Source organism: Centruroides vittatus, unplaced genomic scaffold (genome assembly GCF_030686945.1).
Source record: "Centruroides vittatus isolate TY-2023 unplaced genomic scaffold, ASM3068694v2 contig_1059, whole genome shotgun sequence".
Taxonomy (NCBI): Eukaryota; Metazoa; Arthropoda; class Arachnida; order Scorpiones; family Buthidae; genus Centruroides; species Centruroides vittatus.
This window is the reverse complement of record NW_027120685.1, coordinates 140,062-284,240: the sequence shown is the minus strand read 5'-3', so window position 1 is coordinate 284,240 and position 144,179 is coordinate 140,062. Positions and strand designations below refer to the sequence as shown.

At 29.0% G+C, this 144,179-nt stretch overlaps 2 protein-coding genes across 2 annotated transcripts; both read right to left on the bottom strand.

The window, feature by feature from the left end:
* Positions 1-4,612: 4,612 nt before the first annotated feature.
* Positions 4,613-6,720, bottom strand: LOC136972805 (uncharacterized). The gene is made up of 2 exons (XM_067267447.1): positions 6,198-6,720; positions 4,613-6,108 (listed from the first exon to the last, which is right to left on the bottom strand). Exons 1-2 carry the CDS (start codon positions 6,604-6,606, stop codon positions 4,904-4,906), a joined length of 1,614 nt encoding a protein of 537 aa, XP_067123548.1. The 5' UTR covers positions 6,607-6,720; the 3' UTR covers positions 4,613-4,903.
* Positions 6,721-32,258: 25,538 nt separating this feature from the next.
* On the bottom strand, positions 32,259-100,444 carry LOC136972815 (serine/threonine-protein kinase PLK2-like). Its single transcript, XM_067267456.1, has 14 exons — positions 100,306-100,444; positions 99,399-99,542; positions 63,834-63,941; positions 62,856-62,972; positions 54,455-54,672; positions 53,144-53,239; positions 51,962-52,237; positions 49,403-49,508; positions 48,298-48,400; positions 45,154-45,228; positions 43,626-43,788; positions 39,678-39,807; positions 33,380-33,496; positions 32,259-33,305 (listed from the first exon to the last, which is right to left on the bottom strand). The coding sequence occupies exons 2-14, from the start codon at positions 99,531-99,533 to the stop codon at positions 33,096-33,098; spliced, it is 1,854 nt and encodes a 617-aa protein (XP_067123557.1). The 5' UTR covers positions 99,534-99,542; positions 100,306-100,444; the 3' UTR covers positions 32,259-33,095.
* Between the last annotated feature and the right edge of the window lie 43,735 nt (positions 100,445-144,179).

Below are 144,179 nucleotides of genomic sequence, written 5' to 3'. Positions count from 1 at the left end.
GACTGTCCGTTCCGTGATTAATTAAAAAATCTTCACACACACATAAGCACGCACATTATGTATATATATATATATATATATATATATAGGTATACTTCGAGTTACGTCGTTCTCGATTATACGTCGTTTGTCAAAAAAAGTATATGGAAAAATAAAAATCAAGTTTGTCATTTTATTCGACTTTACATCCGTCCGCCACAAATATTGAAGTCGTAATATCACTAGAAAAGCGTTAAAAGCACATAAAATCATATTAAAATATGTACATTTACTGTAAATGTTAATATAATCATCATAAATCCTAGAGAACGAAACATGAAAACGTCTGTGTTCCTGTGTTGTCTTATTTAACAGTCTAAGTGCTCATTGTTGGCGTTTTCCTCCGTAGTTTCGACTTGTGTCGTAACTACACAAGTAAATTCGAGTTACGTCGCCTCTCCTGAAACCAATTACCGACGTAAGGCAAGGTATACCTGTATATATATATATTAGTAGTGTAGAGAGCCATACGCGGTTGGGCGGTAATGTACCATAAGATTAGAGAACTTTAAACGGACTGCTTTGCTATCCGGTGCTGATAACAGTAATCCTGATAATGTGAAACACGAGAAATTGCTCTCTTAAGTGAACTCGACTGTTTTGCGTTTGTACACGTGGAATGAAGGTGTATAGTCTCATCATTCTCGTTATTATATAGCCTATGATCAGGGGTTGATCTACATAGGGACTAATAGCGCTTAAGCCTTGGGCCCACAAAAATTGAATTAACGTCATAAATTTTTAATACTTTTTCATTAACAAAGAGCACTTATCGTATGGTAAAAAATAGTTAATAAATTAGGTTTGGTAAAAATGGGACCCCACTGAACTTCAATAAGCCCTAGGCCCCGAAAAACCTAGATTCGCCCCTGCCAATGATGATATTAGTGCTTTGGTTGAGGCACATTGTGTAGACAGAGTTTGTCTGGCTGGCGGCTACGTCTTTTTCTCTATTTCACTCGCGGATTATTCCATAATGTTCTAGAATTTGACGTGTTTCTGGTCTGATTAGTATATAAGGGTCGGATTGAGCTTGAGATCCATTCGGAAAATCAGCGCTCAACAGGAGACACTCGTTATTCATCTGAAACAGCACACGTCGCAAAAATGTCATTACTAAACAAGTGTGCAAAGAAACTTTATGCGCTTTTTTTCGAATTATTCTTGAAAAGTCATATTATCACAATAATTATCATAAGAAGTCAAATACAAAGTGATGTGTCAGCGGCCCCTAATCTCAGGGGAAGCACTAAGGTTAAATACATACTAAAGCGGTGGGAAAAGCAGAGGTGAAAGCGGAGAGAAAATCTACAAAACAGCTTCTATTGGATGGTAGAACCGCATACACAAATAAATAATAAAATAGATAAAAATTACCTAAACTTTTTGGACAGTGTTTCAATTTTTTTAATTTTTTAAAATAAATTATTGTTTAAAGTTCTTCTAAATAATAATTATTATTAATCGAGGTATTAAGAATTTATATTTAAATTACATTTTTCACAAAAACCTAAGTTACCTAAACTTTTTGGACATACTTCAGCCTACTGACTTGCGAGGAGTTTTAAATCGATCAAGAACTATCAAAAACATGGATTTGATATTAACAGCCAATTTGTCCTAAAAAATAAAACTAAAAACTGTAATGTTCTTTTAGTAAATAAAAGTAGACATTATAGCTTCATAGTGAATTTCATCACTTCTAAGAACATCATCGATGTCTAAATGTATTCGTGTGTGTGTGTGAACGACAATAAAACCAGAGGTCAACCTGGTTTGAACGTTTGGCTTTACTACAACACCGCTGTTGCATTATACAGTACTTTGTGTGTCTTAACACAAAGTACCTCACTTTGTGTGTCTTAACACAAAGTGAGGCGTGTTTCAGTACATGAAAATTTTGATTAATTTAAATGTCTATTAGGACATAATATCTATACCTAGTACGTTATCAAGAATAAAGATGATTTCATTGAATGAAAATGGAGAATCTTGTGTGAGTATAGTTTTTTAAAATTTTTCTATTCTTTCCTTAAGAACTATTTACTTCGCCTAATATTTAAAATTTTAGCCATGTTATGTAAATATCTTAGTTGAAATATTAAATTTACATTAAGTATTTTCTGTTAATAAAATTTTCGCCTTAGGGTGGAGAAATGCGACATTGTGAAATAGCTAAGAGAAAGGGTGTTATTCCTCAAATAAAACAATGGGTAAGAACTACTCGCGTTATCGTCATAACGATAAAAATAACATTTTTTTTTTCTTTATTGGATTTTCAAAAATAAACTTTTAGATTTGTATATATCTTTTACACCACTATATTCTTTGACCGATTTTTCTTCAGTCATCTGTCTATTGAACGATGTTATCTCATTATATATTGCATTATATTACTGAAAACACTGAATTCGCCCTGAGGTAATTGAGGAATAAGTTATACTTACAATATACCACTAAATATCACAATATACAGTATACCATTCTAAAATCTAATCAATCATCCGAACGGGTCGAATAATCCCCAGGAATTTTTCGGGGGGTGGTCCGTTCGGATATGTCGGGCCCCGTCCCTCACCACCCGGTCGCCCCATTGTGGGCCAGGCCGAACCCATAATGGGCCTACTAAAAGAGGCCCTCTTAGTGCCCACAGGGCGGAAAGAGTTAAAAAAAAAAAAAAAAAAAAAAAAAAATCTAATCAATCGAATCTATCAAGAAATAAATTGTTTCTTTAACTTATTCTCTAACAATTGTATAATTTCGATTTATGAGCGCTAATTTCTATTCGCTTGTGCCACTAACTATAGGTGGCGTATGAATCGACTAAGATGGCTGCCATAAAGGGTATAGCGTGCCTGTCAACATAGAAATTACAAATGCGAGTCACTTGTGTGTTAACTTTTCTCTCTATAGTGAAAACGTTTTATCCGCATTCTTGTCCGATATAAACAACTACGAAATCAACTAGGATTAATACCATAATGATTTCACTTTGTGACATTTTAGAATATGTGGGTGATAGAAAAAGATGTCTTATAGAAGGAGAGGAAATGCTAAAACAGATAATTTGCTGTGGCATTAAAGAAAAAATATATAAGACAGATGACGACGATGGTTGCCCAGTCGAAATAGAAGTTTTCGCTCTCTGCTTATCTAGTATTGTTTCAAAGAAACCTCACGAAATTACGTTAAATATCAAATGGAGTTCAGAACTCAATAAATATTTGATGACATCTATAAAGTGTACTTGCATAGCAGGAGAAGCAGGATACTGTAAGCATTCAATAGGGACACTGCTTCATGTAAACAGGTAAAACACTCAAATATTTAACTAATAGGTTAGTTGTATTGGCATGAAGATATAAATAAGTACTTTTCTCTTGCAGGTATGGTAATACTTTGGAAGATCTGAGTTGTACTGATCTTGAGCAGTATTGGAGCAAAATGTCAAGCAGGTCTGATGGGAGATATGGAGCTTGTAAAGTTGAAAATTTGTGCCATGTCCAGACAAAGGAAACAGAAATTCTTTCATTAAATGAAAGCCAAAGAGATGCTATCAGAGAACGATTTTTTCAAGAGTTGCCTGATTCTGCTTTAGCAAAGCATTCAATTGGAAGAAAATGCTTAGTAGCCAAAGCTGTACAAAGTTCAGCTGATAATATTGCACCACATTGGTCAATATTAAAAGTAATTGAACACTGTATGGACTGTAATAAATATTTGCCTAATATAAGTGATCATCTTATGCCTATTCAGGATTCAATGTACTACAGAGAAAATATATACAAAAATAAGAGAGAGATAGAAAACATTTGCCACTTGACAATGGAACAAAATAATGATTTATGGAAGAAAGAAAGAAGTATTAGAGTGACAGGATCAGTGTGCTATGAACTATATACTTATGGAAGGAGGAAAAATGCAGACTGGGAAAAGAAGTTAACAAATATATTTAGAAGCAAATTTAAGGGAAATGAAAATACAGAGTATGGTAAAAAGTGGGAAAAAACAGCACTCACATTGTATGGAACACTCTATGGTTGTGATGTCAAACAGTTTGGTTTGATAATTTCACCATTACTGACATGTTTTGCATTTTCTCCTGATGGGATTGTATTTAACGATGAAAAACCTATCAAGCTGCTTGAAGTAAAGTGCCCCAAAATTGGTGCAGAAAAATCTGCAGAAGAAATGGTGCAATTTCTTAAGTATATAGTACACGATGGGCATGGCAATTACAGCTTAAAAAAAAATCACAAGTATTATGGACAGGTACAATTAGGTTTGGCTATATTAAATTTAAATTCATGTGATTTTGTAATATTCAGTAGTAAAGACCAAACCCTTAAAACCCTTGAAGTTTTAGCAGACTATAGTTTTATTTATAAATTGACAGAAAAGCTACTAAATGATTTTACCAAAATTATTTTTCCTTACCTATGCAGTCATAATTCTTAAATACAATCTTGCTTTTTCCATCAGAAATCACTTTTAGAAGAAAATACACATTACTTTGAATTTTATTAACTTATAACAATATTAGCACCCAATTAAACAAATTAAAACAAAGTCATTTTCTTTTATTCAGTATTTTATTCATAATTTGCAAAAAAAGATATTTTCTTACAGATTTATGCAAAATAATTATAGAGAGTTAAGTACTAATAATTTTATAAAACATGTTATGTTTTGTTTTGGAATAAAATATTTTGTCCTAACTAGTGTTTGAGTTCTTTATCATACAAAAATTGAAAAACAAAAATGAGTAAGCCTTATTAACTATAAGATTATAAAAACAGTATTAAATTGCTGTTTAATACTGCTTCATTATATAGGGTCAAAATGAAAATGCTCACACCACTCTTCAAAATTTGTCATCACCCAATATTGGTCTAGATAAATTTACCACACCACAAATAATGGTTAGAATTTTGTCAATATGTGGCAGTAAAGTCCAGTCTAATTTTTGTTTTAAAACAGCAAATAGTTTCATTCTCTGAATAGCACGTTCAACGTGTACCCTGGCCTTTGCTATTTCTGCAGTCTCCAGTGCATCATGCTTACTTAACTGATTTTGCTTTCTTACAAACGGTGGACGTACTAAACCAATAGCTCTAGCAGAACAAGCATCTTCTATGTGAAAACCTTTATCTGTCATTACTTGATCTGCATAAGGATCCAGTAAATTTAACAAATTTGATTCCTCAAATATGGCTTTGTCAGATGCCCTACCTCCATATGCTTTACTTAAATAGGTGATAAGACCAGATGGGGCAATTCCAACTAATACTTTAACAGTATGCTTACCATAGTAATGGGAATAAGTTAATATTCTGCAACTAATACACTTTGGTTTTTCAACCAAAACTTCAGTGCAGTCCAAAATCACACGAACTTTGCTGTATTTTTGAAAGCACAAAGGTAAGTTTTTCATTATCTCTTCTTTGGAAGGCCACACAATTGCAGCACCTAATACTTGACTCAGATAAGCAATAATATTGAAAAATATTCTTCTACATGTTGTCATGGAAATTTGAAATAAAACTGAAACACAAGCAAAGGGCAAGGCCAGTTTTAACTTCATCATAACAAGAACAATTTGGACTTTAGTAGATATTGTAGTAGGCTTATAAGCAGTATTGTTGGACTGCAACTCACTAACACAGGCAGAGATGGTATCAAGCATTTTAAAACTGTTTAAACCTGTGAGAATATTCAATTCATTGTCTGATTTTATTAAGTCAAACACAGTAAATTTTAAGGTTGAATCTAAAAGTGTATTCACTTGAATTCCTTTTTCCATCAAAATATCCCTCTCCTCCTGAATGTTGGATTTTTCACTTAAATTTAAGAGTGCTGTAGCTGCATCTTTTTCTGCTTGTGATACTGATGTCATATCTTCATCCTCCTCTATTTGTGATGTCATTTGTTGATCTGTGCATGCACAGCAGTCAATAGATGATTTAGACCAGGATGTACTGGGCTGTGACAATTCCAAAATGTTGGTGTCATTATTAGATTGATACGTAGATTTTTCCTTGATAGTTTTCTTATTTGCCGGTTCCAAACCTAAAAATTTAGTGATTTCAATCATTATAAGATCTTGTTTTGGTATAGCGTTATTAAAGAAATGCATCTGACAAAATTAAGAAACAAACCTTTATTCCGTATTTCTTGTCTTTTTTGGGCACGAATGGACCTTTGCTCAGCAATCTGTTTTGAGGTGGTTGTATCAAACTTCCTTATCGGTATGTTTTTAGTCGGATACGAATTAGGTTTTAAATAATGCCGAGCACATGGTAAACCTATGAAAACGTAAGTACCATATGTGATAACAGTTAAAATATACTTATAAGAAATGTTTTTATTACCTGGCAAATAGTAATCGTCTTTGTCAAAATGCAAACTGCAAACGTACATAGATTTCGTTGATTGCTTTCCTAACTTTAGTTTTATTTCCCACTTTTTTCTCAGTAATTTATCTTTTGGGAATGTGTGCATATGTACTGAGTTTGATGTACCTTTAGACTTGCATCCAAATACACAGCAATACTTATTATTTACCATTGTAGGTTAAATACTTTCTAATTCTTACTGTCCACAGACATACATTATACCCATAGTAGTCGCCATTATGTAGTTCGCGCTAACACCGGTAGATGTCAGATCGATCGTTGGCACAAGCGAATCTTTTACAGATATCTTTTACAGTTTTAGTTTTAAATAGAACTACGATTTTTCAGTTTTAATTCCGTCTTTATTGTTTCAAATATCCGATAAATAAATCAAATAAATCAATCAAAGAAGGAAATCATTTTACTAGATTCAGTTAATTAACAACCTAACAGTATTTACAACATTCAGTATTTGAATTAAAGCAAAATCAACCGGAAAACTTAAATCTTTTGTATTGAAAGCGACAGTCATCCTGAATAAATAAAAGCATTATAAAATATTTTGTATCTTTATACATTCGAAGTATTGTCATGGAAATTGGTTCCAAACAAATTTTTATAGCCAGAAATAAATTTTTATTTTCCCGGCTTTTACGTGTAACAGAAGGAAAGTATGACGATTAGTCAAAAAATGATCCCTCGAGATTTTTATATTTTTGGACCCAGGGAACCTTGAAAAGTCGAGAAATGCACAAAAAGGGCGTTTTTCTGTATGTATGGATGTTGTGGGTATTAATGTTTGGGGGGGGCACGATTTCGTTCACCCACTTTGAAGCTCATCTTCTGTGCCTTTTGTCGAAAAACTTTCAGGAAGATTTGTATATTAGGAAGGTTCTATGCCATTAAAGTTTGGTGGCTAAAAATCGATGGAATAGGGAGATAAAGGGAGTCAGACTTAATGAAAATTTTACTCATTATTAGCATTTGCATTTTTTCAAATAAAACCCACTTAAATTTTATATTTTAAAATTAAGGGATTTTTTGTAATTTTATAATAATTAAAACTATAAAAAGATTTTTATATAAAACCTTATAATAAACGGCGCAACACAATTTTAAAGTTTGATCGGGAAAGTAGCGCAATTCGTTTCTTAAGAATGGTTACAATCGGTTTGAAAAACTGAATGGCGAACATCCTCCAAATCGGTTTTAGCCGTTTTAAAATATATTAGTTAACTCAATTATATTAAGGTTATAAAAATTAATTTGAAATTGTATACAATTGTACTGTTAAAGGTATGTAATTTGAGTTTCAATTCAATACAATAGCGGTGTCTAATTGTAAAGAAAATAATTGGAAGCGGTTAATTATTGTCTTTCTTCAGACTTTTAATGAATATATCAATAGATCATTTTAAAAGAAAAAGGAGAAAATCATTTAAATTACATTTTATGCTTTTAAAACACAATAATGCGCTTTGATACGCTATTTATAACATGCCTACTTCGCTTTAGGCGTGACTTTGTTACGATTGCGCTCTGTTTCCTAATACTTTTCATATTTCCGGATGATTTGATAATTCTCGAAAATTTCTGTATAATTTTTAATATTGTTCTATTATTGAAAAAATATTAAAATATTTTAAAAATTCAAATTCTATAGTTTTGAACTTAAGATAGAATATAGTTTCTTTGTGATTGAGAATTTCTCAACAAAATTCTTTTCTTCCAATTTTCTTTATTTATGGCGTCCTCTTATTTTCCGTTCTTGGAATATATAAATGAACCATCCAATTGTTTAAAACTTGATCACTTTTTTTGTTTGTCTTCAATAATTTCATATATTCATATAAATATATTTATATACATTTATATGAATTTCTTAAATTCTGCAAGAGCTATTCATCTTCAGCTTTTGTTTATATACTCTTTCTAATTTTATAACTGCTTGAAAAACGCTTTCTAATTGGAGATTTTTGTATGCGAGTTCTTGTTTCTGGAGTAGACGACTTATGCATGGAACATTTTTTTTATGTTGCCCATTATACTTTTCGTAACTTTGTCAATCTTATGTGGTCTGTTAGGCTGAACACTGTTAGGCTGATTTTCATAATTTATATCTTTTAAAATTGAGTTAATTAACTGTTGATTCATAAACTCCATAAGGTTAAGTACACGGACACTTGGCAATGTATATCAAAAAATTTATTTCAACATTTATATGTAAACATTCTTCTTTGACCTCTATCTTACAAGAGGTAAACAATATTTTGAACAAACCAGTAGGGTTTCGCGAACCCTACTGGGCATTCGAATGTTTTAGAGGGAATGAGGGGGGTGAAAAAATGAGGGGGATGAGGAAATGAGAGAATGAAGGAATGAGAGGGGAATAAGGTAATGAGGGGGAAATGAAAGAATGAAAGGGGAGGAAATGAGGGGAGAAAATGAGGGAATAAAGGAATAAGGGGGGAATGAAGGAATGAGAGGGGAATAAGGGAATGGAGGGGGAATGAGGGAATGAAAGGGAAGGGAATGAGAGGGAGAAAATGAGGAAATGAAGGAATAAGGGGGGAATGAAGGAATGAGGCGGAATAAGGGAATGAGGGGGATGAGGGGGGTGAGGGAATGAAAGGGGGGAATGAAAGGGAAGAGATTGAGGAGGGGAAATGAGGGAATGAAGGAATGAGGGGGAAATAAGGGAATGAGGGGGGATGAGGGAGAATGAGGGAATGAAAGGGGGGAATGAAAAAGGAGAGATTAAGTGGGGAAGAAAATGAGGGAATAAAGGAATGAGGGGGAATAAAAGAATGAGGGGGGAATGAAAGAATGAAAGGGGAGGAAATGAGGGGGGAGAAAATGAGGGAATGAAGGAATGAGAGGGGAATAAGGAAATGAAGGGAAAATGAGGGAATAAAAAATGAGGGAATGAGGGGAGGGGATGAGGGACGACGGGAGGGAGGGAGAACGGGAGGGAGGGCATTCGAATGTTTTAGAGACGTTCCTCTTCGAATGTTTTAAATATCAAGAGAAACGTCTCTAAAACATTCGAATATAAAGTTCGCGAAACCCTACTGGTTTGTTTAAAATATTGTTTACCTCTTGTAAGATAGAGGTCAAAGAAGAATGTTTACATATAAATGTTGAAATAAATTTTTTGATAAACATTGCCAAGTGTCCGTGTACCTAAACCTTATGGAGTTTATGAATCGACAGAAATTAACATCACGGTGTCAAAATGCGATAAAACTGAAAAAATGGATTAAAATTAGTTAATTTATCTGAAAAAGTAATGATAGAATTTTATAAGTATTTATTTCCAGAAATTTATTATTTAAATTTGAAAAGTTTAAAAGTTTATTGCTTTTTAAAAGCGATTTAAGAATTATTTTTAATTTTTCGTTGTAAATGATTCTATTCGACAGGATAAATGTAACCTTAATTAACTTTTCTCACGTGAATGTAGTATAAAACATAAAAATCCTTGACATACCTTCATAATTATTAATCATTTTACTTGGACGAAGACTTAAAACATGATGAAATCCAGGATGGAAGTTTTCTGAAGAATTGAATGAATCCATCCATGCAAGTTGGTGTTTCCTAGAAACAGTAAATGTTTTCATAAATCAAAAATAATATAAGCAATTTCAAATATCATGTAAATATATCATCAAATGATACTGCTTAGAGTCTATGTAGAATTTCAAATTATTCGAATTCAGAATTATTCAAATTTACAAAATATAAATAATTAAACAATAATGAAATAATTCAAATATAGAATAATCAAGAGTGAAATGTCTTAATTATATTAATGACTTGAAAAGCTGCTGTTTATTCCAATATTTATCAACAACAACTAAATGTCAACAATTACTCTAATTACTAAACATTTCTAAATGTATTTAAATTAAATTACTTTAATTTTCAATGACCAACAACAACATTTCAAATCAGTTTATATGAATATAAATTAAGGAATAAATTAAAAATATTTACTAACTTCATCACTTTCGTCATAACTGGATAAATTTTCATCCTCATAAATTTCAATGACTCCATACCGAGGGATCATCACCTTTGTCATTTTTCTGTTCGTGTTCCCTTTATATTTTGCATCTAAATATAAGTTTTATATTTTAAATCTTATTTTTACTTAATTTAAATTTATAGCGCTGTTATTAAATAGAAATGAAATGATTAAAAACATATAATACAGCACGATATTAATACTTTTCTTAAATTTTTAATAACATTGAATTTCAGAAATATCTTTGAAAAGTAATAATCTAATCATTCTACATTTCTGTGTTAACTGCAATTTTGCACTTTTATTCAGAGTATATAAAGTGTAAATACAGTATATCATCGACCACATGAAATTTTTCAACACATGTTTTGTTTTCATGGCTGTCTGTTAAATCTATAGTAAACGGGTAAAAATTCTATAATAGACGATCGGTAGTGTGCACATTAATTATCATTATCGTATCGAATGAAAATTAATATATTATGTATGAAAATAAATATTTGACAAAATAATGAATTATAATCTAAACGTTAAGATAATATCTCTTCTTGCAACTATTCAATTCGGTCGTTCAAATAATGTAAGTAGTTCTTGCCAAAGAGTAATTATTCAATGTTTAATAAATTTATACTGTTTATAATGTAATTTAAACCGCGCTTTCACAGTGACAATTATAAAAAACAAAAGATTTTTTTGCATTGAATAGATGTTATCCCTGTAATAGTAAATCCGGAGATTTATTTGTTTATTTTCAATATTTATGGTAATGATACATAAAAAGTAAATGTAAAAATATACGTGTTAAGCTTTATAATTTAGAAAGATATGTTACAATTAATAATGATGTATTTTAGATGTAATAGCAATTTGTTAACAATTTTGAAATGAAATAATAATTTCAAATTTAACAATTTTCACATATTAAAATGAAGTTGAACAACGTTGAGCGATAGAAATAAAATGAGGCATACTTGCGATTGTATTTGCATCATGAATGCAAGATGCATTTTCACCAGATACGATGTTTTTATCTTCTTTGAATGAATCATTCTCGATATTCGATTCATTTTCCTCATAAATGACTTCGCTCACCAGAGAATGTTTTTCTAAATACAAAAATTGCCATTTTAATGGCCGGTGAGCATAAGCTTTGAGGATCACGGCTTGTAAATGTTCTGGAGCCGATCTTAGATAAGACTCCTGTCAAAATTATAAAGTATTATATTTACATGTTTAAAAATTTATTTTCAAATATTTTCTTTTAAAGAATTTACTAGTCTGTTCCGTACAGATGTATTTTAATTAATTAACATTATTTTAACTGAGAAACAAATTTTAAAAATGAATATTAAGATATATTTTATTCCATATAATTCATTAAGAATTCAATACTATATATTTATTAAAATAATGTGTAATACACACTTTGAAGACATTTAAGTTTATACTCGAATCCCTAATATATCAAACGTTAGAATCTGTAAATTATCGCGTGTTGATTGTATTTTTCATTCATACAATGGGAGAAAGCAAATAACAAATATTAAACAATACGTAGTTACAGTTAGAAATAAATTAAGAAAAAGGAAGTTAAAAAGAGTCATTTTAGATAAATTGCCAATGTAAACAAAATTAAATATTTCACCTAGAATACTACTTTTTATCTGGGAAAACACGACACCCGAAACGAAAATATGGCTCCATACACACTGAACAGTACTTTTGCAGTAATTTCCATTATTAGAAATATCCGAGCGATGGCCCCTTATCATCATTCGCAATTTATTCAAACGTAACTGAATAATCGCGCTTTTAACGGAATAACCCAAATTATAATTTAGGTATTTTCCCACTTAAATGTTGTATTATAAACAGTTCTTTAATTCTTTAACATGTAAGACGAATCGTAGTTCATTATCTGGTACGATTTAACTTGCATTATCTCATTTAAATAAGTTCTCGGTTGTGAGGTGATTGATGCCGAAATATAAAGGAATGTCCCAATTCATTCAATATTTAATGAAAAAAATAATTCAGTTTTTCTAAGCATATTTTTCAGTCTTTAATAATAAATTGAAAACACTACAACGTCGCTCTTCAGAAGGTAAAGCTAATGTTTTAGACCAAAATATTAAAATATTTCGTATAATATTAATTTCCCAATTCAAGACTTAAAGTCGGTCCAGGAGTCGATCGTTCTAATTTGTATAATCGTTTAAAATACCTTAATTGTATTTTTTTTTAAAGTTCTACAAGAAGATCAAGGCTCCAAACAGGAATCAAATAATATAAATGGATTTTTTATTAAATTCAGTTCTCGTTTTTATGTAATTTCGATATTTTACTTGATTCAGTATTAAATTATTCTGAAGAAAAAAGTTAAGTCCTAAATATTTTAAGCTAAATGAGAAACAAATTCCACTTCAGAATTTGTAAATATACAGACAAAAAAATATATTAATCTAAAAATTAATGATTTGCCAACAGGATAATTGTTGTTCACTTTATTAAATGTGTTAATGGAGATTGATAACAATTTCTTTATGCATAGTTTCTGAAGGCAAAGTATAATCGATGCATTTCTTTGTATTCGAAAGAGTATGTTGACAGTTTAATTTCTCACACTAAAAAGTCAAAATGCATTTGTATATGCATTGAAATAAATCTGTTTTTGTTTTCAAAATGTTTTAAATGTAAGTCTATTAGAACAATATTGTTAACTTATTCATTTTCCTCAAAATCAATACTTTTTCATTTGCATCAAAGTTTATTAATAGACAAGTTCGTGAACTAATTTAAAGCCAGAAACTGAGAATTGAATGTTAAGGGAGTTGAAAAAATACAGTCTACTCCTTTAAAATATTTGTAGGAAAACAGAATGGCAGGTAATTTTATACGATGTTATGTTTACAAAATGTCTGAATGTTTTTAAAGAAAAGTACCAGCTTTGAAATCATATTTAAATAAAAGGAACTCTCAAAATGTCGTTACATATTTATCTATATATTTCACTTCTATTTCTATCTGAATATTATTTGCTCTACTTTAATTAAAACATACATCAAAATTTCCTGATAAACATACCTCAAAGTTATTTCTAGAAGAAATATTACTTCTATCGAACGATTCTGCGTAACCTGGAAATAATTATTCCATAATTACTATTGTAAACAGAATTACAAATACTAATTTATTTTAATGTATCAACAAAATATAAAATAACAAATTTTCAATTCATTTTACAAAATCTACTTCCATTCAGAAATAAAATCATAAAATTCATTTATATTTGCACTAATCTGTTCAATCTTTAAAATGTTGTATAAAGAAAATTATGCAGTACAGGGAATATAGTTGCGATTCATATCATAATGTGCTATATAATACTGTATTTTCATTGAATATTTTAAAAGCTTTCGTTAAAAAATTACGATTAATGCAACTTTTTAATATACAGTACATCATTAGCATACGATAAATGATTCTTATATTTATACATATAATAAACTAATTGATTGAACTTACTTATAAAACTCATTTTTGAATAAATCGCTTTTCGAATAAACAATCGCTTCGAAAAAATTCAATAATTCTTTTGATAATGATCAAAATTGTATTATTAACATTTACAGTATTGCTAATGTAACAATAAAAAATGTTCATCCGTTATGCTTAGAATAGTGCGTGCGTTGAGCATTACGCTCGAGCTAATATCAATATCAGAAAACTAATACAAATATATTGGACACTTATCTATAACTTACATTAATTATAATTTATTGCTTTCATTCGATGAATCGTCACAATTATTTATTAAAACGAAAACGAACTGAATTTTAAAAATATAAATTTTCTGGGATTGAACACATTCGTGGCATTGAAAACTGTTAAATTTTTCCATAATTTTACACGCATATTTAGAAAAGTCATAATAATAGTTTATGCCAAGTTGTACGTTTGTTCTATAATATTTAAAAAGCACATTTAATAATTCTCATGCTCTTCGACTTCATATCGTCTTTTTAAACATTTATTAACTGACTGTTTCATTCAATACTTAAGGTTTGTGTTACACACCTATAAGATATTACGAGTTTCCGTCAAGTAAAGAATTTTCGGAGTCCTGCTACAAATAGGCTACCCTTCGATTATTGACAATCAGTGACATGCCATAATAAGCAAAAATTTAAAAAACTAATAAGCAGGCTTTTTTAAAACTCTTTCCGCCCTGTGGGCATCAAGAGGCCTCTTTTAGCATGCCCATTATGGGTTCGGCCAGGCACACAATGGGGCGGCCGAGTGGTGAGGACGGGTTCCGACAAATAAGCAGGCTTAAAATTAATAAATACAAATGTATTCTGACGGTTTATGAGTTAATTATACTTTCTATTTGCAAAATTTCCTCAAGTTTAACACAAAATAAAAAAAAAAGTGAATTTTTAAGAAAATTAAGGGATTTTCCGGAATGAGAAGAATTTCCCGGGTTAAAAAATGAAGATGATCAAAGGGTTTTGCACTAAAGATTTGTGCAATCAGCTCACGTCGTCAGGGTTCAAAATCTTGGCGTTATGAACTGTTCTTTGATTCGTGCGGCACTAAACTTGATATCGTTATCCCTTATCCAAATTTCCCAAATTCAGGTGAATTGATTTTATGTCTGTGGACCATTTACCAGGCGGAGCTACTGGCAATAGAAAAGGCCGTAGATTGGTGTATCAAGAATCATCGGTTGGAAGGAATACGGATAAATACTGATAGTCGGAGTGCTTTAGAGGCCATGCTGGATAGGAGCTCGACTCATGCGCAAGTCTATCGGATCCATACTATGTTATGTGATAGTAATCTGGTGGATCATATCCAATTCCAATGGGTTCGGGCACATACCGGAAATGAGCGTGCAGATTACTTGGCTAAGAATGCGGCTAATGGAAACGTTCCAGTTTTTCGTTATGTTCCTATCAGTTGGGTTAAGAAGGAGCTGAGGACTTTGACAATCAGGAAATGGCAAGAAGGTTGGATCCATAGCGATAAAGGACGAAGGACTTTTACATTTCTACCCAATGTTGAAGAGAGGCTTAGTCAGATGAAATGGTTCAGGCTGCAACGAACAATGATGGTGTGCCTGTCCGGTCACGATGGTCTGGGTAATTATAGGAGAAGGTTTAACTTATGTCGTGATGCTACGTGTGTCTGTGGAGAGGAAATTGAAACTCTGGAACATATTGTGTACGATTGTACTCAATGGGAAGAGGAAAGATATTACCTAAAGTGGACGGCTTTGGATGATGGGTTATCTTGGCCCTGTGAGTTTTATCATCTTATAAGGAAGGAAACTACTTTTAACAAGTTAAAGGACTTTTTTCGAACCATTTTAAAGAGCAAAGTGGCTCTATTCCGATGTTAATTCTACTTTCTGAGCGAGGTGCTCAGTTTGGTACTTTCTTTATTTGTTATGTACTGTTCTTATGTTACGTTTTGGAAAAGGATTTCCATGTATGCTAGTTTCTATCCCCGTTGTGCGTTAGCGGTGCGGGGAGACTGTTCCCCGAGAGGGGAAGTGGTGATCTCTAATGAATAATAAAAAAATAAAAATAAATTTATGTCTGTGAACAAAAGTCCTTCAGGCATTATTTTACAGAATATTCTCCACTCTCGACTACAATCCTGGGTATAAAAAATTATCATAGTGCTTCACAATATCGATAATACTTTCTACTTTACGTGCATTGATACTTACATTCAATAGTTCGATATTTATACCACATATAATAATATTTTTGTTATAGATTTTATGCTTTTATTTCTTCTATAATATAAAATAAATATTAAAAAAAAATACTATTTTCTTGAAACATTGAAACTTAATAAATATCTGTTTTCGAAGCTTCTGAAAAATGTAAATTTATTTACCAAAATTAAGAATACTTTATAACCAGTAGTCTCTTTTATACGCTGAATTGAGAGTACTTGTATAATGAAAAATATATCTAATTTTGTTCTCAACGAAGAGAATGATTAAGAAACTTATACCTAGTTATATCTGATGAGAGATCGATCAATTTATTATCTAAAAAACACATATAAACCAAATGCCTAAAGGGACGGGTAAATTAAGAAATAAAACAATTACTTCGATCCTTTTCTAACTTATCATATTTGGTGTGCTCAAAACAAATCCGTCAGGAAAGAATTCCTAGGTTACAATTAACTTTCATTTACAAGTAATCACCAGGCATTGAAGCATTTGTCCCGCTGACCAACAAACTGCGGGCGTCCTCGAGGAAATGCTATACTTGCTGGCAAATGAAATCCTGAACTACCTCGCGCATGTCAGCATCAGAAGCAAATAGACGGCTTTTCAATGCCTTTTACAGAGGTTGGAAGACCTGGAAATTGCGAAGAGAGTGATCTGAACTGTAAGATGGATGAGCCCAGTTCTCTACCAAAAGCCGACCCAACCTGCCCTTTACATTGTTCGCAATGTGTGGTCTTGCAGTAAAGTAAACTAACAAGTGTCAGCTTTACTGAGTTGCTAGTCCTTCAACCCAGTCCTGCATAGGACTGGGTTGCAGGAATTTGATAAGTCCGTAACAAAGCAACACCACTTTTTACATTTTACAATTAATATTAAAACGGAACAACAATCTTGAATACCAAATTTCGAAGCTATTCTACTGGACTTGAGGTGAGTAATGCTTATGTGAAGCATTCATATACTTACTTCACTTGATTCTCAGGGGTTCCCGCTCCAGTATTATAGCTCCATGTGTCAAATAGCTTCACGCTAGAGTGTACGAGGTCCTGACCCAAAACCCAGCGGGCGAGCCACATCTTCGTGGCATTTCGCCCACGTTGATCACACCACCTTCGCCGAAATAAGTGTTTTTTGTTTTTAATCAAGGAAATCGATACATTTAACAAAATGTTTTAAGTTTTAATTATTAATTTTAATTATATTTAGCTATTACAAGAATCTCTACGAACACACAACTGTAAGATTTATTTTAATACGGTAACTCGACTTATAAATTAAGTAAATATCGTATACATTTTAGTAATACTTGTTTCTTTACTAACTCTTTACAGATACATTATCAAATATACACATAAATAAATCATATTTTGCATTATTGTATTTAGTGTATTTAGGACAGAACGAGTTTAGAAAAGTGTAATCAACATCATCCCATATCACGGAGAATTGTATGAATGTTAAACTTCCATTAAACTGAAACATATTACATGAATCATTGTGAATGTTAATGTTGATTTTGTGCAATAATGTATTCATTAAAATTATGGAATTTACAAACAGTCAGTCTTCAGACTGAAAACTTGGTGTAAACAATAGGAAACATACGTAGGTACAGTCCATCAAGGATGCGCTGGTACAAACTGTATAATGTTTGAAACATTCGAATTTCATAAACGTCTGTAAGTTGAATTTTTCGAGAATACAAAACGTCCGGACCTAACACAACTTTGGTTTCACGGGTGCTGGATTAACGAACTTCTACTGTATAATGAATCAATCTACAATTTCACACGACTTCTTGTCTATTTGATTATAAATGACTTGATAATATAGCTACACAGATATATTTTAACGAGATGGTATTTGCGTGGACAGCCATAAAGGACCATACGCAGAATAGTCAAAAAGAAGAATGATTTAAAAAAAAGAAAAAATTTATTCGAAATAAACAGTCATAACTTATTATTGGTCTATGAGTTTAAGACGTGATTCTTTTTATTTTTATGATACTCAATATACACTCAATTGCCAAAGAGAGAGAGAAAATTCCATCTCTAATGAATGAATGAAATTATGATGGCTGTACTGTACATCTTAATGTAGTAGTGTTGGAAGTTTTTAGTATTAAAATTACATTCATACTAATCTCATTTATTTAAATCAGTAAATTGCTGCATTAGAATACTGTAAGTGAGAATTACACTAGTAACAGCTGTTACAAAGTTTCTATCAACATGAAACATTTCCCACCCAGAAAATTTTGGTAAAGTTTCGAGAGACGTTAAATAAAATCGGAAAGTGGATTCTTTCAAAGATTTCACATTCTTCTCTTCAGATGTTTTATATATCGAATTTAATAGATTCTTTGCGGCTGTAGTTACATTCGAAGAAGAGAAACATACGTTAAAAAAAGAAAAGAGTTGAAAAACAGAAAAGCAGATAAATTCAATAAAACGAAGTAATTTTATCGAATTTATTGAAAATTTTAAAAAAAGACCAATATTAAAAACTGTATTTCCAATAATCGAAATACCCCAGAGAAATATTACCGGAGAATAAATAGCCTGAATTTCGTTGATAACACTTACAATCTGATTGTACTTAGTTGATATCAGAACAACTTTCTCAGTCGCATCATTCTCCAGCGAAACAGTTTTTTTAATTAAAAAATTCAAAGAATATTCGAACTCTTTGCATATATAAGAAAAGAAAAGTAGCAAGAAATTATTCTGTATAAACAAAAATAAATAGAAGGAAAAGAGATGAATGTACGAAAATATAAATGATATTTTCGAAATATAAATAGAATTTTCTTCAAGTCTTGATTCATTTTGAAATGTATAAACAATAAAATAAGCAACTGTAATACCTATTATGAAATTTATCCAGATTATCCAGCATCTAACAAAGAGGAACCAATCTTTTGAGTTTAACTCTTCTTCTATTTCTAATACTTTATATATCTTTCCAAGTTTAGATAAGAGTTTCTTTTTGTTGAATTGAAAATGGTATAAAAAGAAAATAAGAATAAGTATTGTTATTAGAAAGTAAGAAAGAATAAGGCAATTAATTACTGAAAATTCATATCTCAACGTCGTCAACACATGAAATACATAGCTAATTAGTGTTATCTTTGCACCTATCAACATGAATATGACATGCAACGAAAATCCATTGTTTAACTTCAGGCCAATGAAGTTCATACATGTTATCAATGGTTTCCATTTATTCTTCAAAACTGTAACTTGATGTTCGTTTTCTTTAAATTCCTTTTGATAAGGATGTATTTTTATGGAACTCATTTGCACACAGATTTTATTTCAGGCAACTAAAATTTAAAAAATAAATTAAATTAGAATTTATAAATATTAAATTTAAATAATTCTTACTTAAAAATACATCAAACGTTCAATAACAGTCACCTTCGAACAACAGTCACTTTTTTATGTTCCTATCAATAACCGTTGTTGAGAGGTTTGACTATATGTCTAATTTTGTTCGGAAGAAAACCTTTTCGTTTCTTCAGTGACTAATTACTATAAAATTTATAAATTATAAAAAATGTTATAAATGGAGACAAATACAAATAAAATTTGTGTTACATTCTTCTTACCCATAAAGACATAATTATGACACAACTAATGTTGGGCACAATCGGGCCCGCCTAAGCGGGCGTGCAAGGCGTGCAACCGCACGAGAGAGGCACGTCCAGGGGGCGGCAAATTGGTATTGCTGGCAAGCTCAGCGTAGGTAGTTGTAGTTAAACAGGGGCGGCATAATCGGTATTGCACACGGGCGCTCAAACAGCTTACGGCGCTGCTGGGCACAATCGATTGTAAACATCCGACTTATCGATTGTTTTTTCTTAGAATCGACAGAATCAGTCGAGTTTCTATGAATTTCACAGAAAAGGGGAAGAAAAATGCTAGAAAAGTCGTTAAGAAACTGTTATTATTTGATGGAAACATTGTTTTTGCTCAAATAATCAACTGATACAAAATAGATTATGCGTATGTAGCGTTGCCTTATTCTATGAATCCAGTTCATACAAAGTAATCAAAAATTTTACAAATTACATTTCAACAAAATGCAAAATCTCTTAAATATATGTTTTTGACTTCCCGAAAAATTAGATCAAATACATAAATGCATTTTGTATTTAAAAATTTACTTATTAAAAAAATAAGTACGGTATTTACAACATGGAATAAAATTTAAGAAATTCTTACTAAACTCAACAGGAAAATAAAAACTTTCAATTTCCAAAGTACTTTGTATACCTGTTTGATGGGAAATGCATTACATTAACCCGCGAGTGATGTCGTGGAAAAGAAATTAATTTTGATAAATTTATCGACGTAAGTAAATAAAACTCTTAATATAAATAACCCATAATGTTTACCAAGAACTTCAGTTCTTTTTTAAATCAAATGAAAAATTAATGCAAACATTATTCTATGTGATTATAAAAGACAACTAAGTTTACATTAAAAAAATAATAATAACACGAGTAAAATAAGACTGAACTTAATAAAAAATGAAATTAAAATGAATTTTATTCAAGGATCTATCAATAGAACTTTTTTGTTTTATATTTTAAACTCTTATGTCCTATGGGTACTAAGAGATCATTTACTCCGTATCATTATAGATTCGACCTATTGTGTGACGTTCCAGGACAGATCGAAACAAAAATTTAATTTCAAATAAATTAGAAGCGAAAACGATAATTCTATTGTCGAGTCCGATCAAAACTTATGTTAGTTACGTAAGAGGGGGCAGAAAAGAAAACTGTAAGGCCAGGAACACACATGCGTAAAATTGTGTGGCAGAAAACTGAATCAGAAATCAGCTCTCAGTTCAGTTTCAGTTCGCTTTTATGCCAGAACACACATACGTAAAAATTCTGGCCGAATAGGAAACATCACTGCCACTAACAGTGCTAATTTTATTAATTTTTCCTCTCATATATCTATCCCTTTATACCTTGAATTTTTCTCCGCTTCCTCTGCTATAATATAGAAAATTTAAATTAATACGCTTGTATTCCAAATTCAAATAAAGAACGTGTGATCTAAACACTAGGCCTATATATCGATTCTACTAGACCTACCTGTTATTTAAAATTTTGCACCTATAACCATCCGCAAACGTTGTTTAAATACAGTGTCTTTATACGTGACACTCATGTAGTCGAACAGATTCAATAAACCCCTGTATTTCATTTATTTTTTGTTTTTTTCGAGACCGTCGCAATTATATGATTAACCGCCATTGCCACCATTGTTAGAATAAAAACCACATGTCGACTTTGACGTCACAGAAAAGACTTCTTTTTATTGGAGGAATTTTGGCGTAAAAATTTTACGGCGTAAAAAGTAGAGACATGCTCTACTCTTTTTTCAGTTCTGTTTCAGCCAAAATTTCAGAAAAATTTTTACGCTTTCCGTTTTCTGCTAGATTTTACGCCGAATTTTACGCAAGTGTGTTCCTGGCCTAATTGTTAAACCAAACGTAGGGATCAGGTGAAATGTCGGCTGGAGAAGATGTGACTCTGACACGAGCGTTCATAAACAGTCCATTCTGGATTAAAAAGTCAATAAAAAGGGGAAACATTAAACGGTTAAGAAAACATCACATGTAGTCGTTAAAATCTAAAAATTGACAGAAAATAGGAACAACGGGTTGAATGATTCGGATTTATGAACAAAATCCAGCCAGAGTTGATAAAAAGATATCAAACAGACACCACAAAATGGACCTTTCTCGTGACCCGAACAAGTCTCGAGTTTTACCTAGAAACAAAAAGCGATACCAATCGGGAAGCGAGGAAGAGAATACAGAACCAATCAAAAGGCGAGATTCGAGGGAAAAATCATATAAAACCTCCGAATCTCAAGGTCAAGACGTCGGTTCTCCAATTTTGGCGGCGGTTGACCAGTGTGTCGCGTCTTCTCCGAACTATTCTAGCTTATCTCACAGATCTCGTCCGAACTAACCTGACCTTCGAAGATTCTGGAGAAGACCATCTCGCCTAAGTTGTCTCCGCCCCGGGGCTGCATCTTTACCAACGTCATCGACTGCAGAGCAACCCCGAACAATCGACGAGCATCATATCCAGCGCCTGATCCTCAAGGCAGTCTATTTTGTTCGTGGTGTAAGTTTATTTTATGTCAAAATAAACGGTTTTGTAAGGACATATGTCATCATTGCCTCCCTGCATCACCACCCACATACAATCATTCCTAGGTTTTTTCTGAAGCGCAATTAACTGATTGCCCCTAAAAGTCGGTATCTTACAACTGTAACCAAACGTACAGTTTTTTGCTTTCTCTCGATTGTCCCGTCGTTTTAATAAAATTTTCACTTTTGTCCCGATTTTTGAAAACCAAAAAACTTAGCTCTCTAGTTTGCGTATTAAACACATTTGTATATTGTATTCTGAACTCGTGATTTGTTACAAAAAGTGTTTATTCTGCGTTGGTAAGGGTCATAAATTTGAACGGATACTACTGGAAAACAATGGCATAAAATATATCTTACAGAATAATTTCAGGAACATATTACATAAACAGAAACAGATGAAATTCGAAAATTCGATCAATGGCTATTAATAATGATAATATTTATAACCAAATATTTGAAGAAATTGAATGAAGAAAAAATCAATGTGGCTGACAGTGAGTCAAAATATTATGAATCAAAATTATGGGTAAAATTTTGACCCATAATATTATGAAAATATCATGGGTCAAAATGAAATTCACGAGAAGGATCTTGAAGTCCAAGGTTTTATTAATTTGATAAAATCGGTTTTCCAGGAACTGCAACTTCTGTAAAGAATATTTCCACTCATAATTCACTATGGTCAAAAGAGAAGTCGAAATTAAATGTTGATGCCACAAGCAATGCTAATTATAAAGCAAAACTGTAACTGACAATGGGATGTTTTATGATAAAATTGTGAGTGACCAAAACTTAATAAAAATAGGTACATTGAAAATATGCTTGGTTTGACTCTAGAAAACCTTCTATATCAAGATTACTATTAAATTTGATACTGATATCATAATGTAAAAAATTCTTTTTACGTTATTGGAGTTTAGAAAATAAATCTTTTAGAATAATTTATGTATCCTATTTTAACGTCACCATATAATTTACAAACAAATTGTTAATAATTCCCATTTTTATTTCTCGACCAAATTTTAATAAAAGGATGCATTATTTATCGATGCGATTCTCCCGTTCAGTTTTGGTATTTTTAACATAAACATATAATTTCATATGTCAAAAAGTATAAAACTTTTCTATCCTAAATGCTTATTTCTCATTGTACTGAATCAAATAAAATTGTATATTTTATGCAGTACAGTGAAATCCGTTTATTGTGGGACAAAATTTTTGATAACAATAACCGGTTGATAACATTAAAAAAGGATGAAAAACTTTTATTGTTGAACTTAATTTATTACATATTATTATGACATTTGTACAATTTGTATTTATTACAAACTATACAGTTAATGCAACATTACACATTTATGTATGCTACATTTTTTATAAAGAATTGTTCTAGAAAACAATCTACTATATAAAACTGAAAAACGGCCACTAGGGGCGCCCTTAGCTATTATTTAAATTAATAAATTTATTATTTATACCACGGAATAAACGCTCACTAGGGGGTGTCCCAGGCTACCAGTATATAATAAAATTTATTTGAAAACATATCAAGTGTTGTTTGTTCGTTTGCATTGTTTGCGTTTATTAGCTCCTGAATATAATTCTTATAGGCATAATGCTTTTCGAAGTTTGTTACTATATATTGCACACTACAATGAAGAATTTGTAACTCAATAACTCAGTGACTTTTTTACTTGGCTGGGAGTCACTGCAGTGACATTTGATATACCAGAGTCGGTAGATTAACTGGTCTTTCGACTACCTATCTTCGCTAGTAGCTAAAATCAACTAGAGACAAATGTTACCACCAGGGGCATTGCAATCACTACAAGAGCGCTAGATCGAATCGCAGTGAGGTCGAATATTTTTTTTTAATTGAAAGTTATATAACCTTCGAGTTCGATTTCATAATTTTCTATGAATTTTATTATAAGAATGAAAAGGCTTTTATTTAAACCCAAAACCAGGTTTATGGATAAATAAATGACACTTAATAAAACATTAAACACCTTCCATCGCTGAGAAATGTTTATTTAATAAAGATTGATATTCAGTTAAATAAATGACAAGGAACAAAACTGAAATAATAGTACAATTATTAAATTGTGCTATTATGCCAATTTATTATACGTTAAAAATTTATTATACATACAAACAAATTATATTACACATAATTATAATTATAATAATAATTATTATTATTTGCGCTATTAAAATTTACTTTAAGTGAGAAATTTTTCTATGTTTTTTACTTTCAATTGATGAAATAAATGATTGATTAATCGTTCGCGTGAAAAAATGCAATCGACAGGTAACAAAAAAGTGCAAAAATCTGGAGGTCAAGTAGGACTTGTGACCAGCATTGTGGCATCCTATCATCAATGTAACAGAACACTGATTTAATATAATATCCATTATTGAAAAATAAACATTCATGTTTGGGTTTGTTAATTGTTCACATACTTTGCTTTCTGCCCAGTACATCAATTGGCAAAGCTTATAGCTTGGATATAACAAACCTCCTCGAGATTTGATGAATGTAAATGTCTTCTCTGGTGCAGCATCTTCAGGTTTTGCTGTTAATATATTTTTGCATTCATCACAACCAAGTGATGGCAGCAGATGACGAACAATGTAACCTCCTAAATAATGTAAAATAAACTTAAATGTTTCTGGTGCACAATAATCGTGATCTAATAATTCATTATCAGTAGGATCTCCACAGGGCAGGCTTGGATTACAAAGCAAATTTTGTAAATGTTCTTCCAATTGTTCTTGAACTTCCTTAAATGGTTTTTTATGACTCTGAAGAAGATTTTTTAAAGTAACAAGGGAAGATCCAGGATCAGTTTGAACTGATGCTCGTTTGGGAGGACGAACCAAACTGTACACAGTCATCAGTCTATACAGGTATAAGAACTGTACTGTTGTGGGATGAGAATTGCTTCCACTTCCTTGTCTTATCATTCCAAAGAAACGCTAATTGAAAAGAAAACATAAGTTAAGAGTTTAATACAAGATTATATAATCATTACACTAAGTCAGTTTTACCTCTAATGGGTCCTGATTAAAGTGAGCTGTCAAGATATAATATGAGTTTGGAAGCAATTGTTTAATGAGTGCTGAGATACTAGTTAGCGTCAAGCGTAGATTTTCTGCTGTCTGGTGGCTCAAAAATCCCTTTTGATCACTGCTTTCAATCTGTAATCTGAATGTTTCCCATCTATTTAACCATTCTAGAGATTCTTCAATAACCTATTTTAAAAAAGTTGTTTATTAAAACATTTATAGTTTTTCCTAGTGAATCATTACTATTACCTTGAGATCATTTGAATCATGTCTGATTCCATCCTGTGGCAATCTGCGATTTAAAGCATCAAAAAGAGCATTGATGCGACGTATGAAACTTATTGTAACATCTGCATTCTTTAGGCTAGCAACCTCACGCTGTTTATAAAACAGCATAGCATCAGCAAAAGTATTACTAAATATCTATAAAGAAATGAGATAAATAAAAGTATTCTTATCAAATCAGATTATATAAGTAAAAAAAAAAAAGTGTTACTTGAGCTGCCAGCAATACACTCATTCTCTGGAAGTTATTGGGATTAACATGTATTTCAGTTACTTTGGGACATGCCTTTAATCCCTTTGGTAATTTGGAATCTTCATCAACAACTGCTTTAAAATGCTGTAATTCAACCCTTCCTTCAGGAAACTAAAAGTAAAAATGAAGAATAATGCAATGGCTTATATTATAAATTAGGTGAAAACACTTTATTTTCTTAGTTTTACCTGAAAGTATCTACTTTTCAAAAGATTGTTTCGCATACATTTTAAAATATGTGGTACATCAATAATTGCCAGTACTTGTCTATCTGCAGCAGGATTTGTAAATGAGCATTGTACATTATTTGTGTCTGCACAAATTCCTAAAGCTTTTAAAGCTGCTTTGTTTGTGCTGGCACCATCACAAACTATTGCATTGACTATTATACCACACTGCTCTAAATGAATAATTGCTTGCAAAATAAGTTTTGCAACAGTAGAACCTGGGACAGAGCTTTTTGAACAGAATGTGCCAATACATTGTACCCAACTAGCAAAGTGAGGTCTGAACATAAACACTAGGCCATGATCACCTGCTGTAAATTCACTCTGTGGCAACACAGAATTATCACCACAATCAACAAGTCCAATCATTTCACCAGTAGCTTTTGAAAGTTCTATATGTTTTTGAAGTGTAATTTCATCAAAAATTAAAACTCCCTGGCATTCTGTTTGTGGAATAGTCTCCAATTTTGACTTTAAAATAACAAAAAGATCTTCATCAAATCCAAATTTGGCATTAATGCCTCTGATATATTGATGCAGTGTAGACTGACAAGGTAAAGGCAAGTAATCATTATTTCTCAAAAATTCATAGACAGATGGTGACCTAATTTTTAAAAGCAAACAGTCAAGTAACCAATTAATGTCATATCTCATACCCTTTTTGCTTTTTATATGGCATGCTTTCAGCATGTGCTCTATTACAAGTTTCTGTCTCGGTGGTAAGGAATCAAGTTTATCAGCTGACAACTGTTTTATTTTAAGTTCAGCATTTTCTTGATGAAGCTTGAGATTTTCTGTTTGAAGAGTTTTCAGTTTCTTCTTATAGATCATCTTTTGCTTTCTGCACCGATACAAATCCTCTTTGACTTTTAACAATTCAGACTGCAAAGCAGAGATTTTATTGACATATAACAGCTCAGGATGCTGTGTAGTTGCTGCTTCAGATGTGGAGGGTTCTTCTATTTCATTTTCTACAGTTGTTACTTGAGAGTGTGTATCATGCAAATCTAATGATTGATAAAAAAATATAAAAAAAATCAGACAATTAATCTTAAAGTATTTATAAGAAAAGTTAGGCCACAGAGAGATAGCCCTCAGTGAATCACAGTGGGTCTCACAAACCCAGCTCAATCTTTAGTTAGCATTTTTTAAATATAAAATGTTCCTTAAAAATACTGAAAAAATTTATATTTTTCCAACTTTTCGGCCCGATCAACATGAGATTAGAACGTTTTTTTATTTGATTTTACTTAGACTAGATGTCTTAAGCTTCCAATCGAAAAATTTATATTAAAACACAGGGTCCGAGAGACCCACTGCAACTCAGGCAAGGGCAAAAAGTTACATGGCTCACTAAGGATTAAGATTACATAAAAAACATATAAATATTTACCTTTGGTATTGACTTTTCGGTATCTCTTCGTAGATGGTTCTTCATTTCTTGTGAGACATCGCGTTGATCGTTTTTGAGGTACAGACTTACTAATGTACTTAGGACAATTAGGGAAGTTTGATGGATATGCATCTGACGTTAATGCCCAGCGATCTCGTGGAATTTCTACTTTCTCTCCATTTATAACATGGGAGTAGGTTTTTAAAATAAATCTACTCGCAAAATGTACGTCACAAACATAACATTTACTTGTTAGCTTCTTGTCGTCTCGTGGAATGCATCGCATCCACTTCTCAATCTTATCGCTAGGAACACGGAAGAAATGTCTCTTCTCGTTCGATGACTTATATCCTGCCTTGCATCCTGGCACAAAGCACGTTGGCATTTTTATGTAGCTAAAAAAAAACAATTATTATAGGTCGAAATCACTGAGTTCTGTATATCCAAAGCAAGAACAAGGCTCTTCTGCCAACAGTGGCGCCAACTAGCGGCAAAAATTGGCTCTAGCTAAGTTTGAACTATGAGTCGAAAGACCAGTTAATCTACCGACTCTGGATATACTGTCGAACCTCCAAAAATGTATACTCCAAAATTGGCCGCCATTTCTAAATGGCGGCCAATTTTTTCAGGAATAGCATAAAAATAACGTTCCATCGAATAACGACCATTTTTTAAATATTATGCACACAATAGTGTTAATCTGCCTTTAATTAGTGTATATTTATAATCTGTTTAAACGAAAATATACTGTACTGGCGCCATCTACTAATAATAATTCGAATCATCTTTCCACTTTTCAATTACTTATTAACTTATTTTAAATTTTTTTATTTAAGTTTTTCGTTTTTTAAATAATCATCGATTCGTTTTACATTTAGAATTTATTCCGAAAAAAATTCAGCAGTTTCTTTACTATAATTGTGGCGCCATCTGTTATCAATATAAGAAATAAACTCACTATTCATTGTTTTCAGTTTGTATCTTCTGTCATTTCTTCAACGTCATGCGGTTCCATGAACTATTGTACACATGGTTAAAAATGGGAAAAAGTTGTCATTGTAATGAGGGACGAAGGGAATCAAAAGTGGTTCAGATTACAGACACAATTAATGGACAGTCCCTTAGTGGAAGCAAAATAGAATTAATTTTCTTAAAATAAAATTGTTTTATTCTATTAAAAGAGCATAAAACAATCTCGGAATGGCTATTATTACTAAAATAGGGAGTAAAAGTCAGGATTCGTTAGAGATTCTGTAATAGTTGAATGGAGAAGAAAAATATGTCACCGTTTTCAAATTAGTTTTGAGACTTTGTCAAATACATTAAGATGGTTAGGACAGACAGCAGGAATGAGTGCAAGTCCCATAGAGATATAAGCCTTTACACGCTCTTTACTTTCTGAAAATAGCTTTTATTTATTTAAACGAAAATATTCACATCAACCGTCGGTAGGAAATTAACTATTTCCGTAGTAGCCGGAGCAGGAAAAACAATTTTACAGGCCAATTTATTTACGTCATTCATCAAATTGTTATCGTTGCGTTTTATTGTATTTAAGTTTTTCTTTGAAATTATTAAATTTAAGCGAAATTTTGATAATTAACGAATAAAAGTGGACTTCTTTTGACTGGTTAAGACGTAGTATGTTTCTTTAAGTACTCGAAAGATTTTCCAAAGTAAATTCGTTATATCCATTTTTTGAGTCCCACCAGAAATTTTAGTACAATATTTTATAGATGAGTTGTAGGCAAAACTTTTCGGATACCCAGTAGTATCTTACTTATAAAAAGACTCATAATGTGACATTTTAAAAAAAAAAACAGATTGGAGTTGGTTTATTTGTTTGCAAACTACCATGCTGAACTAAACCCCGAGAGGGGTTATTTTTAAAACGTACTTAGCTTCCGAGGTTTATTTTTGAAGCCGGGATTTATTACCTTGCAACAGGAGACAAGTGAGTAAAACTTGAAAGAAACACCTTAATTACTTCATTTTTGGAACTATTAAAACAGCTACATTATTTATGGTTACAGCTGCAACATTTGAAATACAGGTAATCCTCGTATAATGCAGTAGTTAGATTCTACAGAATGGTTTGGTTTTATTAAGACAACGTGACACTTGGGCTATCTCCCGAGGGGAATGTCTCTGGTGAGATTTTTTATAGGAAACTGGTTCCTATTTAGATGAAGGAAGCCCGGAAAACTCCACGTGACCAGCCCGTTGACGACAAACTACCAGTGTTCAGTGGCTTTATCCATTCGGCCACTTGGTGGGCGATTCTATAAGAATGTCGCGTTATAAAAATCACCGGACTCACCAAGGGCGTCGCCAGGGAGACAGAGGGGCAGCCGCCTTCCCCTAGAAATTCGAAAAAATTATTTAAATGCTAAGTTTTAATTAAAATAATCTTCTTAAACTTCTTGTAAGTTAAAAAAAATGTTTTAATTAAGATATTTCTTTTTCGGTACATAGTAAATAATTAAAATTTTATGAATCGTTTTTATGGTTAATGTTATCTATGGTTCCAAAATGGCGACTCGCCTCTGATTCCAGCAAATAAAAGAAAGGAAACAGTGGGGACGCACATTCTAATTTAACCTAACCTATTCTACTTTTGTTGGTAATAATTATGGTAATTTATTAGAATAGGTTAGGTTAGGTTAGAATGTGCTTCTCCACTGTTTCCTTTCTTCTATTTGCTGGAATCAGAGACGAGCCGCCATTTTGGAACCATAGGTAACATTAACCGTTTTTATTTTACCTACATACAATTCATATCCTCTATCAATTTACATCATCTTTCCCCTCTGGCCCATTGGCTGGCGTCGCCTTATTTGTCTTCAAATATCAAAAAGGAGGACATTTAGGAGGGCACTTTTCGAGGGAGGACAGAATCTGTTATAAAAGGTTTATAAAACAAAATATTATATTTTTAATTATTACAAAATGGCAAAAAGCTTAATTTTGAAAGTAGGGATGGGTTTTATAAAAAAAAAAAATTGTAAATGCTAATAATGAGGAAAATCGTCATTAAGTCCGACTGTATACTAGAGATATGCTCCTGTCTATCGTCCACCCTCTCGATCTATAACCACCAAAATTGAATAGCACCGACCCCCCTAATACAGAAACCTTCCTCCAAAATTTTAGAAATTTTTGACAAAAAGCACAGGACTTATTAAACTAGAAAGAGGACGAATAAAATCGTGCTTCCCGCAAACACGAACACCCGTACATACAGGGGAAAAAAATGAATTTTTTTCGCATTTTTTGGCATTTCAGGGTCCCGAATACAAAAATGTAAAATCTTTGGAGGTTATTTTTTGACCGATTGCTATACTAGTAATAAATGTTAATTTCACTACCATTTTCCAAAACATCTCGACGATATTCATTTGTCAAAGGTCTTCAGATGTCTTAATCGCTCGAAACCTTTTGTATATTGTTATAGAATAAGATAAGTGTTCATATGAAATCATCTGTTTATGTCGAAATCGTGTTGTATAGCCCGAGTATCGCGTTTTATACAAAGATTGCTACAATTTGCTGTTTTAATTAACAGTTAACAGTCGAATGGGAATGCGCTGAATCGAGTTATATTGTGATCCTGTGTTTCGATGTCGTCGTAAAAATCGGGATCTTGAATACTATCTTCTAGTTCAAATTCACCCTTTCCAATTGGAATTTTCCTAATTATAAAGTTATCAACTTTTTTATAATGTTTTGGAGGACACATAAATTGAAGAAAAAAATATTGTAAATAAAAGAAACATTTTATTCATTGCAATAATAATACACTATAATAATCTCTACTGCATGCGCAGTGGCGTAGCTAGCATGGGTGACATCCGGGACGGATATCGTTGTGTCACCCCAAGTCACACCGTGGGTGTCACCCTTCTTAACTGTTTTATAAAACAGTATCGGATTATTGAATTGTAATATGCCCGCACTCGAGCAAACTTGAACGCTATATCGAATAAACGATATCATCACATAGGTTTATATTGACTAGCGTGAATCCGTTGACTTTTTGTTTTTTTAGTCATGGGTTGTTGAGTCGGTCGAACTTTCCATGACTTAATGTTAAAGCGCGTTATCAAGGTTGATTGCACGACTTATTTGTCTTCAAATATCAAAAAGGAGGACACTTTTCGAGGGAGGACAAAACTTACAAAAGGAGGACGGTTGGTCACCTTACTAATTATCCTCCGGCTGATAAGCTCTCGACCTAAGAACTCTATTGTCGAATATTGAGCGTGAGAAAGTCGCAATGTTTATAATTTATTTCCAAAAGTGTCTCTTCCAAAGATTACCGATAAAGCGCTGTCCGACTCTAGACAATTTGAAGAGTAGAATTTTAATTAAACTCCTTACCTGCCACTCTTAACTACTTAGCCTACACTTTACAGTACTTCGTGTTCCCTATACTTAATCGAGGTAAATACATTAACATTGTTAAAGGTATTGATTAAAAACAAGCTATTTATTCGGGAATTTTGTCATGTTAACAATTGTAAAATGGCCGGTGTTTTTAATTTAAAAATTAAAATTCTAGATTTATTAATGTAAATTTAATATTTAAAATGTTACATTAATCAGAGTCAATTTAATTCATTTTTTAATTATTTATTTTCGAGACGTTACAATTTTCATATTAACAAATTAGAATCATCTTTACTTTTAAGAAAACATTTTCAAAAACCAAAATGCGGCAGTGATAATGCCAATAATTACAGTAACATCCCCGTCACCTTTAAATAGAATTTTAGAAACAATTCGACTTTAACTTCACCTTGAAGTATTCAAATTCAACGATCAACAAATTATACTTTCTTTCCAAATGGATTATAGTCTTGTTACAAAATGAAACAGACTAATATATTTTTTTGTAATTTTTTTCCTGGCACTAAATTAAAATGCAATAATGAGTGGCTGTTCATATAATTTTTTTTCTTTCTTCAATTGCATATTTACATATTTACAGTGTTCAATTCACTAACACGACATTGAGAACAGTCTGGAAATTACCTTCCAGACTACAAAATGTAGTATAACAAATATTGACTCTTGTCAATGATAAATACTATCACAGCTAGTAATGTATGCAATACAACATTACTCAGGCACTGAATTTTACAGCACGCTAATGAGATCATTTAACAAATATGTCCATGTTATTTAGCAATCATGTCTTTGAGCAACGACATGGAGAAGTCTTTAAATTAGTTATGAACAGATGATATGTTTCCTAAATGATCGAAATTAAATTCACTTAACAGAAAAAAAAAATCGAGCAAAAATTAAATACTACGTAACAGTTAAATCAAAATGAACGAAAATATCGTTGGAATACATAAATTACAAAAACAATGTACAGTACGACAAACAAATGTAAATTGTTTCTCGTAATGGAGTATTAGCATATAAATCACAGTTTTAAAATGAAGCAATTTCTTGTCAGAAATCCTCGTTTTCTATATCGTTAAACTCTTGTAGCATGGACAGAGCGAACTGCATGCGATCGTATATGCTCGGACTACACCCGTGATGAGATATATCTTCTAGCGAAAAAGTCATAGAGTGGCGATCTTCGTTAATATATGTTACTAGTCCATCGTTTTTCTCTCCACTTAAAACAATTTTGGTATGATCTTTGGAAAAATTTACCTATTAAAAAATATTTTGTTAATATTCTATATGGATGAAAATAACTAAATATGTGGAATACTTTTAAAAATTACCTGCAAGGTTCCATTGGTGAGTTGCATGACGATAACGCGAGAAGTTCTTAACCATTGTTTTATTTGAGGAATAACACCTTTTCTCTTAGCTATTTCACCATGTCGCATTTCTCCACCCTAAGGCGAAAATTTTATTAACAGAAAATAATTAATGTAAATTTAATATTTCAACTAAGATATTTACGTAACATGGCTAAAATTTTAAATATTAGGCGAAGTAAATAGTTCTTAAGGGAAGAATAGAAAAAATTAAAATTCTATACTAAAAAACCTATAAGTAATTTTAATAAAATATTAACGTTTTATTGTATTTAATGAAAGAATTATTTATCTATTTCTAGAAGATTAGTAACTAATACAGTCAAACCTGTTTTTATGCGCTCTTTTTATGTGCGATTTTTATTTGTGCGATTTTTTTAATGCGAATTTTTAATTTGTGCGGTATAGTTGGCGACTAGTCTCGTGCGATTCGTCATGTCTTACGTTGACTTATTATAGCTAAATAAACTTATTATAGCATAAATGCACTTATTATAGTAATATTATTGCATGAATATGCGAAAAATGAAATAATTTACTTTTTAAGTCAACAAAACACCACCTGGACAAAAATATGTAAAACAGACGATAGACCAGACGATGCAGTCAAGTGCTGACATCTGTTGTCAATAATTCTATTTCGTACGGTTTTGAGTTATTTTCTATGTGAGACTTTTTTTATGCGGTCCCTGTTGACCGCATAAAAAAATTATTTTTTTAATTGTGTTGCGAAAACTATTATTTACAGCCATTCGTGAAGTTTTGTGAGATTTTTTTTATGCGTTTTTTTTAATGCGGTCCCTATCTCCCGCATAAAAAACAGGTTGAACTGTATATAATTTATTTTATATATAAAGCAAAGAATGAGCATTTCTCATTATATGCAAAAGATAACATTTCAAATCATGTTAATTTTAAATACAGTAGAGCGTCGATAAGTGGAACGTCGGTAAGTGGAATGGCCGGAAAGTGGAACGATTTTCAGTCGGACTGTGTCGTGCTGAATCGAATGTTTTTGATACTAAATTTACTTCTAAAGTATAATTTTCATGTTTTTTATATTCTTTAATATATTTATTTTGTTTGTACAAAATGCAGAAATAATTTTTAACGATACGATAGCCTCGATGATTATTATAAAAATTTTCGTTAGGCTTAAAATCGACGAAAATTCAACACAAAGCGACACGCAACGGAGAAAAATTCAACAGGAAGCGATACGCAACGGAGAAAAATTTGAACGTCGGACAGGTTAATGTATTTTTTCGTACAAAGTCGGAAACTGGAACAAATCATTAACTGGAAGGACCCCAGTCCCCAATTAGTTCCACTTATCGATCGCTCTACTTGTATTGACAAAAACGATAGCAACAAAATATCACAAAACTTCACAAATAGAAACTCCCCAATAATATATTTGAACTGTTCCACAACTGGGGAGAAACTAGACCATATGTCCCCACTAAAGTATATCCTTAGGGTACTATTCAGTCTACAAATACGTAGTAAAAACAAAATTTTAGTGCTTAAAGGGTTAAAAAGATCGATTGCAAATAAAATAACTTATAAGTTATAACTTACATCTAAATACCAACAACTGCCGAATCATATCGGGCTATTTATGGCTATTACATAAATTATAAACCAATTTGGCACTACAGGTAGATGTTAGGCTCCATCTCATATTAAATTTAATAATTATAATTTAATTAATTAAAATAATTTAGACCTACTGGAAGAAAAAATCGTAGTGACAGCGGGCAATAGGGAGCAGGGTGCGTGATCCTTGCCATAATGCGATTTGCGCGCCAATTTTCGTAAGTGCGATTAATCAAGCCGAATAGTTTGGCCGAATATTCGGCCATTCGGCCACGCTCCTGGCCGAATATACTATTCGTTACATCACTACTTTTTATTCATCCACTCAAGTTCAAATACATTTTTTAAAACTTGTAGTGGCTAACGCTTGATGTTAATACAGGTTTTTCAAATATTAATTCATTAATTAAATTTAATTATTGGTTAATATTACCTGTGGTATCGAAGATGGCGACGGGGAATTTTTTCCCTATATACTAGACGGCGAAATTTTTTTCCCCCTACGTTCGAGATGACTGCGTTTCCGGTAATCTCGAATCAGATTCTCGAGTGATAATCTGGAAGCAGATTAAAATTGGATAATCTCGAAGTAGAACAGAGTGATCTAAACGTTAGGGGGCGTACCCGTACTATCTGTCGCATTATGCAAATTAATAAATTTCCCCGTCGCCGTCTAGTTTCTAGAGAAAAAAATTTCCCCGTCGCCATCTTCGATACCACGGGTAACATTAACGTAATTATTAATACTTTAAATAGAGTTTTAGCAATTTGTAATAAAAATTGAAATCAACAGGCAGTAGCTCAATCGGTAAAATGCAAGGATTTCAGTATTTTTCACGTGAAGGTGAAGAATGCGAGTTTAATTCTTGCGAAAATCGATAAATTTTTGAAAATTTTTGCTTTAAGTAGACGTTTTATCCAAATGATTTTCGAGAGTGAGTTAGCAGTTGTGGCTTAGTGGTTAGAATGAAGGATTTTTCTCAAAAAATAAAATTGAAGAAATTTTATGCTTTGGGTTCAATTCCGATTTCTTTCTATTTTGGCCACTTAATATTGTGATTCTGTCGTATGTATATGTTACAGTGAAAACGCGTTTTAACCCTTTCCCCCCCGACATCTTGTTTACGTTTATTTTGCGATCCCTCCTAAGGCAATATAGGTCAGTCAGGCGATATTTTAAAAGTTCACTAAAAATCAAATTATCATTATATCTATATGAAAAAAATCACTTACATTTATTAATATCTTTAGTTTTAAATACGATATTTTTTCAATGCATTTTATTAGAAAAATTTATAAGAAAAAAAATAATATATATCAGAACTGACACACAAACTTGATAATTTGTAACATTTTGCGAAAATTAACACTGTCTAGTGACATAGTTGTTTGCTGGCACTGAGCCAGAAAGACGTAGAATATTGTTTTGCATAATTCGATATAACACTTATGCATGTATGTTTATTCGTTGTGAAATTATCGCACATTATATCAAACATTTGTTTGAAATCAAAATTTTATACTGCTATCAACTAATATAATGAATTATTATACTTTATTCACTTCGTATCGAACGAGATTATATCTGTTAATAAATTTTACAAAAATCGATATTTACCAAAGTAACGATGAATCGGTACCCTCGAAGTTTTGCTTAAAAAGCCAGGGTACCGATCGATCGGTGCCTTCAGGGACGAAGGGTTAATTAATGTTAATAACACAGATGTGTGACCAATATTTTCAATAAATATCGTATTAAATAATACAAATGTTTTAATCCCAATCATCACTTTATTTATTTCCCCCAAACATATTTATGTAGCTAAAATTAGTTTTAACTAATGTTAAAAGTTAAAACTACTTTTATCTAAAATCAAAACATGTACAGCAGTAAATTCTAGTTTTAACTAGACAAAACAGGTTATAACAATGACATCCAGTAAAAACTAGTTTCAACTAGTTAAAACGCGTTTTCACTGTAACATATATACATATTTATGTTAATTGTAATTATTTAATAAAAAGTAACTAAAATAAAATTTTTCTTTGTTGACTTAAGTAGGAATTGACTTAAAAATTTTTTTTTTTTTATATTACTTGTTTATATTTTAGCCAGTGAGATTTTTCACCCTTTTTTTTTTTTTTTTTTTTTAACTCTTTCCGCCCTGTGGGCACTAAGAGGGCCTCTTTTAGTAGGCCCATTATGGGTTCGGCCAGGCCCACAATGGGGCGACCGGGTGGTGAGGGATGGGGCCCGACATATCCGAACGGACCACCCCCCGAAAAATTCCTGGGGATTATTCGACCCGTTCGGATTCGATCCCGGGTCCCCCAGAGCGGTAGGCTGCCACCTTTACCGCTCGGCCATCCGGCCGTCAAAGATTTTTTTCACCCTGTACTCAACACTTCACACTACGTGTTGGAGGAGTAATTTCAATCGTATTATTAATGGTTTCTTCATTTCAAGTAACCTATTTGTTTTCTTTGTAACTATTACTTTCGGATTCAGGGGCCCCTACGACCTCGGGGCCCTGGGCCCGGGCCCCGGGCCCCGTAGGCCCTCCCCTAAAGACGGCACTGCCTACACGCCATCAATGCCATAAGATATCGGGCTAGATAAAGGCTATATTATTATTTAATTACGAAATAATTTAATACTAGAGTTAGATGCTATTTCTTACTAACCTTAATAATGATAATTTAATGTTCAGCATTAATAAAAGTTACCGAAATGATTAATTTACTGTGTTTTTGTTATTTCTTACTCCTGTGTTTAGGTATTCAGTATTCGGCCGAATAGCGAAAAATAGGCCGAATACCGGGTAGTAACCGAATATTCGTTACATCCTAATATATATGCGATTTAAAAAAAATATATAGGTATGAGTTATTTTTTTGTAACTCTTTCCGCCCTGTGGGCACTAAGAGGGCCTCTAATAGCAAGCCCATTATGAGTTCGGCCAGGCCCACAATGGGGTGGCCCACCCAGCCGCCCCATTGCGAGGCCTGGCCAAACTCATTGTGAGGCCTGGCCTGGTGAGGGACGGGGACTGACATATCCGGACGGACCACCCCCCGGAAAGTTCATACCTATATATATATATAACATATCACTTGAGAGTAAAAATTTGAAAAATTCAGTATTTTAGCCAAATTTTATTGCTAAATATAATTTTTGTATAAAGACTGGAATTATTCATTTTATGTACTGTACATTCATTTTTTTTAATTTAATAAATTACAGTTAAATATATTATAAAAAAATATTAGAGTTTTAAGGTGTAGCATCACAGAATCAATGTTGGTAAGAGAAATTAGGAACAAGAAAAGTTGATTTTCTTGTTATTGTAATTTGAAATTAAGAAAATTATACAAAGGAAACAAAAATAGCAACATTCTATGCTATTTTTGATCTTTTTAATCAACAATTTACATTATTATTAATCATAAATATATGATTTTTAACAATGTATTTTTAACCTGCAAAGATTTCTTCCTAATTAATGCTCAATAAATATGTTATATAATTGAATTGTATGACTATAGACAACTAGTGAATAAAGTATTCATTTAAGTTTATTATAGAATATGTTTATATCTAACTAACAGCCTTAAAACTTAATAAAACTGAAGACAAAGTCTGCCCAAAAGGGACCACCATTTATTTTCACTATGTTCCACACAATACATGTTCTCAGCAACTGACCTTTTTTTGTAGGCTACCAGTTCCTTTTTTAGAAATTACTTTTAATTTTAATTGGATATATTTTGTTTTTTTTAAAACGACTTTAACTCTGGCAACAAGTAGCCTACAAAGAAAGGTCAGTCACCAAGAATGTGTATTGTCTGGAACACAGAGAAAATAAATGGTGGTCCCTTTTGGGCAGACTTTGTCTTCAATTTTATTAAATAATCATCTCTGTCAGACAAAAATTTACAGAGCCTTAAAACTATAAAAAAGTTGAAAAAAATTGTCTACAAAAATTTAAGAAACCACAAATTAACTGTAATACAATTCCAAACAAATGTAATTAACACAGCCATTGAACAAAATTTTAATATATACAATAAGATAATGAACTTTAAAAACTATTTTTGTCTAGATACATTCATATTACTAATAATAAAATTTATTAAGCTTTGTCTTTTGATAATTACATTAACCATTATATATACTGTGATTTAATCATTAATGTGCTAAATTTGGAAAGATTATTATTATTTTATGAAAAAATTAAGTTCAGTGTCAAAAAATTATAAGCATATTTTGAATTTTATAGATAAAAATTGTGATATTTACAAAATAAATATAAAATTATGAAAAAATTCAATAGAAATATTTCTCATACATTTTAGTTATTAGTGTATATAATAACCTATTAAAAAATAAAATAATAATATAAAAGGAATATACTTTGAAAATTGGAGAAAAAGAAATTATATATTTTTTAAATTACTCACACTTTTGGTTTTTATATATTTCTTAGGTAAATATGATATATGATTAATTAAGCAAAACATTGTAATTTTTAGACTTATGATGTCAATACATTTAGCAACAGTCACTTAAATTTAATTTCCATTAGTTATAGCAAAAACAGCCCTTCAAAAATATATATATATATATTAATTGTTTTGCAGTATTGTTAAAATATCTTACCTCTGTCAAGTTTTCTTCCATATATTGAGCAAAGTAATGAAGTAAAGTATATTTTTCTTGAATGTGAGCTGGTATGTTTGAGACAGGATAAATAAAAAACTTTCCTGAGAAATCATGAAACTCAACTCTCCTGCAATATAAAACTTTTATTTAACATTGGTGTATTATAAATCAGATTTAAAATTTTTCTTTTGTAATTCTCAATGAAATATTATCAAGAACCAATGATAAAATAATCTGAGAGTAAGTCATTTTATCAATTAAAATTATGCAAATGGGATTTTATATAAATTTAAAGAGGTATTAGTAGAAAACAAAATGCTATCACAGGTTTTTTTTCATGTACAGATTTATTCTATTTGCAATTAAACAAGTATATATAATTTTTCACTTGTACACAGATAAAATATAATTATTATTTAGAAGTAAATATTCTTGTCACAATAAATATTTTAAAAAGTTCATACTTTTGGTTATAAAATAAAATTAAGTACCATATTTATTGTACATTATTGTAACAGATTTATAGCCATTTTATGTTTTTATTATTATTTAACAATAAAATACACATGGAGAATCGCAGTATTAGGAAAATTATTAGCAAAAGGGACAATAACGCAGCAATATCAATCAAAAACCAGCAACATTAATGTGAGTCTACATAATTACACAATTATAATTATTTGAGTTAACTCATTATATAATAAAATTGATATGGAATGGTATGTAATGCAGTTACAAAATAAAGACCTTAAAACATCATGTAGTGTGGTATGAATTATTACAATAGTATAATGTAAATCCTAAAAGTTAAAAGAACTGGAAACATTTAAACAAGAAAACAGTTTGAAAAAATTATGTTAGCCACTGAACTTTGAACAACTGTTACAAATAATTGTTCAAACACTTTTGTCATTACAATGTCTTCATTAAGTTCAAAAGTTAATGACATAACAAAACTGTTTCAACAATTGCTTGGAGTCGTGGAAGACTACAACAATGCAGCAACATTTTTGTGTTACAATTAAGATTGGCCTCGTGCAATCAGACAAAGCTGTGTACACAGGCAACAATTCTATCACCACTCACCAGATTGTGCAAAAGGATCTTGTCATCAGACTGGTCATTATAATCTTGTCAACTATAAGGACATGTCCTTATACAAATTTAACTAATTTATAGAAAAAACACAGCTCCTTTTCATAACAGTTTGTCAATTTGTGAACATAGCCTTTATGTCAATTCAGAGGAGTTGCAAAAAAGCTTTTGCTATTCTCCCACTTGGTATTTAAAAAGTATTTGAATGCTCATATACTTTTCTTAGACTATGTGGTTTTGGGAAAATATAAAACTGAATTGAAAACATTGGTTGCATTAAATTGTTACTGCAGTGTTGTAAAGTATTTGTTTTATTTACCAATTTTGAATATTAACAGCACTAGCAATCTCAATTAAAATAATTGAATATCAAAATTAATATTTATAATTTTCAAAATTTGTAATGATAAATCAAATAACTCACTTTTCTCTAAGATTATATTGTGAGGCTCCAGAAAGGGGCCGTAACAAAAATTTAATTTCAAATAAATTGGTAACAAAAACGCTAATGCTATTGTTGAGTCGGATCAAAAGCTATGTTAGTTATAGCAGAGGGGGAGGAAAGAAAACTATAATTGTTAAAACAAACACGAAGACGACTGATGTAATGGATCAGGTGAAATGTCGGCTGGAGAATATGAATGCTCGTGTCAGAGTCCCACCAACAGTCCATTCTGGGTTAAAAAGTCAAAAAAAAGGGGAAAGATTAAACGATTAAGAAAACATCACGTGTAATTGACAAAAATCGACAGAAAATATAAACAATGGCTGAATTATGAGCATACAACTTGTGAATTTATCAACAAAACCCAGTCAGAGTCGATAAAAAGGTATCAAACAGACATCACAAAATGAACCTTTCTCATGACCAGAACAAGTCTCGGGTTTTACCTAGAAACAAAAAGGATTACCAATCGGGAAGCGAGGAAGGGAACACAGAACCAATCAAAAGGCGAGATTCGAGGGAAAAATCATATAAAACCCCGAATCTGAAGGTCAAGACGTCGGTTCTCCTCCAATTTTGACGGCGGTTGACCAGCATGTCGCATCCTCGCCAAACTGTTCTAACCTAGTCGACAGACCTTGTCCGAATTAATCTGAACTTCAAAGACCTGTGGAGAAGCAGACCATCTCATCATCTCTGCACCAGGGCTGCATCTTTATCATCATCATAGACTGTTGAGCAACCCTCCGAAATCTATGAGCATCATATTCAGGCATCACTGGATCCTCAAGGAAGTCTATTCTGTTTGTGTTATTTTATTTTATGTCAAAAATAAACGGTTTTGTAAGGACATGTGTCATCCTTGCCTCCAGCATCACCACCCACATACATCAGTTCCTAGGCTTTTCCTGACACGCAATTAACTGATTGTCCCTAAAAGCTGGCATCTTACAATACGATAAAAATTAGGGATAATTATAGAGATCAAGCAATTAGATGGATTAAAAATTAATTTGCTTTGAAATTAGACAGAATTAAACAACACAGGTACACATGATTAAATAATTTTATCAACATCAAACCTAATTTTCATCTGAAAGAATTACAACATTTATAATAATTTTAAATTTATCTATTTATCATGTGTTGTGATTTATAAGAATTAACTTCAACTTAAAAGTCAAGATAAAATTTCTAATGAAATTGGAAAAATTGTTTTCTTATTTTTGAAATTAAAAAGAGAAATTAGAAAAGAACATTTATGCTTATTAAATATATTATTCAAACTTATTTAACATTAAAAAATAAGTTATACATATTTCATGTTATATACAGAATATTCTAAACATTATTATTTATTTGTCTTTTCCTTGTTCTCTAAATGAGCTTCATAAATTTTAAATTTTAAAATTTATGTTTTTGTTTTAAAAAGAGTTGTTAGCACACAATTCGATGTTTTAATAGCCATCAATTGAGTATCAGTTTTGTTTTTGTCTATAGTGATTCAATTTATTAAGCTTTGATAATGTCACAAATTTTTCAAAAATACTTAAAATAATGAAGTTTTTATAGATCAATTCTATTTGAATTTAAAACATAAGAAATGAATTATATGTTCCATGTAGAACTATTTAGAAAAATCATATCAATCTATTAATTAAAGGGGAAAAAAAATTATCACAAAGCAAACTTCCAGTTATTTTTATTCATTTTCAAAATCTATCATTTGAAATGCAGTTCTAGAAAATAATGAAATAATAATTAGTTATTTTTATAAAAATTTTCAGAGATAATGTTTGATTATAATTATACTACCCAGTCCATAAGCAAAACAAAGATATATACATATTATTATATTAATTGCAACAAATACATATTTTATTGTAATTTATTTAATGGAAAATAAACTTGAAACACTCAGTTATCAATTATATTTTTGATGTGAATCTGATTCCTTGATGATAAAAATATTCAAAAATATAAACTAAAATTTTAATAATGAAGGAAAATAAAAGATTTTATCTAATAAAAATAAATATATTAAATATTTAAATCATATTATAAATCTAATGAATATATTTATTAGATTTGTAATATAACTATTGAACTATGATTCAAAAATTAATAAAAATATAAATATTGCATTATTTTTTTTATGATAAAATAAATAATAATTTAAAGCTAACTATGGTATGTAAGATATATCTGAAACTTACAAATTCAAATAAATATGTACTTTGAATAATTTTATGAAAATGAATACCTACTGTAACTAAATTAATATAAAATTCTCATGAATTTCTGATTTGATATGAATCAACAATTTTAAAAGCACAAACAACCAGCTATTAATATGCATTTCAGATATATTTGATTTAATTTTTTTTTTATTTTAAAATACTTACAGCTGATCTGGAGATAAAATTATCTTTGTAGAATCATTGAAAAGGACACCCACACTTAAATCAGAAAGCTGATACCCAAATCCATATTTATTAGAATAATCTATCCACTTGGTAACAAACAGGATAGGAGTGTTGATTATGATTGATGGATTTCTAGTTGAATCTAAAAGTACGATTATAAATATATATAAACTTATTAAACTTATGTTAATTTAAAACATTAAACCACACAAAGAGTCAAAATACAAAAATGTATAATTATTTCAATCAAAACTAATTATTTACATCAAGATTATATATGTTTATTTATTTAATTTATAGTTTAAATCAATTTTAAACAATGATATTTTTACTAATAAAATGCAGCCTTTACTAATAGAAAATAAAGATTTTATTTTCTATTAGTAAAACTTGCATTAATTTTAAAGGGGTAGTAGGGGCATTAATAAAGGGCATTAATATTAAATGATTAAACATACCTACATAAAGGACATTAATATTAAATGATTAAATGATTAAATAAATTTTAAAATTATATATATAAAATTTATTTAATCATTTAATATTAATGTCCTTTATGTAGATATGTTTAATCATTTAATATTAATGCCCTTTATTAATGCCCCTACTACCCCTTTAAAATTAATGCAAGTTTTACTAATAGAAAATAAAATCTTTATTTTCTATTAGTAAAGGCTGCATTTTATTAGTAAAAATATCATTATGTTTCATTTATTCTATTCCATTCTCAATCTAGGTGGAATTAAAGAAAAAGAAAAAAGGAACCACTGAGAGGCAAAAAGGCCCATTCTACTCTTGTGCCCTCAATGGCTCTGTTCTCCATATAATTACTATAAAACCACATTTATTTTTAGGTATAGGCCTATACCTAAAGATAAATGTGGTTTTATAGTAATTTTGAAAATATTACAAAAGCTTATCTTATATTAATGTTGTCTTTTCATCTAAAATTTAAAGAGTAATCTCTGAATGATTACTCATTTTAATTTTAATAAATAAATAAAATTGTTGATACTTAAATATTTTGGAATGACTTTTTATATTTTAAAAAAACTACTAGTTTCTTTACTAATATTTTTTTATTGTATAAATATTTTAAACTCTAATTTTTAATTCTATATTGAAAATGTTTAAAGTAAAATTATTTTTATATAATCACTGCAATATTTAAGACATTTACATATGTTTTTAAAATGACCAATGTGCAACCATATTTTATTTTAGTACTGAACAAAAATTAGGAGTAACAATGAAGATAAGTTACATTAACTTTTTCATTCTCTAAAGTTTAAAGCCTAATATATTAAAAAATATTTGCATAATAAAATTTGTAAACATAGTTATTACATTTTATTCATAAATATTTTATTCAATTTCTTCTTATTCAGTTTATTTCAAATAATGAAATAAACTAAAATATGAAATTCTTTGAAGTAGTTGAAATAAAAAAGAATGAGTGTATTTTAAAAAAATTTTATATTTCATTTATAATAAAATAAAATATTACCTTGAGGCATACTTTCTATACAAGATGCAACCATTTGATAGAGAGCTGCAGTTGTACAGCCTTTATGCTTCTTAGCTGTTTAAATGCAAAAAAAATTGAATATTGTCTTTTGAATAAGTATCTTATGAAATCATTAATACAATAAGAAATTGAAATTTTCATCTAAGTTAGATAAATCAAGGCTAGAAAAGAAATTTCAAAAAATTCACAATTATTAAAAATTTTAATTTTTTAAATTAAATTGAAAATTAAAATAGTTGTATGAATAATAAACAAAAAGTCAGATTTTCAATGGATTGGTATATGTTTATTAATATTATCATCTTATTTTTGACAAATATTTATTTGAAATATAAACAAAATTCTTTATTTAAAAGTGCATTATTTATTCATATTGTTTACTGCCTGAAATTGGGACATATATAATTATATCTACATCCAATTTCTAGAAATAAAATAATTATATATTCATATAAAAAGTAAGTATTTATTTGTAGAAGGAAACAGCTATCTACTTTCTTTGTAATTAAAACTTTCTATTAAAAGAGTTTAATGAAAATTTTTAATATATTCATATCTGAGCTGATAGCTGTGTGTTTGAGGAAGTTGGAGAAATAAATTTGTATGGATATATATAAGAAAATTTTATTTGTATAATTGTCTTTAATGTTTTAAAATTAAATACACAAATATTTACGTATATTAATAATTAAAAAAATCAATTAAAATTATTTCTTTTAATTTTCTTTTTAATATTATGTAATCTGTTAAAATAAAAAGCTATTACCGTATATTTCCGCAGATAAGACAAGGTAAATTTTTGTCGAAGTTTTACAGTTTTAGCATATATCCTATAAGACGACCCCAAAACTATCAACGGCCTATGAATTTAGTTTAGATCGGTGATCATTATGTGGATAGTAATACTGTATAGCATATACAGAATTATGTCCTGTTCATAATTTTTCGAATAAACAAATTTTATTTTCTTGCAACTGGCAGCACTGCTCTGCGATTGTTGCAAACATTCTCACTGATTCAGGCATTTGGGTAATGACCGTGACTATTCACAGAAACATCATATGGGCTATTCTATTTTGTGGACATACCCTATTCTCTAATAATAAATAATTACAGTTTGTCCGTTTTTTTAATAATAGTTTTAATTTATATAAAACTCGATCTAATATTTCTTTGTATCTGTCCTAGAAGACGACCCCGGATTTTTGGGGTTTTTTTTTATGATTCAACTATTGTCTTGTATGTGGAAATATAAGGTAACTGGTATATAATTTTTTTATTACAACAATTATTTTTCATTGTATTCAGCAAGATTATTAATTATTCTTGTAAATATCAAACAATACCTGTAATTTTTATTATTTATTACATAATGAAAATAATAATAAAATAACATTTTAAAGTTATGCTTTATTAAAATATTAAAAATGATCAGTTTCTTCAATTGTTCAATATCTGCTTTCTGAGATAAATCCATTATATTATTTTATATTAAATAATATAATGAATAGCTTTCAGTAACTAGAAACTGTTTAGCAGAGAGATGGAAATATTGATAGAGAGGTAATGGAAGAACTGAAGCCAAGCAAGTGGAATATTATGTGACAGAAGAATACCTATTAAGTTATAAAAATGTTATTAAAAAATATCATTGTAAGACCTGCTGTTCTCTAGGGAACAGAATGCGGGACTGTTAAAAGACAAACAAAAGTCATCAAGAAAGATGAAATGTTTAAAATTTGTTCCAATTCTGAAAAAGATGTGGAAAAGACAATTGTACTGCAAGCCTAATGAAAATAAATAGGGGGAAGTCAGATCAAAGACAAATTTCCAAATTTTAAATTATATAGCTGCTTCCTGCTTCTTTTTTGTATTCTATTAACTCAATGCAATTTTTGCACATGATCAGAAATCCATGATAAGCATGACTAAAATGCTTGAGAACTTATGGATTAAATTACATTAGCATGTTATGGAAGGTTGATGATACCAGGAAAATGTGACCACTTACCAAGTGACTACTTAGTAAGGTTTGCTATATCATGAAATGTGAAATAAGGTGCAACTGATCTAATAACTGTTTAAAATATCACACATTATCAGTTTTATCCTCTGCTTATAATTCAATAAACTTTTTAGTTAATAAATAATAGTCATTTTTTAAAAAATAGGCAAAAAACTTCATAATAGTTATGCAATGAAATATAACATAGGGTTATATTTGCCTATAAATCTGATAAATTTATAAAGAATTGGCTAATGCATTTCTTTAGTCAATCTTGTAATCCATATTTATATATTTTTAATAAATTAATTTAAATGCATTATATTTATATATCATCATTTTGAAAAAATGAAACTATTTCTTCTGTTTATCTTGAAAACAAATCTCACTGATATCATTTCTTTTATCAAAACAAAATTTACAGTCTAATAGAATAAACTCAATATTTTTTTAGATTTAAAAATGTTAGGAAATATTTTTTATAATAGGATTTTTGAATGCAGGAATAATTTATTTATATGCATGCAATGTCTATGTTGTTAAATCTGGAAGAAGTTATTCTAGGGAAACAAAGAAGGGTCAAATATACAAAAGTTGTTTAATTAAAAAAATTAAACGTATTGTGGATTTTAATTACAATTGTAATAAAATAATCAGTTTCAATTTTAATATTGAGAAAACAAATGACATTAAAAAATAATTATCAGTATATTAAAATAAAAGCAAAGCAAAAATCATTAGAAAACAAATATTGAATGATGTTCAAACATTAATATTTAAACAAAACACTGTTATTTTTAAAATTGTTTTACTTTGTATTAATATTGTGTTAATATTAATAAACAAAACTATTGTAAATTTAAAAATTCTTCAATTTAAAAATTCTTCAGTTTAAAAAGTGAAATTTTAAACATGAAAACTGCACCTGATGTTAGGAAAATTTCAGAAAATAAAACAGTGTATACATAGACACACACACCTTTTTAGTGTAACTTAATGAAAATCATTAACATTAATATCTGTATATAAAAGATGGAATAAAAATTTGAGTTTAATATCTAATTTTTAAAAAAGAAATCAACTTAGACACATTATACTACAATAATTTCAATTTTCACCTTTATCAGGACAAAGAACACTTGTAAGTTTTTGTTTCAAGTTACTTGGAAAGCTTGATTCTTTCTCCTTTTTCATGTTTTCTTTCTTTGCTAGTTGTTCCTCCTGTTTGGATATTTTGAAATATTACAAGTAAGTAAAATATGTAACTATTTATAATTGAGATTAGTTAAAATATAATAAAATATTAATTATATACATAAATTTTTCTAAATCTTTATCCTTTATTAGCAAAATCCATAATCAATATTTTTGATCCTGGACGACTTAAAACTAGTATTATCATTCAGAATAGAAATTATATTTTTAGTTTTTATTTAAGAATTATGAAGCAGAGTGAACAAAATTAAAATAGCTAACTAAAATCTTTGCATTATTAGCTAAGTAAATTTAATTCTATACTATACAATAAATTCAATTGGTTAGCTATAAAAAGATTAACAGTTTATAAAAGAAGTCATAGATTCCATTAAACCTACATAAGAATACAACTTACTAAAAAGAGTCTTGAAACTTTAAATTAAATTTATGAAAACACTCTTACTAATCTGAATTAATTTGTTTCTTTCATTAAATGTTCCAGACAAAAACAAAAAAAGAGAGAATGGATTAATTTGTAAAAACATTCAATTTGACTGTATTCCTTTTTGAATGGCTCTTCTTTATATACAGCCCCAATAATCTAACCCTGTACAATAATTAGTTCTAATTAGTTAGAGTGTACTGTAATTGAATTTATACATTTTAGAATTACAAGTCTATTGAAATAATTCTTATCACTATATAGAAAAGAACATTTCTTTCTTAATTTAGGTACAGATATGTGGTAATTCACACAGACATACACACAAGCTTTATTGAAGCTATGAAATATGAAATTATATCAAACTTAAGAGCAATTTAATTTACATATTTTACAATAGCCCACATTCAACATTCTTAATCTATTTCAAATTAATTTTTATTCTTTCATATATAATATAATTATTATAAACCCAATATTTAGATCACATACAGTGAAAAAGTATGTATTTTTTATAACAATATTTCAAAGAAAAACCAGCACTTTGTGCTAAAAATTTTTAAATATTTATTCTAGTAAACTACCTTTGTGAATTCTGATTTAGGAAAGTTATGGATACGCAAAGTAGACATGGAATTAGTCATTTTTTTCATTTCCTGAGTTATTAAATGCGGTTCAACAAAGGAGGACCTAGAAAAATGTATCCAATGAGTAAAACAGTTTTTAAAATTTTAACATATATATTTTTAATATAAATATTACTTAAAAACTTAATTATTATCAAAGTTTATTCATATAAGTATACCTCACTAATACAGCTACCAGTAGGCTAGTTAGGTTTTAGACCACAACCATAATATGAGTATTACTTTAAACAAATCAACCTTTTTCACTCACCAATGCTTATAATTTAAAAGTCTAACAACATAATGATAATGTATAAATATGTGCACAGTAGCACTTGGCCTAAAAAATACAATGCAAAAGTGAAAATAATAATAAATTCCAAAAATCACTTTATGAGTAAGGAAAACACTAAAAATGCAACCATGAGTATAATTGAAAAGTGCCATATTAGTTAAATGCCTTAAAGTGAGATATGACTATGTCACCAGATTTCTATGACTGGATTAAAGGATGTTTAAAAATAATTGATGCTACCACTCTCTAACTTTCATTTTATCCCATCTCATCCAAAAAAAATACAGCTAAATGATTTAGTTAATAACTTAACATTCTTTTAATAGTTTTTTTTTAAATTTTAATTTAAAAATTATAGTTTTTGTACCGACTATAAATATTTGAAAATTTTAGCTTGATTTAGAATTTAAAATATTTATTGGTAAACCATAGCTTTCTATGGAGAAGGATATGGATTGATATGCAAAGATGTGTGCAGATTTTTCAATGGCCATTAAAAAAAAATGAAAATAAGGGATAAATTGTGTTCTTTCTTGTTTCAATAAGGGACAAGGACAGTTTAGCTAAAATAAAGGATTGTCCTCCGAAATAAACTGTCTGGCAACTCTACGTATGACTGTAATGTTAAAATTTTGCTAAATTTTTTGTAATTCAAAATAGATATACAATAAAAATAAATAAAAATAAAACAATTGAAATATTCTGAAAATATTTACTATCATTTACATCAACTTTGGAATTTAAAAACAAAGATTAGAATGTAAATAAAACAGCTCTGTGAAACAAGACTTCAGTTAGAATTAATATCAAATTAAAGATTAAACTCGATATTTGAGCTGAAAAAATATTCAGTTGTTTCATAAGATTAATGTTATTAGTACATCTACTAACAGTAGTTTTTCTTTCTGTATTATTTGATAGAAATGTAAACATTTTATGAAATTAATTTCAGAATTTATAAATTTATGAAGTGCATAAGTTTTGGCTAGAATATATTTATATATAAATTCAAACTAAATAAAATGTATAAAGAACTATCCATATGAATAAACAGTTTCTACAAGTCTATCTTTACTATTTACTTTACTGTTTATCTTCAAATATTTTTAAATTTCAGACCTAATTTTAATACAGTGATTAAGTAAATTAATATTTTTAATAATAAATTTCACAATTATGTTTTCAAGCTGAAAAGGATGTTCTCTAATATGAGTCATAAAAAGTGATTCATATTACCAGTAAATAGTGGTAATATGAATCATTTTAAGGAATCTCTTTAAAAAATATCTTTTTATTTAAAATATTCAATTCTGATATAATATTTTCTTAATTTTATTTATTTCAAGATTGTCAAATTTCTTTTAAAATTATTCATTAATTAGTTTGCAGGACTCTTCCTATCCTTATGTTAAATTTCAGAATTTTTGTTCTGTTATCCTTAATTATCATCTTTGTTAAACTAGCTGTTAATCACTACTTTTTCAAACTTGGTATAAAATAATTACATAATTAAGAAAATATTTAAGAATTTTCATATTATAATTTAATTTTATAATTCCAGTTGCATTACAAATCTAGATGTATATTAAAATAATTTATTATTAATTTAAAAAAAACTCAAAGATAAGCTATTATTTTATTGCAAACAAAAATATCTTAATTATATTTATCTATAATTATATTTTTATATGTATAACTATCAAATGTAATTTAATTTTTTATTATATAGTTATTAATAGACTAAAAATAAGAATAAATACATTTCAATTCATGAATGTTTACTTTATCAGTTAAAAAAAAAGAATTGAAAAACAAATGAAAATTTGGAGTAATTAATTAAGAGAAAAAGTGTTTTAATCTTTAAGAAAGAGTAAAGTACTTTTGTAAGAAATAAGGTGAATTTAAAAATATTTAAAATAAAAATATTAATTTCCAATATTTATAAATTGAATGAATTAGCTTTATACGAATCTTTGGAAAAGTTTTTCGTACATCTTCAATTTTTGTATAAAATTTTAAGTTTTCTATGTAATCTAAGATTAAACTTAGATTATAATCTTCAACATTTTTCTTATGTAATTTAGCAAAACTAGCTACGTTTTTTTGTACTCAATATATTATTTATTTTATGTGAAAATAAATTTAAAATTACTTTTGAAATTAAGAAAATCAGAATTTCAGAGTTAAAAAAAAAAATTTATTTTACGTTTATTTATTCATACCTTGTCACCATTGGTATCATTGGACATTTTGGAACTGATAAACAGCAGGATGCAGACAATCCTACAGGCATATAGCCACTACAAAAAAATTCATGTCTGAGAATTTCATTGATACCAAGACGATCTGAAGGAACAATTTGAAGCATTTCTCTAATAAGTGATTCAGCAGAGTCAGATACTGTTGACGGAATAGTATATCTGTTGCTAGTTATACGAGAATATGTTTCATTTAAAGTTGATGTTTCAAATGGTGGATGTCCTACTAACATTGCATACCTATATTTAAAAATGTATAGTGTTATTCAGATTTCCAAACTCTAATTGAAAAGTCAAATTATTAAATAATTAACAATGATATTTGCAAACTGTACTGTTTAGAATAAAAGGCTACAATCAATATAATTATTATTGCTTAAAGTTGAAAGCAATTTATAAAAATTACTTTCAACTTTAATGCCTTAACATGTGAAAATAATTTTTGAAAACTCAAACTTGCTATACTGTACTAAATATTTCTGCTGTATTTACAATAAAATTATCAAAAGGGTGCATTTTTATCATTGTTTAAATTTATTTTAAGTAATTATTAAAAATTATTTGCATATTAAAAGAATTTATTACAGATAATTCTAAAATAAAAAAATTATTTTCCTGTCATCAGATTTTTGAAAAATATATTTTTCCAAATCATAATTGCCTATATAAATTTAGGAATTTGTATTAAAACCAAAATTTAAATCATGTAATACACGATTAAATTAAATAAGCATTTAAATAATCAAATATTTAGATATACACTATAAAAGCAACAGTAAATACAGAATAAATATTTAAACATTAAAATATTTATTCTAAATCTTTGGATCAAAATAAAATTTTTCAAATTCATATCAAATTTTTTTATTCCTAATTCAATATTTTTATTCCTGATATCATCAAATGAGAATTTGAAACTAACTTTTGTATTTCTTTTATTCTTCATTTCTAATGAATTTAAGCAGAATTCATATATAAACCGGATGAACGAGTTAGATGTCATCCCTGATTAAAAGGACGTAGCAGTCTACATCCTGTTTCTTAAAAATATATTTTTACTTGATAAAATATATTCATTTCTAATAAAAATTTGGCTTTCATTTTCACAAATAATACTTAATGTCTTTTATAAAATGAAACACATACATTATACAACCCATTGCCCATATATCAGCTTCAAAGCTATGACCTTTCATATTTAATACTTCTGGTGCAATATAATTTGGAGTCCCACACACAGTTCTGAAAATAAAAATAAACTTAATATTAATAATGATAACAAATGATGTAAACATAAGCTACATTAAATGACATTTTCATTACTACATTCCTTTAAATAAACTAACAAAAGAATGAGGGTATATTCTATGTTTTGATAATTATGTAAAATTTACAAAGTTAAGTCACGTCACTTTTTAATAATAAAACAAAATTTTAAAATAATACATTTTTTATGAAGAAAATTAAATTTTTATTTTCAGCATCTTATTTAAACAGTGTAAAATATAAGTATATTGCTTACTTATGTTCAATGTATTTGTAAAGTTAAAAACTTTTTAAAAATCACATAAAAAAAAGCAAAATTTATTGTAAACTGCAAAGTATAATTTTTTTATTGCCACAAATGTAAATTCTCTGACTTAAATTGCATTACAGGAATTCTGCAACTCAAATTTCATTAATTTAAAAAATACATTTCATTTAAATCATCAATCAAAAACCTGTCTTTTATATCAATGTTCAAAATTTAATTTAATTTGGATATTTGATATTTTAAATTAAATATTGAAAATATGTGGAATGTAAAAAGATGACTTACTGAATTAGAAAAGTTTTTTTTTATTGATTAATTTTTATTTATTAGTTGTTTCTAATAGGATTACATTAATTTTTACAGTAATTTATAATAATGCAATTAAGTATTATTTATTTATATTTTGCTTAAAATATAAATAGTTTGTAGTCATTTCAACAATTTTATATATTTTTAAGTAAGTTTCATGGTTCCATATATTTTTTATTAATAAGTCTGACAGCAAATAACATTAGAATTTTATTTAAATTTTAAAATTCATCACAGATTGATTTATAATAAGATAGACAATTGTATTTTACTGAGAAATAGAATAGGATGTAAATGTTCTATACTGGATCTTAAAGTCTGATAAAATCAGGAATCTCTGAAGTTTGTCATAAGATGAAATTTACATATGTATAATTGTTTTGTTACTACTATTTTGGCATCATTTGCAATCATGTGTTACATTTATAAGTTTTGATCTGTTCAAAATGATTATACTAAAGATATTCAAGTCTAAAACATTTTAATGAGATTAAGATAATTAAAAACAAAAAAAAACATTTTGTAATGATAAATTTAATTCTATCACATAATAATTAAAATTTCATCATCAATTGTTAAAATATAAAATGAAGTAGAAATTTAATTAAATTTACATTTTATTATTTCCATCTATTCCCACTCTTGCAGCCAATCCAAAATCTCCAATTTTCATTTCCATATCTTCTGATAAAAACATATTTCCAAGTTTCAAATCCCTATGAATTACACCTTGACTATGGATATATTGAACACCTTCTGCTAATTGATGCATGTAATAACGTACTTCTGGTTCAGTCAGCACCTTTCGATTTTTTAAAACATGGACTAACGACTGAAAAGAATATATTAGAAATTTAATAAAACCTTTAATATCAAAAGCTTAAATGTAAACAATAACCGCCAAATTGTTTAAGATAAATGTAGATCAGGAAATTTGAAAGCAACTAAACTTTATGCTGTATTATAACATTTGATAAGAGTTTAAATAACCAATACAATATAGACTTGATCAATATTGAATCTTCCAATTGAACTGAATTTTTCAATGAACAGATTTTCTGATCATCATCATCTAACTCAAGCAATTTATTCCTTACATAAATTATACATATCTGTTTTAATAAGTATTTTATATATAGAAAATTTAGGAAACTATATAAATATAACATAAGTTAACAGTCCAAATTTAACAAGACAATTGAAGAAAAACAAATTTTGTAAGATCTGATAATTATCCTTTTAAAAAGTAAAAAATAACTTGCTGTTACTTTTCTTAGAAAAGTAAAAACAAAAAAACTAATATTGACCAGTTAATAATCATTTATTTACTATATATTTTTAATGTTTTCCACAAAAACTATAAATTGATTAAATATATATAAATCTATAACCACTAGAGGCATTTATAAATCAATACTGTATACAGTATAAACATTAATTAATACTTTAGAACTTTATTCCCTTAAGTTTTTAGTAGTAAATGTAATTGCAAATGAAAAGTTTCTTTGGTTTGTTCACACTTTCTAAAAAACGAAAAAATTTTTCCTTTTCTTGAAATCATCAATAAAAATAAATTAATTATGTAAAATTCTAACAGAACTTCTTGGAGAAAAAGAAAGCAAGTTTTTGTATTGAATCAATCTTTTTCTTTATCACCTTTTTAAAAACTAGCTTTTTATTTTTATTTTTTTATTGTTGAATGAGGCTTGAGTGTTTTTTTAATTAAAAATCAATTTTCCAATTTAACTTCCATAAAGAAAAAAAAATCAAAAGAAAACTTATATGATTGAAAGGAAGGAGGAGGAAAAAAAAAATCCTCAAAATGACAATTGTTCAATCCTATTTCTCCTGGTCAAGTTCAGTCAGATTTCAATTCCTGCAATACCAATTTCATTTTTCTAAAAACAAATCTCTAAACTGCTTTTATCCTTTATAAATAGCACTTCTTAAAAAAAATTCAATAAATGTTGAAAATCTAAAATAAACTGTTTAAAAATATTTGAAAGAATTTAAAAATTTTTAGGCTATTACTAAATTTTTTTTTATTTTCACCACTTAAAATAAATGCAGTTTTTACACTCTTTGTTAGGTAAGTTTTATGTTTTCATTTAGAACTGTTGTAATATTTTATTATTAAAATAATAATGATGATATTATATACCAGTATTAATATATTTTAATATGTATTATCATCACTAATTATTATAAAATCAAAATATATTACAAGATTCTAATTAATTTTCATTTCTGTTTATTAAAGAATAAAGTTAAACAACTTTTTTTTGTCTCATTCTAATTTAATAATGCTATTATATTCTGGCAATAGAAAATGAACTAAATCATAATTTAAAATAAAATAATAATGTTTTGATAAATATTGTCTAAAATTTGGAACATTCTTCTTTTTATATAAATAAATTTAAATTATATTATTCAAAATATTTTAAAATAAAAATAATGTTCAATTTATTTCTTTATGTAAAAATTATTGCTGAATATAATGTAGGCTATAATAAGTCTTACTGAGAAAGTATAAAGAAAAATTGATACTGTATTGAGTAATACAAAAATTGAAAAATGTTTCATTATAAATGTATTTTGTAATAAGTTGCTAGCGTGTATAATACTAGCAAGTTATGAGCTGTTATATTTAATTCATAATTATACAACTTATTACAGTTACATTTAATACAACTATTAAAGTAACAGAATAGCTTATGATGTTAATAAAAATATAGATTTTAATATGAACTGTAGTTAAAATTGCTTGCCAAATAAAGATTTTTCATATCTGAAAGTTGTTATTAAATAAAATACTGTATAACCAGAATTGGAAGGAAAGATAATATTTTCTAATGAAGCACTTTTATCTGAATCAGAAAAATACCACATCAGATATAATTATTATAATTAATAAGTTTCATTCTAATTATAATTGACTTTTCCAAAACAAAATTTGTTTTCTATTACATTTAATTCAGTGGTTTCCAATCTTATACAAATATATCAAATAATGGTTTTTTTTTAAACATATTTTTCCTTGTTCGATATATGCAAATTAACAATCGATTGTTGTATTTGTATATTAGGCATAGACTGCATCTAAAAATTTAAAATCAGATACCAAGACAATATCAAACACATCGACCAGCCGAAACACAACAAAACGGCAAAAGTAGGACAAGGATCATCACGTGCTTCACCAATCGTTACAGTTCGTTAAACCATCACACGACGTCTTTCTAATCAATGAACTCACTCAACAGGAGAAACTAGGTATTTCGTCGTATTAAGCTAGTGTCTCTCATGCGTGATTTCGCGGAACATCATAAAGTAACCTAAATAAAAGTGAGAACAGCGCAAAAGTTCACAATATGGCGTGAATATTTTTCAACAATATCTAATAATACAGGCAGCAGCGCGTAAGATTTGCTCCATCTTTTATTTGATTACTTCGTCTTTTAAGTAACATTTATTATGTTTGTGTTAATTGCTTATTACAAAGCTGCCTCGTTGGTAAAGATAGTAACACGAGTAGCCTCCTGTACTTCAAAGAGGAACGTAGCGGGCATTCCTCTTGAACGAGGATTTAATTTCCTAAATACTTTACACTTACATAAATTTCTCAACGATTCTAAAATATCTGGTTTCTGGAGGTTCTTTATTTAAAGCCTGCAGTCTTGACAGTATTATTGTTATAAATTCAGCAGGTACACAATTTTCTAGTATATATAACAGCCGGGAAAGTATGGCGATCGGTCAAAAAATGGGGATCATTTTTACATCTTTGGACTCCAGAAATGTTGACAAATGCAAAAACTCGGGGGTAATTTCTGTATGGATGTTAGCGTGTGTGTGGGGAGGGGGTTGTTCGCACTCTGAAGCTTAATAACTACTGTGCTTTTTGTCGAAAATTTCTGTAATTTTTCAGGGAAGTTTGTTTATTGGGTAGATTGTTCCTATTAAATTTTGGTGGTTAAAGGTCGACTTAATGACGATTTTACTTGCATTCGCAACTTTTTATAAAACCTATCCCTGCCCTGAAATTTAAGCCTTTTTCCGTATTATAATAATTAAAAATATGTTTTTAATAATAAAATATCATCACAGATGACGCTACACGCAATTTTAATTGTTGTCGGGAAAGTTAGGCAACTCGTTGCTAATTTTTTTCTTTTTGTTTAATTTAAAATTGACCAAGAGGAAAATGAAAAATTAAGTTGTAAAAATGAAGATATTGGTTTGAGTATTTAAAATTATATATATATATATACAGTAGAGAGTCGAAAATCGGCATCAATTGGGGACTGGGGTTGTTCAGATTAGGGATTTGTTCCGATTACGGTCTATGTACGAAAAAATATATTAACCTGTCCGATGTTCAAATTTTTCTCCGTTGCGTGTCGCTTCGTGTTGAATTTTCGTCGATTTTAAGCCTAACGAAAATTTTTATAATAATCATCGAGGCTATCGTATCGTTAAAAATTCTTTCTTTATTTTGTACAAACAAAATAAATATATTGAAGAATATAAAAACATGAAAATTATACTTTAGAAGTAAATTTAGTATCAAAAACGTTCGATTCAGCACGACACAGTCCGACTGAAAATCGTGCCGATTATCGGGCGATTCCGATTACCAGGGTGCCGATTTTCGACTCTCTACTGTATATACATACACACACACACATTGTAAATTATTATCGTGGGAGAGAAGAGAAAAACAAAGCAATCTTGTGGCTTGTTAAATTGGACCCCTCATAAAATCATTTACTGCTGTTTTCATGCCATTTGTAATTAAACAAATAAATAAGTAAACAGTTATGTTCGCTACGCCACTGGAGGATGACCACCCAGTGGCGTAGCGAACATAACTGGCGCCCGACACTTTATTGGCGCCCTCCTCCCCTCCAGAAACACAGTTTGTCTTGGAGACCATTTTGGCGCCCCTCTGCGAGTGGAGCCCGGTGCATGATACACCCCCTTGCACCCCCTCGCTACGCCACTGACCACACACATTCGGTTCAGCGCGAACGTAAAAAGTTTCGCGATCGCATTTCTGATTGGTCGAAACCTGGATCCCAAAAAACATTTAAATAGGGGAGAAGATCGGAGAAAAAGATGCGGAGGACAAGGCACGGAGCTGTAGCATTTGGATCTCGAAACTTGGCAAGCTCGCTGAGGATAGGGAGAGAGGTTACACTCCTCCAGAAAGAAGGCTCAGATTCCGATGAGGTCTGAAATCGGACGAAAAGTGCGGACACGGTCCAGAAATTATCGAGAAGACATCCGATCCCCGATTATTCTAGTCTATCCTTAATCGTTAGTGTGTCAATCGGTACAGTGTAATGCCGGGTTAAGCTGTGTATACTAAATCGAGTTGAGTGTGGAGGTGTATTTCCTACGAACTTCAGTACATTTCGAACATCTCGAGCCCTGCTTACTCAGGAAATCTGCTTGAAGAGACAGAATAGAGATAAATTTTCATATATTCTTTAGATTTCTTAATTTTACTATATTACGTAAAACCACGACTTTAACTTTATTTTACATAAATACTTTCCATAATTCTAGAGAGAAATCTATTATTTTCTTTATTAATAATTCCTACTGTCATTTTTTCTGAAACAATGCAAGCTCTGACGATACAGTGATGATAGTGCTGTTTTTAAACAATAAATTAGTGTAGAAAGTTTTAATTTAGAGAGGTTTCGTTTGTTTAGATAATATTCAATTAGTTCAGTAACTACAGTCAACCCTCTATATAACGAAGTCACTAAATCCTGAAAAAAATTCGCTATAGGGAAATTTCGTTATACAGAAATTAACTTTTTTGGTAAATAAAGAATTATTTTAATGTAATTTGAATTAATATAAACATAATATAAAAATGTCGTTTTAATTTCAGCCTAAGTCAGTTTACATTTGTGTGTTAAAATATCGCCCTCCCTCCCTTCCAGTGTGGGCGTCATTTATTGACAGCCCCATATTAATAGTTCTTCAAATCCAACTGGACGATAAAGTAAAATCTCACTAACCTCAAAAATTAGTCCAGCAGCTGTCAAAATTATCACCTTTTTAACGTTTTCGACATTCGTTAATTGTAAATCGTGTATCTGTCAACAAGGGCATTTGGACCTAATCTGTTAATATATCCCCCTTCTTTACAAACTATAGCCATGTGGGAGGAATTTACTACATGATGATTTTAAAAGCTAACGACCGGTATTTCTCACACCTGGGCTCCCATTTTAAGAAGGGTTTACAGATTGATATCTGAAATTGAACCTAAATTCGAACTCCACCCAGAAGAAGTAATCGACTTGCAATGATCGATGATCCTTACAAATTAAAAAAAGTAGTGATCCATGGGGCAGGAGACAAGTTGGCATTCGTCAAAACAGACAACTAATGTCACGTAGTCATCGGGGCGAATCAAATGCGGAGAGGACACTGTCTACCATGAATTATAGCACGGCATAGTCTATCGTCCTGTTGGAATTACTGCCATGGCAAAACGATGTGAAGGGTGTATATAGGTGTATATATATATATATATATAAATGAATCAACCCACCTGTGGTAGAGTGTATAAAACCCCCGAACGTGGGTTCGTGCCTCGTCAACGGGCTGGCCACGTGTTTTCAGAATTTCTTTAGGTTAGTAACACCTAAATAGGGGCCAGCTTCCCATGAAAGACGACCCAGGAGGCACCCCCTTCGGCAGATTGCCCATGTGTCGCGTTGCCATATACGAATAAAAGAAAAAATAATGAATCAAAGTTATTGGAATAAATTTGAGTAATGCAAAAAGTAAGTTATAAAATCTTAGCCAGGTATCTGAAATAGAAGCGATAGATTGTTATAAGGACTAAAGAGAAAGATTGTCCACTTCCATTGCGTATTGCTTGAGAGGAAGAAGAAAGAGAGGGGAAAAAAAAAGATCAAATACGTCCATGGTCTTTGAACAATAGAGTTAAATCGACACTTCACAATAACTACAATCATCTATCAAATTCAGAAATAAAATAAATTGATTACTTTCTAACAATTTCTGAATTCACAAAACAAAGGGGCTTTTGAGAACGTTAACTTTTAGAGAAAAATTCAAACGTGTTATTTTTTGTTCAATTAATTCAGCAACTAAACAAATACAGTATTGTTAAGTCTAATGATACCTGTTGGTAAAATAGCAGCAAGAACGACGATAGGCAGAGAGCGAAAGTGAAATTACCAAAGTTCGTGTCTCTGGTAATACTATTTGTAGACGTTTGATGACAATAGATTTTCACGATGTTCAAATAGAAAAAAGCAAAATCCTGAAAAAAACTGCAAGAATAAAATATAATTCTAACACTTTAAGCTCTTATTTAAAATTGTATGGTATGTCAGAAGTCAATGCGTTCGAATTTCCATAGATAATGCGTACATTTTCAGATGGTCTGCTGCAATAGAGACATTCGTCAATGAAAAAACGTCGTAATGTCAATACTGCACTATTTCCTTCCTGAAATTAAAGCGTTAGAATTTATTGGAGATAAATATGTATCCAAAAATAAAATTCAAGTATGAAAAAAAAAACGTTTTAAATAGGGAAATTATTCTATTTTAGTTTCAGAATAGGACAGTATCCAAGTGAATAACTGCCTGATCAATGATTTTCTTTTTTGCTATCAAAAACGTATGAATGGATTACTAAGTTTTTGTTGAATTCTTAAAGTATTCACTAAATGTGCAAGAGGAAGAATAACGCAATGAGTTACAACCTGTTGGTATTGTAAAAAACGATATTTTATGAAACTAACTCGATATGTTTTTATTTCAATAAGAAAAATATCCCAAGAACTCGACAAATGCAGTGAAAATCTTGTTTCATTTTTCAACTTTTCATCTTCTCGAATAAACTTTTTTATATCTGACAAATCGCCTATTAAAAGTAAAGAAAGAAATCGCCTGCTTTCTGCCGATGAAAAATAATATTTCTGTGAAAAATTCCGTCACGAATTCAATTTTTATGAGGGAAAAACTACCATATTAAACACACACTTCAAATGCCTTTCGAATGCCAACATTATTAACATTATTTTTATTTATTTAATTATTATTTAAAGATATTTATCAAATTTCTCGGTCTACTGTATGTTTTCGTAGCTTGTGGATTCACATTTGGAAATACAGGTTTGAATGCGGCTTTGTATTTATTCTACCGCCAAAAATTTAATTAAAAAAATTTACTTGAAAATGAAATAATCGAATCTTAAAATTTTATAAACGGTAACATTTTCTTATAACCAAGAATGGCTGAAAAGTTACGTGAGAAGTAATCCACGTAGGTTTAGTTTAAATGCCTCACTTGTGGTGGCAGCAAGCCAATAACACACTACTTTCCAGATTTATCATGTGTTTAACGAGTTCAGAAAACTTCCAGCAATAATATTTACGTCTGTTGCTTACCACTTCTCCAAATAAATCATACCACCATGATTTTCTTTAAATATATAACAGTCATGTTTAATTTCTTCGATTGTGCGTACTCTATTGTTTTCAAATAATATTTCGTCTTATATGAATTAAAAATATTGTTATTTAATTTTTATTTAAAAAAGAGTAAATAAATAAGGTTTTCCATGCCGAATCAACTGTTAATTTTCTCGTAGATTTAAAATAAATTCGATTCAAATATTAAGAAGAAAGGCGTTTGTGCCGGCACAAAGGAAATTTCCAAAGACGACGAGAAGAATTTACGTGGCGTGTGTTAATTACATTTTTCCACCCCAGCTGGCGCTGTATGCTGCAGGCCTTGGACAATACTTCCATCGCCTACCTTGTAGAATTATCTTTCCTTTCAACGAGATTCGTAAAGGAACAGGGCAATTACCTTTATAGAAAAAATAAACCTTACAAAAACAAAGCTTCCAGTTTCTATTTCGAGCCACTCGCTTCATTATTGCGGTGCAGTGGATAAATTAAATCGATATAAACATTATTTTATATAAAAAAAGAAATATACACTGACCTTCCTCGAACAATACTCGAGAATTATGTAAACATTTTCTTTATCCTCGAAGAAGTGGTGAAATTGGACGACATTTTTGTGAAGAAGCTTGCGATGAAGATCAATTTCACGTAGAATCTAAAAATGAAAACATTGAAAACTTTTTTTATTATTAAATTCTGAAGAAGTCTTTTAATATAAAGATTAAAATAAACATTTAAAGTAAATAGAAAAATTCTCGGCAATACATCTAAGTTCTGTTTTAAATTGATTTCTAATTCTGGAATGCCCGGAGAAGAATGAGATGAAATCCTTGCTTTGTTTATAAGAAACCGTTTATTCACAGTCAATTAAAACTAATGCTTTTCTGTGTAATAAATGACAAGCATAAATATCTAATGCTACTTTAAGAAAGAAAATTGATACGTCTTTTGTACTCCGAATAGTGAGATTAGAGTGTAAAATCCGGTTACATTTGAGAAACATTCGCATTAAGATACACTTGATTTAAGTAAAAGAATTGAAGTTTCATTTGATTAGTTTTTGTTTACATTCCAGCTGCCATGGGATATATTCTAACGTGACTTAAGTGTGACTGAATCACACCCGTTTCGGTAACGTTACTTCACAAACCGGTCTTTTCTGCTTGGAGCAAAGGACCTGCAAACCCACTCCTTTCACTATTAACTCGTCCTTCGCCGACTATATCGTTCAATGCTGCTAGGTTAATAATCTTTTCATCCAGTACTACTACGTAAACAATGTAATGCCCGGTTACTTTACTATAATTGTGTTGAGCAGATGTAAAGAATCATTAACTTTCGCGATGACTCCTTTCAAGATTGTGTCGTTAACTTCTTTAAAAGACCTCTCGTAAATTAATCTTATTTTAATTTTTACGAGGAAATTCTGTCGTTACAAAAAAGATTAATGGTAAGAAAAATATACAAAAATTTTGTTTTAATTTTATAAATTAATTCATTCTCCATTTAACCTTACCTTTTCTTTTTGGTGAGGTTTAGTGAGCCGACTTTTAGGAATGATTTTTCCAGCATATACTTTATTTGTAGTCAGATCGGTTAGTTCATGGACCTTTGCAAAACCACCCTAAAAAAAATAAAGATTTCTTTAAGTAATTAAGGGAAAATTAAGTTATTTAAGTGGAAAAATATTTAATAAATTTAATGAGTGTAACACAAAAAAAAATCTCTTTATAATTAGAAACGAATGGTGATATTCAAATCTTTATTCTATTTAGGTTTTGCTTTTCTTACTTTGGGTGGACATTTATATATACTGTTTTAAATTTTGGGTGGTATTTGTTTCATAACAAGTTAGTCAGTATATAATTAATTCATAAAAACCTTGTTTTCATCATTTTAAAAATAAAAATATGGTGTTTACAAGCGCGAACACGTTGGTAATTCCTATAAAAAAAAATCCGAAAATTGTTTTAAATGAACAAAAATGAGGACAAAAATCAAATATTTGCTTAATCTAATGATTTATATACGAGTTAATTGAACATAAGATGGCACAATTTAATAGTGGATACAAAACAAAAGAAAAAAAGAAAGATTAAAATGTGAGGTATTGCAGATGCAGCTTAAGTTAATAGGGACGAATCGAAGATAAAATGGAAAATTCAACAATAAGAACATCCAATAATATTGAAATTTGTTAGTTGATAACTTGTTAGTATGAAAAGAATTCGCAGAAAATAAAAATTTAACAGCTAAATCCGGAAAATTTAACGGCAAAGTAGCGAAACAGGAATTCGAAATTCGATCGAAACAAGAGAAAGTTCAATAAGTACTAGAGTAAAATGAGGGAAGAAAAAGAAAATTCAACAGCTAGGAGAAACTTTTATGTTATTAAATTTGTAGTTCGGTATTATATGATTGATTCGAAACTATGATTAAAGTTATCCTGATAGGGGATATTCCGGAATGACAAGGAAATAAAATACAGTTCGATAACAAAAGGAAAAGACGAAGCAATCCTAAGAAACTCTTATAAATTCCCATCCAATCTAAACTACTAACAGATTATAAATGAAAATATTTATTAAAGTAGGATCATAATCCAAAATAAACTTCCTTCATACTATCATAAAGATCGAAAAATCAACTTTAAATCATGTGCAAGTGAATTAACGTCTGGAATGCCAATACGTTAGTGACATGTCGACGCCACTACCTGATGGAGTTACATGACGAGGACACGGTCCGTGGCGCCGAGTGGAGATTCTCCGTTTGGCGCCCGACCACGGCTCCAACGTGACGCCCATTGCCGACTTCTATACCAATGCCATTATCGGTACCACAATCTGATATAATTAAGAAATTATTTCATTTCTCGTGTCATTTTCCACACTTGTCCTAACGACGATTCTAGCTTTTTACAACGACTTATACTCTGTCTGTAATATATTTATAAGTTGTTTATAATAGGATCGATGCGTCTACTTAAGCATTAAAGTATAAAGAAGTAAGGACGTGACCTTTTCAACCCTGTCTTAATAAAGAACGGCTTATCTGACTCTTTGAAAGGAATTTAACTAGGATGTCTCGTTAGCATGCAAGCACAAATCTATCTAAATTTCAATTCGTATCTAGAAAAAGACAAAAACGGGATAAGCCAAGTTACGATCGAAAAATGTATAGGCTTACATTTTATAATTTCAGTTGACCACCCATGAATTTCCTTTGAAATTCAAATAAGACAAAAATATTCCGATTTTAACACACGGTAATATTAGCCTAGACGTGTTGAAATAATTACTATAGACATATATATCTGAAAAAATTTTTCATTTTTCCAAGTCAGATTTGGAACTTTTCTGTGATTCAAACATGAAATCTCGTATATATATATTTACTAGAACTCTCGTATATTTACACACAAAACTTTTATTTAGGTTTCTGCACCTTCCTGTGGTGATAATGCCCGTAAAGAGGACGAGTCGATCGATGATTATCGATAAGAAATACATTTTTTAATATAATTTGAAAGTTTATTTAGAAGAAAATTTTATTCTCCCCCTTTTCTTTAAATTATAGAAGAAAAATTTCTTCTTTAATAAAGAAAAAATAGTTATGGATCTGAAAATCTATAATGTTTTATTACTTAAAATAATCATTTTAATGGTTTTTAAATTTAATTGAAATGTTTTAAATTTAAGTTAACCAGTCTAAAATGTTGAGAAAAAACATTTAACAATATTTAGTTTCAAGAGTTTTATAACGTTAATTAAAGTGGATAATTTGCAATTAAAATATTTTATAAATATTAAATACGTATAGATAAATACGCGGCTTTATAATATCTACATTTTTATACAACAAGTAGTGTAGGTTATATAACAGAAAAAAGATCTTTATAAGCTTACAAATTGAAGTTAAACCTTTACTGAATTATTAAATAGAGAATTTTTATTTTATCTTAACAGAATTTAAACTTAATGTGATATTAAATTTTCTGTTAAAATCAATTTATTAAATGTAAAATAATACAAAAATCGTGTCAAGTAGTTTGCTCTAACGCGTTTAAAGTATCGATAGTTAACATAATTTGGCTAGTGGATTAGAGAATTGCATGTAAATTGATAACACCATAAATCGACGAATATATTTTTAAATTAAAATCCACACACGATTATTCTTTTTAAAATGTATTACAATTTAAGGCGATGATCATTATAAAGTTTACCTACAAAACCAGGAGGAGAGTCAAAGATTTTAGATTACACGAAATAAATTTTAAGTAAACATAATATATTCTAGATTAATTAAAATCACCATATCATCAAATAGATCGAACTTCTAATTTTTGAAATTTAATTTAGCCTATAACTTAACACGATCTTAAAGTGTGCATTAGCCTAATTACACTTAACTATACATATGTGAAGGAAGGAAGAGGAGGGGAAAAAAAAAAAAAAGATTTTTATTATATTAAATTTAAAAGAAAGGGAATTTTAAAAGTGAATGTTAGAAGTTCTATCGGTGAACGCCTAGCTGTTATCAGAATGCTAAATCGCATTAATGTAGCCCTGCGGCTGTCGGCCCATCTGCACTATTACTATTAAAATCATGTAGCGGAACGAATTGGCTACATCCAAATGCTTCCGTTGTATGTAGCATGCAATCGAGCACAAAAGCCTTTAAATAGAAGCCTTACAGCAGGTATTTATTAGTAATAACTCGAACAGAGTACAAATAAAACGCCTTCGTCCGGGTTTGTTTTAACACACCTTATGACCTCCAATTCTGTCTCCTCCTCTTATTATATTGCTTTCCTATTACATTGTATCGCTTCCCCTTTATACCAATTGTTTACATCAAATTACATTACATAATTCATTTAATGTAACAATAAAACGATTGATAAAAGATTTATATTTTAAGAGAAATTACTCGTCAAACATGATAGATTGAAAGAATTGTTTTACATTATACGTAATGTATAATTTACATTAATTATTTAATGTCAAATCTATAAATATAATTGAGAGAGTTCCAAATTCATAAATAATAATGTACATCACGGATACAAAAAAAACCTTTCAAGCTTATTTTTTTTTATCTAGGCCAAAGTAAAGATTCTAGAATCTTAATTTTTCGGGACAGCACTCACTCACTCTTAGCGTAAGCATTTATTATCCTTAAATTGACATGATCAAAACCGTCACAGTTGTTGGCGTTTTTCTTTACTGTCAATAAAGCGTTAGAATTCTTAGTGCGATTCACATGTCAACGGCGGTAAACATTTTTCCTGAAAGGACGTTAAATCCACAAACAGAATGACGAAAGAAGGGGACAAATTTCTTTCCCTTCCTCCTTTAACAAAAATATTCGAGGGGTCTTTCTGGTAGAAATGGAATTGCCGAGCCAATGGATAATTAGCAGGAAGATGGGGGGAACAAGAATGACGTCTGGACTTGGTCCATGCTTGGAGCGTTTTCCCAGGACCCTGTTTTTCACCTTATTCCGAGACCCTTCGAAGAGAAACTTCAAGGTGACACAATCCGACAACATCGTCCCTCTTGGCACCTCATTCATGTCAAGATTGTCCTTCCCTCATGCTAGAATAGGGCGGGCGAATGAGGTAATTCATCAATGATATTTTCAAACGTAATTGCTACGTGGATTGCACTCGAAAAATTACCAAATCCGAGTTAATGTCACTTTGAATAGTTAATACAAATATATATTTTTTCCACATTTAATTTGCAATTTAATTTAAAAAAAAACATTGAATTAAAGGAAATGAAGTAATTCGTATTCCGTTAAATGTTATCTTCTTAAAAGTGCGACTGAACAACACTGACCGTGTCTTATCGATTCTTCATTCACTTGTTGAATTAAAGATCTTGTCACCAACATCTTCGAATCACGACAATTTATATAAAGTTCGGCGATAAGAAACTTAAGAAAAAGAGAGAAATGTATGTACCAGACTATAAATCATCATTTGAGTTTCTTAATAATAAATCAAACGCTTAGACGAGTAGAGAAAAATGAAATTCGTTTTATACTTTCACTTAAAGAAGGGAAAAAATATATATTGCGTGATGAAAATTCGTAATTTTCACATTATTGAAAAATTCTAAGACGTTCATTTTATGTATTCCCCCTCGAAGAGATGGTACTTTTGAGAATTTTATAACATTCCTACAGCGGATCCAGTTTTATTTTCGTCGAAAGTGTTGAATTTCTTGGCCGTGAAGAAATCGTACAGTTAAAGAAATGGACCAAAGTTTCGTCGCGTGAAGAGACTCCGAAAATTTTTTCCTCTTCCAGATATAAAGAACTATCCACCTTGTTACTAGAAAAACATACATATCTTTCTAGTTTTTATGGCGAAGAAGAAAACACTTCGTTTTTCCACATAAAACCATAGCGATAAAAAAAACTTTAAGTGTTACCACAGGAGAGAAGAAAAAGAAAAATTGCAAACCGAGAAATTCATACTAATAACCGTTTATTAAGTCAATGAGTAGCTTCTTCAATTGAAGTCTTGTTAAGTAGTATTAGAATATCTTTTGACACTTGACAATGTCATTACCCGACGTTAACAAGGAACACGTTCTCGTCTACGCGGATTTTAATTGAGCTACTTGTGTGTAGCCCTTGTCGAACGCATGCGTGCCGATAATAATGGCGATCGATATACGATAACTAGAAAAGGGGCGACATTGTTCGGCAGCTGGGGAATTTGTGAGAACGGAAGTCGATCCCTCCCTCTTCCCTAATTTCCGGCACGCGAACTCCGAATTTGACTAAATTCCTTTCGACTATAGGAATAAACGTCCCCGATCAAGGACGTCTGCTTTTCACAGGCTGCTCTTCCTACAGGAAAGAAATCGTGAGAAAGTTTTTTTTTAGATATCCTGCAGGTGTTTTTACATCTCTGTAGGTTGTCGTTACACTCTTAAGTGAATGTAGGTTTGGTGGGTATTTTTACAGACAATAAAGGGTTGAATATTCATATTTAAAATTCGTAAGTATGAGGGTCTGGTGTTAATTTGGAGTTGTAGTTTACTTATATAAAAAAGACTATTGTTGTTTTAATTTACAAATCAAAAGGTGTAGGCACAAACAACTAGAAAATAAAATAAATGAAATCGATACATTTATAAAAGTGGACGAAAATAGTAATATTTTTTCCTTTTGTCTTGAAGACCTTTTCGTAACGTTCCACTATTACTAGATTCTAACCAATTAGAAAACAGAAGGAAGTCCAATTTTTGCGTTGCTAGGAGACCTCACGGAATTTACGTCTATGGTAACATTTAAGAAACAGGCACGTTTACACGGAGCACGAAAATGTAGAGATATCGCGCATTTAGGTTTACGTGTTCAGCTCGACACCGCCTTTGAAAAATACGGTATATGAGGGCAGTTACAAATTCCAGGTTCCAAAGTCGACAATATGAGGTTGTTTAAATTCTAAAGAGGTTTGACCAGTTCAAAAGGTTTATTTCGGTTATTCGTCTTTTCGTGCTACAATAATTCCCTTCGGATATACGAAGCTCCTTCTTTGGCTTACGAATTGAGCGACAATAATTTTACAGCTTTAAAATGTCGAATAAAAGCCTCTAGAGTACAATGTACGATATTGCGGAGTCTTCGTCTATCTTAGATATATATCATAGATTTATGTGTTGATGGATCCAGCGTGGCGATAAAAATGAATATCAGCATCTACTGTTATGATAATTACAAGCTTGACTTATATTCCTAACAATATTAATCTAATATTTTGTTGTATAAGCAGGCTTTACCGTATAGAATACGTAACCATCGTAAAATGAATTCTTCCAATAGATTAGATGCTAAGTTGACCTATAAAAAGAAAATTTACTTGATCCTCGAGAATACATCCGCCTACATTCATATTGAAAAAGGAAGCATAAAGTAAACTCGATGTATTTCTATAGGAATAAAGTAAAAGGAAATATATATAAGTTATAAATATAGGGAATGAAATGAAGAGATCTCTCTGTAATGAGAAGTAATTGGCTATTACTTATCTTCGCGTAAAGCGTTGTTTCATTTATCTCAATCATGGCGATACTGTAGAAAATTTCGACATTTATTACATCCGAACGATAATAACGTTTACTCAGGTAACTTCTGCAGAAAAGGGAAATCGATTTAAGAAATTTGCACCCAGAAAATTTTTCAAACAAGAAAAGACATTAAAGAAAATTTTATCATTACTTGTTACAGGAGCGTTATGAAGTAATTTAAGGTAGGTCACTCCTCTCCGTGAACTTATAATTGAGGGATCAATCTATGGTATATGCTCTGTTTGGTGGGGAATTATCGAATGATTGGATCAAAACACTAGGGAATGAGAAAAATTGATTTTACATCATCCGAACAACAAACGTATCAACTTCATCCGTCTCCGAAATCTGTGGGGGTGGTGGATTTCTCTATTTGAATTAAACATTGAAGATGAAGCCGTCGGGGATAAAAAAATACAAATTCTGATATCAAATAAAATGACACTTGCAAATAGAGAGAGATAACCTTAATTCAAATAAATAAAATCATGAATTTTTAATATATATAGGCTATATTAAAAAAAAAAAAATTGTTACAGATCACAAAGAAAGCGTTTTCATTGTTTGCATATCTATTTACAGTACTCTTTTTATATGATTTTCTTTGTTTCCTCCTATCATTATTTCTGTTTCTTTTCACTCGTTTTATTTTTCTTTCGCCCGTTTCTTTTGTTCGTTTCTTTCTATAATCTGTTTCTTTTGACATCTTTTTTCCCCCAGCTCCTTTATGATTTTTATCTGTTTTCCCCATTTCTTTCAATTAAATCATTCAGTTTGTTTAATTAATTTATTTATTTATTTTGTAATAAACTTAACAATTCAAACAAAAAAGGTATTGCATTAGTGATTTGTAGCTAGTTCAAGAATCGAGCAACATGCCATGTAACCTATAAATGCCTAATATAAGTCATTAACATCGAATTTTATTATGAAACTCTACTCACATAACGCATACCAGTCGTGTCGAGACTATGCGTCAACCGGGAATTTCCGGTTAGGTGCAAGTTTCCGCCATCTCAACGGCCCCCAGACACACCATCCTCCTCACGATACGCGATCAGGATAGAGAACAAGTCAAACCAAGAGATATATTGACCACACCACACCTATTACCGAGACGGAGAGGAATATTTGGATAGATTCCCTATCTATATATTAAATACCAAGAGTAAATTAATCAGAAACTTAAAAAATATACCATAAAAACTAAAATTTTTTGGGATTCTATCTGCGAAAAGATCGTTAAACGTTACGGAAACTTAATTCGTATTAATTTACATAATAATTTTGATTAATTCAACAAACTTAGTAACAACAAAATAAAAGAATCAATAGGTTATTTTCGGAATGAAACAGTCTGCTGCTACACCATTCCATACAAGCTCCAGGCAACAACCATCTGCATCTCGACTCTTTTAATGAAATTACAATTTGAGGCTCGTTACGTAGGAAAATGTGATTTATTCTCAACAAGTTATAATTACAGAGAACGTCTCCGAGTGAGTTTCTTTTGTTTCCCTCCCCCCGTCAACGAAACGGAATAAATGATTTATGCGATTTCCATTTAAGTCGAAACTATTAATTTTATAATAGTAGTTTTATAAATAAATAAACAAGAGAAAAATGTTTAGGGAAGGGAGGAGCCGTATTAATTAAGCTGCCACCTACTTTTGACAGGGGAGGCTCGCACCTGAGACCGTTATCTATTTATATTTTGCAGTCGCGTAGGTGGGTTCGCCCTGTTATCCACCTAATGAATGTCATCTATACTATTAGAAAAGATGACACCTGGAAACGTAACGTAGGTGTCGGGTATTGACCTTATAAGGTAAGGAATGATATGTGATTCTGGTATGTGTCGTTCACCTCTTTTTTTTATTTCTAAATACTTTGTTAAGTACTAAAGCCGATTTCAGTCGAAGAATTAGGGAAGAAGACACTAGAGACTACAGGTTCCATTTCAAATTTCTCTCTCCTTTTTTTTTTTGAAGACGACGGCAATACAGAAATAATTGACGTGACATTATTATATGGAAAAGAGAGTCATAAATTGAATTGGTATCCCGCAAGAGAAACCGAAAATAAACTGATTAAGCTAGTCTAGAAGAAGAATTTGCAAAACGAATGATTTAGCCCTAAAGGAAAACTACAAAATGAGCTGCTACTCCTCCAGGGAGATTGCAAAAACGAACTGTTTACTTCGTAGAAGTTGGTTATGAAATGAGCTCGGTCTATAGTATTTTAGGATATTCATGGGTGAGAGATTTTAAAATTGCAGCAGCTTCAATAAATAAATACTACTTATCATAGTTTCAACTTTTTTTTTCCATTAAAGATTAACGAAGAAAAACTAATATTTTCTCTTTAATTCAAGTAGAAATGAATACTTTTTGAAAGTTGTTTTGTCTAACATTTTTCATTTTGACGTGTGCAATATTTCTCAACTACTTTATTTTAGATTTTCAAATGTAGTTTGCTAAAAAAATAATAAAAAAAAATATATCCACGAGATGAATTTTTGTAGTTTGAAACGATTTTTGGAAAAAGAAACCTTGAAAGAGAACACTTTTCCTTCCCTAGTTTATGTCCTCCGCTGTATACATTATCGAAGAAACGCGAAACGTGTCAGGTAAAGGATGTGCAATCAGGGATGTTGTGATGGAGGTTGTCTACGATCCTACACCGCATCGATCTTTCGTTCTTCCTCCAAACATCTTCAGATTGAAGTCTATTTCTAGAAACAATTCTAGAACCCTTAGGGATTTGTCCTTTCACTTCTTGTTTCTGATTAATCCTTCATTCCGTCTACTCACTCCAAATTAATTCTGCGAAATAGCATGAGTCTATGATAAAAATATTTCTCTTTTTTTTTGAATTTTTGAAGCATTTTCTACGTTCAAAAATAGAGAAACGGAGCTAAAAAAGAATTTTTTTTATTTTTTTTTTAATAAATCACGAGATTTAGAAAATACGGTATTTAAAATTTCCTTTCACTCTACGAAAAATACTGCATAAAACTAAATTTAGGAAGCAAATTCTTATTTGTTTCGTTCTGGTCGTAACGGAGAAAGTCGAAATGCAATTTGTCCTCCTTTTTTGTCATCAGGAAGGCGCACGCCTGCATCTATAACGTGATCACGCAAATGCCATGCACACACGTGATACAGGATGGTTGGGTCGCGTGCTTCGGAGCTACTTCTTCCTTCAGGGGTTTACCCGATGACGGTGACTGCAGTCTTGCAGGAATGTAACTGACCACAATCGAATCTGTTCGCCGTACAAATCCATGTTAGGCCATCAAGCTTCGCTTCATGCCGCCATAAAATGTCATTTAAAAGGTAACTACAGTAATAATTCAGGAGCTTTACTCGATTTGCTTTCGTGAATCATCGCACTCGATGAAATGTATTTAAAAGTCTTCTTCCCTATCTTTAAAAACAAGCTGTGTTCCAGAAAACACACACAACACACACACACACACACACACACACACACACACACACAGAAAAACGAAATTTTAGCCTTTTTATCTTTTAAAAAACAGAAATTTAATCACGAAAGTTTACTCGGGAACACACTAACGAGAACGTAAGGCGATTCATTAACTCACCTGAACTAAACAGAAATGAGGATAATAAAAAAAAAGTAAAAATAATAATAAAATAACTTTCAGACTCCTTGATCGATATAAAGACGACGAGTCAATAAATCGATCTCGGGTGACAGCAAAAGAGGACAGAAGAAAGAAACGATAATTAGTCACGCATGATTCGAGTATGTGCGGTTCTAGCCTCACATTTATCAAACTAGCACCCGAAAAGCCGAGTTCTCCTGTTACCCGTTCTCTTCCCACAGAGAAGATTATAAATCAACTGCTGGGCTTTTTCTCTCATTGTGGGACTATTGTTATCTAAATACCAGACAGAATTCCCTTCTTTCTAATGTATGAATCACACTAACCTATGATAATTACAAGTTTTGTGGAATATATTAAAAATATTGTTGTAGAAATTGATTTTTTTTTCCATTCTTTTCGGAACGTTGGGGAGTGAGAAATTAGTGGGTCATTATTGAAACGACAAGCCATTTATTCTTTAACTGGATTCTTACTAATTAGTTAACCTGAGGCATTTACAGTTCTATAGATCTCTATTAACCGGAAACCGGGTTCAGTCATCCGTGCCTCCTTTTCGCAGCACAATTAATTAATAATTAATATTAACCGTAATTCGTTTCCTCCGAGGACGAACTGGTCACTGACCCCTCGTCTCTAATAAAAATTTAAACGATTCGCAAAATCTTAAGATTCACCCCATTCAACACGGAAGTCGAATGAATTAAACTAGCTATTTTCAGTTTAAGATTTTTTTTTACGAGTAGCGAACCTTGAATGATTTTTTGGCACATTTTCAATCAGGTGGGTCCACGAACTCGAAGGACGTCATAGAGAAACTGAATCCAAAACAGGAGTTATCTCTAAATAACGAAGCTATTGGTAATTGGTCAACAATGTGGTGAAAGACCAACGTTTTGTGTTTTTCTCTCTACATATATTTGTCCGTTACAACAGGTTAATCGACTAGCAACCGCTATACAATAGAAGGAAGAAGGAAAAAAAAAAAAAAAGAAATATTGAGGACAATTGATAGATTTTTCAACAACTCATCAATTATCGGAACTTGTGCTGTAGATGTTCACTAAAATCGAAATGATGGGCTGACGTGTTATTTGACTGAGTCAGCTGTCTAAGTTTGCTGACTCTCTTTTCCTCTTCTGAGGATGCTTCATCGGAGATGACTGGAATCATCTCATGCGGAATTCTTCTTCTCTGTCCAACTTGTTTACTGAATCAAATGTCACAGGTTGATATGCCACCTCTACAAAATTCTATTGTTGGAAACTTTATCTCTACTAAATTCTACATCTTATAAAAGGATTTCTATTATAAAAATATATAAAATATCTTTTTTAATATCATCAGAATGTCTAGAACAGCACAAACATTGAAGTTTTATATAAATATAATACCATTCTAATTAAGTTATTGTTCAGAAAAGAAATAATTCGAATGCATTCATCTTGGCTCTCCCACCTAACGTTGGCATTCAAGAGATTAAACCGGTTCAATGTCAAAGGTTATTGTATACTGCGCTTTTTCTTTTCTAGCTGCAGACAATATAAACTTCGAATGATAAATTATGAAGCTGTGAACTTTAATTAAAAGCATAAACTGCATGTAAAAATAACTAATTAAAATCATTATATTACGCATCGTCCTATAAAAAAAAGCAGAAGAACCGTACAAAATTGTATATTCATTTAAAAAAAGCAATCCGTAAAGAGGAGTTAGGAAACAGGAAAATGTATTCTACATTCTCAGAATGGGAAATTGAGTTGGAATTATTCCTGTTTTGTGTATTCCCAACGACAATCGTTACAGTATTCGTCGATAGATAATTGCTAGAGAACTTCTCTCTTATTCAATTTGCACTTCATAAACTGGAATACTTAACTTCTATTCTAATCGAAATATCTTATTTAAATGTGTTATTTGGCGGTTAATCTATATGAAAATTTCTAACAATTCTCTCTAAAATCATTTTATATTTTTAAAGACCTTTTAAAATCTTTTCTGTAAAAAGATTTTTAGCTCTAGTCCATTATACATCTTATACTTATTTGTTACAGTTCTCTAAATCTTTAAGAGTTTTTTTGATTGATTTCGATATTCTACATTCTAGAAGTACTTTTTTAAAAAAAAGATTGGAGAAAAATTTACTTTCGAAACAGGTCATATAATAAATCTTTTTAAATATTATCGAGGTAATATCATTGAAAGTCTTGGCAGCTCTATAAAAATATGAATTCCGAATACGACCTTGCTTCACATTTTAAACAGGAATGCCAAATTTCCAGATAAAAGAAACCACGGATAGCGATGAATTCTTAAGAAGTACGAACAAACCACTTTATATAGAAGCTTTTGAAGTACGTTTTACTCTTTAAAAGCATTTATAAAATTGTATAAGAAGCGAGTTTGGCCCTTTTTAATATTAACTATTAATATATTAAGCCACTTAAAATTGCACGGATAAAGTAATTTACTATCGGGAATTATATTAGCAATTTTAAAGAAATTTCTTCGACTTTAATGTTTCGCTCCATTACAGAAGATTAAAACTTTCGATTTGTTTGAAGCAAATTTTATATAAAGTTTAAGAATTATTACAATTATTTAAGTTTTAAATCGGAATAAAAACGTGATACGAGTTTATTCACGGTCAGTTTCTTAAATCATTTAGCCAGGGACTTAATTAAAACGGAAACTTCGTCTTAACGAGTTGAGAAAAAGCATTTCTCACTTCGTTAATAGAGAAGAGCGTGTTTACAACTTTATTCCTTTTTTTCTTTCCTTCCATCAACGGCGGGGGCGAAATTCAGCAACAGGTGCAGGAAGCGGAAACCATTCTTTTGTTAACCATCCGCAGCTGTCGGGAGGTAGAAGGGGAGTGAATACCTACCCAGGTGTTGGAAAGAATATGTCAACTGCATTGTCCACCTTATCTCCGCTTACGAATAAAGAACTTCCCCCTAGCTGACCGGAACACGATAATAGGGGTGAAGGGCCGATTTCGAACTGACCTCTTCCTTTTCAAAACGCTCACACACCTGGTCTCTTCATACAGATTGGATCGTAAAATCTCAACAGATGGTCGCTTGATGAATTTTTAAAAGGCAAGTATGTTAATAAGTGGCTTATCCTGTCTGTAATTACTCTCCTAAAAACTAATATTAAATAAAACAGTTTCTGTCTGTCGAACGTCTAAAGTCTGTTTAACACATTCGACTAATTCAAAAATGCACCTGCTTAAAATGTTTTTTTTTCATTAATTTAAAAAAAGAGTCAAACCAGAATACAATCCGATCGAAATGTTTGATTTCTTTGCTCATTTTTTAAGTAAATTTCACTGTTTTATTTTAGTGTATTTCATCAGAAATTCAGTTAAATTATGACTCTTATTAAATTAATTTATAATGAATTTTTCAATGATAATTTGTAAAATTTTATAGTAATTTAAAACTTGTGACAAAACACGAAAACATGTGTGAAGAATGTATATCAAAAGACCTTGTAGGTTTATAAATAACAGTCTGTTAAAGCTATCACATGGCAGTTTATCATTACATTACACTACTTCGATATTCGAGTTATACGTAATGCGATGATGCAGAACTACTCAAAAACTTATTATGTACTAAAATATCAATTCTTCGGCCAATAATTTTAATAATTCGATTCGATTTTATCACTCGAAAAACAAAATAGATACTAAAATAGTTTTATCAAATAAATCCATTTGAAATTGAATCGATTGAAAGCATTACGGGATTCAATATTGATCAGATCGTGGGGATGAAACATCACTTTAATTTAATAAATGGAACATTATATATTAAGCCATATGTTTGACAGGGTGCGAGTTACGTTAACTACAATCGGGAGGCATCGAATCGATAGAATAAATCACGTGGTAATTACGCCACTATTGTTTTCGTGTAATTGTCACGAACTTCGAAATCGTTATCGTAGTTACACTCGTCGAGCGTAGAAATTAACGATATTCACCCGCTTTTTTTAATATTAAACTTACGATTTAAATATATGAAAAGTCAGGTGAATGTTCTTCGATTATTAAGCGAAAAAAAACTAATTTTAAAACGCTTCTAAAATTGAGCGAGAAGAGTCACCAAAATCAAAAATAGAGCGCAGTAATTTAGGTCAGGGCCTTTCTTTCGGAATCCTTTCCGTCAGGTGATAATTGGGTACGTTTTTTTTCCAACAACCCTCCGATAAATAAACAATTAATTCGTCAATTTAGAAGCGTAAGAGTGAAGTTTCATTACTCTACAAAATCTGCGCGTACATCGATCACGTGATTGTCAAAAAAATTTTTCTTCTTCTTCTTATTAAAAACTCGCTTCTTTAATTGGAGATGTGAAGAGGCAACGGAGCATGTTACTCCCCGAGGTGATCTTTAACAAACGCGGTAATTGCTCCGCTTCCTCTTTGGTAACATAATTTTGGAAAGGCGTTTCGATCGTGTAGGCAGGAGACAGACAATCTACTCACTATTGACGTGACGGACGACGTAAGACAGATTGGAGTGGCGCATAACCGACCGTGAACGTGACAACGAGATTAAAGATATTTCACCAGGGATGGATCGTCTCTCTGATACTTTTCCACGTAAAATAATCGGAAAGAACGATGCACTTCCGTCGCTAGAATAAAAGGTTACAGTCGATTTTTACACTGTGATGGAAAGTCGAACGCGGTTTGAGAAAACGCAACAGTCGCTCGCTTGTGTCTTTTTAAACATAAGAAAACGGATTGGATAAAAAGAGCAATTGAACGTTTCCTTCGAAGATTTGGAACGGATCGTTACAGCAACGCTTTATGCGTGAAAAGAAAGTCGCTAGATGATAGTAGTACTTTAAGAAGATGCGCTTTAATGGAGGAGAAAAACTGAGCTGGGAAAATAATTATTTTACTACAATTATATACTGAAATCCGAACGTGTATTCGACCCCATAAACGGAGGTGTGTTCTAAAATAGGTTGAAATAAAAATAAAATGTTGCACATTTTTATTATTGTATGCCACGAAAACAATACAGAAACAATGAGCCTGTCGTTAACGTTAATCTCAATGTGAAATCAACGTTTTTATTGTCATTAACTTCAAATTTGTTAATTGTGCGTTTTTTATACAGTACGCGATCAAATTCCGTACGTATACTGTATATAAATTTTAAAAAGTGTCACTTTTCTCAGCTAATACTGAGTTTTGTTAGCTTCTAAACTTCGCACTTTGTAGATTTTCAATTACAAAAGAGAATTTAGAGAGGAAGAACGATTTGTAGTTCTTCGATCGATTGTAAAGGAAAACGTCACGTGACCGATACACGTTGGATGTTGCCACTTCGATCGATCTTTATTGTTGTCGCTACACCGCTAAATGTTGCGACCTTCTCTCTCGACGAAATTGCACAGAATGACGTAATTCTAACCGTTAACTTCAGTTATGCCCTAATATCATTTCATAAATTGAGATAATCACAGTTTCTATATTGGATCTAATAGTCTTCGATCGAGCGATCGAAAATTTGAACTTTGGCTAAACATTGATCCAGTGGCGCGTTATAGCTTCGTGGAGCCCAGGCCAATTTCAATTAAGGAGCCCCCCATGTACAGTGTTAACATTTCTCTTCGAGGGAAGTTTTTGGGGAAATATTTTCTTATAATAGATTGGTTTGAGGTCCCCAGGCAATCGCTCTTTTCGCCCGTAGGATAACGAGCCACTGCATTGATCTGTACCAAAAATCCTTGAGAGATGGCAACAAACTGTTTGATAGTCGAAGTCGCTACTTTAAAAAGAAATCAAACTACCATACGATTTTAACTCGGTGGCAATTGGCCGTGACGTAACGCTATTCGTAACTAGAAAGTCTTCCTAGGTCACGCAACTACGGAAATGTTATGCAAGTTTTATACAAAAGGACGGAAGATCGTACGTTACGGTCACCACCGCGGAAGTTAGTTTCCTGTAACACTCATTACAGTGTGATTTTTCAGAAAAAAAAAATCGATAATCATCCGACATATTACTTCTATTAAGTGTTGAAACCTGCAACAAACACCGGTCATTTTATTTTATATTTTTGCAACGAAGTATAAAATTGTTAAAAGCAGAAACCCCGAGCCTTCTTACATAAAGAGTTAAGTAACTAGAAATTGAATGGCTCTCATTTTTATTATAATCATCCGAAATGTTAATTATTATCGACCACACTAAGTTAATGTGTCAATAAACAAGTTTTCTTCCGACGAAATGCATTAATATCTCGACTTCGCTGCAAAACGACACGATAAAATTCGAAGATTTACCGATACATTCAGTAACGAGTTCCATATCAGACTGAAGTTACTATAAGAGACGTTCGATACCAACACTATTTGATCTTATCACAGATCACTATTTAAATAACCGACTGAAAAAACGATAAAAATCTGTCCTTTAGTCATTTTATATTAAAATACGATATTTTAAAAAAGTATTTTAGAAGTTGTTTACAATTGTTTCGGGATTTTCTTATCGAATATATTCTTTTTTCCCCCTTAAATATATAACTAAATTACAGCCAAACTTCGATTTCGAGCTTCCATGTTTGCCTTAGAAACTGAAGCAGCTCAAACAATGCATACTAACACGAGTAATTCATAATACTGAAGTGTTCCATTCGCAAGTATTTTTAACGCCTTTCGAAGAGCCTATTACTTATAAAATCAAACCTAGGTATAGCGCTGTTATAATCTAATTTTTAAACTTGTTGAAGGAGAACGTGACGATAGTCATCATCCTTATAAATCATCTCTGATGTATAATTCCATTAAATTTTTATGGATTATTCATCTAAAAGATAATCTGAAGAGCAAAGGAAATTGCCTTCGATTGCCATTGAGAATTTCGAGCAGAACGATATTTCATATAAACGAAGAGCTAGAATAAAGTTTAGATAGCGTGAAAGATACTTTAAAACCAGCTTAGCATCTAAAAGTTGTTCTTTTTTTCGGAAACGACATTTTTATTGTCAACAGGAACGAGCAACGAACGATCAAGGATATGCAAATATGTAAGAGACTCTTCATGCGTATCGAAAACTTAAAGCCGGAAATTTCCAAATAATGAAGAGAGATGAAACGTTGCAGCTTTTCTAGATAGGAAAACGACGTGCTTTGACATTTTCAGCAAAGAACTTTAAGGATTAAAATCTTGAATGTTTAAGTGGATTAACACTTTGATGATTTACCGCTCGCACGCTTTTTATAATAAAATGATCCTGCAGGTTTAGTATTTTAACTTTGTAATCGTAATCAAAAATAAGTGATGTATAATTACTAAAATGAAAATAAAATTATCTTGTTTAAATTCCTGTATAAAATCATCGTCTCGATGTTAATGCGCGTAAAAATAATTATTTTACTTCCTTAAATTAACTCAGAATCTTATAAATCGTCGTAGAATATGAAAGCAATTTAATAAACTATTATTATTCATTTAAGAACATTTGTATACATTAAATTTACAAAGAAAAAACAAAAGTTGCAGCTTGTTTTTTTTCTTGGTTAAAAGGCTTTGATGCAACTTTTTAAATTAAAATTATCAGAATGTCTTAGAGAAATCTCTGCACAAACAACACTGAAGGTACAGGATAGTCAATTATCCAAGCTTTCATTTATCGAAGAGTCTATTAGTGATGCAGCCTTTTCAACAGCCTCACGATCTTCCGAAATTGGGTGCGGGAGTAATAATCCTTTGGGCAAATAGTTCCTTCTATCGAATGCTTTAACAAAGTATCTTCCATGAAAGAACTCCCAACGAAACTCGTTCTATAAAAGAGCTATAGAGTACAGTATTGGAGTAGTAAAGAAATCCTACCTTTCGGAAATTCAATCTCAAAGTAATAGTGTACATGTAGTAGAGTCGCTTTTCAAGATTGTACGATTACAAAAATGTTACTAAGGACACGATTAAACAATCCCTCCGCTTGTTACCAGTAAGATATACGCTGTACTATTATTACACAAACCGAGTAACAACAAAACTTTATACAATGCAATAAATTGTTAAAATGTGTGCATTAATAATTGAATTGTATATCCGTTTCGACCAGTCGTTATGTTCTATTGAAAGGATTTCAATGGAGATAACTTGGGTATGCTCCAGGGAAAAACCTGTTTAATTTTCATACCCGTTATGTCAAATACAGATGTAATTCTTTATTATTGACAAATTCTTGTCTTATAATTAAGAAATCGCCAGTATCAACACACATTACTTTCTTTTGTTAAAATTTATATTCAAATCTACAGCTTATCCTTTCTGAACAATTCTTGGATGGGTTAATTATGGATTCTGCTACAAGAGCTTTAGAGAGATACCAGGAATTAATTCGTTCCTCAATTACTATACATAAACATACCTATAAATTATGTTAGTGTATGGACGGATAATTGAGATAATACAAATCAATTATAATTTGATATACTTTCATACAAAATTCTCTACAGTAAAGAAAATTATTTTTCACTATAAAGATAAGCTCCTAAATTCACTTCTAAACATAACAATTAAACAATTGCTCTATTTTGTATTAAACTATAACAGAATAAGAACGAATTAAACTTATTTAAATTCTATGGGTTTTTTTTCCTAATATCGATACGTGAGAATTTAAAAAAGGATTTCCGGAGGTCAAAGTTAATTATACAATTTAAGTCTCAAACGAAAATCTTTCGCAAGGGAAAATACGAAGTATGTAATTAAGACGAGATATCTCCTGTGTAAAAACCAAACGTTTCAGTATGTAATCATGTGAATGAATATTGCTGTGTTATTTACCGGCAGTAAAGTGTGTATTAATTTGATTACATCTTTGATATATTCGCTCTTAAATTAATTCCACTCAATAGATTTTTTTTTTTTTTTAAAGTTCACTTCTACAAACCTAAGTAAATAAAAGCAATGAAACGTCAAACAAAATCTGAAAACATTAAAATAATACTAGTTTCAACATCCTTAAATAAAAAGGTACGATTTTCATTTTTCGACCGTCTTTACCTTTTCGTCTGTTCCCCTCCCCTTTTCCCGGTTGAAATGTCGAGAAATGACGTCAGAAACAAGATTTTAAGCCCTTAATGTACCGTCTTACCTTCTAATGACATACCAAAAAAGCAATTTTTAGGCCGCGGGCTGCGAGAAACCGGATCGGAACGATTTTACTCGCGCTCCCTCCGAATCACGTGATTAAGGGGGTGAACGAGAGAGAGAGGAAAATGTAGGTCGTTATCCAATCTATTAAAGCCGATGTCAAAAGTGATAAGAAGCCATCCACCATAAAAAAGTATTATGTATATCCACATCGGAGTTTGCCCGTAATGACCGGGCTCTAACAGAAAACTGTTTTGACAAATGGGCCTCCCTGTTTGCAGAAGTGAAATATTGAAAGTTTTCCACTTTCGGTACGAGGGATTCGATGATTTGAATGAAGGTTTCTCTAGGAGGAGAAAAAAATAAAAAAAACTCATTTCTAGCCAAGCAGCTTTTCATTTCTCTACCTCTATTTATACATATATTCAAACAAAGAAACGTAGGATTCCACGATCGGAAAATAAACTAAAATATTCTAAATAAGAAAGCGAAAGAGTATTTTTGTTTTCTTTTTATTTTGGTTAAGGCAAACAGCAAAGGAAAGGACACTTGTGTATTTATAAAGGTAAAATATTTATAGAGCTACGAAAAGAGAATGCAAATTCCAATCGTGGACAATTGCCGAAGAAAACAAACGAGATAGAAACGATGTAAAATTTCATCAGGCAACAAAACTATTTTGAAAATGTTTCTTTTACTTTAATTATTGGATTTTTCTTCCACATCAATCGATTGTTTCTTTTTCAATCTTTACTGCGTAAGAATTCCTCTCTCTTTCCGAATTTATTATTATTCTCTACGTCCTTTGTCTCTCTTCTCGTTAACCTGTGTCTTTTCTTTTTATCTTAATTCTCTCAGTCGTCTTCTAATTTGTGTACTCTATCCTTTATCTCATATTTTCTTCTCTCTCTTATCCTTCCAGCTTATTTTTCTGCTTCTTCAAGAATAAAAAATAATTATACATCGTCTCTTTCAGAATTTCTAATAATTAAAAACAATTAATACACGAGTTAATACATTTTTTATTGCCGGAATCTCGAAGTTTAAATTCGAGACAATCATTTACCATTCAAAAAATAGGTTAATGTTACCCTAGGTGCCAAGATGGCGGTTCGTCTCCGATTCCAGCAAGGAAACAGTGGGACGCACGTTCTAACCTAACCTAACCTATTCTAATAAATTACCATAATTATTAGCAACCAAATTATTAGAATAGGTTAGGTTAGAACGTGCGCCCCACTGTTTCCTTGCTGGAATCAGAGACGAGCCGCCATCTTGGCACCCAAGGTAACATTAACCAAAAAATATTTTAGAAAATAAACTAAAATTTAATTTTAAAAAACTGTTTAAATCAGATACTCTTCCGTACGTTAAGCTTACAGGAAACCTCCATAAAATTTTATAACCTTTAAAAAGTGTATACTGATATAAAATATATTTTTATAAGATTATTAACCTATTAATTCAACTATTAATACAATTATAAAATCCGAGTTAGATAGCATTACGTCATATATCTGTACGAACTTCCTGAGTTTCGTCACGTTTATTATCTTTCCAAATGATTAAATCTTTTTACCTGTATCATCAATAATAAATAGTAGCAACTAGTGTTGTAAGTTACGTTTTTCATTTATTTTATAATACAAAACACTAAACAAATAACATTAATTATTTAAACACAAAACACATGAGTTAATTCAATAATTTAATGTTTAGTGTTTTGTTTAACTATTTACTTGTTTGAATGAAAATTTATTTACCGCAAAAATACACTAAATTTTGTTTTCTGTATAAACAAATAGCTTTTGTAGTACTGTATATGTAAATTTTATCGAACAGTTTACAGTGTATCTTGTATACATTACTGCGTATAAAATACTAAATAGTCAATGTATAAAGACACTAAATTCTTTTATATATATATAACCTATAACATATAGGCCTATACATACACACACAATAAATTTTAAATTATTTTTATAAATGGAAACTCCTCAAATGTCAGATAGTATCTTTTTATACATAAGATGTAGAATTATTATATTAATAAAAGAACTGAATAAAATGCTTTCTAATTCAAAAAATTTATGACTATTTCTAAGTAATAAATTAACATTAAAGTCTTTCCTAGTCCTAGAAGAGGTTATTTTTATCGTAAAAATCAATCCGGATATATATGCGATTTGATTTTCTTTTTAAACATTAAAAATTCTACTGCTTTAAATAGTTTTTAGAAAAAAAATAATAAAAAATATTCTAAAATCTGTTTCAATACAATGTAAATATGAAAATCTCTTTTATAGATTTTATCCAAATTTAGCTTGGAATAAAAAACTAAATTGTATTCTGTGGTCCTTCCTTTACATTAATTCATTTTTTTTTCTTTTTTAATTATGAAAGAAATCGCATCAAAGATATATTTTATCAATAATGTTCGCCTTTTCTCCTTCATGAATTTTTTATATATTTTAATTCCTATCCGACTAGCGTTATCAATTTTTCCCTCCCCTCGTTTCTTTTCGCCTCCGCCACTTCTTCGAACGTTCTTAAAAAGATATAATTTGAACGGAGTTGTTTATTAAGTGGCCGGTTAACCTTGGTTATATTGGTAACGACATTCTAGCCCAAGGTTGAAGTTAGTGCCATAATATGCATAAACAAACGCCTAATATTGTCGGCGGAGTCGTTGGTGTATTACAGTTCAGCCTGATAAAAACAACGCTTAATTATACCTTTCCTTTGTTTTGTATAAAAAGGACGAAAGAACTCTTTCGGGAGGGTAGGAAAACTGGAAACTATTCCACTTTAGGGACTATTTTAAAAAAAATTATAGATGTTTTTCGTCTGTAGTTATTTTAAAAAACGTGAAAATTATCATGCATATCGTATTAATCAATACAAAAACTGTAAAGAACGTTGTCATAGATATGGGTTCAGAGGGTGAAGGTACTAGTCTTCCGCTCTTGATCCTGGCTGATTTTCGAGCTGGCACAAATCTTTAACGACATCCGACCCCTTAACACCATCTCGACGGCAATTATTAGGAGTAGGGAATTCCCGGATTCGAAGAAAACTTATGAACCGCTATGGGCACGCCCTATCTCTATAAATTAATGCTATTTTTACTAACAAAAAAATATCTTTAAAATCGCTACTTATTAGTACAGAAATATTCTATATGTTTTATTTTTTTAAAAAAAAAAAAAAAAAATGGCAGCTCTATTCCAGGCCCCACAAGCTCTGTGGTCTACCCGAGTGAACCATAATAAACATGGAAAAACAATCCATTCAGTATTAGGAAGAAATGGAGTTAAATAAAATTTGTTTAATTATTTCATAAGTTTTCATAAAAGACAAGAGATGATTATTGCCACGAAGATTTTTGATCGGATAGGAAACTAATTTCAACTATGCTACATTTTATCTTTATCTCGCACTCAAATTATTATTTATTTATTTATATGTGACATACATATATATATATAGGTAAAATTAGTGAAATGTAAAAAGAAGAATCCCTTAAATATCATCTTTAATTTTCTAATCATATCCCAGAGAATGTAAACAAACCTCGGGGCTACCTTAATCCTGATGTAACAAGTCAATTCTTAGAATGAAGTGACTAATTCAGTCTTCCTGTTGCAGTTTGGCAAGTTGTCAACAGACAAAATTTTATGCTTCTTTTTTTTCTGTTTTTCTTGTCATATTTAATTTTGATTCGTCAGAAAAAAATAGGGTTTTCAGTAAATTATTACATAAACAATTAATATTTATACTTATGACTTAAGTTTGTAAACATTATTAAGCGTCACGAATTCACCGCTTATATTTAAAATCTATGTCCTTCCGTCATTTACACGTCATATTTACTATTAACTTTAGATTAGTATGTTGTAAAAATCTGCTGTTAATTTACAGTGAGAAAATCGTGGAGCAAGTCGAGCATCGATTTATACTTATAGATTAACCTAGTTAATCAGAAAATACATTAAAATTACATTCATCACTTAATTTTATGCTTCATCTATTACTTTAATAAGAGAAAAAACACTGTAAATATTCCAATTCGATAATATTTTTAAGTATAAAAATGTTATTTTAAAAAAGAATTTTAATAAATTGAATTACATAAAAGTGTTTTATCATTAATGAATCGGTTCGTCGTCGACAAATAAATGAATAATCGCGAAGATAATTAAAGAAAGGACATTATTATTAATCAAAATTAAACAAGTAGATATGAAAAATAGATTAATGAATAAAAATATATAAAATAATAAGACTGGAAAGAGCATTAAAAACAAAAAAGTTTTGTAGATAATTATAAACTTATTTTTCTACGAGATAACAAATCCCAGTTCTCTAGTTTGAAAGTATTAAGTATATTAAATTCGCTTAGCATAAAAAGAATTTTATGAACGACGTTAATACAAAAATTTTAATCATTTCATTCGAGTAACAGATGGCAAGAATAATGTATTGCCTAACTTCGATTTAGCGCAACCGTTCGTTGGCATCAAACTAAAATCCAATGCGACGCTAAATCGAAATGCCTCGTACTAAAAATCACACGTAATAATGAGGTCTGTTCTACGTGGATTTTGCATTAAATCCGCGTGTAAATAAATGGTTCTTTCTTTAATATTTACGAGGGAGATCTATCCGCACGTCTTTATTCGCGCTTTACTAGGATAACACTATTTCGGAGAGCGCTATCTCGAGGTGTAACGTTCCTAATACAAAAAGTTTGATTATAAAACGCTCTTTAATACACAATATTTTGTCTCGAAGAAGTTTTAAGTTATTAAAACTTTGTATTCTAACACACGATTTAAAATTTAATAACTATAACTCAATAATTTAAAAAAAATTTAACTGATTTACTATTAAAATCATTAGCTAATTAAACGAGTAAAGCTAAAAAAGAATATATAAAAATTTTAATTTATATAATTCGATTTTTTCCTTCAAAGGCTTTTTTATACACTCAATTTTTAATAAATTATTCAATTATTTTAAAGCGAAGAAGATATTAATTAACGCTAAAAAACACTTTGAGTATTGACTTAATCTTCAAAGTTTACGAAGTGTAGCTGTAATTGGATATTTTATTAATAAAAAGCAATTGCTAAAGTAGAAAAATATTTCATTTTTAATAAAAAAAAAAGAAATCCCTTATGAGAAGAACATGTTTAAATTATATAACCCGAGAATTAAAAAAAAAAGTACATTTGAAACTTCTGAATCGTTCTCTCTTACTAATTTTAGAATTAGTTTTAAAAATTATTTTTCCATCAGAAAATAAAAAAAAGTTTCAAGCGAGTAATAGGAGAAGATAAACTTTTTCCTCCTCCTCTTCCATTTTTGTAAGAAAAGTTTGAAAATAAGAAAATGTAATGAAGACTGTTCATTTAAAATGCAAATTATACAGATCGAATATTTAATTTTATTACCGCAAAAAATTTTTATATAATTTTAATAAAATATCCTATAACCTAATTAGAATAAATGTCTATTTGGGATATATTTGAGAGAAGAAAATTGAAAATCAGCACAGTCAAACCTCGATATAGCGCCTCCTTCATACTTGGAACGGACATTCCCTGATTACTCTTCGGTATCTGTAAATTAATAATATGTACGATTTGGCGTTATAAATGACATTCTTATCGCCAAATTATGCCATTTGTAAGCTCTCAAACTTGTCTGTACTGTACAGTACATCTTATAGCACACAGTCGAACGACAATTTAACGCCTCTGAAAATGGCACTAAATTGTGTGTGGCGCTAAATTGAAGTAACGTAAACAATAGGTGTTATATAAACTATAGTAAGGAGATCGGAACGCAACTTTGAAAATGGTACATTTAATAATTCAGACACACCCGAACAATTCTCTACTTAACGTTTTATATAAATCTATAACGTTATATAGGAACTTTACGAGGATGGCGCTATATAGAAAAGCACTACATCGAGATCGTTTGAAGGTATTCTTATTGTTACTTCGGTTTAACGCTACACTGGATTCGTTAGAAATTTCAGAAACGAAGAAATAAGGGCACTATATCGAAGTTTGAATATTCATAAGTTACATATTTAAATCTATTTTTGAAATTATTAAAAATATAACTAGTTTACGCTTCAGTAGATATTTAAACAAATTAAAGTTGAATGTATTTATATAAGCTACGACTAAATCTGGATATATATAGGGCCTATATATATAATTACGAATGTTACAACTATTTTATGGTAGAATGATGCAAAACAAAAACAGGAAGTATTTTTAATAAATCGTCAGCATAAATTCTGACCCAGTTCTTTTATAAACAGTCCATGAAATATTACCTAGGTCAAAATATAATAATAATAATAAAAAAAACTATTTTTAACAGAAAGAATTGCTAGTGGGAACCTTTTATATACTTTTATAACGGTAAAGAAGCGTGAGGAACGTGTTTAGCAATGTAAAGATAGCGTGTTATTATATTTATACACTTAAAATGGATTGCTGGAAATCCAGATAATATTTCACTACTTTTCTCTAAAGTTTTGTCACCTTTGTTACGAATTTCAGATGCAGTTTACACAGCATTTTCGATTTTTAAAACTTTAAAATGATCAATTCTTCCGAAGGGATTTTGTGCAAAATTAAAAATCGATACGATGATAACGCATTTCATTACTTAAAAGATTTTAAACGCCATTTTGCCATAAATTTCTCTACATTAAATCATCATATCGTTTGTTTTTGTCACTAGTTTACTCGATAAAGGATTAATCATCAACCATCTTTAAAGCCGCTTAATTCCTAAATAACAGTTTGGAAGGATTAAAGATAACTTAATAAAGATTTAACTTAAGAAAATGGTTGCTAGACGAATTATTTTCGTATAAGTTATAAAAGTCAAATCCTTTAACGTAAGTTCTTCATTTTTTTTTATAAATTGGATAAGATTTAAGATGCTAGAGATTAGCGGTAGTTCAAACTGTTTAGCGGCATTTATTTTACTAGACTTTATCAATCTACTTTTTTCTTTATCCTCCTCCTATTATTATTAGTATAGTTAAAGTTTAAAAAAAGAATGATAATCGAAGATAAATTGCGGTTGAAGAAGAAGAAAAGAAGAGAGTTATCGAACGAGGTTTCATAAGAAACGACTCGTTAATCTTATTCTCAATTTTGCAAAAGGTAAGATGTTCCGACAAGTAAAAAGAAACAACAATCGGTGGTAGAAGATAAAGAAAGCCAGTCCATGGCTAAACGCATCTTCTTATAAAAACTTCCATTATTTACTCTATCAACTACTTTAGTATTAAAGATAAATATCGCCGTTGCTCTCTCTCTCTCTCTCGCTCGCTTTCTCTCTTTGGAAAATGTTAAGGAAGATTAATAGAGAGCATCGCTTGCCCCATTATTAAGGACACCCCCGCGCTACCTGCAATGCGTAATGTTATGGAGCTCGGAAGAGCGTAAACGAAAAAGTTCTCTAGCGGATTTTAATATGTTAGAGCTTGTTTAAAATGCCAAGAGACAATTTCTTAGAAAATTTAGTTCCGTTACATAATAAATAAAGAACGGAAATTTCGTTCCACAGGCTTTAGAAATTGCCTTCATTGTAGAAATATTGTTCTTGCGTAAGAAAGTTTTTTTTTGGTTTATCTTTTAGAGAGATAAGGAGGTATTGAAATTTTAGGCACGTAGGCAAAATTCGGGCGGATCCCCGTCAAATTTTGCTCTTCTGCCCTTCTATTAATAAAAAATTCAATTCGTGATCTAATTAAGTTAGCATCGCATAATTCTAGTGTTTACGTTAAAATGTATAAATATAACTATAAATCTATAAATAAAAGCCATGAAACAGCATTAAGAAAATCCTATAAATCAAAAAGATAGGAGAATTTAGTAGAAAGTCGGAAATCTAAAAGAAAAAAAAATTAAGATTTTTTTCTAAGGATCCATCAACATGGCTGAAGGGAGAAGAAACAAAGAAGAAGTAAAAAAAAATCAGGACGTTTTGCCATTTCTCATTTCTTTGTTAATCCGGCGGAAGAAGGGCCTCGAGAGAGACATTTAATGAGATTTTCAGACTTTTCCTAAGCTTCTCCTTCTCCATTATTGCGGAAGGAAAAGAGCTAATGATTTATCTCCAACGCGTATTAATAGGTGGAAGGAGAAGCGTAGACGACAATATGGCTAAGGAGGAAGGTGAGAGCACAAGTGGCGTCCGTTATTATGGGGCTTCATTAAGGGTTTACATGTTACGGGAGAAGTCCAATTCGTTGACCTAATGAGAATAAACTGTTTCCGGTTTGACCTCGGGGAAGGATTGGAATGTGTTAACGCCTGATTTTTTTTCCTCCCAGCTTCGGTAATACGAACGAATGTTTACTTTTTTCCTAGAGCTGGAGAAGATTTGATTACGTTACCCTTTCTCTTTTCTAATCTTTGCCTTCATTTTTCTGATCTCTCCAATCGATTTGTGTCAGATTTATCCTTCCAATTCTTATTTAGCTTTATTTATTCAGAAGTTATTTATAGAAAATATTGTTTAAGTATGTGGATCACCCTACAAAATGTCTGTATTCGATAAGTTGGTAAAGCGCTTTGATAACTGAAATTAACTCAATTATTCGCCATTTGAAAAGTGATTTGCTTATGAGCTTTTGATCGATTGCGACGTGATCTGCTTTCAACTAATTAAATTTGCTGTTATGTATGATTTAAATCCGATAAATGAGCCGACAGAGAACTTTACAAACCTCCCCCCTCATTCTAATACCATCGCAAGTAGAATGGCCTTTGCCCACGTTGAAAGTTTCAAATATGGCATTATAAAGAGCGATTATAAGAAATTGAAGAGACTATTTAATCCCCAAAATGGACGTTGAACTCTCCAAGAAGAAAAAAATAAATAAAAGTAGATAGTTCTTCTCAGTTAGACTTTGCACTAATCTCCGTCTGGCTAAATCTTTCATCCGCAGAGTTCTTTTCTTTGGGTTTTACCGAAGTTCGTTCTAGTGAGTGCTCACATCGGATCAGAAGACCGTTTGATCCTACCTCGCAATTTTTTTAAAACCGTATTAAGGGTCTGTCTCATAAGGATAACGTTAAAGCTTTTCTCGAGTATATACGAAGGCCTATGAACTATTTCGGTTTTTAAAGACATAATAGCTAGTTATTCATCTATTTTTAACCGCGCGCTCTCTCTCTTTTCTTCTTTCCACCTCCTGGGTGTTTTTACCTCCCGAATCCACCCTCCCATTTTCTGTTCTCCTTCTCGAACCGCCCTTCCAATTTTCTCCATTCTTCTGCTCCTATCTCTGTCTCTCTGCGGGAAATCTTACCAAATTCCAATCTCGGCACGCGGGAAAAGAATCTAAGAAAGAGAAATTCTACTCCTTAGCTTCCGAAAATCTCGACCAAAGCGAAGTAAAAGTCACCAGTGGCGAGAGAGAGTAGCTGACAAGCTCATTAAATGATCGGCAGATACCGGGGTAAAGTGATATTATCCTATTCGGTTGTGGCAATTAAAGCTAGTTTGACAAATTTATCAGAAAAGACGTGCAACTGATAAGAGTTATTTTTCAAGTTCAATGGTCTGAATGCGCCCAATCCCGAGTTCAATAACCACAGCTGGGAGGAGCCCACTAATATAGATCGGAAAGGATTTCTTTTCGATGAACTGTATCCTTTTGTTTATCTCTAATCGCTCCTGATTGATGTCCAGATTTATTGGACTACTCGTCTCACTTTCCTCCCACAAGACACGACTGTATCGCCCGTAAGAATCGAAAGTAACCCGAAATTATATTTTTGAAAGTAAGGATAAAATGCATTCAAACAGGTAGCAAGATATAGGACCGGCGCGTAAAGGTTATATGGAAAAGTGCAGTGTGGTACGAGATTACTCTTCCGTTACGATTTACGCTCGCATTTTGCTTCCTTTATTCATCATGAAGCTAATTCTATTGTTCGCATCAAGGTCACAGAAGGTGTTTTGACCTTATAAACTCCTTTATTTGTATATTCGAAAAAGACGATAAGAAAAACTTAAGGCAACTTCAATCGTTTCGCATCGAAGACAGCTCTTTTTACGCTATCTTTTTTTTTTAAAAAAAAAACTTTCTTAAAGAATAATATTTCGATGAATCCATTTAAAAATTCTGTAAAGTTTTAGCCTATTAAATTCTTCTTCATTTAACATAAATCAGGGGGAAAAAATCTAGAATATCAACGTTAATGTAAGAACAATGTTTATATCCTCCTATCTTAAAAACCTAAAGATAAAATACAATAAAAATAATACATTTAAACATTCAAAAATAATTGAATTTGGCTCAGAAAAGTCTTGAATTTTGGATATATCCAAAAATTTTACAACAGAAAACAAGGTAATCAAAAAAAAAACTTACTCAGCTCCTACCTGTTACCTGTGTAACAAGTGCACGGTAAATAATCATTTATTCAGTTGTCTCACGTTAAAATATTAAATAATAGTGTAAAAAATTAGAATAGAGTTCCGAAAAGTCGTCTTATGTAATAAATTCTGAGTATATTTGATGCGTATTTAGAAAATTTCGGAACAAATTATGGTGTTATCAAGAAAAATCGTTGCCTACCTACATTCTATCGTTGTAATATAAGTGTAGGGTGACATTTTGATGGCTTTATATTTATATTTTCTTTCATATTACAACTGCAGCAGACAAATTTGACATATTTTGAAACGTTTCGAATTTATATTTTTCATCTCTCACTCTATCATAAATTTATTTATGAAATGTACACTTAATTTATGTAACATCCAGTTTCAAATATTAATTTAACTTGGAGTTAACATAATAGATATAAATGTTTAATTTACTGAATGTATGCATAAGGAAATTTTATTTTATAATATTTATTTAGGATTTAGAACACAGATTAATATTTTATAATATACGTATCTTATTTTATGTAATATGCAAATTTCTAAATAATTTAAGACTTGCATATTTTAATCATTTATAACGTGTACAGAATAATAACGAAAAGTGTTGAAAGCAAGAGAATAATTATGTAGAACGAAAATTTAAGAAAAATATTAAATTTTAATAACTTACTATCGATACGAATAGAAATAAGGGCACAATTCGGGGGTGCAATAGATAATCTAGAGTTTTAAATGTCTTCATGTCGTATATAAATATGAGTCTACATTTATTAATAAATGATTTTATCATCATTAAAGTATATTATATGATACTTTAACTATGCATTACACTATTTACTCTTCAGTTAAATGTGACAAATTAAGTCAGTTGTTGCAAGAAACTGAACGACAGAAACAAGGGAAATGGGACATTCGAATGAAATTATCCGCTAAGAAGTTAATAATTAAAACTGCTGGAATAGAAGAGCATTAATTAATTAAACACCCGATAAAGACTAGTGATGCGAAGAGGTCTTACATACTTCGTTGATTACGACACAATTAAGCAAGGTTTAACACAAATTTTTCTAATAATTAAATATTTGCTAGTCGATATTTAGAAATTTTTTTGGTTGCTTTTTACGTCCAGAAACATTAATTTCTCGATTTCTTCTCCCGGTAAATTATTCGATTAACCGTACGAAAGTTTTTGAATAAATCATGTGACAGAGTACAGTACATAGTTCATTTGCCACTAGATACTTTTATATCTCCCAAGGGTGGAATTTAGTTTCTATTTATCAGAAATGGTAGTTTTTGAAATGTTATTTGCATCCTTTTTCTCCGTGTTTCGCGACTTAAGTTTTTATTTTCTACTTACGGCGAGTACCATTTGGATTCAACCGTTGCGCTTCAGTAAATGGATTTGTGAATTTAAGAATGAGTTTGCCTGAATGAATCACCAGACTTCAAACCGTATCACTAAAACTTTTAAGAAATCTGATCGCATAGTTGTGCGATTCTTTAGCGATTTACTCAAATGTTAAACCAAGTCAATTCGCTTACAGTTGGGTAATTACGAAGCAAGCGACCAGTTGGCACGGTGATTAAAGACTAACTTCTGAGCTTATTTATGATCTGGTGATTATTAGATCGCTGGTTCCATCTAAACACAGTCGAGGAAAGGTTAAATTTATCACTTAATTGATTATCACACACTAAATAATGATTGTTTTAATCATGTGATTAAAAGTTTCGCTCAAATTCTGTAATGAATTAACTTGGATCATTCATTCTCTTACAAGAAAATACACGGAGAGTTTCATTTTGAGAGTACTTTTTGAGTAGTTAATAAAAACTGAAGTTATGTATGTATTTGAGTGTATCACGCCCGCTATTTAACAGAATAGCCCCATTCCCAACAGAAAAATAGCAGTATCAATACTCGAGTCTATCGAGTGACGGTAAATGCATTAAACGTACTCTTAACAAAGTCTTTCAATTATAAACGGCTTCATTACCTTAGGAGCTTAGGTAAGATGATATTTCCGCTATTCATTAACCTCTACAGTAGTAATTCTACAAATAATAGGTTTATGTAATCTACTGCAGACTCTACAAAACAGGAGTAAGAATAGGTAGTATTAAAAGCAATTCATTACTTTTATTTTATTTCCCTTAAATAAAATTCTTGCTAACGTGCAATTTTACATTTAGCCTAAACTAGGAATATTTTAATAATATTAATTTAGAAATGCGTGCGAGAGCATGATTTAATGTCTTCATGAGTTTGAATTACGACCAAATTTATAAATAAGACTGCTATTTAGACCCCTATAGTAGCCATTGAGTAAAAGTATATGAGCTGTGAAGTCTATCTACTCTGGTACCAAGTCTGATAGTGCAGAGTTCAATTTTTCTCTTCCTGACAATTCATCTAGTTCGTCGCTACTGACTTCTAAGTGCACTTTATGTATAAAAAACACTTTAAAAAAGTTACTTGTATTTATCTTTTTTCAAAAATTAATTTATAAATTGATAAACAATCGTATCAGAAACCCGTAAACAGATAATTATAAATGTAATCTTCTGTTTAAAAACTTGGATCTCTTTTTATTTATCGATTTCTACGAAAGATAATCGCATAAATCTCATTATATATCTCTTAGATAAGTACAAGTTTAAAATAAACTGACATAATTTTTATCCTCATTAAATTATATCAAAGAAGTCTTAGTACAGTTTAAAAAAACACACAAATATTCGATTCATTAAATCTAATTCTTCATTTAAAAGTATAAAAAATTCATTTTAAATAATTCCTAAATTTAAAAATAAAATTTCTATACTATACTTTCATATCTGCTGTAATTAAGAATTGAAATGAATGTGTTCCAACTAAAATAGATGCAACCATTTATAAACGTTACAAATAAATGGCGGTCAGAAACAAAAGCGGGACAACTATTATTAAAGTATTAAATTCATTTTATAAAGTGTGTTTAACTATTTTTGTGTTGGCTGCAAGAAAGTTCTATCTTTAACTAAATAAAGAAGAGTTAAAATGGGGAAAGAAAATTCGAGTAGGCTGTAGTAAAGTGGATGGCAAGGACACCGGTTTACACCTGAACGTCCTTGCTTACCTTTTCGTCTTTTGTTTGTGGAAGAGGAAACGTCACGCTTCGCTTACGGATCTCCCCCCTTTTACGAAACTGCGCTTATTTAATTAACAACAAAAGTCGAAGATCTTTGCTTAGAAATTAAGCAAATTTCTCCGAATTAATCATTTTCTTAAAAGTCACGCCAGCGATTTTATCTCAATATAATCGATAATGTAAATACGATTGTTCCGCTTGAATATCCCTGGTCCAATCGCGTTATTTAATTCGTTTTGATGCGATTAGCTATCTTTGCATTATCTAACGAATGTAAACACGAAACTTTTTATAGTCAGGTGATAGAAGTATCGTCAAAGGTTACATAAGCACCATTAACTTTTTAACATTGAAAATGTTAACATCTGCGTATCGTATTTCGCATGAAATTCTATCGTGGAAGATGCAATTCCTACAACGAACCTAAAGAATTATTGATGCATGACATTCGAACGGCGGTTCCTTGACGTTTTGGGCTATGTGCACAGCTATGTGAACAATTTAATGAAACATTATGTCGTGATAAATACATTTCAATGAAAGCACGCAATCTAAATCACATGACTGAAAAGGAACTGTAACAATTCGGATTAAATAACACGCTACTGATTAAACATCCTTCCCAATGTTTCTAAATGTAAGAGGAGTGAAACATGACATATCCATAAAATAAATAAGATTAAATTCCAATTCACTTCTGTGTAAATGAATAAATGTATATATATATTCATTCATTTGAGCATTTTAAACCGCCAAAATATTTATAATAAGGCTTTAAATTCTTCTCGCATCTCATTATTATACACCTATATTCAATTTTCTTACCATTTCACATAAAAGGCATGTATTAGTTTACATAACGAATTAGGAAGAGGATAAATAAATTTAATAAATTATTTGCAATGCACTAAGCTAGGGAGGAGGAAAAAATGATCATCAAACAATAGCGAGAAAATTTAATAGAGAAAACCCCGGAATATCCCTGAAGAGGAAAAATCGATCGGCATGTTTCTGCCTAATAATATTCATTTTAATCCGATTATTACTACATCAATATTACTGTAGAAACGAATATTTGCTTCAAATTCTAAGTGATGCAAAGCCTCGTATAAATTAAGGAGAAGCTACTCTAATTTAATTCCCGAATGAGATTATCATAACTAGACCTACATTAGTTTTACATATTATAATTTCAGCCATTCAAATTTCATCGAGCGGGAAACTTTAGCATAAGGATTATAAAAGATACAAATTACCAACCGCTTCTCTGTGGAATCTAAAACTAAGAATAAAGTCATTGATCGAAAGAGTTTGTAGAGATACGTTATGGCAGTTAAGTAGCCTAATTATTATATTATTGGGAAGTAGTGGAATAAAGACAAGTTTTTATGCTAATACAGTTTCTGAGAGAGTAATTTAAGTGTTATCTTTAATAGAAATCCTTTTCTTTAATGTTCATCATCATCATCAATTTGATATTGATAAATAATATGATAGTAACTAATGATAAACTTATAATAATAATATCATTAATGCTTAAATTAGTAAGAGAAAAGAGGAACTATTAGGCTATACAGTAGGCGCTCGGTTAAAATGTATTAAAAAGAAAATTTGCATTCGAGACACATTAACGCCATATCATCAGCGTTAACGTAGCTCTTGGGACAAACAGAATTACTATAATGTCATCTTTGTAAAGGTAGCGGAAGATTAATTTGTCGTCATTAATTCGTCAATCAACTACAACCCTGTCAGATAGTAGAATGCAGTTATTAAGAGCTTCCGATCTGCTTGTGTTTATATTAATCTTCTCTTATCCAAACAAAAAGTCTGAAAGAGAAATATCGAACCTTCTATTTATGAAGAAGATACACACGTCAACTCCATTACTCATCATTCCAACCAGGAAAAAGCTTTCTAGCGACACAAATACAATTACTGTATTTATGGGCTACTGTCATTTTACCAGAACCAGATCTTGGCAGGGGTAAAGTTCAATAGTTTCTCTCTCCCTAGACGAAACTGCGACGTTGTAAAGAAGAAAAGTTCTTAAAACGAATGCTAATGAACGACACAATTTGAATTTAAAGTCAACGTACGAAACAAAAATGACAAAGGATGCTATAAATTAGCCAACTCATGCTTTTATAAATCGTTAAACCGTGCTGCACAAGTAATAAAAGTAATCACGTGAAGGTTTACTTGGGTATTCCAATACGATTCTTCTTCAGAACTTACTTATCAAATGTAAGTTCTCAGTTGGATATCTCTGTTGGAGATCGTATTTTCTATACTAGGGAAAGAAATACCCGATTCAGGCAGATCTAGCGAGAAAGGCAACACATTAAAGAAGGATCAAGGCAACATTAAAGATAGAATTCACCTATATTGCATCTCACTATCTCCCTTTCTTCGAGTCGACTTAAACAAATGCCAATTCGCATGATAAAAAATCCGATTCCATTTTAATATTTATGCTTTACTTAAGAAAGAAATCAAACTTCCTCCGAATAAATCTTTTTAAAAACAGAAATATCGGAAAATGCGTATAGCTGAGTAGTGAACTTTGTAGGGGAGGAAAAAATTCGAGCTTTTGAAAAATCGAATTCCATTTTAAATTTAAAGAAAAAGGAACTTACCTTTCCCAGGAACTTTCCTTTCAAATATGTGGTTTTCGAACCGGGATCCACTATATATTCCGGCAACTCGATATTATTATTATTTAACGCCAACTTTCTAACGCTACTTTCCAACCTCCCTATAGTGGTATTCATCTCGAAAACCTGAAACAAGTGAAGAGATGAAGGAAGTAAAGCAGTAAATCTTCCTCGCTGTCTGGGCATTCGCGTCGCAAAGGGTGGCATAACTCGGCGACCCATCACGATTCGATACACCTTTACCTTATGAACTTAAATATATGGAAAATTTTTAAATATTAACATTATAATCGAGCAACATCTGTACCGTAAGGCGTTTATTCTACCGTTTATTTAGGAAACTAATTCAAGCATATGAATATACGCGCCGCGCGTCGCTACACACGTCGCATCGTCATGGATAACTCGTCACTGACATCCATTTACAAAAGCTAAAAGAGTAGGAAGTAAATAAAAACTTCCTTATTCAATAAAATACACTTTTCTACGCTAATGTAATCATATACATAACAATAAAAAAAGAGTAAGAAGAAATTTATCCCAATCAAACTAATGAAGTGAATCATTGTCTCTTCCCCTTTATTTCCTATTCGTTGTTACAAAAGTTAAACCAAAAAATTCGGGGATTAGCTTTAACCGACTCGGACAGGTCCTTACATGTTTACCTTCCTTTGTGTAAGGAGAGATAATCGTTAGATAACTTTATCTCCTTTCGTCTAAATGACGCCTCAACAACACCTGCGCTCTTTAAATTTTAAGGCGAGAAGAAGGTCAGAGTCCCGTAAACTTCAGTCCACAAGCGAATCTACTCATCAACTTAAAGAAGTAACGACACACCCACCGAATAACTAATCGGAAACTAAGGAGGAAAAGGTTAAGAAAGTCTCACCTGGATGACAAGCAACAAGCGCTTCTACATACAGCAACACGGTTTTGGGTCCATAACCACGCATCCAACAACACAACAAACATATGACTGGCTCTGAGCTCCTACCGGATGTCGACGGGCACTTGGGAAACATCCCACTTTGCTGCCAGGGTGGGTAAAGTAGAAAGGGAGCGTTGTCATTCACCGCCTGTGCCTATCGCTTCCACTCTGTGACGTCACAAAGCGTACGTCTTTATCGATATTTACTATTAAAGTCGATACTTACAAAAGTACGGTAGCTCGTTCGTTCCTCCTTTCATAATTCGCTCTCTCAATTATCTTTGTCTCGTCCTCTATGATAACAATTTTTTTATGTTTTATTTTTCATCTCGTAAAAATAAATTTAAAACTTAGAAAGTGAAATTTTCTTTCTCTTCTTCCTCGTAATAAACTAGTTTACTTCATCATTTTCTTTCCTTTCTTCGTCTCTTCCACGTAGAAAATAATATATATTTGAATGAAATTTGATTCCGTGCTGGAAAATGTAAACTTTTATTTATATTCCAGGTTTATTGATATTATGTAGTAGTGAGGAGTAAAATAATATTTTCGAAATATTTTATTCGGAAATAAATGTACAAATATTCATCTTTTATTCATTCATTTATTTTTCTTTTTGTTTGTTTCGAGTTTAGTAATTCTTTGGTGTTTTTTTTATATATTTTTTGTTGATAAATTCGATACAAATAACTTTGTAAATGTATTCCTAAACTTCGATGTTTATTAATTTATTATTTAAAAATTTTCTTCTGGCGAATTTCGTATTGTTTGATTTGTTTATTTCGCTCGATTGTTTATTTAATTTTAACTGTGTTTAAATACCGAAGTAAGAAACATGCCTATGAGAAAACAATAAATTGTTGCGAGGTTTTAAATTACAATTTAGGCTTGTGTCAGTCAGAAAAGATAAATGAAGATAGAGGATTTTTTAAAAAATTACACTCGACAAAAGAATCAAAGCTTCTCTTATCTAAGTGGGTCTATCTCTGGATAATAAATTGGCCCTTTACATTTGAGCTCTTGGAAAAAGATTGAGTTGAAAGCAGCAGAGACAAATCTCTAGAAGGTTAAGAAAGTTTTAGGCATTGTAATGCTGTCAAAACCTTCTTTAACTTCGTTTCTTAACTTTTAAGGAAAGTATATTAGGTAGAATTTTAAAAGAGTACTCTTCTAATAATACATATTTATAATGCTTAAAAATATTAAAATCTATTTTAAAAATTAAATAAATTCAATATTTATTGTGTATATTTTAATTTAAAATTATTTTATTTATCATTTCTAATCTCAGATAATTGGTAATTGTTGAATTTATCAAGCGTGTGATAAAGAGACAGAGCAGACTCTACGTGTAAATAGATTGATTTAATTGTAATTAAAAGCTATAATATTTTAAATTAATTTTAAAACTTTGTAGATTATCCTTAAGAATTTTTTAGAATTTCCTTTTACATAATTGAATGAAAATTCTATTAACACAACTCTGATTAGTTCAATATTTAATTGATAAAATGTTAACAGGTTGTATAGATAAACCTATATAGTTACTAAATCTATAAATATAACTAGAGTTAACTATAATTACACTCAAAGCTCGATTTAGTGCCAATTTCGAGGGTTTGCCCGCTTTTGAAATTAGTACTAAATCGAGCGTAACGCTAAACCGAAGTCTCTCAAGAAATAAAAATTATGTACTGTACACAATGAGATGTACACAAAACGAATTCCATAATATTTATGGGAGAGATTTGTTCATAAATATTCATTGGCACTTTATGAAAGTTGTGCTATTTAGGAAGTGTTGTATAAATGTTTGGCTGTATAATATAACTGTAACTATAGTGTAGATGCACACTACTACAAGAACTGAACAGTGGTCTTGAAAAAGTGTACACGTAAACTTATACACGTATATCTGTTCAAAACTAATGTACTGTACGTAGTATATGCTATATATACAGGCACATTCGGGATGAAGCAGAGGTGGCGTAGACCCCCTCTGTTTATGGATACCTGGACAACTCTGCCTGGATAACCTACTGTATATAGGCTAATATATACAATAGGATATTCGGGTATTGTCGTAACAGGTCACCGGAAATGATGTCTTTCCATAAATATACTTTTTTTATATATTAAATATAGCGTGTTATTTTTTAGTTAAATCCAAGTTACTTATACCCATATAAGCCATATAATTTATATATATATTTTTATATTTCAGAAAGAAAGGGTTTTTTTGATAACGTGAAATATGTCCCCTTTGCTTCTTTTTGAATGTTCCTATATGTAGCGTATAGTACTAGACATTAATCTTAAACTGATGTACAATATATAGCCTATACACTTGTCAAGATTACTGTCCAGTCCTAATGCAAATTAAACACGTTCTAGAGTCACGAAATCTGGTTTCCTGTTGAAATTATCGAAATTATTAAACAATTTTAGTGAAATTTCTTGATTTATAAATATTTATTTTATATCTATCTTCAGAATTTGCTTTCGTTTCAATCATTAAACTCCCATAATTATCTGCAAATAAGACGTTCATTACAAAACGTGGCAATTTACACAACATAATTATTTTAATTGTTAGAAAAGCTTACACACTTAATAAAGTATTTTTTTTTTCGTTATAATTAAATACAAAATCTTATGTAAAATTAAAATATAGAATATTATAACGAATTATTTACGCAATTTAAATTATTTTCAATTTTAAAATTAATTTTATACATTTAAATTTTATTATTTTAAGCGATAATAATAAAATTTATATTTATATTTAAATTGATGAATATTTATCTTAATATTTTTCATTTTGTCTACAAGTTAATTAATTAATTTAATTATTTATCCTTTATAAACAATTGTATAAATAATATTTTATTTTAATTTTTTTTCCTCTCTTTAGAAAAAAAATTAAATGTTCTTATTACAGACGAGTTGCATATTTTTAACATGAGAAAGCCATTTATTAATATTATATTTGTTAAAGAAAAACAAATGAAAAATATCTAACATAAAAGTTCTGTGATGACCTTTTTATTGCTGTTAATGTACTGTTTACATGAAAGCAAAATTTTCTTTCCTTTTTAAAAAAAAAATAAAAATAAAAAGTTAAAGAAAAATATTTATAAAATAAAAATTTTATTTTTATTAATATACCTTAATTATTATTATTATATATTATTTTTTCCTTGAGAATATATTAAAAATTGCTAATTAAGAAAAAAAAATCATTTTTTTTCACCCTATGGATTTAAGTATTTCGAGTTAAAATTTAAACTCATTATCGAAATTTAATTCTCTAGTTTCTGTATTAATTAATTAAATTCAGAATGAAAATTAATTAAAACTTAAATGGTTTTTAATTAAAATATAACATAGTTTGAAAATCGTCTTCAATTTTATGTTTTAAGATGAAGTTTGTAATCGTGTTTTAGTTAATTTTATAGAAATTTTTATAAAAATATGCTGATTTATACTAATTTACATAAATTTATTTTAATGTTAAACATAAATTTATTCGAAAGATATAAAATAAAATATTCATTTTACGTAATCTAGTGTAACTTTATTAGTTTATATACATGACCTTTGTCTACACTCACGCAAACACACAAGGGTATATTTACTCATATAAATCAAAGGTGAATCCTTATAAAAATTGATAATTGAAAATATAATTAAACTATTTATATTTATTTAAATAATAAATAAAAGAATAAATTTAAATAGATAAATATTTCCTATTTTATTTATTCATGTATTTACCGTTTAATCTTTTATGTTGTGATGAATAGTTTAAAATGAATAAATATAATTATTTGTAAATAATAAACGAGCAATTATTTATTGTGACATCGTCACAATGCCAGGCTGCAATTTTTAATCATATTTTTAATTTATTTAATTTAAAATATACGCTCTCCACCTCAAATTAGTCGTGGCTTGCCCTGTACATCATACTTCCCCCTTTAACAATAGAGATGTAACACCTTGTAGGGGAACATTTTCGAATTGAAATAACGTGACTTTCCGGTTTGTAATTGAAGTTCTTATATAGTTGATTGGGGCCATGTGTTTCTAAGCTTTCTATATCAGGTCTTAACTTTAATGTATCTCACTTCGTTCTCGAGATTAAAGAAGGACAAACAGACGGACGGACGACAGCGGGGAATTTATAGGTCTACAATTTTGCAAAAGTTATATTTATCATAATATTACTTTTATTCGAAGCATAGACAATCTAGACATAGGCAATTTAGACGTTTTTCTCGGAGTTTGCTCTATCGGAGCCTCGTACAAACACATATATTTGTGAATAATATGCCTTGGTCTAGTGTATGAAATCTACTGCTAGTTAGGGTCACAGTCCTTATATAATATTAAAGTTTACATTATATAAATTTGCATGAAGGGGCTATATAAGTCTATGTTTGTCTACCTAAAACTTAAAAACCGTCGCTGAATTTATGTAGTTAATATTTTTTAACGGGAAAAATACATTATATTCATTTGTTTTTATCTTATTTACATACCGCATTTAAATTAAATTTTAAAATTAAATTACAAACTAAATTTAGCATATCTTAACCATAAAATATGCTGGCTGCAATTTATCTATAAAAAGAAAAACTATGTCTATGATATAATTTTAAAATAAAAAAGGAGGAAAATTGCACCAATTACGTAATTTCCAAACAACAAACTAATTTTATTCTACTTAAAGAGGTAATTTTAAAGTTAATTTTCATCGATTATTTTTATTGAATTTTTTTTATCAATATTTTCATTTTTAATTTTGATAAATTACGTTTTTTATTTCACTTTAATGTTTTGTATTTAATATATATTTATTTTTTTATACATAATTGGTTTGTTAATAAGAGCATTTCACATTTTAATATCACAGACAAATAAATCTTTATAATGAAGAAAATATTTAAATTTGATTTTTTTTAATGTAAATCTGCTTTAAAATTCATATTATACTTTTTAATGAATTTTCTCTATATACTTCTTATGTTATTGGCTTTGATATTAAAGAGAAATATTCCATAAAAACAACAAACATAAACCAAATGGAAGTTCTATAAGTTGAACTACGTTACATTCATTCCTGTTCCTCTTTAAGTAAAATTAAAATACATAAAAATTCAAATTTCTTACTAAGATTTCTATATACATAAGATGCAAAATTGAATAAATTTCGTTTCCTGCTATATATATATATATATTCTCTGTACAGATGTTACAATTACAATACATACATAAAAACGTTAGAAAAACTTACAAGAAAATTATCAATCTATTCCTCTTTATATATAAATTGTATTATTTAATTTATGTTTACTAGAATGACTTATACCTTTAATCGTACGTTTCGAAGATGTACTGTACAGTACCAAGTAAATGGGATCCGTAGAAGGCGATGCTTTTATTTTGTATTATAACTTTAATACTAGAAATTAAATTTTAGTTTTATATACCATAGATTAATGCTTCATTAATCTATGATACATAAAACATGGTACATAAATTAATTTATGTACCATGTTTTATGTATATGTTTTATGTTTTATGTTTTATGTTATGTACCTATGTTTTATGTATAGAATTAATGCTTTTTTAAATAAAAATATAATTTGTAATTGTACTGAAGCATTATTTTTTGCGCAATTCAAAAATAATACAAAAAATACATAAAAATTTAAATTTCATAGAAAGATTTCCATATATATATATATATAATGCGAACTGAATGAAAGAAGTAACTTATTGCTATTCTCTATACAGATGTTAAAATTTTCGTATATCACCGAATAAATTAACTACTCTTTCCTTTTTTGGATAACCAGAGCCAGACTTAGAACCAAGATCTTACAGAAGCCATAAGTCAATCTGTATATTTAATATATGTATAGTGAACAATGTGAAGATAGTAATAAATGTAATAAATAAAATTGTTGAATTTTGTTCTGAGGTGACCCGGATAGTGAGTTTTGCTTATGGTCCAAATTTCCTTAATCTGACGCTATGGATAATAAATAAATCACCCTTTTCTTTCCTTTTATTTGTAAAATTGAGATTATAAAACTATAAAATTACAATTTACTAAATCATTACATTTTTAATACATAAAAAAAAAGTTGTAATAAAGTCATCAATTCCTTTCTTTTATCTTTATTGTATTACTTCCTTAATTTTATTTTATAATTTTATAATATTAAATTTCAGTTTTATGTATCGTAGATAATTATAGGTTTAATACATTTTTTAAAATAAAAATATTACAAATTATAAGTACACTAAAAGCATCATTTTTTTTTTCCTTTTGCGAAATCCTAAAATAAACTTTCTGCTATCAAATATAGGCCAAGGCAAATATATCTCTGTCAATATATAAGGAAAATCTGGAGGGGGAAAAAATACACGCTTTATTTTATCCAAAATTCTTACATAAGATATGATAAAGAGGAAAATAAACGAGTAAATTATAACAAATAGCTTAACATGTAAACTTTAAAGGAAGGAAATGTGAAAAATTAACAAAATTATCCCTGTTTTGTAATGATAAAATAATGCTACATATTTATCATTTTTCAGCGTGAAAATATCGCCAATTCCTTTTTTTTTCTACGTGGTATTTTCTTTAAATAAGTTACGAGAGAAAAATAAAGAAGAAAATCGCATATCCTCCTCGATTATTTACGTTATTTTGTCGTAAATATTTATAAAATTTTAAAAAGTAAGTAGACATTTAGCAAATACAAATGGACACCTTTAAAAAGTAATTACAAATCTCTATTTGATTGTAATTTAAACAATATTCTGGTCTCGGATAACTTTTATAATTTTAAATTACTTACAAAACGATTGTTAATTCATTATGTATCATTAATACTTACTTGTGAATCTAATTAAAAAATTAAATTGTGACTCTTTTCAATATAATGTAATTTTAATTAATTCTTTGGTTATTATAAAAAAAAAATTAATTACCTTTACAGACTGGTAATTCAATAATTAGATTATAGTCGGTGCTGTTATAAATAAATATAATCTGCTAAAGCTTATATTATGTTACAGAATGATTATTATATATTCAATGTAGTTTAAATATCTCTTTTTCTCTGTATCTAAGTAACCAAAGTAATAATATTTTCGAATATTTGCTTCAGTATACTTAATCTCTAATATTCAGACTTCATAAATGACTTTTAAATTAAAAATCAATATTTTACTCATTCACTTCTCTAAAAGCAGCAAGATGATACAAAATGCATTTCATAATATTGCATTATATAAAGTGATTCAAAGACATTTTTATTCATTTTCGAAATACTTTATTTTATTTTAATTTTCTTTTTTCAATAAGTCTATTTATCAACCGAAGTATGAATAATATCTCTATTTTTTTTTTAAACCCTGAAAATAATATCTTAATTTGAGAGATTTTTATATCGGATTTCGATGCTTTTACTAAAAATTAATCGAAGATGCTGAAATTCAAAACATTTTTTAAAAATTCTATTTAAAAAATACATAGAAAAATTACAGCTATAATGGTTTTTAAACAGGATCCATTTTGAAAAATCTCTTCACGAATTGAAAGATAAAATTTCAACATAAGAATGGGCGTAAAGAAACATTGAAGAATTTCGAAATTTCGCATACTTTGATTCGAAAATGGTAATGCATTCTTTTATTTATTTATTTATTTATTTTTTAAAGGATATTTTTTATTCTATTTTAGTCTTCAATTTTCCAATCGAGAACCGAACGTGTCTGTTTATCTAAAGCACTCTGTCAATAAGTTTCAGGCCCAGTGGGCAAATCCCCGAGGTGGACTTTCTTTCTCTTTTCTCTCACTTCAACAACGATAACTCGACAACAATAGCGAAGTTTCTTATAAAAATTTGGTAAATAAAGTAGATGTTTATATCGTATTCAATCATTGTTAATCGTTTTTTTTCGAAATTTAATTTCCTTTGTATATAAAATTCTGAATGTTTCTTTGTTGACTTACGTGTAAAAGTGTACTTTAAATTGTTGATAATTTTATTTAAATATAACATTTTTACTCTTATATATATTTTAATAAACTATATAATGTGTAATGTACTTTTAAAATAGATCTAAAATTATTATTAAAGTGCTTATATAAGAAATATATATCTATAGAAAATATATATATTATTTTTAAAATAAAATTTTTGTTATATTTTAAAAATGTTGAGTTTTAATCATAAATTCTTTTATTTTGTTGAATAATTTCTTTATTTTTATAATAATTTAAAATTTTTACGTATAAAAAAATGCTATTTCAATTACTTTGTAATTTGAATTTATAATTTTGCCAAACTAATTAAACACTTGCAAAAATATTTAAATTTTAAAGTAAAATGATTTAAAAGGTTTTATTTTTCTAAATGTTTTTTATATTATTTTAACAGACATAATATATGCTGTGATATAACAGTTTTTTTTAAGAGTATTAAACAATGCATCAAAGCAATGGTTATCTCGTCTAGAAGCAAGTTTTTTTACAGTTCATTCATTAGAATATCATTGACTAATTATCATGTACGTTTTGTTTCTAGATCATTAAATATATTTAAAACAAAAGAAAAGAAATACGTTATCAAATAAAAGCTAATCTAATTAATTCTCTAGTATAAATGTATAATTGATATGATATTTTAATGAATCATTTCTTTATTATAGTCTATAAGAAGAAAATTGAAACTGAAAGGATATAATAAGGTTACAATCTTTAATTTTTGTTTATGTAACACATAAAAGATTCGATTCAAAAATTCACTTTCCATCCAAAATCAATTCGAGTTACAAAAATTTTCTAATTTAATAAAAGCCATTTGTTACGAAACTTGACATTTTCTTTAAAAATAACATTAAAATGCATTATAAAAACTTTCTAAAACATTTGATAACATCTACATTATTGTTATTATATATCTCAAATATGTAGAGATGCTGTAATTTACTTCCAGTAATGTATCTTGTCTAATTTTAGATATAGGATTTTTATTGTACCAGAATGGAATATCTTTTTTGAGCTGTGAATAATGGTGTAGATATTATCATTATTATTATAAAATTTACCTAGAAAATCCAGTTTTTTTTAAGGCTTTCAAATCATTATTCCGAATTATAATACTGTATAGTAATTTAATAATGGAGTAAGAGAAACAAGCATAAGTAACTTTTTATTTTTTGGCATCATCATCATCATCATCATCATCGTGTTTACGAAAATTGGTAAATTGTAACGAATGAAAATATTTAAAAAATGAAAATTCTTAGTGAATTTAATTATAAAAGAATGTTCGAATTTTGATATAGGAGGGCATAATTCTTAACCAGATGAAAAGATCTAAAAATTAATCTTCTAGTTAGCTTCTATCGATGACGTTAATGCTAAAAACTCCAAGTTTAATTTCGTGACTTAGACATTCGAAAATTCAGCAATTAATCGACGTCATTTTTTAAAATGCTAAGGTTCAAAACGTTGGTAACGTTGCAAGGAAATAATTCTCGTCAAATTATTTTCTAACTGATAGTCTTTCCATAAGAAATTAATAATAAAAATATTAGTTTTTATAATTTAATCTCAAAAAGTAAACAATTAACTCATCATCCATGTATAAAAATTACATTATATCCTTCTACATCATCAATTATAAATAAGAAAACCCCCCTAAAAAATACCTCAACAGAAATACATTAGTCATAAAACTGTGGTTGGCCCCACAAATTTCAGAATAACGACCATAATATATCGTTTGATGATAATATATAATGACCATATATATATCATAATATATTTAATTAATCGTTTCGATCTATACACCAGGGCAATTCATTAAAAATCCTCTTAGTCAAACTAGCAAAGGTACAAGAATAAATACATCAGAAGACGTAATTAAAATAAGAGTAAAAATTCCCTAAGGCAGAACCGTACGATTATCACTTAAGTTTTAATATTAAAATTTTTTTCCAAATTAGAGTAAATAAGAGTTTTATAATTATTGAAGATAGTCTTGTATATGTTGAGAAACTATCAATAACTTAAAAAGAATGCTTATAATTAATATTTTGATAAAATGTTAGCAACGTTTTATAATTAAATTAATCGGAAATTAATATAATTTTATAAAAACGAATGTATATTATTGTGACATCGTCACAATGACGAGCTGTAACTTTTAATCGTCATGTGACTTCCGATCCAGACAGGAAGTTCGTATATAGTTAGTAGTGGTCTCAGGTCCTTAAAGATTTCCGTATCCGGTTCGATTTTCATCTATCTAACTCAGTTCTCGAGATTAACAAAGGACAGACCGACACACGAACAGGCGACTGTGGGAATGTATAGGTCTACAATCTGAAAATTGCATTCTAATAATTACATTAACTATTATAAAGTTTCGTTTTATATGTCAAATTATAACTAATTAATTGATGTTAATTTATATTTTTTTTGGGGCATTTTCTTTTTATTATAAATGATATCAGACCAAGTTTATCACGCCCCTTAACAGGGTTCTCTTCAAATATAATAAATTTATTATTACCGTTCATTTATTTTTCAAAATAAATTGCCGTCTTTCGATTTATATAGAATAAATCTGGCATCTTCAACGTCTATAAAAAATTGATACTAAAACAGAATTTCTGATAGAAGAAAATAAGAAAAGAATTGCACACTACAATAGAAAAATATGGAACTAAATTTAAAAAAATGGGAAAATACGAAATTATGCGAATTTAAATAATAGAAATTCTTGAATTTATGTATAGCTCTATATATATTTTTTAGAATTTTATGTTATGTCGAGACGTAATTCAAAATTTATAATAAATAACAGACTACCAATTGTAGATATTTTAGTTAATTAAAATTTTATGTGAGGATGGAATTACTATTCCCGAAGCCATTGTATGTTAGTCCATTGTCTATTTTATAAACAATAACAATTATAATAACTACGACAAAGTAGTTCATTGTTCGACGAAACACGATATAAATGTAAATTTAAACGTTTTAACAATTCACATTATGTTAATGAAATGATTAAAAAGTAATAATATAAATTTAATATGTAGTAATTCACCATTTTTTGGCAATAAAATAAAAATAAAAAAGGAATTAAATAATTCGCAGGATGTTTAAATTTTAAGCGTTAAATATCAATGGCCGTCAGTCTAGGTTCTGGGGGATCCGGGTTCGAATCTGAGCCGAATTTTTCATGCGATCTGTCTCCGGCCCCCATTGTAAAAGATGTCCCCATTGTGAGACATATATCAGGCCCCATCCCTTACCATCCAGCTTCCCTCATTGTGGGTCTGGCCGAACTCACGATGACAATGGGAAAAAAGTCTTTTAGACCCACAGCGTGGAAAGAATTAATTAATTAAAAAACAAAAAAACATTAAATATTAAAAAATATATAAATTCATTAATAAAATTTACAATTTTCAAACTATTTATTTTATAAATCTTCAGTTTCTTAAAGAGATTTTTATAAAAAAAACAAATTGAGTATTTAATTTATTAAATTAAATTTCTAAAATTTTTCATACTGAATTTTAAGAAATTTATTTGGTTTTATAAATTTCAATTTTTTTAAACTTTAAAACATTATTTATAATTTAAAAAAGGTCTTTCTTTTGATCTGATATAAAAGAGACATTTTCAATTCAAGAAATATCATAAAAAAATAAAATAAAATAAAAATAAAATCCTGCAAGAAAATCCAACGATAGATTTAAAAAATAATAGTAATAAAATTAAAATTGATTTAGTTCTTTTAAAAGTGCTTTTTTTTTAGAACTAAATTCAATTTAAGAGTTCTAAACGATTTCGCAATTGCAAACGACCCAAATTGTGATGCAAATGCTTATAAAATATTAATTTTTTAAAAGCTAACTGAACCCCCCCAAAAAAAATAAATAAATAAATTTTATATTTAATTTTCCAGAGGGAATTTTCAAATCGATTTTCAAGTTGATCGAAAGCAAAATAAGGTTTGATTAGTAGCATCCATTTTTTTCTTTCCTTTTTTTTATAGACTTTCCGTGATGTATAGCGCAATTGGTTGCTTCCCCAGAGAAATTTTGCAGTAAAAATCAATGGCGACGCCTTCCTAAATAAATATTTTTATTCTGAATGAAATGTAAAGAAAATATATATATATATATATTTACTGACAATTTTAAAATTTCTAAAAAAATACGAGTCATTTTAGAATCCGTGCACATATCCCTAATGTAATTTGTACTTGCCTGTACTTGAAATTTTTATGAAATGAAAATAAAAATAAAAATCTGATGGGTAGCAGATGGCATTAAAATTTTTCTTACATAATTATATATATATATATATATATATATATATATTTATTTATTTATTTATTTTTATTTATTTATTTATAAAGGATTTATAGAGATTTTAAACTTCTTTTATAATATGTGTTGAATTTTATTTATTTAAAAATGAAACAGCTACTCGTAAAAAAAAAGTGAGAAGAGAATTTACTGTATTTTGTCTTTACACAAGGGAAAATTTTTTTTACAGTCATTTAATTCTTTTTTAAATCTATCTATTTTACATAAAGGAATCTTACGAAACAGATTTTGTTCTTTTGTTCTATTAACTCTTCATCTAAAAACTCTATTTTCAAAATATTAACTTCTACTATACTTTTTTTAAAAACAAATGAACGTTTTAAAGCTTTTTGTGGTGTATATTTATTTGTTCTTTATATATATGTGTGTGTGTATGCATGTATAGCACACACAAATACATACACAAAATAATATTTAAAGGTTCTTTTACACTTTTTAAATGCTCTTATACGCTCGAAAATAATGACAAGCACACATACACAATACAGTATACATTAATTTATTATACATAATTGTAGTGTATATAAGTACATTATTCTTCTATGCAAACATAGAACAGACAGTACATTTATTCGTTCTTATACATAAATATAAAGAATGATGAATTGGATAAAGATCAAACCTAGAAATAATAAAAATAATCTGTCTTGTTCTTGTAGTGTTATATAGTGGTGTTCTTGCTCTTCTGCAATAATACACGCACGCATACAAATATATGAATTTATATTCAAATTTTAAGAAATTTATTTGGTTATTTATCTTTCGTTTCAGATAAAAAATTGAAACAAAAAAAACCTTTTATTCAAATTAATTAAATTAAATTTTTCATAAAAAATAATGAAATGGAAATAAACTTCAAATGTACAATTAATAAAAATAATTTCTTTCGTTTCTTGTAGTGCTGTGTTTTAATGTTTTTGTTCTTCTTCAAATAATAAAAATAAACGCTTCTGAATATTATATTATTTTTCTTTAAGTGATTATAATATTCGGGAGCGATTATTTTTATTATTTGTGGAAGAACAAGAGCACAAAAATATTCTTAATATTCTTGTGTTGTCGTTTTTCTTATTCTTCATCTGTTCTTTTTCTCTTTGTTCTATCGGAAAAATGAAGGCAACACGAATATTTTTCTTTAAAAAATAATACGATATCCTTTAATTTTGTTTTTTTCATATAGATTAAGTAAGAACAATGAATATGTTGAAGTTTCTTTATAAACTAAGGCTTGAATTTATTAAATTACGCATTTATCAAGGAAACAAAAGCGATGAACGAATTTAATAAAAATATTCAAAAATCCAAAACTTAAACACGTATTAAGTTTTCATATTAATTTAATTGAAAATTATATATTAAAAAAAAAATTTTAATCTAATTTAATTTTTTCTCCCTCTCTTATAATGCGCTTCTTTAGTTTTACCGACAAATTTTATTATCCAATATTCAACGTTTCTAACAATGTTTATTAATAAATTAGTAGCAGTAAAATATAATTAGTCATCACGCTTTCTATTTCTTTTTTTTCTTTAAATTTTTTTACACATTAAATTTTTGATCGATAACGTTTTATATCAATACAAAATAAAGGAAATCATTTCTCATTCATAAAAATATCTTGAAGTCAATTGACAGAATTTAATGATTGATACGGTTATTGAAAATTAAATTGAATAACTCATGCAAAAGAGAAAGATTAACAAAATTGGAAATTTCTGACAGACAAATCAATCACAACTTATACAACTTTTGTTGATAATGTTTCACTGTTTGATTGACGTCAGCAAATTTTACTTTTACAATAAATTATGAACCGTCTGACAAATAATAAATCAACTAATTTCTCTTCTTTGTTCATTTTTATAAGGTAAGAAAGAAAAGAAAATATATATATATATATATATTTTTAATATATTATTTATTTTTCTTCAAACATGATTTAAAGTCAAGAACTAGAAGTGCGCTTATTATACTGTCTCGGGAATTCTATATTTCTTCAATAAGGTATTTTAAAAAGTAAACTCTTACAAAATACCTTTTAAAATAGTTTAATAATTCTTCGACTTTGAAAAAAAAAACATTCATTTTAAGAATTAGTTCATAGGTTGAAGTAAAGCCGCTTTCGAATGTCGGAAGCACCTGAGGTTAAATAGGATCAGATTTCTAATTTATCCTTGAGTAAAGAAAACGGATGATTATTATATTTGTACACAGAATGCAATTCTATACATTGCTATGGGGAATTTACAATCATTTCTATTTTAACACAAGAACAAATCTTAATTCCGATCTTACTCTAATATTTATAATCCATGTAAAGCAATTTTGTCGGATTTATATTGCTTTCAGACTTTTTATCTTGTGTAATTTTAGAAAGAAAATTTTAATATTAAAATATAAAAACTATTAAAATAGCTTTTTATTTAATAAAAATATTTTATAAGGCATTTATATACTGTGCAATAATAGGATTATTATATAATCTATAAATATAAAATGCTTTTATAATAACAATCTACAATAAATCTAAAGCAATATAGAAAATAATTATAAAGTTTATTATTATTATATTCTATATCTCGTCAGATTCATTGCAAATTGTTATTGATTAAGTGATATCTATACAATGCAATACATGTAATAATAAACTAATTTAATGGATAAATAATAAATAAATGCTCACTGAGTAATACTTTCAAGACATCGTTAGTTTATAAATATTTTTAATTTTTATTTTAAAAGAAAGTTAGTCTTAATATTAATATTGTTTAACAAGTTATTAAAAGTTTAAAAGCATTTTTATTATTATTTTTTTTTAATTTTAAAGTTATTAAGAATTTGTAAGGAATGTTTGCATGTAGATATGGCAAATCTTATTTTCTAAAGTTTGATTAAAAGATTAAAAGATTTAAAGGAAGTAATGTGGATTTAATATACTTTTGCTGACTGAGAAATACTCGTAATGCGTATCACATACACAAGGGATATTACATAAAAATCTACCCTGTGGAAAACTTAAAAATTGAAAATATTTTATTCAGATTTTTTAAATTTAAAATAAATATTCTTTAAACAAATTCTGTAATTGAAAAATTCATTTTTTTAAGATTTTTATTAAAAATTTTAGTAAGAATAGACGTGATCTTGTTATCGAATTATTCAAAACTATTTCCCTTTGGCAAAGAAATCGTTTTGTTGCATGTTGTCGTTTCGTGAAACGAAATCACTAATGTATCCTACGAGTATTCCAAAGGAAATAGGAAAGAACTGTCAAGCAATCCATCTATTGATGTCACCAGTTATCACTAGTTTAGAAAAGATGTTTGTGTTTGACAATATGAAAAACATTGAAATTGCTTCGAGTCAGAAGAAACTGTCAACAATATTCGAGATGTTTTAAACTTATTTTTTAACAATAAAAACAAGAATACAAGAATTTAAATATAGAAAATAAATTTCTAGACTATATTATATTCAATTCACATTTTTTAAATTATTATAATATTAAATTATTTTAAGAATAAAAATATCGTTTCTTCGTCTACATTTCTCAAAATTAATGATATATTTACTTACAAGATATTTTATAGGACGAATTATTTATATAGAAATCTCATAAAATGATAAGAGTAAACATAGACAATCCTGCAAATGTATAAAAGATTAGTTATTACATTATCTGAACAATTAAGTTAATTAGACGAGAAAAAGAAAAATACACACTCCTATCTAACTTTATTTTCTCAATCAATTATTGTTATAATAATCATAGCATCTATCGGTCTTCACGAAAATCTTTACATCTGCATACTTATTATTTAAATGTCAAAGTTCGTGGTAATTATTTTTATTAAATTTGATTTCTTCTATGAAAACTATTGAATTTTTAAATCTAATTTACTATATTATGAAATCAGCATTAAATTATACCGAATTATTGTATTATAAGTACGATACTGTATGAAATATAGTATAAAATACTTGTATAGCGAGTAGATACAGTATTATATTAAGAAAATTTCCAATTTTTGTAAGGGAGAAAAACACTATAAACACTTTCTTATATATTGCACACAAACTACCCTCGCAGTAATTCTGTTTTCATAAATTAAAGTATGATTCATAAATTAAATTATGGAGTGTGAATATAATAAGTTATTTAGAGTAAATATAAATTAATGAACTATGTAAATAAAAATTATATTTCATCAATAGAAATCTGAATATGTAAAATATATAAAATTTTAATTGCAAATTTAATTTCCTGAACAGAGAATAACAATTTATAGTTGATAATATTTTTAAAATTTTCTGAAATATTAATCATATATATTAATAAAGAGAATTCAACAAAGTTTCAAAAATTGTAAAAATATTTTAGTTTCCAAGATCATAAAGAATTTATTTATCGTTTGAATGTTGGAAATAGAAGCGAAATTTGATAGAAGGAATACGAAATTCATTTCTAAGCAGTAACTTTTCAAAACTAATATAAAATTGATGAATAATATTTTCGACTTTCTCTTCGCAGGAAAAAAGAAATAGAAAGAAAAATCATAAAAGAAAACGTATTTGTTGTAAAATGATCTTTTTCGGTGTGAAAATCCCTTTACAACTTCTGAAAAGACACAATTCTAATAATCATTTTTTTGCTTCATCATGAATTTCTTATGCTTGAATGCATATGAAAAAAGTATATCTTATGAGTACATATGCAGATAAATAATGTCATCTTTCAATATTTTAAAATAGAAAAAAATTCTTAAAGTCTGCGAAAAGTTTTAATCGAAGTAATTAGCTAGTTTTTGATATTGAAAATACATTTTAGCTCGTAAATGCTAATAAAAAAAATTAACTTTCTTTCCCTTTAATAATATAATATTTAGAGATAATTAATATGAAGAATTGAATGAAATTATATTTAAAAAATTGTAATTAGGTTTACAAAGTAGAAAATTATATAAAGTCGTATTAACTACTTTTAAAATAAACACTATTAATAGCAATTGTGACAAAAAATGCTTTAACTCTAATTATTTTGCGGTGTTAATCTTTAATGTAAATAACAAATTGTATCGAGAAATAAAATAAAATTTAAGATAAAAAGCAAGTTAATATTTTATTTTATTTTTTTTACAGAAAAGTTATCTTTATTTATCTCGAAATTATTATTCTTAATTAAACTAAGAAAGTCGAAAATAAGGAATTGTTTGTACTGTATAACAACAAAAACATTCTAGAAATTCAGCATAATCTTGGTATTAACAGTCATTAAATTCTTTATCGGATTTTTCTAAACTTATAAAAAGATTAGTTTAATTAAACTAAAATACAAACTTTAGATTAACAGAGTTCAAATCTTTTTACAGTTTATAGGAAACAATGCATTTGTAATAGAAAATTCGTATAGGAATTGCAATAAAAAGATATTGTTTACATTTATTATTAATTCAAAAATGAGATAACATCATTGGAAAACTTCAGAAAATTACATTTTAATTATAATAAACTATTAATACATAGGAAGTGAGTAATATTTGTTAGTATATTATATAAATTCCATATTTTAATACCTATAAACAGATGCCCGAGAGGAAATAGCATCAATCTAAAAAAAAAAAAAAAATATCGCTTACGTTGTAAATGAATAATAAAATAAGACAATAGAAACAAACAACCTTATAAACTTTTTATATTAAAAAGTACTTTTACCTATTTTATTCTTCAGTATGATTAAAAGGCCCTCTTATGACCCACGGCATCCCATGGGCAAAAAAGAGCAATTGCCTGAGGCTCCACCAAAAGAAAACCCCAAACCAATCTTTTATAAGAAAAAATTGCCTCGAAAAAATTTCCTCGTAGAAAAATGTCTGAAGTCAACACTGTACATGGGACACTAAATTCAAATTTGACGGGCGCCATAAAGCCGTAACGCGCTACTGGCCTACAGGACAAAAAGAATAAAAACTGGGTGAAAAAAATAGTTTTATTTATTAATTATATTAACATAAAAAAACTAATTTTCAAACATTCTCCTTGTAAGAGAATATCTTTTCACTAAATTCTTCTATCAAAAAGCAATTCTAATTCATTCTAACGCTATATTTATTATAAAGTAAAAACATTGATAATGAAAATCGAATCGAATAATTTATAATGACAAAATATTAATTTAAACTCTTCCATTAGATTATAAAAATTAAGCTTTTATAATATAAAACCATTATATTTCATGAAAATAAATGGTTGTATTTACGACATGTTTTAATTCATGAAAAATCAAAATTGATGCATTAAAGATTAGAATTTCTTTTAGCATTACTTCAAATTCTTTATTACTGGAAATGAAAAATACGCGAATTTAGAAGGATAAATGATAGATTAATTGATATGGCCTAGATTGCATCGGCTGTCATGACTATCATCGTAAATAAAGTATCATTTCATAACGTCAATCACTTTCCAGTACATAAAATATACATTAAAGTTAGTCTTGTAACTCGTAAATATAAATATTACCTGAAAGATATCAAGAGATGCGGTTGTCTCATCTCGAATTTATCTGAAAACTCTATAAGTTATAAGATACGTCTAGGAGTCTATCAAATATCTTTTGCAAGGAACCACTACTCTGTTTTTGTCAGTAATTGAATTGATTGATTGATTAACTTGTACGTTATAGGTTATATTGTCTGCCACAATTACGCCCATTAGTCTATGTGTGGATCTGAATTTCAAAAAGGATCATCTTGGATAAGGGTGAAGAACAGTGTAACAACATACTGCCATGATAAATTAACTTATATAGATTCAGACTGAACTCGAATTTGAATCCACCAAGACGGTAGACTAGCACCTTGTAAATAAAAAAATTAATTTATTAAACGTGTTATTTCTAATAAAAATAAAACTAAAAGTTTGTAGATTCATTGAATATAAAAATATTGAGCTTTTAAACTAAATAAGATTATTATAGATTTTTTGGATCCATCCAACTTTTCAAATATTTTTGTCTAGTGTTATTGTAATCAGGAAAGCTATATATAAATATTGAAAACTACTGTATAAAAGCAGTTTTTTAAATTAAATTAATTAATTTAAATTGTTTTTCTTGTCAAACTTGAAATATTTACGTTTTTATTTTCAGTATTAACCTATAAACAATTGATAGAGGCAGAGTGAAAAAGAAAACGAAAAGAAAACTATAAATGTGAAAAATTTATTATTTTCTTTTCGTTTATTTTGGAAACAAATTACGTTAAAAACTAAATTGGAATAGTTTTCATTTATTGATTCATTTATTTTATTCTATTTCTGCCAAGCACTAAATCACATAAGCTATACCACTTGCCCAATATGATAAGTCTGATTCTCAATAGGATCAGCCAATCAACACTCGATCTGAGTATTGCTTTTGATTGGCTAATCCTCAAAAAATCGCATCTGAATCCGATTTACACTTTAACGAAGGTTTTAGATCGAATTCGAAGACGAATATCTTCGAATATGACTCATATCGACCATAAATTTTTCACAATAATTTCGATTAATGTAGATAATTGAGAATCCATTACCGAAAATCAGCATTAATATTATTTAGTTATAAAATTTTATATTTATTTCATGTGCAATTTCTATCCAGAAAACAAATTTCATTCGAAGATTACGAACGTGCTCTTTATGCAGAAAAAATATTATACAATTGCTGTTTTCTTCTTCTTTTTATTGTTATTATGGCAACAAATATTTTCTTCAAAATGTGGACATATTTCTCAAAAATATGTAAAATCTTATAAAATATGACGTTAAAATTAAAAATCTAAAAATAACATAGATATATTATATTTGATATTTACATACTTAGTATTTATAATATACAATATAGATAAATTATACTGGTATAATATATCTGTCTGGTCCTAACTCTCTCACTTGCAATAAATAGGTACTTGATCTGTGCAAACATTCAGTATGGCGTGAAAAATGGTTTAAATTAGAAAGTCGTGCTATTTTTGTATAAAATACTCATGTCATTCGATCATGAATAGCGATTTTTTTAGTATAATACATACATATATATATGTCTTATGGTAAATAATTAACTGAAATTATTATTTTGTTACCATAATGGTGAAAGAACACGACATGAACATAATTTATTTTAAATTAAATACATTAATTAACTAACTTTAGATGATAAAGTTTAGATTTATGACACTACGTTGAAATGCTAAATATAAATTTTGATACACGTGTAGTAGAAAAACCAATTATTTCGTTTAAAAGTAGTTAAATTAGCTTATATATATTTGACAGGACATTCTCATTTTGACTATTTTTTATGTAAAATTTGTATATAGATTTTTTCTTTTCTTCCTTTTCATTCCGTTGTTTTTGAAGACCGTTGGATCGTCTCGTGTTACTGTACAATTTGAATGAAGCTGCTCCAGTTTAGCCGCTCTTCATCTTCGAGTTATAGACTATAATCTAGGTAAAATATATTGATTAAATGTATGGGTCTATTTATTGCACTTGAGAAATTTGAAAATAAAAATAGATATTTAAGGATCTAGGTTAAAATTTACACTGAATTCTATATTTTTAATGATAATTATCTACAGGCATCTTTTTTCATTTCTCGTTTATATTGGATCCTTCGAGGAAAAAGTCCAGATTTTTTCGGTTAAGCTTATCTGTAATACGTAAGTCAAGACGAGCCATAGCCTACAGCACGTAATGCCCACCGGCCGGCTGGGCGAGGCAGTTAAGGCATCATTTTGGCATTTTGGTAGACCCGGAATCGAATCCCGGCGTACAACCCTGGAATTTTTTATGAGCGGTCTGTCTCGGATGTGTCGGTTCCTGTTCTTTAGGCTCTTTTCATATGGCACTCCTACTTAAAACACAATAAATTAAGCCATCGATGGCTCGTATTTGCCGCAAAAAGCTGAGTCCTTTTGTCATTTTTTTAAAAAAATAAATGAAATATGCAGGATTTTTTTCTAATAAAACCATTTTTACTAACAAGAAATAAAATTTAAGACTAACATTAATTTATAGGTGTTAGAAATCGCTACGGATCCTAAGCTAATCCCCAATTTTTCCTCTCGACGACCCTGAGAATAGATATTTACTCCAAGAAATGATTTGAATCGATGAACTACTGTATATGCATGAAATAAATTCTGCAACAAGAAAAGTATCAGTCGTCTAAAAAGAAAAATAATATTTTATACCGCCATAAATATCATATCTGAATTTCTTGAGACTATTAAATAAAAATTAAGGGATCTCAAGGTGTATATACTTATATATATATATATATATATATATATATGATTCTGGTTTTCTTCCCTTGAGATATATGAAAGGCGACATTATATAAGTTATATCTCCCTCGTCTAACAATTGTCGATTGGAAAGCTGGCACTTGCAACGTTATCGCAACCATTGATCGTGACATTCCCAAAATATTACATATTAGTTTAATGTACAGGTAAGGACATATAAATTTTAGCAATATCGTTTATTCTGAGTTAATGTAACGATTATTTTAAATTTATAATTAAAATTAAGAGTATAAATATTATTTTATTGTCTAAGAAATTTTAGTGTAAAAGATCCAAATTTAAATAATTCGCATTTTATATTAACTTGCAACTATGATATATTTATACATTTGATGACTGATAATCGTATAAAGAAATACTACTGTATTTAATACAGTCTGATTGTTTTGTTGACTGTTTTCTTCCTAATTATCTTGATTACGATAGCACTAAATATTACATAGTCAAGTTTTCACGACATCTCTCCAATTAGTTCGAATTAATACAATATAATGCTCACCAGTAGAGGAATGGATAAAATTCTGAACACTGTTAGTTGATCGTGGGTTCGCGCCTCACCAACGAACTGGTCGCATAAAGTTTACACGTGTATAATACGTAAATAGGGCCATTTTCCCTTATAAAGTACTCCCGGGGCATCCTCTTCTTAACAGATCACCATGGGCATTGCATTGCATTGCCTTATCCCATTAATCCAATCCTAATTCAAGAAGTATGAAAGAATTTATTAATATATGATACCAAACTTTATCAAATGTTTCCTCTATTGTAATACGTGAAATTATTTTACGAACTAAACCGTAAATGATTCACTTATGAAGCTTGCAATGTAGAATAATTCAACAATACGTGGATTGTGCCAGAACAATAAACTCTGATAATGGTTTATCAATAACGGATTCTTTCTTTCATAATTTATATTTTTTGAATTCTTTCACATAATAAACTTATAGATACTTAATTATCATAAAATTTATTATTTCAATATATTTTTTTTTTAATTTATATGGTAGACTGGACAAATTGTAATGAATTGAATATAAGACGTGGAAAATAACTTTCCTTTGTTTGAATATAAAAATAGATAAATCTATTAACAAAATAAGATATCGCAGCTTCAAGCAACGATATCAGTTCCTAAAATAAGATACAAATTGATCGTAATATATTGATACAATATTAATAGAAGTCAATGAAATTCTTTTGTGTTTATGCTTTAGAAAATAATTTTTAAATTTTGTATTGATTAACCATTTTCAATGGATAAAAATTATTTTTCTATTTTTCAAATATATTCTCTGCTAGACATATACAAAGAAGAATGTAGTTTTAAGGAGGTATTTCTAATTTAAAATCAATTTTATCTACTCTTTTCCCTTCCTTGAACATATCAATATTCATTATACTTAATGAATTCTTGACTGTAGATCTATATTAGCCGATATCCTTTTAATTTTAACTATTAAACTAAATGATAGTTTATTCTAAACTAAATTGATTTACATGGGAATAAAGTAATTAAATTTATCGTCTTATTTATAAATATTACTATAAAACTTAAAATATATTCGTTTTCTTCGGTTTAATATATAAATATAATAATATTTAACGCTTGAAAGAAACATTTTATACAAATAATAAGGAAATTTAAATATTATTTATTCAGATTTCGATTTTAAAAATTCCGTAAATTATTTTTAAAATAATAATTAGTAATTTGAAATTATCTAAAATCATTTATAATTAAAATTAAAAAAACTAATAAAAATTATTATATTTATTTTATAATTTAATAAATTCTTCTATAATAAAAATTACATTATTATTATTTATTACAATTTTAATCATTTGAATAACGAGTGAATGAAATTATTGTTAACCTTAATTGAATTACAATAATTTTTATTCTAAGCTATTTTTGGATAAGGTCCTCGAATCCGGGGTCACGAGACAATTTATTTTTCTAATCCAGTCCTCCGGCTTATCACAGCACTGACCCAAAATGCGTATTCTTTGGACACTGATACTGATAATGATTAATGATCATATCTTTCCCAATAAGTTATACCAATGTATTATTAAATCAATAGGTTATATCAAGTGCCATATTTTTCATATATCCTAGTACATCTATGGATATAGAAATCGAAATTAATATTAATAATTATTTTTTGATATTAATGTAACTATGTAGAGTGAAAAGTCATTTCGAATTACTATATTCTGGATTAATTTTTGCAGAAAAAATTAATAATATATTTTTCAATCACTGCAAATAGTATGATGAACTAATGTATAAAATACATATATAGAAACAACATAATTTTTCAATTTTTTCTGGAATTTAAGTTATTTAATAAACTTAACAATTATCTGTATTTTATCTTTATAAAATGCTGATAATTCTTAACCTTTACTGTAAACACTCGATTTAAATATATATACAGTATATATTTTTAAATCTCATAATTTAGATTTTTTAAATTAGGTTCTAATTTAGTAATTTCACAAAAATGAGGAAAAAAATTGATAATATCCATTAATGATGTAAACCTTACAATAAAACATACAAACCAATGGAAAAAAACTTAAATAAGTTAACTAAATACATTATTAACATCATATTATGCCCATAACTGATGATATATGAGCGCAATTGCTGAACACTCGAGTGGAAAATTTCAGTATTTTCTGTTGAAATTGCGTATATGTTTGTGGTTTTTTTTTGTCTAAAAAATAAAGCATAATTTCAAGCTTGAGCTGTTTAAAACAATCTTCAAACCCAAAAATAAATAAAACAAAAATAACCAAAATAATTATTAAAATTTTATATATATACACAAAACTACATTTTACATTTATTTTACATCGCATGTAAGCTACATTTTATCATTTCGCAGCATATTATACACTATTTTCACTATATTAAAAGATTTATACTACATTTAACAATTTTATTGATATATAAATAGCCGTCTAAATACAAACAATATAAAATTACTTTTATTCTCTGAAGCTAGACGAGCGAATGATTATATATATATATATTAAATTTTAAATTTTATATATAGAAGGTTATCATTTTTAAAAGAAATAGTCAAGGAAAATTTTTGATAACTTTCAATTGGAATTTTCAATGTAATCTTTTTGTTATCGACGTTTATAAAAAAAAAATTCTAAAACAGAAAATCAAATAAGCAAGAAAGGCATTTTTCTTTCGTAATTTTTAATATAAAAATTCTAATCTTTTTATATTTTTATTATACAAAATAATTATCAATAACTTAACTTCAAAGAAAAGTTTGAATGTGTTTTTTTTTTTTTTTAAACAAAAATTTAAATAGGAGGAAAATTACTAATGATGTTTATCTTTATTTATAAAGAAAGAAGCTTCCTTACTTTCAGAAGATTTTAAACAAAACATTATCATTAGTAAACGTCTAAAATAAATAAAGCGTAGAATGTATATGAAAATAATTAAAATATGACATAAAATCTCATTTAAATAGAATGTCTCTTCTTAAAATGTAAAAAAGATTTGTTGTTGCCTAATATGTCTTCCTTTCAGAATCAATTTAAATAAAAAATGTTTTAAAAATATATATATATATATACATATATAAATTTATGCATCATTTTATTAATAATAAAGTAAAAATTTATCTAGTTAGAATAATAAAAAAGAAAATAAACTTATCATAAGATACTAGTAAATTTATTTTTAAACTGTAATAATAATTTAAAGAAGACTATATTAAGCAATAAATATTAAAATGTATATAATAAGACTTTTCAAATTATTTTTTAAAATAAAAACAAAATTTTTATTTATTATTCATTAGTATATACCACGCACGACCAAAAATCGATGGCGGCATCCTATTTTTACAATCCAATTAGTCTGTTAAAGTGCAAAAAAATTGTAATTTTTATAGGTATATTAATTCTATATTTTCCATGAAAAACTTTTAAAACTGTTTACATGAATCTGTGTTCTACGGGATAACGCGTGGCATCTTTTGTATTTGATTGCATCACAATGAAAAAAAGTGCATATTGATACTGTGCAAGGAATACGAATGTACTCTTTGTACGGATGAACTTATCTAACTTTGTGCCCTTAGCATTTTCAGTTTTATGCATAACGAGTACACCATTTTTGTTTTATAACAAGTGTAATTTATAACATCTTTACAAAAGATGAAATGATCTGAAACATCATCATAATACCATAAATAAATATAACTTTTTTCTCCAGCGTACTTTTTACGTTGAAATGAAAATATGGTGATGGATCATCGGTATTTTTGACACATGAAAGTAGATCACACTTCACTTTAAGTTGTCTAGCTTCAGTATAGGCCTATATGAATAGCAGTTATATATTTAATGTGGAAAAAAATGCTTTTGTTTAATATAGTCTTTCATTCTTCTTTACAAATTACAATAAATTTCTTTTGATAATTAGAAATATATTAATATTTTAAATAAATATTATTCATATGAGCTCTTAGAAAGAATACTTATTTTGTGTGACACTAAATTTAATTTTTTTTCAAGTATTTTCAAAGTTTTAATATAAAATGTTATTATAAATAATTAAAACAACTTGTTTCCAATTAAATAATTTTATTTTAAAACAATTTAGCTCATGGAAATGACATTTAAATTATAATTATTCTTAATGTATCTTGAGAATATAGCCTCGTTAAAGTTGATAGATGTAATAAAATCTATATATATATAAGATAAAGTAAAGAAAATATCCAAAAAAAAAGCCTATTAAAAGTGTTTTATTAATAAAAATATATGACATTTTACAAATCTTTAAAATAAGTTTACTATTACATTAATATTCTTTATAAAAGAAGAAAAAATAAATAAGAAGTAAAAGAGAATAAAATTTCTTTAATCTTTAACATAAAATCCATCAATCTTTCAGCTTTAATCAGCATTTTTTCAAAGATAAAAAAAAGCAAAGTTTAGTTAAACTTTGGAAAAATAAAGCAAAGGCGACGTCCTTTCCGAAATTAATCAATATTCTATTTTCGCTTGGAAGATTTTCTTTTTTTAAAGAAAAAAGGAAAATGAAACTACATTATGTTAAACTATTCTATATCGAGCATTTATACTTATCAGTATCCATTTTCTGATAAGTTTGATGCTAGTTTGAGGCTCATCTTACGTTATCCATTATCCATTTAGTATTTCTTCAATGAATTGGATACAAATCCATTAGTACAGACGAAAAGTCTATTGAGTTCCATTGAGCGATAAATTCCCATTTGGTTAAGTAGGTATGAAACAAATGCCAAACCAACTCCGGAATGTTATTTTGATGAAGTGTTCAATTATAAAAGTTTCTATTGAAGTCTAGAAGCTTCTTTGAACTTTTATAATTGCTTCTTGATTATAATATCCAGGAATATTCATCTCTAAACTTTACTTTTCTCTTCCTAATTAATTAAAGAAGCGGAAGTTTCTCTTTTATTTCTCTGCTCCTTTTGTCTTTCAATTGAATTGGTGCTTGTTTCGTACCAGATACATATCTGAACTTCTTTTAAATAAGTAAAGCCTCAACAGATATTATCGAATGCATTAGCCAGGTAAAATGGGTAATAAATTAATAAACAGCTTTATAAAAATAAGAACTAATTTTTAATAAATTAATTTAATTATTTTAAGCAAACAGAATAGAATTAATCTCATATATAAAATTTAATAAATTATTATTATTATTATTTTTTTAAAGTTACGTATAATTTATACGTTTAATTTCAAATGCATTAAATTTTTTCTTTCCTAATTTAAAATTTCTATATTTAGAAACTTATCCGAATACGTTTTAATAATAAATTTGAAAAATTAAATTTAGTATAAACAGGTTTTTGAAACCAAATTTAAAATTCCCCTCTTCATCCAATAGATTGCTGTACTTTAAAAGATTTCTCTCTAATCGCTAAGCGCCTTTAATGGTCATTTACCTTCTCCAAACTTTTTTTATGTTTATCTCTTAAAGTAACTCGGGCTGTTAATTGCATTCACCAATCTATTGATAGATTATCTGTAGCGAAAAGGATCTTCCTTAAATCCAAAATGTCGTTACTCACTTACTTTTGTTATCTCTACTCTCTAATTCTGATAAATAAGAAACTTGTAGCATATTGCAGAAACCTTTTGTTCTTATGTATTTTCGTGAAAGAGATTTACCTCTTTTTTTTATTATTTAATCAATGGATATGTGTGATTAAGTAAAGAGCAGTAAATAAATTAATCCGTGTTAATATGATTAGTTCATCTATCTGCGTTACCTTTTAATTATTCATTTTATATTAAAAAATTCGTTATAAGTCGGATTATCAATAATTAATGAAGAAAAATCTGACTGGAAAGTATTCGATAGAAAAAATAAATTATTAATAGCTTATTTTAATGTGATTAGCTGTAAATATTGAGTGTTATTTATCTTAATTTTTAGTTTATTTGGCCAAAAGATTATTTTATAAACAACTATTGTAATGAGTTTAATCATCGACTATTTCTTTTAAGTTTTGATTAAAATATATGAAATTTATAACGTGTTGAGATAAAATTTACCATTATCAGAAGTGTTTTAAAAAATTATTGTTTTATTTTTAAAAATAGTTTTTTCCGTGGTTTCATTCTTCTATAGCATCTATATTGTTAGTATTTACATCTATAGAAATGAATATGAAAGCAATGAAACGTGCCTTTCATCAAAATTAAAATTTGCGTGCTTATTATAAATAATTTATTAATAGTTAATATACGAGACTACCGTCTAATTACATTGATAGGATAATGCAAAGCAACATATAGGCGCTCTGAAAAGTAAGAATGTCTCCCTAGAGGACTTTCTCTGGGAAACTGGTCCTGTTTAGGTGAAGAAAACCTAAAAAAACTCCACGCTTGGTCGAGTGCCAACCCAGAACCTACAGTGTTCAGCAGTTTTATTCATTCAGCCACTGGTATGCCCTTAAACATCTAATTGATTAATTTCATAAAATTATAGGCAATAAATTTCATTTTTTTCTGTTTGACTTAATAGAGTAATTTTACAATTATAACAGCAAGAAACAGAAGAATTCTCTTATTGACTTTTTCATCCGAATGGCCTACAAAATGCCATTTTCGCTGTCACATCGTACTAAATAATGGACTACGTTCGAACCAGTTAATGAGTAAGAAAAATAACAAAGACATTTTTCGAACTTAGTAATTAAAGTCCAACAACAAAAAGTATAGGCTAATCTGATTTCTAAAATAATCTTTACAATATAAACCTTTAAATATTTTACAAAGTTAACTGTAATCAGATAAAGTCAATGGATCCTTTGACAATTCTACTTATTTACTGCAAGTAATATATCGTAGCTTTCTTGAAATGTCTTATCGATAAGAATTCGAAATAAAATCTTATTCTTTTCCATTCTGAAATCGAATTGAATAGTAAGTAATAATATGCAAATATCAACAGCAAAATTTATATTCTGAATAGATAAATAAATTATAAATTTCATAGACGAATAGAAATGAATATATACTGTATATATATATATATATATATATATATATATATGTAAACTATAGTAGGTTTAAAAAAACATAATTTTTGTTTACAGCGTTTTCTCTATTGCTCTCTATCTTGGGCCCATTTGTATCACTATTCTCGCTGGTACAAATTCTTTATACTATAGTTACCAGTTAAAATTTCAATAATGTATACAAATTGTCTTTTAGATGTTCCATGTTTTCCTTTCAGTTGATGGATCATAGAAGGCTCAACTAATAGAAGTGGAAAAGTGCCAAGTGTTTAATAAATAACACGGTCTTGTGTTTGATGCTCAACATATAAGAAAACACGGTTTCAAGAATACCTAAATTTTTTAAATCTTTGTAATGGAAATTCAAGTGGTTAATGGCTTTGTTCTAATGTTACTCATTTCCACATTATAGAAATTGTAGGAAAAGAATAATATTTCGAATATTTTCTTGATTTAAATAAACATCGAATTAAATTCTAATAATTAGAAAAAGGTCTATCCTGTATTGAAAAGATACTAAACGTTAACAACCTTACAAATATAAATGTGGATATTGACGCTACTGTATATATGTCCACCAGTCAGTGCGGATCATCGCACAGAAGTAAGAAACACGTGCTTGAGCCTCCTTGAGTCCTTGAGCAGCATGAAAGAAGAGATACATTCTGCCGACCTTAGGCACAGATATCATCTTCATCAAGCAATTCGCCGTAAGTGGTGTATTAAAATTTTTACTACTTAATTAATAACTGAGAAATAAAATTTTCTTTTCGGCTGTAAGAAAATATTTTAAGTAACAAATAACACTTAAAATTCTCCGTGCGTTTACATACCTACTATCCAATCAAATAAGCGCAGTTAATCTCTTGCAAACTGCAAACTTTGTTCACCTAATTTGAAGCTTAATAACTCCTCTACCTTTTGCCAAAAATTGTTAAAATTTTACAGAGAGGTTTGTGTATTAGGGGCATCGATGCTGTTAAATTTTAGTGGTTAAAAGTCAATGGCATGGGAAGATAGATGGGGCCATGTGTCGAGTGGGATTGGACTTACTGAAAAATTTACTCGTTATTAGCATTTACAATTATTTATAAAACTTCTACCCTCAAAATTAAGCTTTTCGTCATTTTATATTAATTAATAATATAAAATTTTTTAAAAATAAAATCTCGTAACAGATGGCGCAACACACAATTTTAACGTTTTTGCCGGGAAAGTTATGCAACTCGTTGCTGGATATTTTTTATTATGTTACCTTGTATAAATTTATTTGAAAGTATTATCTAGTATTTAAAACAAGGAGACCTCAGAACTGGGTTGGACCTCAAGCCCACCAAATGCTTGATCCGCCATTGTCTCCAGTGTTCAGTTATAAAACCGCTGAACACTGGTAGTTGTTGCCCGGTTCTCGCCCAAACCAACAGTTGGCCTCGTGGAGTTTTCCGGGTTTTCTTTACCTGTTTTACAAAAATATAAAATCTTTCATAATCGAAATAATTATGAATCTGATCGAAATATTACAGAAAATATAATTATTAAATTATTTCTTTCATTCATTTTTCATGGCATATTGGAAGGATGTTTTTAAAAATAATTATTCGATAGAATTTATTTATGTAGTAGCTTGTATTATATGTATTAAATTCATTGAGTAAAAAGTTACGCATTGGCAAAATTGTCTGATTATTGCAAAACTTGGTCTACAGCTGTCTCAGGCAGGTGTGTAAATGATTACAGTTGTAGTTTGATTTCAAGCCAAGCAATGCTACTAAAATGTCTTCAAATTGCTATTCCAATATTCTATTTAAAAAAAAGCTCACCGTGTTCAGAATTGTCAGTGTACCTGTCGTATGATAGTTTGGTTTGGTTTATTCGTTTTTGACAACGCGACGCATGGGCGATCTGCCAAGGAGGGTGCCTCCCAGGAAGTCTTTTATAGGAAATTGGCACATATTTAGGTTTACTAATGTGAAGAAAACACAGAAAAGTCCATGTGGCAATCCATTGACGAGGCGCAAACCCACGACTAACTACCAGTGTTCAGTGATTTTATCCACTGTGCCACTGGTGGATGTCGTATGAAGGTCTTCAGACAATAGGCATGATTACGACGCGGTCAAAGACATTAAGCACCGCTGACGAAGTTTGACAAAGGTTTGCATCATCGAGATGAGGAAAGCAAGACGGCCGTTTCGCCGAACTGTCCTCTATTGGGTCGTTTTGACCTGACTGGGGTAATAAATATGTCAGGGCCCACATATTCCGCGGTTGGATTCTGTACTCCCAGACAGACTTTGTTTGCGAATGGCGCCATTACAGAGAAGCGTAGACTAATACGGACAGGCAGTGTACCGTCATTAGTATCAAATCCCGGTCTGTTTGGGAACGAACAATCACCGTGTAGATAATTACTAGTAAGAATTTTGCTGTTAAGTGGCATATTGCCCCCACTGTTGACAGCAAGATAATGTTCAGTCGTACACAGCTAGGGATTCCCATAAATGTCTCCATCTTATTTCTATATTTCCTTGGCCTGCCCGGTCTCCAGATTTCTTGCCCATTGAGCATTTGTGAGACCAGATGGGACGCCAGCTTCGGCCATTTACGAAAATGAGGGAAGTAGTGCGGCAGTAGCAATACCTGTGGGCAAATCTTTTGTGAGATAGCATACAGTTACACGCATACTTTCATGTCCGATCATATCTCCGTATGTTTCCAGACCATACAAAGTACGAAAGGTTGCTTTGAATTACAGCGTTCCACAGGAAATTGTCCATTTGTTATGATATTGTAATCATTCATTACCATCGTCATTACTTTTGCACTAATAAAGTTTCGATTCCAGGGTGTATAATTATTGGTACTGTACATTTGTGCAATAATGTAACATTATTATACTATATACCAATCTAAAATCTTTATATAATATCTACAGAGATATCTTTTTAATGAAAATATAAAATAAAATAATTTAATTAAGTCTGTTTATTTCGTTATAATACGGAATATTTGCAACTTTTCATTAGCGAATTTTAAGATTGTCACTTTACTTTAATACATTAATATAAAATAAAGGTATAACTTTAAAAATAATTTTTTTTATTAAAATAATTTGTGAATTTTATAACATTCGTCTAAAATCTTCTGAAAAACTATATCATTAATTCATTTTACGTAAAGACGAACATCCTTTTAAATCTTGTAATGAATTATATTCTTAATTCATACCTTCAGCGAGTAAAATATTAAACGTAAAAAATGATAAAGAAAAAAGAATAAATTAAATTACAATTATTTGTCGAGTTTGCTGATTTAATTTAATTATTTTTCCATTAAAACTAAAATACATTTTACAAAATAAAGTAACAGAATTTTTAATTTCTCCCTCTTCAGATATTCGCTACAAAATTTAATGAATTTGATTGTTTATACAATAAATTTCTAAAACATAGTTTGTAACTATCGAGTTAAAATGTTCATCATTTAAATAAGTAAAATGTAAGGCACTTTTTATACGTGTTTGAGTGTTTTTTTAAAATACTGGTTGGTGTGTATATGGCAACGTAATTCGCGGACGATCTGCCGAGGGGACTTTTATGGGAAACTGGCTCCAATTTAGGTGTAACAAATGTGAAGAAAACATAGTAGTTAGTCATGGGTTCGTGCCTCGTCAACGGGCTGGCGAGCCGAGAACCCACGACTAGCTATCAGTGTTCAGTGGTTTTATTGGTCACTGGTGGGCTCAAAAATTGGTTGGGTCCAATAAATTAAAACTCAGATCTAACATCCATATAGAACGGGGTTATAATATCAACTTCCTTGTAGACAAACTTAAACAGTCTATTTTTTTCAAATTACAATTTAAATAATATCTTATTTATTTATCAATGAAACAAAATAAATAATTTGTATTTTGATTTCTCATTGGCCTATAAATTATGTAAATATGATAATAATAATGGATAAAAGTTAAAAATGAGAAAAATTTCATAAGAAATTATAAGAGAAATTATCTTAATACATTTACAAGTAATTTCTCATTGTATTGATAGATGGATGGATGAATAAATGGGATAAGGCAACACAATAATATTAGAAAATCTTGGAAGGCATCTCTCCTTGATCTGTCAACGAGAAATGCTTCCCGAGGACCTTTTATGGAAAAATGGTCCTTATTTAGACGTTAGACAGGTGCAGAAAACCCGGAAAACCCTTTGTGGGCAGCCCATTGGCGAGACTCGAACCCGCAACAAACTACTCGTGTTTAGTAGTTTTATTCACTCGATATTTATTGCAGGTAGATTCTCTTCCTATAATATTGTAACTTTCCTTACGTATATATATATTTTATTTATTTTTAATAACGTAAATGTTGCATTAAAAAATGGTCATATTATGACGCAGAAAATAAAACAGATAATTGCATTTAAAAAAAATTCCATTGAGACAAAAATAATTCCACAAATAAACCTGCTATAATAACAAAACCCTACAGAATAATTAATGAAAAATAAAGAAAAAAAAATTATTTGAGAACAAACAAATAGCAAATGAGGATCGACTAATAATTTATATTTGAAATTAACTTAAAAAGAAATAGGCCTGTCTTATATTTTAACAATTTCATTTTTTTATTTTATTTTCTAATATTTTCACGTCTCATTTTGTATTTCCTATAATGCCCGGTTTAAATCTGCTGAAAGTCTCATAGATGAAATTTCAGAAGCGTGTAGCATTCAAATACTAAAACTTATTATGCAAATTAATACTTAATTCACGTAACTATATTATTGTCTGTTATATTTACTGAAACAATACAAAAAATTTCAATGTATGCTTATTTTATCTAGAGTAAACATTAGTAAATTCGCGATAAAATTAGTTTTTCTTTAATAATCGGATATATATTTCGTAAATGGACATGTTAACTATACTATTAAAGAGAACCATACTCTCAAGATAACAGCTTTTTGTCATTATGAATATACTGTATTTTAGTTTTCTAGGAGTATATTTTTTATGTTACGTACAGATGGTTATTTGTACATTTATACATATTATACACATATTATATATATTATTATTTTACTTCTCTAATCGACGATAATTAATTATTAAACAGTCCTTGTGTTTGATATGTCTAGAATTTCACAGCGAAAGCTAAGAATGGTGTCCATTAGCTAGGGAAATTTAAACGCACGATACAATAAAAAAATAATAACCGCGTGTTAAAATACATCTTCACTTCTTAGTTTATTGAAATATCAAAGAATAACTCAATATTTTGTTTGCAAATTTCAGATAAAACTAGTCTCTTAAACACCAACAAATTTCCAATTTTTTTCTTCTTACAATAAAGATAGTTTTTCTAACAGTTTACTCAAACGAACAAACTTTTCAAATTTTATCTTACGTTACTTATTCGATGAAGATGAATTTAAAAAGTATCACGAAATTACCAATGTTTACCCTATATAAAATTGTGAATATTTCATTACTTTATAGACGTGTAGTGCAAAACAGGGATTGATTTTATTGAAGGTCTGACAAAGAGGTGTCCCAGGGAGGATTTTCTATTGGAAACTAGCTCCTTCTTAAGTAATAGATACGTAAAGCAAACGCGTAAACTCTGGGTGGACGTCCTGTGGGTCAGGTGCGAACACGTGATTAATTACTGGTGTTCAGTGGTTTTATCCACTTGACCACTAGTGGGATTTTTTACTTAATTTTAATTAAGTAACAATTTCTGTATTCTGTTTTTAAAGCTTTTATTTTTAACGACAATCTATTCTATAGATTAAAAATTTATATAAGGGTTTATCAATTTAAAGCTAGACGATTCTGTTTAAAAAATAATACTTTCGTCTCGGAACTAAATTTTATCCAATATTTTAAATAAAATATTAAATTACATTGCAATTCTATATATAGAATAACGTTAAAATCAATGTCTGACATTCGTTAAACATTTAATACTAATATAAAAATAACAAATGTTAAAGTCTATTATCGACTTTTCCATTTGAAAATAAAAGTACTGTTCTAAATCCTTATAGTAAAATCCTTGGTTTTTTTATTGTTCTTGTACCTGAACTATAGTTTCACAAATCGCAACTTAAAGTCAGAAAGTCGTAAGAAAGAACATTAAACGTTAAAGCAGAACAATTTATAATGTAATTAAGGTTTGACCATTATATTACAAGATTAAATTCTCACGAATTACATTTCAACTTAAACTCTTTTTACTCAATTAGTCACATTCATCAGTTCACTTTATAACACTTTCACTGAATGGCAAATATAATTACTATTAAAAGATATACACTTTCTCTTAATTTCATTTTGGTGAATATTTTCCTGTCTTGTTCGACATCACAGCTTTATATCTAATTATTCAATCGACTTATTCGAATTCTTTCTTGAGATAAAATACAGATAAGTGAAAATAACTTATTACATTATAAATTGAATTTATTGATAAAGAAAATAAATTTATAAACTGAGGAATTCAAATTTATTATCTGAGGAAAAAATGATTTTTTGGGATATACTCACCGTAATTACACAGTATATCTTTTGCACTGCAAGCCGCGTGATCTTCATCCGTATGATTTTCGTTTGCAGAGACACTTAAAAAGTGTGGTTCATGTATAACATATTGCAAATTTGGCAGCCTTGAAACACAGTATTATGCAGCGTGCGTTCAATGCCGATTATACTGCATGTGACTGCGAGAACCTCATTACGATATTAAGCTTCTCACAGCCACATGAATTATGATCGGCATTGAACACATGCAGTACGATATTGATCGTTGAATCTCCTTCAGATTTTACACGTTCAGAATGAGAACCGCATTAAGCATTATCTGCATCCTCTAAATTCGGTGTAGAATGAGTATTTTGCACAAATTTAATGTTTCTTGCTTGCATTTGGCTTACTAAATGTCTCTTTAAACAGCGTTGAATAGAGATGCTTTACGATCATTCTATACATATCTTTCAAAACTCGTAATTTTTAAATAAATCAATAAGCTATATTTAATTTATATTTCAGAATTTACTCTTAATTTATAAAATTTCAATGGTTGATTAATAGAAAAACACTTTTATGTCATCTCTAAACCAAGACGTTGACGTCAAAACAAGTATTTTGAAGTGTTTACCTCAATAATAAGAAACAAAAATTGAATCATTACTTTCAAACGAGTTTTATTTTATTAAATATATTAAACTCCATTTTAAGATATTTTAAAATGATACGATACTCATATTAAAATTTATAGTCTACTTACTTTACTATTTACATTATATTTAATTTTCTATAATTTATGACACTATTTTATTTTATAGTCAATTATGAATAGTTTATGAGCTTTCTTTATTAAATAATATTATCATTTAATATTCCTAATGCTTTTTCTTTTTAAAACCTTATTTTATAATATATTTCATCAAAAATTCCTGATAAATTTTTATTCTCTTTAACTTACAAATGACTTCTTCGATATGAATACTTTATTTATTTTTTCTTTTATGTTGTTATTGATTTCGGTTTACAAAAATGCCTTAAGGACGTTTCAAATTTTTAAATTAAAATTTATCTAAAATAAAAAGATAAAAAAGATAAGTTATATTATAAAATATTGATTCGGATTCAATTTATCAAATTAAAAATATGAAAAATGAATATTATTACATTGTTATTTCATAATAATACATAATATTATAAACTGAAATTTATTCTATTTTATATGGCTAAATTTTCTAGATCCAGCCATATATATATATATATATATATATTTTTAAACATGTCGAAAGCTGTAAAATTAATTAATTATGCATGATACATTTAAAATAAATATATGTACCGAATATAGTATAAAAATTTTTTAACTATATGTAAGTTACTTTCTTTTCTATATAAAATATAATTCGTCTAATCCGAACTTATCTGATAATCGTTGTAAAATAATTAGTTCAGATTAGCGAGAGTGCACTGTATTAATTAATTTAAAAAATATTAACTCCTAAATATTATAAAATATATATTTTTAGAATTTTATTGAAAATATTGAAGAACACAGAATTTGATTTTCTTGCAAAGAATTTTTTAAATATTTTTTTTATTAGTTATATAATCCTCTAAATATTAATCGGCAATAACAGCATTCTATATCATCTTAAAAGTTGATAAAGTAATTATTTGTATCTTGTACCATAATTTGTAATAAATACATAATGAATTTCAGTCTTGCAGAATGATTACTAGGATCGCATTCGTTGTTTTCAACGCCTGCAAGTTAAGTTGAACACTCAAAATTCCAGCTTAACTCTATGGCAGAGTTTTCCCATGATATTCCTAAAAGACACTGTCTTATCAGGATTCAAAATAGCTCATGACATTCACTAACCTGGACTCGATGTCCATACCATATTTTGTCGAGATCGGTCAAGTGATTTCAGAGGAATTTATTTAAATCCAATGACAGTTGAGTATTAAGAAATGAGCTTCGCTCGCTCATCCAACAGTAACAGCAACCAAATCATACAGTAAAATGAGCACTCCCTGTTGTATTAGCTAATACACTTACCATGTTAAAAGTAAAATTTTATATGGCCTGGAAAGTTATAGAACTGTAGAACAAAATGATTGGTATAAACTGAAGAATCGAATGACATTGCTTCCCAAATAGGTGTATCAAAAAAATTGAAGAAACTTGATATTATTTCAAAAGTATGCATAAAGATTTATAAAATATAAACTAATATTTAAGGAAATTGTATTCTTTTACAGATAATAGCGACCATAAATGATATTAAAAATATTACCAGAATAATGTAAACAGTATAGTATATCATTCTCTGTTCGATTGAGAATGTGGTATGAAGAATAGGTTCTACACAAACGATATAACTGCTGGACAATAAATTGTTCTTATTCAAGCTTTAGATTAATTGTAGCTGTGCTTTTTGAATAGCCGGCAATGAAATAAGAACAGAACAAATGGCATCTAAAAATTGTACGCCATTGTCATCGGAAAAATTTCTTTACATAGCTCAATTGGTACAGCAATATTGGTGTGTATTTAGTCAGAAAATGAAGTATTATATGCAAATATAATTATAACGAGGCTTTAATAGCCTAATTATCACCATACTTGCCCTATTGGAATACAATCTCGTTTATAATTTAATTCACGATAATCTCAATTTATGGAGCAATTTACTGTTTATGCTAAGTTTAAATCTCGTCCTATATATCAAGCCTTGACTTTAATTATTTACTATAACAATTTTAGTGATTTCGAGTTGTTCAATAATTTTTCTTCTCTCTGATTAGCCTTTAACTCACTAGATATTACTTGTACTGTAGAATGTCTGAACAACAAATAGAATTTAGTTGGTCTGATTAAACTATAAATTACTCTTTTATTTACTTCGGCTTAGATTCTTTAGTGTGTTTACGTGAATATTACTCATTATAAATATTGCAAATAAACATTTTTCTTTTTTGAAGTAAAAAATATGATATTTAAAATCGTATTGAAATGAAGGGCTGTGAGTAATTTATGTTTCACCCCAATTTCATGAACAACTTTATCATATGAATAATGCTGTAACAAACTGAAGTCTTGTACAAATGTCTATTTTCAACAAGACAACAAATAAACGAGAATAAATGTTATTTATTTGCCATATCATTACACAGATTTGTAATGTTTACTGGTTTTAATTGTGAAGGAGGAACTGTTTATTCATCGTATTAATTGTTAAAAGAATAACTTGAATTTTTATTCCTCGCAAAATTATGTAAATAATTCTTATTTTAGCCTTATAGGCTAAAATAAGAATTATTTACGTTTGATTTTGAACAATGTATTAAAATTTTATCTACGTTTTGTCTCCTTAATATACAATTTATTTAACTTTTAATTGTTTTTTTTATATCAGTCTGTCTACTAAATATATTTCATTGCCAATTCAATTTATTTCAGCGTGTATTTCTTTAAAATATCTTGGGGATCATTTTTTGACCGATTACTCTGTCATGTATAAAACATCTGGGAAAGTAATATATTTATTTATTTAATTTCATTCATATATTTACACATTAAAAAATTATTCAGAACATTCTTTATTTTAAGTGTAAATATAAATTACTTTAAGTTGTAATCCCGATATTTTTTTCTATTTTAAAACAATATTTGTCAAGCCATCACACTAAAATATCGAGATACGTTTTATTTCACGTTAGATTCTTCGGGCTAGATTTTTTTGTAATTGCTATTTCATTCATTATTGATTTAATTGTGTTTATAACGACTTTTATAAAACTCATTCACTATACTCTAATTAAACAAATTATATCCTATTCATTCAAATTATGTATTATCCTTCTAAACTCCACGCAATGTCGAGAGAAAATCAACGTTAAATTACTATCATTTAATTGGATCTAATGGTTAACTTAGTCATTAGCTAAATATTGCATACTATTTTATAAAATTTATGGCACTGATTAAAAATACAAAGGTTTCTTTCTTACCTTTTATTACTCTAATATCTAATATATTAATAACCCTCATATAATTCATCTTTTACCATGAAAATAATAATAATTATTATCACTATTACAAGCAAATTTACTAAATAAATATATGATCGATTATACTCGTATTAAAAAGCTTATTAATTAAAATAATAAAATAGATTATTTTATGTATGTCTACGCAGTCAAACCTCTGTACAACGGCCACTCGAGGAAATATAAAAAATGGTCGCTGTTGGAGGTTGAACTGTATAGTCTTCCAGAGAAAATTATATATAGTGAAATAGGAAATTCTGTTAAGTAAAAGCTATTTTTATATAAGTGAAGAGATAGAAATGTTTTTCTATCAGATGAAAATTTAGCTTTTATTCCTGACAAAGCGAGTATAGTGCAAAATAAGAAATCAATAAGTGTTGACATTGAAGTAAAACAGATTTACTTTATTGATTTGTTTTCATTTTCAGAGGCTTACCTACGATATAGTCGCCTTCTTTTTCAAGAAACAAATCTATTCAGACAGTGAGGAATGAGAAATTGGATATTTCACTACTGAAAAATCCTTTCTGCAGTTATTTCACCGATCTGTTCCCACATTATAGAAGTCATTCAACCGTGAAAATAAGCTTTACTCTGTTTGTATATTTGTCTTTTATTCTGTCAGATATATATATATATATATTTTACTTTTGACAGAATTTGACTTATTTTAATCATTAAAAACAACGTGATTTTCTGCTAATATAAATTATGAATTATTATATTTATATAGCCTTAAAATAGGAAAATGCCCGAGCCTATCATATCAAAGCTTAAATTTTTAAAATTTCTCATAAAAATGCAATAGTTTTGTTTCTTTATTGGGCATCTTTACAATGATTTGATTTACGAATGCTAACAAAAAGAGGTTAAGAAATTAGCTGTCTCGTCCAGATGCATTTCGATGAATCCGTTGAGATGGCTAATTTATTCTCTTTGTTGTATACAAAGCATTATATTAAATTCGAAGGAATCTATTTAATTTTTCAGGTTTTTAAATATTATAATGATTCTAATATTCCACAATTAATTTTAAGTTTGTAATTAATTGCGTCATTCCATTATTTTATATTGGGCTTTTATATTCCTGTAAGTTGCTTAATTATATATATAATTCTGCGTGTGCTCGGTATTGCTCAGGCTTTAGAGGGGTGAGAGATTGAGTGAAATGAGGGTGATAAAAACAGTGGTCTTAGTAACTAAAACGTACCGTACGAGTACATTTATTGACTTGAATGCAAAACACAGAAAATTGATTGGGCTTAATTAAAAGGAGATGGACTAAAGGGGTAGTTGGAAATCTCCACAATATGTTTTCTAAAATGTGGAAAAATATTCATGTCAAATTTAGTTTGGGATACGTTGAACCCTTTACCTTATATGTGTACATACATTTATATTTTGATTTTTAGATACATAGATCAGTAAATATATTTAAACTTTTATCACTCTAAAAATTTCATAATTAAGCTTATTAATAACTGTTTTATTGAACAGTATGATTAATGCTTGTTTTTTCCTATTTTATATTTAAGATGGAATATTCCTCTTCGATTTTTATAATAAAATATATATTTAATTCTCTCACTTATCACGTTAATGATGAAATTAAGGAATATAATTTTAAATTCTGTAGTTATTTTAATTCGAGAGTTAAACATAAATTAATTAAATCATATTAATAAATTAATTAATGTATCACTTCTGTCTACAAAAGAATACTTAACGAGAAAAGATGCAAAAATAATATTAATTGTTTAAAAATAAATTTTATTTAATATTGCATGAATTTAACATAGAATTAATTAAATAAAACACTAAAAATATTAAAACTAATAAGTAAGAAAATAAAAAAGAATTCAAAATTTTATACTTTAAATTAAAACGTTTCGTTTGAAAGACAATATAAATTATGGAAATATCAGAAATATTAACGAATGAAATAATATCTACAGGGATAATTCAATATGTATATACCTTAAATAAATCATTAACCGTTTTGCTTTTCTGTCATTGATTTCTGAAGCATCCCGCAGCTAGTTATCCTGACCCGAATTTATAACTTGACTTTGGCTGATTATGCATGCAGATGTCAAGAAACAAATTGCCTTCTTCTCCTACCTTTATTTGTCTTTCTAACTTGTAAAATTCCAAGTTTGTCCAGGATTTCGATGTTTATTAAACGTTGATACAAAGAATTTCTTACATTTTCTTTCTGCTCATATGAAAAACCAGCTACATTTTTTAAAAAATTTTTTATTCTTAATCTCATTAAAATTTAAAAAAACAATTAAAATTCAAAATATTAAAGAATGAGAATAAAAAAATTATTGATGAAAAAACTTGAAAATAATAGAAGAAAAACAAATTTGTTTCAAATGAAAAAAGTATAGAAGAGAGGAAACAATCGGGTTAAGAATAAAAAGAGTATTAAAAAAATAAAATAAAATAAATTGTACTACAAAAAGGTAAGAAAAGAAATAAAAATAGATTCATAAAAATTAGATAAAAACATAAAAAAAATTGTTAAAAAGAAAAAATAGATAAATAAAGGAGAAAGGAAAAATGAAAAGGGAATTAAATTCGAAAATGCAAATAAAGAATTAAGAGATCAAAGAATATGCTAAAGAATTAACTAAAAATACAGTCGACTTATTTTAAAAGATTAAGAGAAAAGCAAATAATATAAATATATTTCTTAGTAATACGAAAAAATACTAAATCGATTATAAAATATTTCATTATTTTCGGTTTTATATTACTATTTAAACATAATAATAAATCTTTAAAAGATTTATATAAGATTCTACAGATACGAAATTTATTCAATTTTGCCAATAGCTAAATTATTTTATGATTTTTGAATAATTTTGATTACTCAAATTTATGAATCTTGATGTAACTTTTAAATTATGGACACTGATAAAGCTAATTTACAAGTGGGTTATAATTTATATGAGTAATTTGCATAATATAATTCCTAAAGTTTAAAACTACAGTTTGAAATATTACTATAATATTAAACATAAATATAAAAAAAATATATTTTATAATTAATACGTATATATTTATTACGAAATTTCGTAAAGAAGCATGAATAATCTTAGATTTTATGAAATAAATTATAGTTTAGTTTGGTCTAATTTCATTAGTAGCCATAATATACAAATTTGACTGCAGTACAAGTGACATTTCGTCTTTTATACGAAAGAAATTCTTTTATTTTTTATTCTTATTTCTTCCATTTTATAAGAGAAAATGTAAAATTGAACCCTTACATAAGTTACGTGCAACTCATGTAAAATTTAAAAATATATATATAAGCTACATATATTTTTCAAAGGAATATATACATCGATTATATATCACGTTTGTGAAGCGTGGACAGTACGGAGATATGTGATATGTGTATACATTAGTATGAATAAAATTATTTAGAACAAATAATTAAACTAATTAATTTCCTAGAGTATTAGTCTGATTTAATCATTTTTATACGGTATTTTTTATACTTTATACACTTTAATAATTGTTTCGATTATAATTTAATTAATTCTTATTATTATGAGTCTATTTTAGCAGCAGTTTCAGTAATATTTTATATACTATATTTTGAAGATTCAGATGCATAATATTCCTTACATATTGCTTATGTTCTATGATGTAATAATAAAGTAATTTGAATTGTTTTTGACACTTCACAACGTAAGAATTATTAATAAAATTAATGTTAAATCTAAACTCTGTAATAGTGTATATATTGATTCATTGGGGATGTAGCTGTAATAATTATTAATTAATTTATTAATTAGTAATTATTGAAGGTTAATATAGTTAAATTTTGAAATATTGCTTGTAATATTACATTTGTAAGTGATACAACAAATAATTTAGC

What these genes read in the sequence shown, in the direction of transcription:
- LOC136972805 (XM_067267447.1), bottom strand. Translation starts at nt 6,606, where the DNA reads ATGGTAAATAATAAGTATTGCTGTGTATTTGGATGCAAGTCTAAAGGT. An exon ending in ACAAGAAATACGGAATAAAG is followed by an intron (nt 6,109 to 6,197) that starts GTTTGTTTCTTA and finishes CTAAATTTTTAG; the next exon opens with GTTTGGAACCGGCAAATAAG.
- LOC136972815 (XM_067267456.1), bottom strand. Translation starts at nt 99,533, where the DNA reads ATGAATACCACTATAGGGAGGTTGGAAAGTAGCGTTAGAAAGTTGGCG. An exon ending in AACCTCACCAAAAAGAAAAG is followed by an intron (nt 62,973 to 63,833) that starts GTAAGGTTAAAT and finishes TTTCATTTTTAG; the next exon opens with ATTCTACGTGAAATTGATCT. An exon ending in TCGAGTATTGTTCGAGGAAG is followed by an intron (nt 54,673 to 62,855) that starts GTCAGTGTATAT and finishes TATTCTTTTCAG; the next exon opens with TCGTTAGTCCATGTTTTAAA.